We start from the raw sequence: 144,179 nt of genomic DNA, 5'->3' as shown, positions 1-144,179 counted from the left end.
CTCCTTCTGTTCTAATTTTTTTTTTGGCCTTAATAAAGCGCATTCGAAGATATCACTTTCAATGCGATCCACATCACAGCAGCGCCAGTCGTACGGGGAGTTTGAATCAGTGAAGCGAGTCTGTGGTGCTGAAAGAACAGCTCCGGCACGGCGGCGCGCGTCACTCCCGCTCTGCAGACGTTTACTTCTCCATTGTCTGTCTGTCTTTCTCTCCATCAAGTTAATTGTTTTTTGATCGATAAACACTGGTCATATTTTTAAATAGTTACTTAGAAACTTAAATCCTCTTAAGTAGAGCAATTTCTTTTCTGTGTAAAAACAGTTTGGCAGTTGCAATGCAAAGAATAAGTTTTTGTGAATTGAAAAGACTTTTTTCCAAAAATAGAACAAGGAAAATATTTGTGTCTGTAGATTTAACAAAAGCTATCAACAAGTTAAAACATACAGAATGGGGCAGTTTGTTTCGGACGTATACAAACACGGTAGTTTTTAAAGCTGTATTTTACTGTTACCCATTACATTTCTTTTAGCGGTCTTTTTAAATAATGCATAGTATTTTTTTTCTATTAAGCTATATTCTATGTAGTTTATATATAAAATATTCTGCTATATAGACCCCTTCACATCTGTCTGGTTATCTATCTTTAATGTAGTACCTTTCTAATCTTTCTGTCTGTCTGCTTTTCACATCTAACTCAGTCTTTCATTTGAGACCTTTACGAAGTTAAAAATTAATGGAATAGGCGCAATATACTGTGGTGGTGAACAAACACGTTTGTTTTTGAAACTAAAGTTTATATGACATTTCATTTAGTGGTGCTTTAAAATAATGTATAGTAAAAAATATAATTAAAATAAACTTTTATATGTAATTCTTCTATATTGAAACTGCTTGTCTATCTGTAATATAGTGTATTTCATTTCTGTCCGTTTGCACTATAGTGGCTTTCACCTCTGTCTGCCTGTCTGTAAAATATCACCTTTCATATCTATCTATCTATCTATCTATCTATCATTTGAAACCTTTACGTTGGTTTGAATGTTACGCCTTTGCAATGCAAAGTATTACCTTCCAGACTTTATTAAAATTACTGTATGTTTATTTTAGCTTGTAAAGCGATCCGATTGGCGACTTGAACAACTGCCCTTAAGAATCTACTTTGACGCTCAAACCATATTTGTAAATCCGCTATTAAACAATCTGTACTGAGAGTGTCAGTATGGTACTGCCAGGTTCCTACCCACGTATTAAGTGCTAATCTAACTTTAATACTAGAAATGATAAGATACTATAGCAATTTCAGTGCGTATGTAATCACTATAACAACAGAAAAAAATAGTTGAAAAGTGTAAAACGATCACAACCAGTGAGCAACATACGGTATTTTTTAGGACATTTCCTTTTGTTTGAAGCCTTTCATATGTACCATTATCTGAAAACACTTCGTTATCAATAGTCTCCAACGTTACGGTTCATGAGCCAGCTGTTGTAATTTCAAGAACTGAAAAGATGAAGGCAAAGCACGTGGCAGTTTAATTTGTTAATAACGTATACCCGTCGATGGTTTGTAATTTACACTGTAATACGTTTTCAGACATTTGTAACGGCGCAGTTATGTACGGGAACAGGCATTGACCGCTGTAAATGGTCCCCAACGTGTGCTTTAATAGCTACTAAGATTCAGCATTGAAAAACGATTACTTGAAGTCGAAATTAACTGAAGTAACACTGGTTTAGAGACGCCCTGTGGAAATCCGCACTAAGCGTGTTGCTACGTCAGTGGTCGCGCCCTCCTTACGAACGCAGTGAGAGAATTGCTGTTAACAGAAAAAAGGCTAAAGAAAGTTTTCCAGCGTCTCGATCAGTGGCTGCATTTAAAGGGATGTTTTCTATTTTTAATAAAATGTTATGACTCTTAACCTCATTGGTCTGATCATGCCACTGAAATCGGTGGCTGCAACAAAGTCCCAAAAGCGTCTCGCTGCGTTATGTTGTGCTGCTTTTACCAAAACTCAATTACAACCTCCCTCAAGTCGCTCACTCTTTCTGTCTCCACAATGCTGGAAATCGTTTCCACGCATTTTCTTTTCAACGTTTTTCTATGAGAATTCATTATGTGAGCGGCAAAGGCTGATGGACTGATGACCTGCTTCTCAGTCATAAAATCCTTATTTTATGCAGCGCATCTCAATTATTATTTACTATGAAATCTGTAAAACAGTTGTTGTAATTGTGATAATAACTCACATTAGGATTATTTTTTTAAATAAATGGATACCATAAGGTACAACTTTAAAATGCAGCATATAAAGCCTCCACGAACTGTGTTACGGCTTCCTACATCAAGTAAAGAATCCCCTGTGGTCTGCGATACCAAACAGACTGAGCGTGGGCCAGTGAGCCACATTGCATTTAGGTTTATAAGGCTATTTCTGTCTTTTATATAAAGTAGTGCCTACCTGTATATCTATCGTGCCCTCTAAGGGGAGCTCTGACCACCAGAAAGAGAACTAGTGCAAAAAAGCTAGTCAATTTTTTATATAAGTGATACCTTTTTTTTTTTCCTACAATTTTTTACCAACCAGTTTTCAGGGTCCCGACATCAAGGCTTTAGAGCAGCTTTATTTTCTTTTTGACTACTCTTTCTGCCTTTTTTTTCCCCTAGTGGGCAAGTGCCAACTGAATATATATACCAGTGTGCCCCCTGTAGGCCAGAGTTCTGCCTTCTGATTCAGCCAGATGTCAACTGCCCACATCTCTTTCAGTTGCTCTTTTGAAATGTCCCTCTTGGGTCATGCAGGTGGAAGGAGTGGTCCTGCGATGCCCCTCTGTTCACTTCATGGGGTGCATCTTTACTCCAGATTGCTACCTGACCCTCCTGGGCACAGTCAGTTTGTGCCAACTTCTAGTCCTTATCTAGATAAAGAGAAAACACTATCTGAGGCATCAAGAGTTCCACCATCTAGCCCTAGGGTTTCACTGTGCTACTAATCCAGATATCACAAGGAGGCAATGAAATCTATCTATCTACAGTATCTAGATGTCTACCAATTTTATATAACCCCTTTTGTTATCTGTCTGTGGCAGAATGCATTTCTACAGCTATCCATATTACTAACCGAGAATGGTAAACCGGATGGCATGGACGCAGGTACACGGCGATGGGACCATGAGACATACTGCGCAGGCGCGTACAGCGCGCGTCTCATAAACCGCACATGAAGTCGTATCCACCGCGAACGAAGGAGTCACGGCCCAAAAACGAAAGAGCTCAACTGGCGTGAATGAGAAATGAAGCAACAACGTGCCCATAGCTAACGACTAACGCCACAGCCGCACAAAAAAGAGGATTCTGCGCTGCAGCCCAGATTCAAACGGAAGAGGCTACGGAGGCCCCACAGGTCCACAATGATGGTGTGGATAGCGCAGGTGTCACCGCCATATTGTGAGTGGCACTACTACGGAAGGCGCAGGCGTCACCGCCATATTGTGAGTGGCACTACTGCGGAGTGAAGTTAGGAATAATGTGCTGCTTGGGATTGTACAAACCGCTGAACGCTTTACACCGAATTCAAACACAATACAACTCAACGATACAGACACGAGCCCACCTGGATAAGATCAATGAACGCAGGCGCCTACAACGCGCGTCTGAAACTGCGGAAGCAAAGCAGGCACGGGTTCAAAATGAACGAGCTCGACTGACGGATATACAAACACGAGCCCGGCTGGATAAAATCAATGAATGCAGGCGCCTGCAACACGCGTCTGAAATGCCGCGAGCAAAGCGGGCACAGCTCCAAGACGAACAAGTTCGACTAATGTATTTCAGGATACCCAACGCCGGGGGTAGGCGAGCGAAGCGAGCAGGGGGCGGAGCCCCCCTTGTTACTACCATAAGGTACACCCTAAGTAGAGATTAGGCCAGAGCGGTTAAAACTGCAGCCATAATAGAAAAGAATACAGATTTTGTCAAGTGATTAGGTGGCTAATGTCTTGGATTTGAATTAAATTTCCTGATGGTTTCTGTGTGGAAGTGGCATTTTTTCTATTTGCCTCTTTCGGTTTACTTCCTCCCACATCCCAAAGATGTGTAGGTTCAGTTCAATGTCATTTCTAAATTGGTCCCTTTGTGAGTCAGAAAGTTTGCCCTCTGATTGACTGACTTCAGTCCAGAGCTGTTGTTTTGCACCCAGTGCTGCTGGGACAGGCCAACCTAAACTGGTTAACTGGATCTGAAATGGTTCCATTATACCACAATATGTCATTATAGTATGGACAATACAAATATGTTTAATATGTTTCCATTTTCTACTCATTTCCTTTTTACCCTGCTCCTCCTCCTTTCTCTGCCATGCGATTTTTCTTTCTTGCTGGTGAGACTTCATGGTTTTCTTCTTGTAAAAAACTTGGGGTCAATGCTTACTATGAAAGGTGTAGACTGATTACCTTGCTATGTATGGAGCCTGTTCCATATGGTTCAATTCAATTAGATACAAGTTTTGACTCTTCATTTCAATGAGTCTCACAGTAAGTGATCACAAGTGTTGCTTAAAGTTCCAAATCCAGCTGGTAGCCTGTTTAGTGGTCTTTGAGGTGTCTGTGTGCATTCTGTTTTTGGATACTCTGGTTTCCCTTCCTGGAAGTGTGTTGTAAACCTGTGTTTACACATGTGATTGTATATTCTAGAATTTTAATAGGGAGACCTCCTCTTGGGTAACAAGTGATACACTTTTCATAAATACGATATGGCCAACCTCACGCAAGGCTTGCACTGTGAATTAGTAGATCTGCCACTCTGTGTGTTATATGTTGCCTTTCAAGGTAACACTCATTGATCGCACCTTAATTTCGTTGCAAACTCAGCTTAATACATTAATACATGACCTAAAAACAGAATGTAAAGGTAAACCCATCTACTGTGCAGTACTGTACTGCTATGTCTCCTGCAGTGCTAGAATGTAAAATACAGATGTTACCGCTATACATACTATAATTCATGCAAGCGCATTTTCTTTGTTATAAGTAGAGTAAATACATAATAATTTAATTTAATTAAAATACAGTAAAATGTACAGGTACTCACCAATGATGAATGATATTGAAGATGATGATGAAGTAGCTGTGCAGTACGATGCAGAGGATTTAAAACTCCTCGGGTGGCGCCTCTTCTTCAGGCGCTTCAGGAGGAGTCATATCTTTGGTCGGATTTTCTTCTGGTGGGGTTTCGTGCTGGCTTTTCTTTATAGGTTTCAGGAACATTGTGATGGGAAGTTGCTACATTGTCTCCTGTAGCAAACTGCTGGTACAGTTTCCGTGGTTTCTCACAGATGATGTTACCGTCCAAGGGGATGTTCTTCTTCATGCAGTCGGTGTCCACAATGCCAAGGCAGATTCCATCCTGACGATATTTTTATTCCTTACAGTCGTTACCTTTTTGGCACTATCACAGAAACTTACAGATATGGTACTCCTAATCACTGCCTCGTTCTTCGTTATGTAGCGTGCGGTGCTTTCATTAATGCCACAGTGGCGTGCTACTGCAGCATAACTTTTTAGTTCCCAGAGCAAATCCAGTAGTTCAACCTTCTCCTGGAGTGTTTTAAACTTCTTCTAGCGCTTAGGCTCAGTGCCAGAAGCCTTAGAAGGTGCAGGGCGATTCGGCGACATCTTGTGCGTTTAAGAATAACGAAATGAATACAATAACAAAATGAAAAGCACAAGGACACCCAGCTGGAGTCGCGTCACAGGGCAGCAATCAATCAGCAGCAAGGAGAAATGAATAACGCTCTCGGATTGGCTACTTTCACCATCCCAAACCGCGTTCCCTCAGTGGTTGCTTCCTGTTCTCAGCAGAAGACCAATCAGATCCACTGCAGGGACTGCTGGGAGTTCCATCCATCCATCCATTTTCCAACCTGCTGAATCTGAACACAGGGTCACGGGGGTCTGCCGGAGCCAATCCCAGCCAACACAGGGCACAAGGCAGGGAACCAATCCTGGGCAGGGTGCCAACCCACCGCAGGACACACACAAACACACCCACACACCAAGCACACACTAGGGCCAATTTAGAATCGCCAATCCACCTAACCTGCATGTCTTTGGACTGTGGGAGGAAACCGGAGCGCCCAGAGGAAACCCACGCAGACACGGGGAGAACATGCAAACTCCACGCAGGGAGGACCCGGGAAGCGAACCCAGGTCCCCAGGTCTCCCAACTGCGAGGCAGCAGCGCTACCCACTGCACCACCGTGCCGCCCTGCTGGGAGTTGCAGTTTCAAATTCTATTGGCTACTTTTACCATCCCAAGCCATGGTTCTCTCTACAGCACAGTATTGCCATGAAAAAAGCCATAAAAAATTGTGGAGGATATTTGCGCTTTCCACTAACAATTAATAGTTAGGTTCTAAGGAAAAATCCGCGCACGACTGAGTCCGCAAACCCTGAACCGCGACTTCGTGGGGGTCTACTGTATTTGAAAGAAAACAAAAGGCAGCAAACAACAAATGAAACAAATTATGTCTATTTAAAAGCAAAGCAAGACAAAGTATTATTATTTAGTTATTTAGCAGGCACCTTTATCCAAAGCAAATTACAAAGAAAGTTGTAATATATACAAGAATGATTAGAAGGTGCAAGGCATCAAAGTAACAGAGAAAAAGACAAAGAACCAAGCAAGAGGGAGTATAACTATCGACTAGACTAAAACAAAAATCAGTATCCTAAAGTCTTGCCAGTACAGTAGCAGCCATCCTGTAGAAGAGAAGCTTCAAAAAATATGTAATAAAAAGGTGTGTTTTCAAAAGACTCCTAAACATAAGTGAATTGGGTGCAGTTCAAATAGCCAAAGAGAGATCATGCAATAGTTCTGGTAGACGTATTGTCCAATCTTGGTAATTCTGTCAAGAGAAGGGACAGTCGGCAGATATGCAAAGGCAACCAGATTTTTTGAAGGGACATATAGGAACATTAAGGATGGTGATCTTGAGGAGCAGAACCATTCAGAGAACCATATGTCAAGACAAGAGTTTTAGGTTGGATCCTTGCAGCAAAAGGAAGCCAGCAGAGAGACCAAAGTGGAAGAGTTGTAGGTATGAAACAAAGATGCCTTCTGGAGGATATGGATACGTCTGATAGCAGCTGTAGGAAGCCCAACCAGGAGAGAGCTACAATAGTCCAGCTGAGAGAAAACCAGTGCCTGAACAAGGAGGTGTGTAACATAATTACTCAGAAAAGGACAGATCCTCTAAATATTAGAATGAAAGAAATTTCATGACTGGATTATTGAGGAAATACTTTATATTCACTGAATGAAAGTGAGATGTCCAGAGTTGCTCTGATGCTGAATTGGGACATCTTGAAGAGTAATGTTTAAAGACAAATCTGTGGAAGGAGAGTCAGAAGGCAAGTACAAGATATCTGACTTTAAAAGGATACATCTAAGGTGATGATCCTTCATCCAAAATAAGTGGGCAGAGAGAGCGCTGGAGATTTGGGCTGCAACTTGTGGGTTGCAAGACGGAAATGAGAGGACGATCTGTGTATCACCTGCATAAAGGTAGTAGGGGAAGCCATGAGAATAAAAAACTTTGTTTAAGGAGTGAATGTAGAGAGAAAAGAGAAGTGGACCCAACACTGATCATTGGAGAATAATAACCAGAAATAGTACCTTATTTCAAGATCCAAGGTCAAAAATAGGAAATCCAAAAACAGGGGGAAAGTACAAGCCAAGAAACTGAAGAATAACTTTGATGCTGAAGGAGCCATTTCATGCGCTTCTTCTACTTAAATAAGACTGGGGATGGGGCTTTAGTCATGTGGCCCCATCCCCCAGGTCAATTTTAAGTGCAAAAGTCACACAACATGCTAAATAAATAATATTAACATAGTTCAGTACTGTAAACAAGATACACATTAAGAAAAACAATCATTAACAAGTGATTATTTAGAGAATAATTTTTAAAAAACAACAAAATGAGCCATAACATGGGAACTGAAGCCAAGAGGACAGAAACCAAATTGTCAAAAAATGGTATTGTTTAAAATGTGCAACAAAATGGAGACATGAAAATGTCATAAATTTAACTGTAAAAAAGTTAACATAAAAATGTAAAATGTATGTAAAATAGAATTCTGCACTGTTGCGCCTCAGGAGCAAGAAGCAGATTTTTAGATGGAAATGACCAGAAGATTAAATGTAGTAACTAGAAACACAGTCAAGAGCTCATAGTAAAAAGATTCTGTAATGGTAAGACAATACTAAGAAGCATCACATGCACTCATGAGATATTTTGTTTTATCAACAAACTCATATAATGAGGAACACCAACCTTTGCATCAACTGATATCATGTGTTATACACTCCTAGCTATCCAAGAAATTGCAAAATAGCTACGTATGTAGCTTGAAAATATAAGAGGCATACAAATGAAGTGCTGTGGTCTGTCATGGATTCCTCGTTTAATGGAGACACTGTTGTTGCAACCAAAATTAGTCACAGGGACCACCCAGTCCATATCTGGGCTTCTTTAGCCAGGAAATCAAGCTTCTGAGAATGTGGATCTGTATCCTTCATTTACTGGTTCATGAGTGGATGACGACGTCTGGTCCAACAGTTTTTTTTTTAATATTTGTAGGTGCCAGGATGAAGGACAGTCATATAGGCCGAGATAAAGGAAGGATTCATACCATGCCAGGTGGCTTGTGATACGAGGTCCGTGGCAATGTGCAGTTTTAAATAAATAATCGATTTTCGGAGTGTACAGACTCTGAACAGGTGTGGGTGTGCGCATGGCTGCGATGTTCTTGGGTTGATTGGGGTGCTTGGCTGATTGCGCATTAATGTGTAAATGCAAGCAGATCAGTCAGGTGCCTCATTCGCACCTTGGAGTAGGCAGAGTACCACACCTGCACCCAATCAGGCAGGATAAAAGGAGCCTGTATGGCGGGGGCGGCGGTGTAATCAGCTGCTTTCTTTCTCCTGCTGCTTGTCGCGCTGTGCATCGATAATGTAAAAGCCTGTACACCTCACTGCCTTGTCTCGCGGGATGTCAAATTGTCTTCCGAGAAGATCACGTATCATCTCCTTCCAAGCCTTACAAGATTTTATTTTATAAATAGAGAGATTTATTTGAACTTAATTTACAAACATCACTGATTTTCCAGAATATTTCATTATTTAATGGATGGAGCTTTTTTTTTTAAATAAAAGCACTTGATACTTCTGCACCAACCCCTTGCTGAATGTGTGTGTCCTCATTTGCCCGGCTTATCTCAGTACATGACTATCAATAGTTATGGTTTCAAGAGGTTCCTGGGAGCACCAGACATGGTGGAGCAAACCTGGACCATCACAAGGCCATAATGGAAGGACAGGTTGAACGGGCTTACCAGGAGCAGGTCATTCTCCCACACGACAGGTGACAGTGTTCCTCAGTGCCAAACCCAATTATGACACCTGCAGGGTGGCATGGAAATTAGTCTGGAAATGCAGCCCAGTCGGGGTCTTTGGGGTCCACCAGAGGGCGCTGCCGGGGGAGGACTGCCCTGGTTTCCACATGACCCAGAAGTGCTCTGGACAACTTGGGCAGGAGACCAGAAGCAGTTCCCGGATTGACTTTTAAAGAGAACCTGCTGCTTCACATTAATTGAGTCAGGAGGTAGTGGGCAACGCTCTTTTGGAGGAAGGAGGATTGTGAATGGTTTATTTGTACTGGTGTTTGTATGAAGAAGGTATTGTGGCAAATAAAAATGTATTATTCGAATCTGTGGTGGTGTTGGGTACTGCTGTGTCTGTGGTTTGGGCTCAGTGGCACCCCCTAGTGGTTACAAGTGTATGGAGTGAAAGGAGTGGGACTACTGGAGACTGGGAGGAAATGGTGTCAGAGGTTCCTCCTGGCTGTCCTCCTCCACTCTGGAGTTAAGAAAACAAAAGGACATAAATGACTGTGTCACACCACTCTCAGCCCCTATATTTCCTACCTTAACCCCAAAAATGCTCCCCGGACAAACATGTCTATCAATTGAAAAACAGTAATGGTGACATTGTAAGACGTTAATGATTTTTAACTTTGTGAAAAACATTTTGAGTTTCCAAACAAAGTGCCAAAACAAAAAACAATCGCTGGAAACCTCTCTGAAAATTAAAGAACGAAACCAAGTCATAATGTACACATCCAAAAAACTTTTTTTCGTGACCAGCTGTGGAAGTTGTTTGTTGTTAGCTTTTTCCCCTCACTTTTGAAAATGCAGTTGTCTGGAAAAACTAAGTACACCCGATGGATATGCATACAGTTAGGTCCATTAATATTTGGACAGACAACTTTTTCTAATTTTGGTTCTGTACATTACCACAATGAATTTTAAATGAAACAACTCCGATGCAGTTGAAGTGCAGACTTTCAGCTTTAATTCAGTGGGGTGAACAAAACGATTGCATAAAAATGTGAGGCAACTAAAGCATTTTTTTAACACAATCACTTCATTTCAGGGGCTCAAAAGTAATTGGACAATTGACTCAAAGGCTATTTCATGGGCAGGTGTGGTCAAGTCCGTCGTTATGTCATTATCAATTAAGCAGATAAAAGGCCTGGAGTTGATTTGAGGTGTGGTGCTTGCATGTGGAAGATTTTGCTGTGAACAGACAACATGCGGTCAAAGGAGCTCTCCATGCAGGTGAAAGAAGCCATCCTTAAGCTGCAAAAACAGAAAAAAACCCATCAGAGAAATTGCTACAATATTACAAGTGCCAAAATCTACAGTTTGGTACATCCTGAGAAAGAAAGCAAGCACTGGTGAAGTCAGCAACGCAAAAAGACCTGGACGTCCATGGAAGACAACAGTGGTGGATGATCACAGAATCATTTCCATGGAGAAGAGAAACCCCTTCACAACAGCCAACCAAGTGAACAACACTCTCCAGGGGGTAGGCGTATCGATATCCAAGTCTACCATAAAGAGAAGACTGCATGAAAGTAAATACAGAGGGTGTACTGCAAGGTGCAAGCCACTCATAAGCCTCAAGATTAGAAAGGCTAGATTGGACTTTGCGAAAGAACATCTAAAAAAGCCAGCACAGTTCTGGAAAAACGTTCTTTGGACAGATGAAACCAAGATCAACCTCTACCAGAATGATGGCAAGAAAAAAGTATGGAGAAGGTGTGGAACAGCTCATTATCCAAAGCATCCCACATCATCTGTAAAACACGGTGGAGGCAATGTGATGGCTTGGGCGTGCATGGCTGCCAGTGGCACTGGGACACTAGTGTTTATTGATGATGTGACACAGGACAGAAGCAGCCGAATGAATTCTGAAGTGTTCAGAGACATACTGTCTGCTCAAATTCAGCTAAATGCAGTCAAATTGATTGGGTGGCGTTTCATGATACAGATGGACAATGACCCAAACCATACAGTCAAAGCATCCCAGGAGTTTATTAAAGCAAAGAAGTGGAAAATTCTTGAATGGCCAAGTCAGTCACCTGATCTTAACCCAATTGAGCATGCATTTCACTTGTTGAAGACTAAACTTCAGACAGAAAGGCCCACAAACAAACAGCAACTGAAAGCCGCTGCAGTAAAGGCCTGGCAGAGCATTAAAACGGAGGAAACCAGCATCTGGTGGTGTCCATGAGTTCAAAACTTCAGGCTGTCATTGCCAGCAAAGGGGTTTCAACCAAGTATTAGAAATGAACATTTTATTTCCAGTTATTTCATTTGTCCAATTACTTTTGAGCCCCTGAAATGAAGGGATTGTGTTAAAAAAATGCTTTAGTTGCCTCACATTTTTATGCAATTGTTTTGTTCACCCCACTGAATTAAAGCTGAAAGTCTGCACTTCAACTGCATCTGAGTTGTTTCATTTAAAATTCATTGTGGTAATGTACAGAACCAAAATTAGAAAAAAGTTGTCTGTCCAAATATTTATGGACCTAACTGTATACTTAGACACCAACAGTTGCAAGAATTACTTGCAGATCTTGCAGTGTAATTCTGGGATTATTGAACACTTCTTTTCCTATCAAAGGGACAGCTCTTGGGATGAATTTGCTGACCTGGCCAGTCCTGGACAAATCAGCAGTCGTTTGAAATCTATGCAACTTGTTGATGATTTCTCTTACAATGCAATAAATATTGATTTCAAATAATTTGGTGATCTCTTTAAATCCCTTGCAAGACTCCTATTCATCCACAACCTTCTTTTTGAGGGCCTTAGAGAGCACTTTTGATCTTGGCCTGATGACACCACACTTGTCAGTAGCAAAGAAAACGCCATATCCTCGATATCTGTGGTTTAAATCAGACGGCTTCCACTTGAATACTTCCTAAGGAGGTTCTAATCATTGGCACCTAATCTGGAACACCTACTTCTAATTTTATGGATTTTAAGCAGTGATAAGTGTAGGGGTGTGCTTGCATTTTCTATGTGGCAAATTTACTTATTTGTTAACTTAGATTATGAGAATGAATACACCATGTCAATTTTATGTGTCATTTGCTTGAGTATATCACCTGCAAATGTAGGCACTGTTTGCATGGAAATCTAATGTTTGCCTGTTCAAGTACAGTGGGGCAAAAAAGTATTTAGTCAGCCACTAATTGTGCAAGTTTTCCCACTTAAAAAGATGAGAGAGGCCTGTAATTTTCATCATAGGTATACCTCAACTATGAGAGACAAAATGAGAAAAAAAATCCAGAAAATCACTGTCTGATTTTTGAAGAATTTATTTGCAAATTATGGTGGAAAAAAAGTATTTGGTCAATAACAAAAGTTCATCTCATTACTTTATTATATACCCTTTGTTGGCAATGACAGAGATCAAACGTTTTCTGTAAGTCTTCACAAGGTTTTCACACACTGTTGCTGGTATTTTGGCCCATTCCTCCATGCAGATCTCCTCTAGAGCAGTGATGTTTTGGGGCTGTCGCTGGGCAACACGGACTTTCAACTCCTTCCAAAGATTTTCTATGGGTTTGAGATCTGGAGACTGGCTAGGCCACTCCAGGACCTTGAAATGCTTCTTACGAAGCCACTCCTTCGTTACCCGGGCGGTGTGTTTGGGATCATTGTCATGCTGAAAGACCCAGCCATGTTTCAACTTCAATGCCCTTGCTGATGGAAGGATGTTTTCACTCAAAATCTGACGATACATGGCCCCATTCATTGTAGAGTTTTTACCAAAAAGTTCTATTTTGGTTTCATTCCTCTTCTGGATCATCCAAATGCTCTCTAGCAAACTTCAGACAGGCCTGCACATGTACTGGCTTAAGCAGGGGGACACATCTGGCACTGCAGGATTTAAGTCCTTGGCGGCGTAGTGTGTTACTGATGGTAGCCTTTGTTACTTTGGTCCCAGCTCTCTGCAGGTCATTCACTAGGTCACCCCGTGTGGTTCTGGGATTTTTGCTCACCGTTCTTGTGATCATTTTGACCTCACGGGGTGAGATCTTGTGTGGAGCCCCAGATCGAGGGAGATTATCAGTGATCTTGTATGTCTTCCATTTTCTAATAATTGCTCCCACAGTTGATTTCTTCACACCAAGCTGCTTACCTATTGCAGATTCAGTCTTTCCAGCCTGGTGCAGGTCTACAATTTTGTTTCTGGTGTCCTTTGACAACTCTTTGGTCTTGGCCATAGTGGAGTTTGGAGTGTGACTGTTTGAGGTTGTGGACAGGTGTCTTTTATATTGATAACGAGTTCAAGCAGGTGCCATTAATACAGGTAACGACTATAGGACAGAGGAGCCTCTTACAGAAGAAGTTACAGGTCTGTGAGAGCCAGAAATCTTGCTTGTTTGTAGGTGACCAAATACTTATTTTCCACCATAATTTGCAAATAAATTCTTTAAAAATCAGACAATGTGATTTTCTGGATTTTTTTTTTCTCATTTTGTCTCTCATAGTTGAGGTATACCTATGATGAAAATTACAGGCCTCTCTCATCTTTTTAAGTGGGAGAACTTGCACAATTGGTGGCTGACTAAATACTTTTTTGCCCCACTGTATATTAAAAAATTCAATAGCTTCCATGGGGTGTACTTAATGTTTTCACAGGGGAGTATTTTGTTTCTTACGTGTGCCTTCAGCACCTTCATGGAATTAACCTTCTGCTCTGTAGACCTGATCTGTACTGCAAATGGAACAAAGTGCAAGAAGAAACTGCAAAGTAACCCCATAGTTCAGAGTTTCTTAAACTATGGGGGTCACAGGTTGCGTCCATTGGGTCACATAGGGTCGCAAGTCACCGTTATATATTTAATGTGAATGGGTTGCATATGGCTTGCAAAATGCATTGTGGTGGGTTGCAGAAGGTTAATTAAACAGTTTACAATGCTCCACTATGACTATTGAAGGGGGAGCCCCAAACTATCTTAATCAGAGTTGATTCTCCAAATGCCCTTGCTCCAATCTGATGATTGTTTTGGAATGGACCATGAAAACAGTAAGAAGGGTAAGATTGGGTCATGAGAAAAAAAAAAGTTTACGTTATGTAAGTTAATTTCCAAATTTTTGTCTGGGTAGGTTGATGGTTTTCTAGTGCCTCTGGGCCTTTCTCATCATTTCCATTGCTGATGTGCCACTTTGTCTGTTAAGATGTCATGACAACAGCTTTAACATTATTCCAGCTGGCAGTGGTGTTACAGTATCTCTGAGAGTGGCCATGGTCAAGCACATGTAAATTAGCTTTGCTACTTCAACAACTCCATCATGCATTTCCCAGTGAGCTGTCTTTGTTTGGACTGTAAAGTTATTTTTGGTCTCTACACACACAAATCAAAGTGAAAGAGAGGCGCCGCAGCCCCCCAAACCCCAGTGTTCCTGCTTGATGAAGACGCCTGTGGCAAAATTCGATTTACATCACATTTATACATCTTATGCATCTGCCACTGTTGCTATAGCAACCATCAAGCTGCTTTTTTTTCTTTCTTCTTTTTTAAACGAATCAGCAGCTTTTCTATGATTCACCTACTTAATTTAAGCATAAAATTCGGGCTTTACTTCTGGAGAGCCTCAGGCATGGCCTGGTCAGCATTTCTGATTATCCAGTGTAAAAAAAAAAAAAAATAGTAATATTGAGCTGCTAGCTGTCACGAAGCAATAAGCAAACACCTCCTTAGGGGGCCATCTTCAGATGTCCACTGGCTTGCTGTGTGATCAGGAGCAGGTCTCTGTGAGAGGTGCTATATAAAATAAAGCTTGATTCGTTATGACAGAGAAAACACATCTTTTATTGTCCAAGCCCTATTTATGTGAATGACACTACAAAGGAGATGAGATTCTGTAGCCCTGTCTAAGGAGTAATCTTGTGGGCTACAATTTCAAGAATCACTAGGAGGCAGCTAATTTGTGATGAGTCTTTTCCAGTGCAAAAATAACAGGACAAATTGGTCTGGGTTCCACCCTAGCCATTGCAGCCAGAAGTTCTGCCAGAAAGACCGACCCACTCACTCCGTATGTAACACAAGAAAAACTTCCACCTGAGCAGTAGGCACACTGGGTGTCAAGTCTTCGACAACAAGTGCTGCTCTCCATCCAGGTCGTACTTGGGGTAAAGGACAAACCTACATCTAATCGCTTTGCTTCAGCTTCAGGCACATTTTAGGAATTAAGGACATTTATGTTTAAAACTTAATATTAATAATAAATGACACGTGTAGTCAATCCTGGTTTGGTCACTCAGTGATCAGTGTATGTGAAAGATTTTGCAGCCTGACTGCAAAATGGAAAGAGGTTAAACTGGGAATTTTACAGGTGCAGTGGGGTCTCCCTGTGACACCCCCACAACAAAACAACAATCATTGCACCAATAAGATCACATAGATTACGATATAAATAGGACACAGTCACAGCATATATTATCCCTTAGTGATTAAACAACCAGTAAAATGTTCTCATGGCATAGTTCGCTTCTTTTGTATGTAGGCCCAAGCGGTGGGTTTGTGCTTTGTGGCGTATGGCTGGGGCGCCTGTGTAATGGAAGGACCTGGAGAGAGAACACATACAGGGCATTATCTCCCCCAGACTCCCACAAGGCTCCATAGGAGTTGGAGTTCAGCACAGCCCTGTTGGGTTCCAAGGGTGCTGCAGGGATTGCGAGGCCATACTTTGTTGGGCTTTCACTTCACCCAGAAGTGCTTCTGAACCAGATTGAGAAGCCACCAGAAATGAAGTGCAGGATTAAAGGAGCCCGCTGCCACTACTTTGGGTTTGGGGAGCTGGTGCACCCCCTGCAGGCCACAGCTTCCTTATTGACTTGACCTGATTAACATCTCTCCTTTTTTGGTTGCTCAATTATGTTTTTTGATTTCTTCATTTTGATCTTTTGTCTTCTGCCTGACTATATATACATCTTTGGTAAGCTTGCCCTGGTTATCCTTTACTCCGTAAAAAAATTCTTAGATATGACTTAGTATAATGGGCCAGGTATTTGGTTTGGTAATGCAGGGCTTCTGGGAGCCACCAGAGAGTAGAAATCCAGGGTTGTCATTGACCCATGTAAGCCTCATCTCTTTCATGACAGGGGGAGTTTGAGAATGTAATGTTATGTTTGTCCCTGTAAAGCACAGGGGGGTATTTTTCGTACATGGATTAGTCGTTTAGCGGGATGTAATTGTTGACGATTTGGCCTGATCGTGGATCTGTCGGTTTTTCGAAACTCTTGCTGGAAGTGTTGTCATAGCAACACATCCTAATCCTCAAACCTGCTCGGAGCAGGTTTGTTCTACGTAAACAAGGATTAGTTTACACACGTAATCGGTGACGGTGCGTGGAAGTCATCCAGTCATGGCTTCGCCGTTCACAAATGAGCGACCAATTGATATTGGTGCACAAATTATACGAAGAGAATAATAGAGGGAGGGTTTTGCACGATTGGCAAGATCCTTTATTGCTCCCGGAAGAAATTCTTTTCAAAAAATACCGCTTTAGCCGAGGGGGAATATTGTACCTCAAAGATTTATTAGCACCTTATATTCGAAGTCAAACTCGGCGAAGTCGGGCTCTCACAACCACACAGACAGTATGCATTGCTTTGAGATTTTTTTTACAAGTGGCACTTCTTTTATATACTGTTGGCAATGCGGAAAATCTCACTAAAAGTGCAGTTTGCCAGGCAATTCATAAAGTCTGTTTGGCTCTGAAAGATTTCTTTCAGGTTTTCATAGTGTTTCCTGGACACCTGCGTGTGCAGACAATAAAAGAGGCGTTTCATGCCATTGCAGGTAGGTAATACACAAGTAAAAACACCCACAGTTCCATGAAGAATCTCAATCAGCCTAACATTCTCATTACCAGGATTTCCAAATGTGATTGGGGCACATGGGACTGATCAGAGTGGAGTTTGATCAAACATTATTTGGAAAACATACCTCTCCTCCTGATGAATAATCAGACACAGTGTCTTCATCAAATATTTGACCTTCGTCAATATCTCGTTGGTCAGACACAGGTTCAAGGGATATGACATTCCCTGCAACTGACCCAACAAAAAAGAGGGCTATATGGAACATACCTATGGCACACATGGAGGACAAATATATGCAATGACCATCCTTTACCTGAAATGAAGTGACCACTGCATCCTGCCACTGGTTCTGAGGAGGAGCTTCCCCCTGGAATACCCTCAGAAACAGGGCGGTGGGCATTTTGCTGGAGAGCCAACTCTTCTGCAGGGGTTAGGTCTGGACCGCGTGGACCTCCACCTGTTTTTTGCTTGTCTGCCTTCTTATTAGCTTTACAATTAATGTTTTATATATTACATATGATTATTAATGTCAACAATTCTTTAAATAGTTATATACCAATATTTACCAGTTTGAAGTATATTCTTGTACTTCACTTTAACCTGTTCCCGTGTTCTCCTTGTGCTCACGTTTGATCTGGAATTATGACATATTAAATAATAATTAATCTGACACATAGGAAATAAAACGCTGCATTCAGTAAGTACAATGCACACTACTTAGCATTTAATTTGTCGGCCACTTTTTGCCAGCCGTCTTTTCTGGTCTGGGCTGCTTTTGCAGTGTTACCCCTTGTGCATATTAAATCTTGAAAGGTCTTGCGCCGCTTGTGTGAAAAAAAAATGCACCCCTTCTTTCGTCATTTTGTTACAGCCTATCAAAGACTTGCTGATCATGTTTTCTAGACTCAATATATATGGGCTTTTCACTCAGCGCGGGCGCGCGCATTCATCTCGTATGATTAGATCCAGCTACACTAATCTAACACATGGTTGTGTTTGAAAAACCGACTTATCTGGATGAGTGTCACCGGCATTAACTTATCCAAGATGAGGCACCTGATCTCAGATGATTTAAGCGACGTACGAAAAATACCCCCCAGGCCTGGAGGGCCGCAGTGGCTGCATGTTTTCATTCTAACCATCTTCTTCATTAGTGAGCCATTTTTACTGCTAATTAACTTCTTTTGGTTTAGTTTTAATTAACTTGGCTCAGACCCCTTAATTGTCTTTTTCCTTAATTAGTAGCCAAACAATAATGAGACATCAAACAAGCCACCATATGACCAGCTCACCTGTGCCCATCACACAATATCTGAAAATAAATAAAGGTGAAGGTCTCAGTAAGGTTGATCTCTCAGTTCACAAAACATTTTGACGGTGTTCTTAGAAAAAACAGAAAAATCAACAAATTTGGAAATGAGAGCAGCAACAAGCCATTGAATTAAATAACGGGCTTAATTAATAGCAAGAATCAGCTTCTCATTAAGAGACTGTTTGGAGTGAAATTGGTTGGAATTTGAAATCCCAGTTTAGCTGCTCATCTGTTGGCTCGTTTCACGTCTCATTTCTGTTTGGCTGCCATTTAATGAAGAAACAAATCAATTCAGAGGGCTGAATCCTTAAAAACAGGGCTATTAAAATGACGGGAAAACAAGTTAATTAGCAGTGAAAACTGGTCAGTGATTAGAAAAAGGGTTAGAATGAAAACCTGTAGCCACTGCGGCCCTCCAGGCCCGGAGTTCGACACCCCTGCTGTAAAGGTTTAATTGGCAACAAGATGACTCAAAAGGCCGAGCTTCTGTTTCCCCTGCCCTAATGCCTGCTCTTCCCGGAAGATCGGCAGGTGTTCCTAGTCCAGCTATGAGATGTAATCTCTGTGGTTTGTGTAGCTCTTATTTCAATGGGCTGTGCCTGTTCACTTGGGGGGCATGGCCACGTGAGGTCCAAACTGTTGAGACACAGAATATGTCAGAAGGGGTGGTTAACAAGGACAAAGGTGTGGTCAGACAAAGCAAAAGTGAAAGCTGTGGTAATCAAAGTTTGAAATGGAAAACAAAAATAAAAGGGGCAAAGACGTAAATCAAAAGTCAGTAGTAAAATGACATTAAAACCAAAACCTAGCACTAGGGCCTACGTGAATAAGAAACTAACTATGCAAATTAAAGTTGTGGAAAGCGGAGTATTTAAGGAAGGATCATGCAAGCTATGACTACGACCTTTAAATATTGACACTTCCGCAGCATAATTTCTGCAGCAATCATAGTCAAGTGGCAACTTCCAGTGATGTCGTATAAACAAAGAAAAACAGATATGCGATAATACAGTACGAGTATCAAAACACTTTGCCGTTCCATTAGCCTTTTTGAACCCTGAAAGTCATGACTTTTTCTAGGACTTTAGGGACATGACCCATACGTGGCACAGTGGTCAGCACTGCTGCTTCACAATCTGGTGTGCTGAGTTTAAATCCTATGCTCATTTGCCACTTCTCTTTAGTTGCACATTCTCACCTTATATCTACAGGCTCTGTTGCAACTGCCCTGGAGAGCTAATATCGTCATTTTTGGAACTGCAAGCTTTTTGATAGAAAGGTCACAACACTGTTTTAGGTTTGCTCAGGCAAACTACATGGAACTGCATTTGAAGTTCACATGCAAATATTCTGTACAGAGCAATGCTGATATACTGGCCCGGGCACAGGACGGTAGCCATTTTACAGTAAGATGGAATCAGAAGATGGATTGTAATTATAATAAAACCATCCCAATCTAGTAGCACTCACATATCATCAGTTTAGCTGAATGTGCATTGCCTGGCCGACATCCATTCTTTTATGAAGATGACAGAAGTAGTGAAGTTGCAGCGATTCAAAATTAAAAAATAAAAGCAGCGCAGTTTAGCTGTAAAATATGAATATATATTGTCTCATAAGGACATGTGTTTACATTCAACAAAAAGGACAGGGGCAACTGCCCCTTCTTCCCATGTGCTGTGCACACCAGTGTCTGATGGTGATATCCCTTCCAGTGTGCTTTTTTTTGGAAGTGTTTTAGAAACTCATGGGGAATTGTATGCTTTGGGTTTCCAAGACCACAACAGCTAATACATTTAAAGGGATGTCCAGTAGTGGAAACAGAAATGAGCAAAAAGTCCCATCGAACGTCAATACTCAAATCTAAACTCAAAAATCGTAGTAAGAGAAATCAACGCAAAAGTCAGGAACCAGGAAATATTAATAACATAACTAACAAAAGCACAAAGAGAGGTTTTTCTTTTAATGCCTGTCCACTCATTTAAGTGGCACATCCAATGCGCCGGTTCTTGTAGGAGCACATTAACAATGTCGACCACAACACTTTCAATGTTGCATAAAATAGCAACCCGCAGCAGCAGCAACATGAGATTACAACAAAAATGCATTAAAATTATTTCTAATAACTGATAAAAATTATTACTGTAAAGGTAAATGCAAAAGTCAGATTCAGTACCTCAGAAACCCATAATGGGAAGCAACCATTAATAAAAAGCATTAATAACAAGCCAACATACAGAATTACAGTGCATCCGGAAAGTATTCACAGCGCATCACTTTTTCCACATTTTGTTATGTTACAGCCTTATTCCAAAATGGATTAAATTCATTTTTTTCCTCAGAATTCTACACACAACACCCCATAATGACAACATGAAAAAAGTTTACTTGAGGTTTTTGCAAATTTATTAAAAAATAAAAAAACTGAGAAAGCACATGTACATAAGTATTCACAGCTTTTGCCATGAAGCTCGAAATTGAGCTCAGGTGCATCCTGTTTCCCCTGATCATCCTTGAGATGTTTCTGCAGCTTAATTGGAGTCCACCTGTGATAAATTCAGTTGACTGGACATGATTTGGAAAGGCACACACCTGTCTATATAAGGTCCCACAGTTGACAGTTCATGTCAGAGCACAAACTAAGCATGAAGTCAAAGGAGTTGTCTGTAGACCTCCGAGACGGGATTGTATCGAGGCACAAATCTGGGGAAGGTTACAGAAAAATTTCTGCTGCTTTGAAGGTCCCAATGAGCACAGTGGCCTCCATCATCTGTAAGTGGAAGAAGTTCGAAACCACCAGGACTCTTCCTAGATCTGGCCGAGCTGTCAGAGGTCCTCTGTGGAGAGAGGAGAACCTTCCAAAAGGACAACCATCTCTGCAGCAATCCACCAATCAGGCCTGTATGGTAGAGTGGCCATACGGAAGCCACTCCTTAGTAAAAGGCACATGGCAGCCCACCTGGAGTTTGCCAAAAGTCACCTGAAGGACTCTCAGACTATGAGAAGGAAAATTCTCTGGTCTGATGAGACAAAGATTGAACTCTTTGGTGTGAATGCCAGGCGTCACGTTTGGAGGAAACCTGGCACCATCCGTACAGTGAAGCATGGTGGTGGCAGCATCATGCTGTGGGGATATTTTTCAGCGGCAGGAACTGGGAGACTAGTCAGGATAAAGATAAAGATGACTGCAGCAATGTACAGAGACATCCTGGATGAAAACCTGCTCCAGAGCGCTCTTGACCTCAGACTGGGGCGACGGTGCATCTTTCAGCAGGACAACGACCATAAGCACGCAGCCAAAATATCAAAGGAGTGGCTTCAGGACAACTCTGTGAATGTCCTTGAGTGGCCCAGCCAGAGCCCAGACTTGAATCCGATTGAACATCTCTGGAGAGATCTTAAAATGGCTGTGCACCGACGCTTCCCATCCAACCTGATGGAGCTTGAGAGGTGCTGCAAAGAGGAATGGGCGAAACTGGCCAAGGATAGGTGTGCCAAGCTTGTGGCATCATATTCAAAAAGACTTGAGGCTGTAATTGCTGCCAAAGGTGCATCGACAAAGTATTGAGCAAAGGCTGTGAAAACTTATGTACATGGGATTTCTCAGTTTTTTTATTTTTAATAAATTTGCAAAAACCTCAAGTAAACTTTTTTCATGTTGTCATTATGGGGTGTTGTGTGTAGAATTCTGAGGAAAAAAATGAATTTAATCCATTTTGGAATAAGGCTGTAACATAACAAAATGTGGAAAAAGTGATGCACTGTGAATACTTTCTGGATGCACTGTACAACAATGTCTTTAGGATATTCTCATGGTCCAAGGTGTATCAGACTTTAATGTTTAGGTAATATGTGGGACACAGAGTGTGTCAGCCTACTTGTGTCTATTTTTTTTCTCGGGGACCAAGGTGTGTCAGCCTTTAAGGTCTACATTATATTTGCCCCCATGCATCATTCATGCTGAAACTAGCAAGTTGCTATTTGACGTTGTGAGGAGTGAGAGTCTGTGCAGGCATCACTCATAACCAGGGCTTAAGTGCGAGTATGTCTAGGTCTCATAGCGAATGTGGTGAGTCCCACTGACTGCTTGATAATACAGCAGCACATTAGTGTTTCATGAAATGTGTGATCATGTGTCACATGCTTTGCCTTCCTTGTACCTTTACTTTTGTGGATATCCAAAACGTATTTTCCAGATGCCACTTAGCCTAATAGTCAAATTTGAGACATCATCAGTCAACATAATTAAAGAAGTGAAAGTACAAAGAGAAAATGCTGAATGGTTAGCAGTCGTTTGATTGCAGAGCGTCCTTCCTAAGCCAGAGCCCGGCTCCAGTCGACTCTTGCACAAAGGACGCAGCTGGCGATTGGCAGCTCCTCTTGGCGAGTCTGGATCACACGGCGTCTGCTTCTCACAGAGTCTGACACAAACACTTGGGTGTCCCCTGCGACCATGCTGTGTTGCTAGAAGGCTCCTTCTGTCACTCCTCTTTGCCAGACGCTTCTTTTGTTGCCAGCTTTCCCTTCCTGGGTTTTCAGTCTCTGCACTGTGATGCTGCACATGACTGGCCGTGTGGTCAGCCTGCTAGCCCACTAATCTTTCTGCAGTGGTAACTTGGTGGCTTGTGGTCAGGGTAGTGAGGTGCAGGTGGGACAGTATCTCCTATTGGTGCGAATGTCCAATTTTGTCTCAGGAAAAGTGTTTCAATCATGTCAAGAATGTCTGATGTGATATGATTATGTCATTAATGTCTGCACGTGGTTTCTTCCTAAAATCTGTTCCTGGACACCTAATCAGCCTATCATGTTGTTTATTTCATTTAGTCACAACAGACAAAATGAGCAAGAGTGCTGCTGTTTTGAACTGATTAAGTGTCAGCCTAGGGCCTTCTGCCTTGGACTCCACCCTGGATCCACCCTTCTCTGACTGTCTCTGCCTCACAATGTTAATTGCTCTGCAGTCAGGTGAAGGGAGGGACAAAGAAAAGAAAAGAACAAATGTGACCAAAGCGCACAACTCGGGCACTGCTCAGGCAGCCCTTTTGTAGTGTGTTTGGACCTCCTTGTGTGTCCCCTTTTCTACCTCTCCTTTCTGGTTTTCTTCTTGTTACTGCCTGACTCCACTTCTTTTTAAGCTTAGTCTTGATCTAACTCTCTCTCATTCTTAGCTGAGATCCCCTCAGTGCTTCGACTGTTATCTTCTTCAGGTACTTTTGGATTGTGCAAAATTTTGGAGGATGGATGGTTATGGAGACAGTATGCAGAATAGTCTGGGGTAAATTGTGGTGTCCCGAACATGCTTTGTCATTAACTTGCACATTGCCGACCTTATAGTGCTTCCACCATTGAAATACAGCAGCATGGCTAATCTTTTCATCACTGTATGCTTGTCGTGACATTTCAAGAGATTGACTACTGCTCTTTCCAAACTTAACACAAAATTCAATCACACACTACTTCCATACTCTCACAGGGACGTCTTCTTCATCCACCCTGATGACGCATACGAAGTGCTTGCACTCAGTGTGACAGAATTCTGAAGAATACAGCAGTCCAACTGCAGGTTCTCAGATGTCAATGTAAGGAGTTCACCAACACCTGCACAGCACTCCCATGTCTGCCTTCTTGAAAGAGAAACAGGACAGTCTTGTTACTTTTCAATCAACCCTCGTATTAAATTTTTCCAAAAAATGAAAACTCGCCATATTTTGGAATCGACTGAATCTTAGTTTTCTATAATGATTTTCAAAGTGAGCACCATCTACATTGCATACCCTTGTCTTCATCTATATGCAGAGGCAATTTTAGGGACTCTGGGAAACTGGACAAAAAAACTCCATGACGCCCTCCAACTCAAGAGTCCTGACATGCTAACATTTATTACCATTATTTTAGCACATAGTCTAAATTAATAAGATTAACTTTTTAGAATTTAATATAAATATATCCTTTATTTTGTTCAAAATTGATTATATAAAAAAAAAACACAATAAGTACATTTGCAAGAAAAACAATACTAGAATAAATAAGAAAAAAATCTTAATAAAAAAGTCAATAAATGCAAATAAATGTAAGGTGCACGTAGAAATAAAAATATATAGAAATTGCACATTATAATATTACAAAAATAAATTGAAAAGTGCACATAATACATATTTTTTAAAGAAGTAACAAAAAATGGCCTGTGAAAGTTTAGCTGTAACTTTCAACATTTGTATAGGAAAAACAATAATAGAAGGGCGGCACGGTGGCGCAGTGGGTAGCGCTGCTGCCTCGCAGTTGGGAGACCTGGGGACCTGGGTTCGCTTCCCGGGTCCTCCCTGCATGGAGTTTGCATGTTCTCCCCATGTCTGTGTGGGTTTCCTCCCACAGTCCAAAGACATGCTGGTTAGGTGGATTGGCGATTCTAAATTGGCCATAGTGTGTGCTTGGTGTGTGGGTGTGTTTGTGTGTGTCCTGCGGTGGGTTGGCACCCTTCCCAGGATTGGTTCCTGCCTTGTGCCCTGTGTTGGCTGGGATTGGCTCCAGCAGACCCCCATGACCCTGTGTTCGGATTCAGCGGGTTGGATAATGAATGGATGAAACAATAATAGAATCAATTTTAAGAATATAAATGAGTGGAAAAGTAACTAAATGCAAGGTGCACATGGTTATAAAAAAGAAATAAGTTTGCACATTGTACTATTTGAAAATATTAATTAAAAAGTGCATATAATAGACATTTAAAAATCAAAAGGCTCTGAAAGGTATTACTGTAACTTTCAGCACTGCTGTGTTCGGCCTTTGGCCTCAGCAGATGCAGACACTGTAGTCTCCAGGTCCACAGACCTTCAAACATTGCACTCCAGGGCTGAAGGCGTCTCCTAGCACAGCACATGGCGGCTATCAAGTAAGATTTAATCAGCTTTAAAGGTGAAAAACTTCTTTCACCAGTGGCCACAGTGATAGGAAGAGTCAGAACTGCCCGAGGACTAAATTTTGACTTCTAGGACCCCCGTCTCATTGTTACCCACCCAACACTGTGGCTGAGTTGGTGCTGCTGATTTTGGTTGCTCAATGACTACAGTGGGGAGGCTGACTACAGCCGATTCAGAAATGGACAAATTGTCTGAACAAACAAGTCAATCCAGTTCTTGCTTCCAGACATGTAAATCCTGTTCATGATTTATGAAAACTTCTCAGATTACATTTAATGTTGTTAAAAAAAAAACGTTCGTCGCAAACACTCTCTCAACAGAAATTGGGGGTCCCGCTTAGAGGGGTTTTCGCTTGTATCATTTTAGTGTGTCCATACTATGCTTCAAGTGGGGTTCCCACAAATTTGTTGATGCAATCATTACATATGTAAACAGACAACCACGGGGGTCCTATCCCAGTTTGGAGACCTCCAGGCAACTGATTGCCTTGCCCATCTTATCACTACACCTCTGCCTATATGGCATTACTCCAAATGTTAGCTTGAACACTTTAATTCTACTAGATATACAGCAGCAAATCATCCCAACTGTTATGCAGGCTGTAGACCAGTCAAAGAAGCTGCAGGTGCAGATCGCAGTTACAGCAGGAAAAAATATGAACAAAGGCGTACTTCAAGAGCAGCATCAAAGAAACGAAAACAAACACAATCAAAACCAAGAACAGACTTACAAAGTAAAGCTAATGTCACATTACACAAGTTCTAGTCATTGGGTATGTCAGCTTTGCCAACTGCAGCTGCTGAACTTGTTGCCAGGCCATGTCAATTTAAACAATTGAAAACGTCTGGGCATGTCATATTTAGCCTCTGTGTGCCAACTTTCCCAGACAGCTTACTCTTTTTTGTTACAGCCAATATAGTGTGCTTCAAGACAGAGCTGAAGGGTTAACAGGTACAACAAGTTCAGCCGCAATCTGAGCCCTTTTTCTTTTTTACATTCTGTGGTGGTACATAAAACACCCTGACAAGCTTCTCTGCTGTTTGTGAGGTTAAAACACCCAAGTGCGTTTCTTATTCTTTGGTGCTGCATTATGTGCATTGTACTTCCAGAGATGAGAATTCATTGGTTGTCATCTCTCATGGCCACATGACTTAAGACAAACACAAACCTGTTTGATTATATTGCAGTGAGTCTGTGGTTATGTCACACTAGACAACTGGCCTTCTGGGAGCACGTCGCCAACTGCCTACAACTCCCTAAGATTATGTAAATGAAGGCTATGACTGAAAATCTCTGGAATTTGGAAAATCTTGTCTACTTAGGCATGGCCTTAAAGCCACTGTTGTATTTCAGCCAGAGCGCTCCTCCCCGCCTGGTATTTTTAAATTTTTGATTCATTTATGTTAATATTATTGGTATCATCCATCTATCTATCCATTTACCAACCGGCTGAATCCGAACACAGGGTCAATGGGGTCTGCTGGAGCCAATCCCAGCCAACACAGGGTGCAAGGCAGGACCCAGTCCCGGGCAGGGCGCCAACCCACCACAGGACACACACACCCAGCACACGCACTAGAGACAATTTAGAATCGCCAGTCCACCTAATCTGCATGTCTTTGGACTGTGAGAGGAAACCCATGCAGATACATGGAGAACATGTAAACTCCACGCAGGGAGGACCCGGGAAATGAACCCGGGTCTCCTTACTTATTGGTATCATTTTATATGTATTTTCTTTTATGTTGTATATTTTGTTAATAGGCCCCCAAGAGGAGGGGCACCTGCCTACCTTCATCAAGGGACTGCCCTCAGCGCTATAAAGGCTGAGAAAAACCCACAGTCCCATATGGTTCATTGTGAATTCTCTAGGACAGGGGTGGCAAACTCCAGTCCTGGAGGGCCACAGTGGCCGCAGATTTTCATTCTAACCATCTTCTTCATTAGTTTTTGCTGCTAATTAACTTCTTTTGCTTTAATTTTAATTAACTTGATTCAGGCCCCTTAGTTGTTTCTTTTTCTTTAATTAGCTGCCAAACAATAATGAGACACAAAACAAGCCGCCACATAACCAGCTCACCTGTGCCCATCCCACAATGTCTGAAAATAAAGAAAGGTGAAGGTCTCAGTAAGGTTGATCTCTCAGGTCCCCAAAACATGTTGACGGTGTTCTTAGAAAAAAGAGAAAATCAACAGTTATGGAAATGTCTGCTGTGTGAGAATGAGAGCAGCAATAAGCCATGGAAATAAATAACGAGTTTAATTAACAGCAAGAATTGGCTTCTCATTGAGGAACTGGTTGGAGTGAAATTAGTTGGAGTTTGAAGCCCCAATTTAGCTGGTCAACTGTTGACTTGTTTTACATTTCATTTCTGTTTGGCTGTCATTTAATGAGGAAAATAATCAATTCAGAGCACTGAATCCTTAAAAACAGAGCAATTAAAATGAAGGGAAAAAGAAGTTAATTAGCAGTGAAAACTGGTCACTGATTAGGAAAAGGGTCAGAATGAAAACCAGCAGCCACTGCGGCCCTCCAGGCCTGGAGTTTGCCACCCCTGCACTAGGATGTTGGTGAGTCCTCCTGTGTTTTTGCTCTTTTGATATCTTTTGCAATTTACAGGATTTTATGACCTTTTTCTCTGGTTTTTAACCTCTCTTTGATAACTTTGTTCACTTTTAGGATTACTTTCTGTGCCTAGAGTATATTTTTGTGAATGGAGCATTTGTGAAAATTAAATCTTTTATTTTTTAAAGATTCTTCATTGCCCGTTGTGTGCCTAGCAGAAGTTGGCAGTTTCCCTCTGGTAGTGGGCATTTTGAGTCATCGTTCAGGACTTTATGCTTGGAAACTCTTTAGTTCAAAATAGCTACCGTGAGTGAGCGTGAGGCGAAGTGCCTCCTCTTGAACTGCTCAGTAAGTGGGTCAGCGTAATATTGTGGTTGTCAAAGGAACAGATACAGCGGAGGGGAGTGACTTTAATTCAGAACTTCAAACTTGCAAGTTAAGACAGACAGTGTAGTTGGTCATTGAGTGTTTGAGCCCTTTGGCTTCTCCACTTTATTAATCTGTTGGGTGCTCTAAATGTCCTCCATATTGTAGATGTAGTACAACAACATGTCAGTGGTTTATATAAATAGGCCATTTCATTGGCAGAAGACTCAATAGGAAAATATGTAAGCAGTTTAAAAGCTTGATGAGAGATGAGTCAGCTCTCAGTCCTGCATGGCAAGACGTATTCTGTCTGAATCACTCTGAGAGACATTAGTTTTAACACGAGAAACCTCCTAGTGGCACATCACCAGCCCTAGAGAATACTTGAACCTTCAAAGCCATTCCAGTCCTCCCTGACAGTGTTCCTTATAGGCCAGTGGCATATAAAGTCTATTGTATGTGCATGGGAAGCTGGATTCAAAGAAACAGAAACTGCAAACAAAACCGACGAAAGGAATGGCATTACTGTAACATTCAAAAGATTTGTACTGACGATAAATTGTGTAAATGTCTTATTGCTGTCAAGCTATCATTGTTTTCTACTTTGCACTGTGTGTGGCAAATTTGAATTCTTCCAAGTTGATCCGAGTGAGTGAGTCAGTGTACAAGTAGTATGAATTGTGATGGCCGAGAGTGTTATGAAGTAGGTTGATTTCATTTTTTTCTAACTTTGTTGTCATGTTTCTGATCTGAGACAGAGTACAGGAGTCAGGTGGATGATTTCTGTTTATTGGTGCTGTAGCAGTAGAGGCTTTCGTCCACCTCTTGAACCCTCAGGTACCATTCCAAACACCAGATGAAAGTGCAAGACTTCTTTATTTTGTAATCGTACAGTGCACCAAGCACCCTCCACTCCACACTACTCATATACTTAATCAAACACTAATCACAAACCAATCCTCCTCGCCCAGACACTTAGCCACCCTACCTCCCAGCTCAGCTCAATGTCTGGGCTTCCCAGAGTCCTTTATACACCCTGACCCGGAGGTGTTCCTGCCCAACAGTCCACAGTTCCTTATTCCTTCCAGGTCAGTGTAAACAGTCCTTATCTTCAACCTGGAAGCACGTCATCTCTCCTGCTCACGTGACCAGGACGTACTTCCAGGTTATAGGGCACACATAAGTCCACGGACTTCCCGACAGCGACTCCCCGTGGTCCCCAAGGTATCCAGCAGGGCTGTGTATAAAAACTACATAGTCCATGAGGCCCTGCTGGAACTCGGGGCACGTCCATGTTGTTGGGAGAGCTCCTCCTGGTGGCCTGGGGGTGAGGGCCGGAATAAGAAGTCGGCAATCCATCACAGTGCAAAGAGAATTGTCTGCAGCTTAACATCAGCACAGGACCGTTCTTAGGCATAGGCAAACTAGGCGACCGCCTAGGGCCCCCACTGCCAAGGGGATCCCGCTGGGTGCTTTTTTTTAACCAAATAGCCTACAACTTACAGGTCTTTATATTTCAGAAGTACAAATTTTCTCTGGTGGTGGAATTATCAATATGGTTACGCATGAGCAAAGAGGTAACAGTGACGATGACAGGCAGAATCGAGGTGACGGAGTGATGGGGGGTGGAGGGCACTGATCATCCACCTCGCCTGCCTCCAAGCGTCTGTGGAACAAATCGATCACGTTATAAATAGTGGAAGCTGGGAAGATAAAAACCATTCCACAAAGTGACTCGACAGTGGGTGGTTTGCTCCGTCCCTCCGTCTGCTCTGCTATAATTATACATGTAGGCTATCTTTTCCGTCAACTAGTCGCATTATCGTTAGTCTGTGTATACATGTTGACGAGTTCTATCTGGCACTAATATAATCAAGAACACTGGTCTGTGGTCTACTGTACCATCAGTCTTTTTGTATGTACAAGTGCGTAATCATTAACTAATAACGCAACTTGATTTTGTCCTCCCTGTTTGAAAGTGAAGCGAGCTCATCAGTCTGGTGCCGCTGAACAGGCTTTTATTGCTTCGCAAAGAGGAGCTCTGTTGAACTTTGTCGCTCGCAAAGATGAAGGTTCTATCCTTAACACTAGTGGCAGGGACATAAATCTCTCGTCTGAGGTCCATTTTGCAACTTCACAATTCAGTTTTATCCTCAGCTCCGGAGGGGGGCGGACCACCCCCTTCCGGGGCCCCCTACCTACGCTCCATGCCTAGGGCCCCCAAAAACCTAAGAACGTCCCTGATCAGCAAAACCAAGAAACTGGTTAAAGACTTTCACTGCACTAAGGAGCCTCGACATTATTCAGGGAGTTAAATATGGAGCTGGTGCACTGCTACAAATACTTGGGGGGTCCACATTAGTGACAGGCTGGGCTGGTCTAGTAACACAGAGGAGCTATATAAGAAAGGACAGAGCAGACACTTTGCTCTTAGGAGACTGCACCCCTTTAATGTGGATAATGACATACTGTGCATGTTCAAAAACTCTGTGGCACCCAGTGCTGTGCTGCAGTGTGCTGGGCTGGTAGCATCACTTCAAGAGAGGCCCACCAAATCAACAGGTTAAATTAAGAACACAGAGTTAGCCATAAGTCACACTCATGAGCATCTGGAGGTAGTAGTGGATGAGAGAATAAAGACAAAACATTATGAACACTGCTGCACATCATCCATATGGCACAGAAACACTGAGGACTTTCAGCAGAGGTGTGTCAAGAAATGCTAAGGGGGCTGCCTACAGCCGTACGCCATTATAATGGATCACTGTGACTGTGAGTACTGTTCTTATCTTTAGCCAAGTCAGATGTTTTTCTTTCCTTTTAGTTTTCTTCCCTTTTAGTCATTATTGTGTGAATTTGAGAAGGAGGTTGTTGTTTGTTATAATAATATTTATATATTTATTGAGCTCATGTAAAAAGCGAGATTTCCCCTGGGGATATCTATCTATCTATCTATCTATCTATCTATCTATCTATCTATCTATCTATCTATCTATCTATCTATCTATCTATCTATCTATCACCAGTTTATGATTTTGAAGTATGTAGATGTCATTTTGATAATATCTTTTGATTTCAAGATGTATATAAAGTAGCTAAATGATTTGTGCATTGTTTCCCCAACGCCATTTTGTATAGTGCAAGTGCTAGGGAATCTGGCTGGCAGGGCCCTGTTATAATAGGATTCATTTAAAAGCTTTTCTTTCTCTTTCTCTTGTTAATGCTAGCCTTTTTGGCACACTGCAGCTCTTTATATCATGTGCACATTCTTTATCTGCTTTATGGTTTTTTTTGTTTTCACTTTGTTTTAATTATGTTAAAAATATCTTTGCAGCCCTCCACAATGCCATCTTGGCTCTCTCGGGTGCCACCATTTTCTGATCATTTGGTTGCATGTTGACTGGTTACAATCGGGATGTTACAATGCGTGACATTAAAGGTCAAACACATAAAGGTCAGAGTGGACACTTCCTGTTTGTCTCAGATTCAAAGTGCATGTGTTTTAAAGTGGGTTGCTTGACAGTTTTCTCCTGATTTCTTTTTTTCTCTACAAGTTGGGTTAGCATATTGGGTTTTGATGTTTGATATTTGTCTTTTGGTTCCAGTTTAGTTTTGTTTCCATCTATGTCCTTCTCCTGGTTGCTTTTAAAAATGTCATTTGATCTGCCAAATCACAACAGCCAGAACCAGTGTTGCCGCCAATGCAGCAGTGGCTTAAAGTTCAGCACAGTGCACCTCCTGGAATCCAAGATGGCTGATAAATTCCATGAGAGACTGCATGTGAACTTCATTTGTCTCTTGATTCCCAGTAAAAGAAATTTATGACTCTTGACTTCAGTTTGGGCTTTTCTCATTGGTTTTGACCACAGTATATTTTGGTCCTACACTTTGTGTGATTATTTTGACTATGTCTTGTCTCTGTGCCCCTTTTCTAATAAATCTGCCTTCTCACAAACAAAGTGGAACACAGAGATCTTTTATCTGAAATAACAAAATACAAACATAGAAATGCAACAAGCGTATTGGGGAAACACACTTTCCGAATGCTCTAACTTTCAAATGAACCCCCAGTGATCGTGTTTGCTACATGAAATGTTTATGGCCTGGATTACTACAGATGAAAGCTTACGAAAATACAATTTACCAGGACATAGTTTATCAGTTGTTCATGTTGGGTCATACAGTGATTAATGTTATACTAAGGGACATAATATAAAGCCTCACGGCAAATACAGTATACCCACTTAAGATTTACCACTTCATATTTTTGTATTTCAGTCTGGTCTGCATTTTATTTGGATTTTTCTGCAGCTTACGCTGTCCTATGAATAGTTTTTTTTTTTCTTCAGAATTTTCAAGTTCTGTTGATATTAAATATGCCAGCACACTATATGCTAAAATTGTCCACCAAATATAATCTACTGCCATTTCTCCAAAAATCTAAACAAATATGTCCAACATGTATCTCTCACTTTTCTAAAAAAAAACAACAAACATTTGCTGAATTGCAGTGATGATTCATATTTGCTGCTTACGACTTCACAGTTTGCAGTTTTTGGCAGGCCTGCTTTGTGCAAATTAAACTTCAGACACAGTCGTACCGTCAGGATTCAGCAGGTTGCTGCACTGACATGTCCTACTGGCTCACTTTGCACCTTGGATGTTTTATTTTCACTTCTTAATCCTGCTGAACTCTCCATGGCAGAGGAAATAGAGCCAGCAATTTATTTAAGTGACCCATAATTTTGTAGGGTGGCTCCAAATTAAGGCTTGCTGCAGGCTGCAGTCTAATGGTTGGCTGTATGATATGCAAGTAGGAATGCTGGAAAATCCATCTCATTGCAATTGTCTCATGTGTTTGGCCATGAATCAGACCCGCTGGAAAGGAAGGAAATTGTTAACATCAGTAATGGCCAGTAGGAGGATTAAGATGAAGAAACCTGCTTGATTAGGTTGCTGGCCATTTGTCCCCACATGAGAGGTTTGACACTTTGTGTAGTTATGAACGCTACTGACTCACTTATTTTGGAATCTGGGGTTGATTGTGTTCAGGATCCCAGGTAGGACTTTGACAGATGGATAGTACAGGGTTTGTGTGCTGTTTTGACAACACAAGAGTCAAAGGGTTATTTTAGAGGAAAATTGTATTTGGAGAATTGTAGCTGGGCAGAAGCAGGTCAAAGCTAGAAAAAAGGCAAACAAAACAAGAGGGCAAGACGAGAATCGGAAGTTCAGAAAGAGATCAAAATCAAAAATGATACCTGACACTGCAGCCTGCTTGGATTTGAAACTAACTATGCTACAGTTCATGAACAAGGAGTTTTAACCATCAAAAGATAAAGTATGATGTGATCACCAACATGCAGGCGTTTGAGATTAATAATTTAAAATATCTGCCACTACTGTATTTGGGGTTTATTTCTTTCCATTTAAATTTGCTATCTCACCTCTCTTTTTCACTACTACATTAAATGGATCTGATGTAGAAAAAGATTGAGATATATATTGTACAATTATATACAAAAAGCAATAACAAAAGAAAACATAGAGATATTTACAAAAGCAATTGATGAAATAACCCACCATCCCACCACTTATATTTTACAATCTTCAGCTGGATTTAGAATCCTTAAGAGCAGTGTTTCTTAAACTGTGAGTCACAACCCATTGTGGGCCGTGTAATATCTGAACTTGGATCACGCTGAGTCATGAATCACAATAGTACCAACAACCCACCCCATTCAGTGATTCTCCAAGGGGAAAAGTTTTGGTGGCAATTCTCCCAAGGGGGATGGATCCTCTGATGATGCTTCACGGTAATTGTGAATCAGAATGACACACAAAAGGCAAAATTGGGTCACAAGACAAAAAAACAAAAGAACTGCCAATTGTCGCTAACCACCTCAGAGAATCTCAGCCCATCTTGTCCTTTTCCTCTTAGAGAATAGTCGCCAGTCGTTGTCCAGTAGGTTTGTTTCAGCCATGCAAGCAGCGACCCTTCACAAGGCTTTCCACACGCTGCCTGTGACCCATTCTCATTCAGTGTAATTGTAATTAATGACTCAGAGTGACCCATTGTAGACATCACGCCACCCATAGTTTAAGAAACACTGCAAGAGAGTCACAAGCTGATTTAAAGATGGATCCCAAAGGACACACATACTACAGCTCTACAACTTTTATCCTGACCCGTGGTATATACTTCCATGTGTCTGCTACGTTGGTCATTCTTTGAATAAGTTTGTGATTCTCTAAAGACACAAATGAAATTCATGGCCGGTACTATTCACTGTAATAGAAGTCTTGTCATTGTATGCCCTAGGTGATAATGGCTGCCAATTTAGACTCTGGCTCCCTACGCCTTGTAGCCACGGGAATATAAGGCGAGTTCTAGCCCGGGTAAAACGTGTGCTGAAAGAAATCTCTCAGTCCAAAAGTTCCTTTTAAAATATTTTGTGACAATTCAAAGCAAACAATCCACACAAGAATAAAGAAAAAAGGTTATTACACACATAGAATAAAAGGCAAAAAATTAGAAAAAAATGCTATCTTCTCTAAACTCAGCTTTTCTTGTAAAACTTTAGTTGTTTCTATACTTAAAGATTCTTTACTTCTTCTTCTGTGCGTTTTAAACGTACTGTTCAGCACATTCAGTTAAGTACTTTCTTTCATGTTACTTGGCATACAAAACACGCAAGGCACGGTTTAAAACCATGTGCCCTCTACGCCTTACACATGGCAAGGCTGATCACTAACTGAGAATAATGTTTAGTCAGAGAGGCTAGAAATAGTTAAAACATGCAGATTAAATTAAACCTATGGGGGTTATAGGAACCTCTCATAGATTATGCACTGATATTTAATAAAAACATATAACTTAAATAACTAGCTAATGGCTCTTACACACCTTTCCCCGAGCCCCAGGACACAGAAGCGAGGCGCTACCATACCGCACATCGAAGAACTCTTCAAATGTAGGTGCTGCTGTCTGGATACATCAGGTGGGAGGCTGCTCTACCAGCCAATGAAAGTCTGCAGCATCGTGATTGCATACAATATGCTATGTAATATGGCAAAGTATAAAAATCTTCCACCCCCTGAGTTCACTGATATGAAGCCAGATGATGCCGCTCGCTCCCTACATACCTACTGAAATGGCTGCCCTTACCACTGTAAGGATGTGATGCGTCATTTGTAAATTGAACAAACAGGTACAGAGTTATGTTTTCAGTTAGGACCCCCTGAGCTCCCAGCTCACTTTCTTGGATGGATGTGATTGTGCATCTTTGTGTCTGCATTAATGTATCTGTGAGAACATGGCCATTGCTGGACAAACTTGATAACACAGTGGAGAAGGCCTTGGTGTGGCACCCAAGACTCTGCTGGGAACACTTACACTGTAGTCCTCCTGTGTCTCTACTTCACCTGCAGCTCTATCATAATAAAGGTTGTCATGAAATGCCTGACAACTGCGTACAGCATAATACAGTAGTGTGGTTATTTCACTCAAAGGCATACAGTTAGGTCCATAAATATTTGGACAGAGACCACTTTTTTCTAGTTTTGGTTCTGTACATTACCACAATGAATTTTAAATGAAACAACTCAGATGCAGTTGACGTGCAGACTTTCAGCTTTAATTCAGTGAGGTGAACAAAACGATTGCATAAAAATGTGAGGCAACTAAAGCATTTTTTTAACACAATCCCTTCATTTCAGGGGCTCAAATGTAATTGGACAAATTAAATAACTGGAAATAAAATGTTCATTTCTAATACTTGGTTGAAAACCCTTTGCTGGCAATGACAGCCTGAAGTCTTGAACTCCTGGACATCACCAGATGCTGGGTTTCCTCCTTTTTAATGCTCTGCCAGGCCTTTACTGCAGCGGCTTTCAGTTGCTGTTTGTTTGTGGGCCTTTCTGTCTGAAGTTCAGTCTTCAACAAGTGAACTGCATGCTCAGTTGGGTTAAGATCAGGTGACTGACTTGGCCATTCAAGAATTTTCCACTTCTTTGCTGTAATAAACTCCTGGGTTGCTTTGGCTGTATGTTTTGGGTCATTGTCCATCTGTATCATGAAACACCGCCCAATCAATTTGACTGCATTTAGCTGGATTTGAGCAGACAGTATGTCTCTGAACACCTCAGAATTAATTCGGCTGCTTCTGTCCTGTGTCACATCATCAATAAACACTAGTGTCCCAGTGCCACTGGCAGCCATGCACGCCCAAGTCATCACACTGCCTCCACCGTGTTTTACAGATGATGTGGTATACTTTGGATAATAAGCTGTTCCACGCCTTCTCCATACTTTTTTCTTGCCATCATTCTGGTAGAGGTTGATCTTGGTTTCATCTGTCCAAAGAATGTTTTTCCAGAACTGTGCTGGCTTTTTTAGATGTTCTTTAGCAAAGTCCAATCTAGCCTTTCTATTCTTGAGGCTTATGAGTGGCTTGCACCTTGCAGTTCACCCTCTGTATTTACTTTCATGCAGTCTTCTCTTTATGGTAGACTTGGATATCGATACGCCTACCCCCTGGAGAGTGTTGTTCACTTGGTTGGCTGTTGTGAAGGAGTTTCTCTTCACCATGGAAATGATTCTGCGATCATCCACCACTGTTGTCTTCCGTGGACATCCAGGTCTTTTTGCATTGCTGAGTTCACCAGTGCTTGCTTTCTTTCTCAGGATGTACCAAACTGTAGATTTTGCCACTCGTAATATTGTAGCAATTTCTCGGGTGGGTTTTTTCTGTTTTCGCAGCTTAAGGATGGCTTCTTTCACCTGCATGGAGAGCTCCTTTGACCGCATGTTGTCTGTTCACAGCAAAATCTTCCACATGCAAGCGCCACACCTCAAATCAACTCCAGGCCTTTTATCTGCTTAATTGATAATGACATAACGATGGACTTGCCCACACCTGCCCATGAAATAGCCTTTGAGTCAATTGTCCAATTACTTTTGAGCCTCTGAAATGAAGGGATTGTGTTCAAAAAAATGCTGTAGTTGCCTCACATTTTTATGTAATCGTTTTGTTCACCCCACTGAATTAAAGCTGAAAGTCTGCACTTCAACTGCATCTGAGTTGTTTCATTTAAAATTCATTGTGGTAATGTACAGAACCAAAATTAGAAAAAAGTTGTCTGTCCAAATATTTATGGACCTAACTGTACATTAAGTGGTACCTGATTTCCCTGCAGCTGCCACATCTGTGTATTTGGATTGCTAATTGAAATCCCTCCCCATTGCTTTCGTACTCTGCTGGTGATGAGTTATCAGCTTCTTCACTTCTGCCTTGAGGTCAGACCATTTTATGTTTAATTTTAACCATGGAGTGACTGGTAGAGCTCATCACATTCTCAGCACCAGTAACACATTGCCATTCAACATATTTGCACTTGTTGGTGAAACTGGCGGTTAAGCCACCAAATAGAGGTTCTCTGCATGCTTCTACTTCAGAGTCAAGAACTTGCATCTTGCAGTCTTTAGAGTTTTACTTTTTCCCCTTTCTTCTCACTTGTTGCCATTGTCTCATCTTACTGGTATATGTGCACATTATACACGTGTGGGGTTGATTAGAATGGTCCATATATGGTTGTTTCAGGGTGGCAACTGGGCAAAGTTTGAGACATGTTCACATACACACATTTACGAGATTGTGATTTATGTAGTGTGAATTGCATACAAATGTGTGTACAGCAAGTTTCATAAATCTGATTTCTTTTTTTTTTTTGCTGTATGCATTTTCCTTTTTTTTGGCGTCTGAATACTTCCACATTCAAATCCATGCTAAGCTTTTTAAATGTGACCCCAGGACATTAACATTGTTGTTTTAAAGCCATTACTGTGTAGTGTTTGTTTGAGTTCTTTGACTTGATGGAAAGCAAATCTTCTCCCAAGGCTGAAGTTTCTTGTAGACTGCATCAGGTTCTCCTCCAGGCTTTCCCCATATTTTGCTGCATTAATTTTAGCCTCATAAGCCTTCCAGAGCCTGCTGCAGAAAAGCATCCACACAGCGTGAGTCTGCCACCACCATGCTTTATGGCGGGGATGGTGTGTTTTTGATAATCTGCAGTTGGTTGTCTTACACCACATATAGCATTCAGTCAAATGGCCAAGAAAACCTCAGTTTTGGTCTCATCAGACCATTAAACCTTCTTCCAGCTCATTTCAGAGTCTCCAGGTGCCATCTAGCATTCTTTAGCCGAGATGTTGTGTGTTTTTTGTTCGCCACTCTCCCATAAAGCTGCAACTGGTGAAGAACCTGGGCAATAGCTGTTTTCTGCACAGTCTCTCCAGTCTGAGTGACTGTAGCTTGTGACTCCTTCCAAGTTCTCATAGGTCTCTTGATGGTCTCCCTTACTCATCTTCTTCATGCATGATCACATCGTTTTTGTGGGTGGCCTGCTGTGGGCAGATTTATTGCTCTGCTATACTCTTTCCATTTCTTAATGATTGATTTAACTGGACTCCAAGAGATATTCAGTGACTTAGATATTTTCTTGTCTCCAGCCCCTGACTTGTGCTTTTCAGTCACTTTTCTCACAGATTTTCTTGACTCGTTCCTTTGTCTTTATTGTGTAGTTTAGTCCACCATGTTAACTCACTACAAGCTGGCCCTTCCACATCCACGTACATTAGGACTGCAGTCAGTTGAACACCCCAGAAAGGTGATCTCCATTTAACTAATTCTGTGAATTTAAAACCAACTGGCTGCACCAATGAAGATTTAGGTGTGTCACAGTATGAGATGATTACTTACAGTATATGATCAATTATTTTGTGTTTTATATTTGTAAGTAATTTAGACCACTTTGAAGAGATCTGTGTTCACTTTGACATTATAAAGTCTTTTTCTGTTAATTGTTGTCAAAAAAACGTCAAATTAATCCATTGAGATTTGAGGTTATTGTGAAAACTTTCAAGTGTGAATACCTTTTATAGCCACTGTATGTGTTTGATATACATCAGCAGTGCTGCGTTGCGCTCAGGTGTTCAGTTTTAAAATCACCTGCTGGCTTTGAGCCCTCACCTTTTATCTGACTCTCTTAATTCAGTTCAAGTTCATGAGAGCCGAGGCCTGTCCCAACAACAAGGCAGAAAGCAAGCCCAGGGTGGGCTACCTCACTCAAATAGGTCCAATTCCGAGACACTTTACGTAACATTAATGTCTTTAGGATGTGGGGGGCACACAAGGAGGTCACACAAACTCCACACCCCTGAGATAGAAGCCCTGACTGCTCTGCCAGCCCCCTGCTACATTTTAACTGTTCAAAGTCCAAGATTCCACACACATGTTCAATGCAGCCATACAGACTGTAAGTACCAGAAATGTGGACGAAGCAGACAATGCATAGGAAAAGAGCGTTGGGCAGTTTTGCTCTGGTGAATTTATTCCTTAATACAGTAGATGGCACACAGCTGCTTAAATACTTCTTTCCACTATCCAACACATACAATACGTTAATGTGACTTAAGTAATAAGATGCCACACATAAAGAAAATACCAGACGTTTATCAGAAAAGAAAGGCCATTATAGTCAGTAAAAAGATTCAAACACATTCTAACACAAGTTTGAAAAGACATCTAGAATAGGTGAATTGGAATTACTAAATTGGCTGTAGTGAGTGTGATGGACAGGGATGTTATTCCTGCCTTGCACCTGATGCTTACTGGAATGGACATCAGCTTCCCCACAGTGCTGCTTGGGATATGTGTGCTTGACAATGCATGAATGAATGAAGTTTTTCCTCCTCAAATGTTGTAAAATAAAGAAGTGCCATTAGAGCAAATTAAACCATGTTCCTAAAGGCAAGCAAGCCAAACACAGTTTTTAGGAACACTGAGCCGATTCCACTTGGTTGAACTTGTGATCCAGGATGAGCCTGAGGGTCACTTCTGTCCACTCTGAGTAAGACACAGAATATTGCATGAGCCCAGGAATGTACTGATGATGTCTTTGGAATATTTTTTATGTCCTGCTTGCCACTGCAAGTGCAATTGGAATTCTAATTCCCACATGAAGACATTGTACTGTGTGTAAGTTACAATTTGTCCACTAGGTGGTAGTTGTGTAATAACTATGGATAGCTGCAGTGTAGTCTGCCCTTTTAGTCAACTGATCACAGCACCAAAGGGAACATCTTTAGCTGATATGCAGAATTACACATAAGATCATTTAGTGTTTTAAATAAAAATGTGAAAATGTGCTGAAAGTCTCTACCAGACTCTATTAATGCTCATCCAATACAGTAAACATTTCCAACACCCTGTCGCTTCCACTTGTGATGCCATATTCCTTGTTAAAAGTCATTTTAATTGGCCATGCAAGGTAGCGAGTCAAAAGCATTTCATTTTAGGGCTCTGAAACGAAAGGACAAAATCAGCATATTAATCTAAATGCTCTTCCTAGAAAGGCTTGACCTCTGAAAAGCACAGAGAGAGCACGGAGTGATAATAACATCAAAAAAAACACACACAAGAAAAAAGTGGGTAACAGTCAGTGCTGAATGTGACTTAAGGTCAGGCAGTCCCAGGGAGACTATCACTGCACACATGCACACAATTAAATAAGAGACTGGGAACTGCTTTTGCCTCAGTGCAGTGGTGTAATTGCCTGACTGAAATGGATTTGATAAGAGAGAGCGCTATCTTGTCATCCGTCTTGTGGGAGAGTGCTCTGCAAAGTTCAGCAATCTCCTCTGGGAATGGACTACAGTCGAGTGTCACTCTTACAATTTGAAATTTACAGTTGACCTGGCAGTATAAACAGGTCACCTTATGTAAAAAATAAAATACTCCCCGTAAAAGAGTAAATTAAAAGATAGATAAACAAGTGTGCTATATAAGATAGATAGATAGATAGATAGATAGATAGATAGATAGATAGATAGATAGATAGATAGATAGATAGATAGATAGATAGATAGATAGATAGATAGATAGATAGATAGATAGATAGATAGATAGATAGATAAAGGGGCTATATATGATTGATAGATAAATGGCACTTTATCTGCTCCATTAGCAGCAGTAATTGATTACAAATTAAAGAAAATACAGATGGAATGAAAACCAGCAAGGCACTGCAGCCCTCCAGGATCTGATTTAAACCCCCTGTACCATTTAGCTGTGGTCTGTGAGTCACTTTGGATTAAAGTAATCATTTGAGGTGCTGGACTTTAGTCCCCATGGCTTCTGGTTCCTAAGCACATAAGTTTACAGTGTCATTGTTAGCACACATACAGAATAAAGTGAAATTCTTACTTATGCTAATCAACATGCAACATTTCGGTTCAGTTCTTGTTTGTATCTGATGGTGTATTTCTGACCAAATCACTACTTGTGCTGAGCTGGAAAAAGTATCTGAAAACAGTGGTAACATATCCTGACCCTCTATGAAGGCCTCAGGAAAATGTAACATAACAACAATGATAAAAAAAGACCCTGTTTAAAATATATTTTAAGGAAAAAGCAGAATGTATGGGTTATCTGCAAGTACAAGGGTGTACCATTGTGGAGGTGGATTCTCATAGGGTTGTTTTTTATTTTTCTTCACATATCCTATGTTTTGTAGCAGCCCCCTCAAATTGTCTACTGGACTGGGTCTTGACTAGGGTATTCTGTGAAACCATGCAGCCACCAGATGGCTTCCTCCTTTCCATTTCTTTCCTTAGCACATACTGCATTGCAAACCTGGACACATCTTCAGTGATGTTCCTGGGGTAATCAGGAGTTTCAGGTCATTAAACATCGTTCCCTACCTACGCGACCCACCTAGGATTGACTAAGCTCTGACTTGTGCCCAAATTGTGCTCTCCCCCCACAGCTCTCCTCTGCTAATCCACAGCCACATCTCCACACTGTGTAGTAAGGATGATTAGCATCTTACAGAAGTCCTGGTTAGTGACCCCCCTTTGCAGCCTACTTCAATCTGCTCACACCTCGCCCACCCATTCTCCCTGCACTGCTCCTCCACCTCTGTGTTTCAAGCTTTCTTCCTTTCATAATCTGCATGGATTTTATCCTCTCTCATGGAACAGTAGGCTTTGTAAGTACAATCTGCTTTGAGGATTTGGAGAGCAAAAAGAGGCCAGAAGCCTGTCTGTTGAGTTTGAGGCTTGGCTGTCTGGGGTGGGCCCAGACCTGAAATAAGGCCAAGTGTGGTCTTTTGTGTGAATTTGTGGAGTCCTTCACCCTTTCAGTGCTTCACTATGGCAAGTTTTCATAACATAGTTCTTTTCTTCAAGTGTTGCTCATTTTTTGTTCTCCAAGCAAACCTTCTGTGGTTGTGGACAAAGGGTTCATTTTTAACTTCATCTGTCCCTGTCCCTGTACTTGGTTCCAAAATGATTTATGCAGAAGTTGTTTTGCATTCTTAAGATACTCTTTTTTGTGATGAGATTGGTTTCCTTCTAATGGCTCTTCCATGAATATCATATGCATATAAGTAGCTTGGTACAGTAGAACAGTGCACCACAACTCCTTTTCTCAGTTAAACCTGCCTGCAGGTCCTTTGTAGTAATATGCTTTGCCTTCCTACTGTTCTAGTTCTTAGATTTCTTGGTTTTCCAGATCTTGACATCCATGGTTCCCCTCAACTGCCATTTCTTAACATTTTTGACTGTGGAAACTGAAAGTGCTCTGATGTCTTTTTATGGCCTTTTCTAGCTTTTGTAGGAATCAATTAGTTTCATTTTCATTTGCTCAGAAGAGCCCATGGTTGTTTAGTGCTACACAATGTTTGCGAAGTCTGAGAATTTATTAGGCCCTGGTGACAATTCCTAATGACGTTTCTTGGCCAGATAAGCCCCTAACAAACCATGCCAGACCCAACTAATCATCTAAAGAGTTCTAAGACATTAAAATTGAAAGGGTGTCACACTTGTGCAAATCCTCTTTTATTAATTTTTTACATTTTTTTAGTTTATCAAATAAATCATACTTGTACTTTAATATTTTCATAAAAGTGCAATTGCTTTAGTTTGTTTGCAGTCAAAAAAACTGTTTTGTCAGAAAAATATATATAATTTGGCAGGGGTGTGCAATCTTTTGCATTTGTTTCTTATATTGTTATGTCAGCAAGGTGATTTGAATTGAGACAAAGTTCTAAGTGATGCATTTAATTAAATAAACTTACTTCTGACCAGGTGTCAGTATGCTGCTGCTTGAGAATGTGAATTTCCCCTTGGGATTAATAAAGTATCTATCTATCTATCTATCTATCTATCTATCTATCTATCTATCTATCTATCTATCTATCTATCTGTCTGTCTGTCTGTCTGTCTGTCTGTCTGTCTGTCTGTCTGTCTGTCTGTCTGTCTGTCTGTCTGTCTGTCTGTCTGTCTGTCTGTCTGTCTGTGTCTTCAGGCTGATGGCCATGTGAGAACTCTGAATTTAACAAAATGGCTTTAAAGCTCCCTCAACTTGCACAGCTTGTTCAGAGCTGAAAGACAGCAGTGGTTTTTTTCATGATTTCCTCACAACGCCCTGCCTTGAGGACAAATCCTCGAGAGAGACTCATCTCTTTGTTTTTTATATTTGAATGGGAAACAATTTCCCACAAAACCAAAGAAAAATCCAAATACCTACTGAAAAATAAAACAAAACAAATGACATACTTTAAATTGCTGTACACTATAAAGCACAATAAAACTAAATATTCTGTAGTGCTTGCCTAAATGAATGAGTAGTATGTTGCTGTTACAAATGGAACATTCTGAAAGTGGGTAGCACCGTGGTTAGCAGTGCTGCCATGCAGCTCCAGAAATCAGAGTTCAAGTCCTGGGGCCTCATGTATAACGCCATGCGTAGAACTCACACTATAACATGGCGTAAGCACAAAAGCGGGATTGTGCATACGCACAGAAAAATCCAGATGCAGGAATCTGTGCGCACGCAAACTTTCACGTTCTTCCACTACATAAATCCCGATCAGCGTGAAAAGTAACGCACATGCACGCGCCTTCTGTCCCGCCCCAACTCCTCCCAGAATTACGCCTCTTTGAATATGCAAATCAATATAAATAGCCTTCTGTGAAAAGACAATGGGAAAAGCACAGGGGAAAATATAAGAATTTCAGCGAATACCAAGTGGAGGCAAAGGAAAAACGTACTATTTGTTGGTTTAAACAGTGGTATAATCAACAAAAGGAAGTTTATCGAGTGACAGAGTGTCGGAGAAACTCGAAAGATCAAATTCACAAAGTTGCACAGTGCCCAAAATAAAAAAGAAATCACATATCAAAGTCGCCGTGAAAAGGCGAGTCGTAGCCCACCGTCTGCGTGTCATATGAAAGCTTATTAGGGTACAGACAAAAAAAATAGGCACACAGTGGGACAAAAGCACAAAATGTCAACTTTAATCTCAAAATTTCCACTTTAATCACGTAGTTTATTTTGCCATTAAAGTAGAACATCATAAACTTCATCTTAAAATCGTTTATTTTACTAGTTTCTCAAGTAGCACATTAAATGCCTTATTTTGTATTTGATCTTCTATGTACTCTATGTGTGTGAATCACTACGTGCTTCCGTTCTTGGGATGAAACCTTTTCTAAACCGCGAAGTCCGTACTGGGAAGTCTCTATAAAGCATTTTGCCGTGGCTCAGGCAGCGTCTGCTTCTTGCTGTGTACCGATAATTCTCTTTCCGATCAGCTGCTGCTGTGATTCCCCACTCAGATACATTGATATAAATACTCCGAGTGGTGCAGCGAAAGTAATATGGATAAAGATGATCCGCTGTGGCAACCCTTAACGGGAGCAGCTGAAAGAAGAAGAAGATGCAGTGAGAGTTACAACGCTAAAGCAGTTATGGTATTTGGAATACTATGGCTATTCCCTGGACCATTATATTGCTGCAGGTTAATTACAATCAGATGCATTACACTAATAAACAATATGCAGTTAGTTTCAGTGTATTTATAAACCCGCCTCAGGAACGTGGGTCTAAGAAAGAAAGGGTGACCACACAGGAACAGTAGCACTGCTTTGACGCTGGGTGCCGCCAGTCTGCAAAACCGATCGGAGAAATTGCGTACGCCAAGGTATGAGTTACCGTGGAAATGTGTGTGGCTTTACGCCAAGTTTAGGTTTTATACATCGCGATTTGAGTGTGGAAACGGGAGTACGCAACATTTCTGTGCATATGCACCGTTTATACATGAGGCCCCTGGTCTGCATACTGTCTGTGAGGACTTTGCATCTGCTCCCTGTGTTGTCAACATTTATTTCTATAGCATATTTCAATACAGAGGATATAGTTCAAAGTGCTTCAAAAAATGTCAAAGAAGTAGAAACAAGAAAAGAAAAACAAATTTTAATTAGATAATAGTAATTAAGAATAAATTACATACAAAAAATACACAATACACACTTACATAAAATAGATCTCTCTATTATAAACAAAAATCTTGCGACGAGACATGATCTTTTGAAAAGAGACAGAGAGACACTTTCACGTCCTGGGAGATGGACAAGTCACGTCATGCTTACAACCTTTGGAAGCAAGGCCCATGATACACATGCAGAGCAGGTTAGAGAAAATGGAAGTAGAAAAATTCGAAAGTCTCAAAAAAATGAGAGTAAAGATCACATTAGCGCAAACATACGGAAAATATTACTCAGTGAAATAATGGAACAGCGAAAAGAGATCGCATTGTGTGTGAGGATGTCTGGGGGACAAGAGAGACAAGGCAGTGAGACAAAAGGACAGGTGCTGTACAGGCTTTTAAACGTTCAAAGCAACCCAGCAGCTGATCGAGCAAAGAAGAGGTAAAAAAAAAAAATTCATTTGTTTCCCATTGTATCACCGTTTAAGAGAGGTTTTGGAGGAATGGCCACGTCTCCTTGGGGTGCGTTCAGCCCCCCTCTTCACAAAGGTGCATAGCTCTGGCGGGGGGGATGGTGAGCGAAGCAAACAGGGTACAATGCCTCCTAGTATATTTAATAGAAATGTAGTAGAAAAATAAGAAGATTCATTATACAGTATGTAGAATCATTTTTAAGGGTTTAAAGAAGAGTCCGATGATAAGGTCAGATGGTCAAGAAAGACAGAAATAAAATTTAAAACAAAACCTGCAGAGGTTCAACGCCAAAGGTCTGGTCAGGCCCCATTGGCTCTTCCACCTAACATAAATGTTCTTGTAGTTGCTTGTTTTTTAGGTCTCGTCTTGAAGGATTTGATGCAGTGGGTATCATAGAAAGCTGGGGTATCTACTTTGATTCAGACATCGCACGGGGCTGCGCAGGACTTTGATCAGGTGGTGGTAGTGCAGATAACTGGAACAGAAAATCAAGAAAAGTAGAGATTAATAATGATTGCAAATTCATTGGAGAATATTGTACTTCTATGCATATCTAGTTTGTTAGGAGAAGAATTCAAATGTAACTACAAAAAAGCAAAATTAAGAAGTTGGGGTTTTAGTGTTAGCCTGGTGAGTCTGTATTAGTAGAGTATTCTGGATTTTTGGCGTATAACAACAAAACGCTACCTTACCACTAGTTTTATGCTTGGCTCTTGGAATAATTAGCAGACCACCATCGGATGATTTAAGGTTACAACTGGGAATATAAAGGGGACAGGCACTCCAGAATATAGGAATGAGTATGATCATTTAAGGCTTTAAAATGCTACTAACGGTAGTATAAAGTTAATTCTAAAGGACATGAGTAACCAATGTAAAGATGCTAATACTAGTGAGATGTGCTCATGTTGTCTTTTTCTGGTTAAGATTCTTACTACCATATTTTGATCTAACTGTAACCACTTCTTCAGGTATAATTGTATTTGCCTGGATATATTTGAATAATGGGTTAAGGTAAGTAAGCAAATATTTACCTATTTTCTAAAAGTGACCCTTTTGTAATAGCTGGCAGAAATGTTAGTGTCTCATCTGTCATCTGCACTGCCTCTCTGTTGAGAGTTTGTTCTTTTTGTCTCTGATTGGATTCTATAATTGTGGTAACTCCTTGCTGAGTTGGAACCACAAACACTGCTTCTTTGTATTTCTTGGGTACCTGTGGTGTCACAATCAGAATTTTAATACCACATTTGTAAACTAGATGGCCTGTTGATAGGTCATGAAAGCTACACAGTTTTGTGTTGTTCCATCTAGTGAACCCCTATTCATAATGAAACTTTTCAAATGCCATGATCTCTTTGTGTTAACTTACGTTAACTATATCATCCACTCTACCGTTTTGGTGTAATGTGTAGTTTTTGTGGTGTTGCTCCTTGTATTACAACTCACCGATGAAATTCTTGAACCTCCCTGAAGCAGATATTTTAAATTGTATGAACAATAATGTAAATACAAAATTTCTTAAAAGTAGACAAATATTTTTAAGTAATATGTGATTTTTGTGTTGGTTCTCCATCACAACACACCCACACCTTATGCCATTGTTCCATTGAATCATTGACATGGAACAGAGCCCTCACTGTAAGTAGGGCCAAACCTAAATAATATGCCAAGTACATTAGCATCAGCTAAACTGATAACACGGTTTTGGTTTTACACACCTCCAATTTGTAAGCAAGTTTCTCAGTGGATTTTATGAAAGATCTTGATGACTAGATTTTATCAACATTAATACGTATGCAAAATCTTTATGAACTTTGACTCAGCCATTGCGGAGTGATGCATTCATACCCACCTCTCCCAATGATAATTTTTACTTGACATGTAGGCAGGATTTTGTGTTGCTTCAGCTTTATTATTCTTTCAAAATGTCATTAAGATGGACACAGCCGCTTTGGAATAATGAGCAGTTTTTTGGTTGCTCCCCTCCCTGTTGTCATTTTTGAAAAGCCGTATGCCGGCAGATAATATTTTTAACTTGGCCCAACTGCAGCCTACATGGAAAATTTTGTGAAAATTGGTCCAACTATTTTTGTATGACTGGCAAATATACAGACAAGATGTGACCAGAGAGTTGAAATGTAGTCCTCAGTGTGCAAAATGAATAATATCAAACAAAGCCAAATAATTCAAAAGAGAGTCAGAGGGTATTATGATTTTTTGTATATGGTGAATTTAAAAGAGCACTTTCACCCTTATATTAGCATTGCCCTTGTATTTCTATCTTATATTTTTACACTCTCTGTGTCATAAAAACTATACAGAAGGTGATAATAGGCTTTAAACACGGCAGCCTTCTTCAAGCTATTATGAGTACAGTCGATTCCGCTTAATTGGGCCACCGGTTAATTGGGGCAGCCGCTTATTTAGGCCAAATCTCAAGGAATGAAAACCAAAATAATAAATTAATACATAATTTAAATGCTTAATTGGGACAACATTCCGCTTAATTGGGTACTGTAGCAGACACGTGCTGCAAGTCAGTCATCTATCGTCGAAGAAGCACTGGTAAGTTTAGATAGTACAATCTTAGAGTGGAGTAGCACATGTCTGCTTAATAGTCTACCGTCACCACTACCGAACCGTATTCAGTTACCCCTACACCACCTCGCGTGTACATATAACGTATAAGTAAACTTTTTTTTTGTCAATTTTATTAATAAAATTATAACCCTTGCCAAGATGCCAAGAAATTATTTTACACTTTCAAGTAAAATTGCTTTGCTGGATAAAATTAAAAGCCAGCCATTTAATAAAAGCTATCATAGGCTCGCTGAGATAACTGGTGTACCAAAATATCCCATAGTGTGTCTCTTACAAGAAAATCAACTGCGTGAGGAATGGGCATTACAGAAAAGACGAACTGCAAAGGACAAAGTACAAACTTACAAAAACAAAAGACAGACTACACTTGATGCATTTTTGCAGCATTAAATTGTATGTACATACCTAATTATTTTGCTTTAGAATTTATTATTATTTTTTCTTCACAGCTTATATTATTTTCTTATAATTTATATTTGGGTTCAATAATTTTATTAAAATATTGAAAGAAAATTATTGTTTAATTTTATGTGAAATTTGCTTAATTGGGGCAGCCGCTTAATTGGGACAAAATGTCCTAGTTCTAATGTGTCCCAATTAAGAGGAATCGACTGTAGTTTATTTAGAATACTCATATAGGCCATTTATTCTGTTTACTGCATAAAAAAAGTCACATTTTCACATCAAGACATTAACAATGTTTTTTCCCTTCTTATGAAGTAATGTCTTACTGTCGAGCTTTGCCACTCTGAAACCAAAGCTGGTAGACTCTTGTGAATCTAATAAATAGAATATTCAATTGGACACATTTACAAGTCTGTGGTGTTTCCCTGGAAGATGTCTTATTAGATTCCCTCTGTAGAAATCAAGGGGAAATTATATTGAGTTTACAAAGGGACATACAATAGATTTTCTTACACAAATTGCATTGACGCTACCAAATGCATTTTTACTGTCACACCCAATATGAAGGAATAGAATTTACTGTTTCTAAATTAAATGTGCCTGCCAGTGTGCATGTCCTAAGGACAAATGTTGCTCTAAATAAAATCACATAAAAAATGCTTTAACTGTATCAGCTGTGTTGTGACTAGCAACTCATCAAGGGACTGATGCCTGCCAAAATGGCACATCGGCCCTCATATTTTACATTTTTAGCTCTCTGTAGGCAGCTGCATGAATTTCTTCTAACTTAGGCAGATTCTGCATACAGTGGATTTAGAAATTATTTTGACTCCTTCTTTTTCTGTACACTGTATTGTGTTGTAAATTTCATTTTAAATTGATAATTTGCCATTACTGTCCATCAATCTACACTCAATAACCCATAAAGACAAAGTGAAATATACTTTCAGAAAGATTTGCAAATTTATTAAAAATCAAAATCTGAAATCCCTCATTCATGTACCCTTTGCTGTTGCACTCCAAACTGTGGGCAGGTGTAACCCATTTGCCTTAATTATCCTTTAAAAGTGTCCAGAATTTGACTGGAGTCCACCTGTGGCAAACTGAATTGACGACACCAATAAGAAAGGCACACATCTGTGTATATGAGGTCCAGAATTCACACTGCATGTCAAGACAAAAAACAAGCCAATGAAGTCTAAGGAACTCTTGGTAGACCTCCGTGATCAAATTGTGACAAGGCATAGAACTTTGGGTGTTCCCAGAAGCACAGTGGCCTCAATAGTTGTGAAATGGAAGAAGTTTGGAACCACCTGGACCAATCTTGCAGTTGGCCATCAAATCAAATTAAGTAACTGGACAAGCAGGGAGTTGGTCAGGAAGGTGCCTAAGAATCCACTGGTCACTCTAACTGAGCTTTAGAAGTCCTTAGCTGAGGTGGGAGAATCTGTCACAAGGACAACCATCTCAGCAGCACTCCCATCAATCAAGTATTTACGGTAGAGTGGCTAACTGCCATGTGGAGTTTCCTAAATGGCATTTAAAGGACTCTAAAAGCCTGTGAAAAAAAAATTCTCTGGTCTAATGTGACAAAAATTGAACTCTTTGGGCAGACTTTCAAGCACTATGTCTACCAAAGACCAGTCACTGCTCATACCTGAGTAATACCACCTGTACAGTGAAGAATGGTGGTGGCAGCATCTTGCTATGTGGGTGCTTCTCAGCATCAGGAACAGGGAGATTGGTCAGAATTGAGGGAAAAATGAATGCAGCCAAATATAGAGAGGTTCTTGAAGAAAACCTGCTCCAGAGTGCACTTGATCATAGATTGGGGTGACGGTTCACCTTCAGCACGACAATGACTTGAAGCATACAGCCAAGACAACACTGGAGTGGATTTAGGACAGTTCTGACTGACCTGGAGTGGCCCAGTCAAAGCCCAGACTTAAGCCCCACAGAACATCTGTGGAGACTCTTCAAGATAGAAGAAGTTTACATGCCCCACTATCCAGTCTAATGGAGATTGAGTGAACCTACTCAGAAGAATGTGATAAACTGTCCAAATCCATTTGTGAAAACTTGTAGAGACTTGAAACTAGAATTGTTGCTAACGGGGAGTCTACAAAGTACTGAATTAGGGGTCTGCATATTTACATGAATGAGAGATTTAAGTTTTTGATTTTTAATACATTTGCAAACCTATCTGAAAACATGTTTTCACTTTGTTGTTATGGGTAATTGAATACAAATCAACAGTGAAAAATGGAAAATGTATCCATTTAAAATTAAATCTAGAGTGTGCAGAAATTGGAGGGGGTCTGAGTATTTTTTGATTCCACTGTATATTATGGAGGTGCCCATGGTATGGATTGTCCAATGCTTCTTCTCGCCCACTTAGGTCTGCTAGAAAATGGCATCTGGTGTTACCACCTCTGCATGGCATCAAATCTCTTATCTTTTTCATGTGTAGCTCCCTGCTGGTAGAATGAGCTGACCACCTCCATCTGAATTGCTGTCTCCTTCACTGTGTTTAAGAAGCATTTGAAGACTGTCTTTTTCTGTGACTATCCTTCTAAGGTACTGTATAATGGTTTGGATACTAGGCTAGTTAAGAAAAGAGTAACTGCTGTAGTCCTGTATTTTTCTCTTTGGTTTAGAGCTCCTCGCTTTTTATTTTTTGTAACCTTGTTCTGCAACACTTTAAACTGTTTTATGTCTCACCAGAGTTTTATTGCAGTGATCTACAGAGTTGGACTTCATGGCTTGGGTTTTGTCCTGACATGCAGTGTGAATTGTGAAACCTTACATACCAGCAGCGGCACCGAGATTTCATACAAGAGAGCGTCTAATGTTATTTTTATTACTATTAAATATAAATTTATTTAGAAAAAAAATAGGAGTCCTGTCATGCCGGAGTAAATTTGATATTCCGCAGCCTAGTCAGGTACTCCATCTGTTGTTAACAGTAAGTCGCAAAGCTGCGCGCATTAACTGACTGTAACAGTTGAAAACTTTAATGCCGATGGAGTTGGTGACTCGTGGATATCAAACAAATCTGTGACTTGGCTCACCCTGTCACAGTTGTTGGCTTGGTGGTTATACATTTTCCAGTACACTCAGTAGTAACGTTAGGAACAAACCCATAGCTGAAGTGGTAACAGCTAGCTGCCGTGTTCCCCTCCATCGTAACTGTAGTTAAGTTGATAGCCTCCTGTTAACGTCACCTGTGTAGAGCAGCTGTGATTGGTAACATTGGAAGTCAATCATATTTGTTACACAGACGCACTCTAGACGCTGTCGACTCCAGACGCTATCCAGATGTGCTTACCTTTTATTTGAAGAGTTCAGTTAACTTTTCTAGTGATAAAGTTGACATAATCACGTATTATTTGAATAAAGAGAGATGTGTGTTAAAATGCATCATAGACTAATTTCCATTTCAGAAAAAAAGCTAAGAACAGGTTTTACGGGCAAAGTGCCTGCGTGGCCGTGACTCCTCTTCTTGGGCTATTTTTCTTAACGTTCCGCGTGATTTTGTAAAGACTAAAACATCTATTTGCATTTCCACAAAACTTTAACCTATGAAAGCCGCTCATTTTCTTTCAAACTTAAAGATAGTGAAACGTCACACAACCTCCTTCGTTTAAAAAATAAAACATGTCACTTTCCCAGATAGATTGAAAGGCCATTGGTTGAATGAACAGTGACTTGTCACAGCTTCTGCTACGTAATTATTGATCATATTGGGTAATCGACCAATTACGCCTGAAAAAGCACTTCGTCTAAAAATAAAAAACACACATGGGTGTCGAAAACAGGAATGCAGTGTGGGATATCTGCAGAATAGAAAGTATTTTCGTTGTCACTCAATTACTTTTGGATCACGTTTTGTAAAATTGTAGGAAAAATATAAACATATTTAAAAATAGAAAAAACAGCGTATTAAAGGTAATCAAAGATATTCCAGATATAAAAAAAACTGATAGCTTTTGTTCTTTGAGGCGATACGAAGTTTTAAAGCCCGCGACATAGCCGTTAAGTGATTCTTTATTTTATTGCAGCATTTATAATAAACCACTAAACTATTAGAAACATTTATGCATTTTATAGCATATTTTTTTTAAAGATGGGTGCTGTGTGGACAAAATGTGTTGATATGTGTCATATCTTCTGATGAGGAAAAAAGTCAAAAGGTTGTATCCACGCCGCACAAGAAAGAAGGTAAGAGACACGCCGAGTCTCTTTGCTTGCTCGGCAAATAACATTTTAACATTTTTCCTTTGCTGATGCACACGTACACAGCCTTTCACTGTCTGCAATGTTCCTTTTTCACCTGAAAAGAAAAAAAACAAACACAAGACACATAGCCAGACAGTCTCTCTATGAACTGTACCCTTGGACATTAGCAATTCAGGAGAAATTCTCTCAACATGTAACATCTGGGCCCGCCCATTCATGCAAATCACAGACCAATTGGCCAATCAGAGGAGTGACGTTCACGGATGTGTGCCGCTGTGGGGCATGAAGGTGTATTTAGGGGGCAATTTCATTCAGTATTGGGTTAGATTTTGTAGGAATGGGAGGTTTTTTTTTTCCTGTGATTGGGCCATAAAGTGCCTGTCAATTCTGGTAACTCTGAAGGAACACTGCACTGGGTTATCCGCCACACCTCCGCATTCTTGCCAGCCCGGCTGTTATAATATTATTTAACTTATACGTTTCTTGAAGTTATTGACAAAACTAACAAGTTTACATTTAAAATATAATAGTGCTTTATGTATAACTACTTTCAGGGTCGTACTTCTGCAAACATTATAAGTGTTAGTTTGGTACGCTGGTGCCTAGAAGCAAAGGATTGACTTGGCAACATAATTAGCCTACTGCACCCTCGCCCTTTACATCACCTACATACTTCGTTTCACTTCCACTCTCACTATTATCTTTTCTGGGCACCTGTTACTAAAAACTTTATTTAGTAGATTTAAGGAGTGTTATGCAAACAGGTGGAACTATTTTGTAGGTTTTTTTATTATAATAAAATTTCGTTTCCCACATAGATACAATCCTACACACGTATTCACTCTTACTTGACAACTTCTGCGATAGCAAGTCGGGTGAACAACATGCCTTTCACTTGTGACAAGAAACCAGGATCTCCGAAGAAAGTGCAACGAGTAAACGTCAGATTCAAAATCCCCATCGAGAATAACGCCCGTGCTCTTACTCATCTGTGGCACGACCGTCACCGCCGCAGCACTTCTACCTTAAGACCGCGGGCGTTCTGGGCGTTAAAGTGCTCATTAGAATCCCTCACCGCCCAAGTCCGACAGGTAGATGCTCGACTTGACGCCGGGGACACGCCCTTTTATATCACCTGCTGATGTGTTTGGCGCTCACACGACAACGCCCTCAAAGGCGGAAGTCAAGTTACTGGTTGCGGCGACGCCACGCGTGACCCGCTCCTCGAGAAATCGTTTCTCTTCCCAAGCGGCGGACACGCAGGTTTCGTGAAGACTTTTTTTTGTGTGGGTAGACGTTTTCCGCCCCCGCCTCCACGGCATGGCAAGTGTAGCCCATGTGATAAGGAGCAGACGCGCCACCCCGAGCTGAGCTGTCGTGCCCTCTGGGGCGAGTGCAGTGGGAAGATGGCGAATGACACTTTTCAATTTCTCTTTGCGCAAACCGCGCCGGCAAACGCCACCAATTACTGGGACCAGACACTCAAGGTAAAACTATGCGCTTTATTTTGAGGAAAATATCTGGACAAGGGCGCTGTCAGGGGTCTGCGGGCTTTGATTGATTGAGTGATATGGGGGGGGGGGGGGCTGGGGCAACGACGGAGCCAAGCGTGCCTGTCGCGCGTCCGGTGGTCTTCAGGCGGCAGTTGACAAGCTGAGGTGAGCTCTGCTAGGCGCCCGGCAAATGTATACGTGGCACCGGCAAGTGCTGTCATTTACGGCTGCCTTTCCTTCACACTTTGCTGTCCTGGTTCTGATGTGTGCGGATTGCCCCGCAGCCTTCTGGTTTTGGGCACGATGTTATACGCGCTGTCGAGATTACATTCAGATCCATTCTTCCCTGGAAGGAACGTTTAGTTGTCGCAGTTGCCACTGTGTATCTGTCAAGTATAAGCCTTCATACTCTCCAGGGACTTAAGTTTTCGCCCACTGCCAAAAACTGGTTGCTTGGGTCAGGTGTGTGTGTGTATGTGTGTGTGTGTGTTGGCTCTGAGATGGACTGGCTGACACTGACACAGAATAAGCTCATAGAACTAAATGGTCTCAGATCCTTTGCGAAATGTATTGAAGTTGCAGCTGCTACTGGTACCTACCTGCATTTCACAGTCTTAAGATTTAATAGATGGATGGTCTCAGTTGATTTGTGATGGGGATTAAATTTGTTGAGAGGGCTAGCTTTTTTTCCTCCAGTGTCCTGGTACAAGTTGTCTTGCACACATTGCCACTGTATCAGATTCTCAGGTCTGTAGTTTGTTAAACTTTATTGTGGCCCTGCAACAGTTTGTTGAAGTTGGGGTTTTGTCATCACTCTTTTGTTCATGACTTAAGGATTTTGTTCATTGTCACTTTTAGCTATTTGGTCTGTGAATCTTAACATTCTAGTTCTCTTCCTCCAGTCTGCACACTTCGTCTTTGTGCCTGTTGTTCCCCACTTGATTCTATACATTGACTGTTTTCAGTGAGCACAATGTCACCAGTGTAAGTGATTTTTAGCTTTATGCCCGTTGTCAGTGGCACTCTTGCATTTAATTGTACATAGTTGCATCCATTGTTCTGCTGTGAATATTCAATTGTACAAATCATTATTTTTTATATTTTGAGGATAGATTATTTCCTTTATAATCTTGTTTTAGTTTCCTACTTCAAGTCAAGATTTTCTAGGCATGTGAGGTTTATTGAACATATTCAGTGATGCTGCTTTTGGCTTTAGTTTTGGAAGGATTCTTACAACAATGCAGGAGCATTTTAAAGATTGACTCCACATTGTGAAGTAATTGGTTTACAAAATGGGAGTGTGCAACAAAGTTAACTCTTTATTCAATTCAGTTCATTTTTATTTTGTGCTTTTTGCCTAGACTAGGCTTGGAACACTGTAATGCAATAAATTACACTCTAATATGTGTAATAACATTTTCCTATACTCGGTCCGACAAGCTTCTCATCTGTTTGTAAGGTCCAAAACACCCATATTTCCAATTCCTTGTCACTGCATTACGTGCACTGTACTTCAGAGTGAGCTTTCATAGGTTGACAGCTTTCATGCATGCAGAGTTCACCTCTTATGACTAAAGACAAAGTTTAATTTTATTGAAGTGAGCCATTGGGCATGTCACATTTTGCGACTGGTTCACAGAAGTGCGCCTGCTGCCTTTGGCTTGTTAAGAGTAGGTGAATGAAATCTGTGACTTAAAATCATTCGAAAAGTCATGAAATGTGACATGGATTTTACACGCATCTTCTGTTGATTCTTATTAACTTTACCTTCTCATGCAACTCCAGGGGTCTCTTTCTGTATAGTAGAACATTTGCTTGTGAATGTTGTGTCCTTTCTTAATACCATCAAAAAGAAAATTTGATGCAACACTTAATGTTTCATCAGTGAAATACAGTAATCCCTCGCTACTTCGCGGTTCACTTTTCGCAGATTCACGACTTCGCGGATTTTATATGTAAGCATATCTAAATACATAACGTGGATTTTTCACTGCTTCGCGGGTTTCTGCGGACAATTGGTCTTTTTACTTGCTTCCTCAGTTGGTTTGCCCAGTTGATTTCATACAAGAGATGCTATTGGCGGGTGGCTGAGAAGCTACCCAATCAGAGCACGCAGTTAAGTTCCTGTGTGCTGCTGATTGGCTCAGCGACGGAGTGTTGCATTAACCAGGAAGTCTCATCTCACTCATTCATCATTAACGTGCTAATGCTTCAGGGGCTGTGTCCAAGCACCAACAGAAGATGCAAATGATTACAGAAAAGGTAAAAGTTTTGGATATGTTGAAGGAAGGGAACAGCTACACCGCTGCAGGACACCGATTCTCTTTATTTAAAAAAGGAGGAAAAGCAAATAAGATCTACGGCCGCAGTGTCCTTTAACCAGGGTGCAAAATGAGTTGCAAGTGGACGTGATAAGGCAGTAGTCTGGATGGAATCTGCTTTAGGAATCTTTGCAACAAGGTCGACGACGTCATGACTGCCTACAAGCTGCTACGTGTACTTCGCTATACAGTAAGTGTAAACTTATCTACCGATTTCATATTGCTTAGTAGTTGTCCCTGTTTTTAATAGAGTAAATGGTGGGTTGTAAACAATACAGGGAGGGTTTAAAAATGTCCAAATACACGTTAAATAATTAAATAAATATAGTGTCCCTACTTCGCGGAAATTCAGTTATCGCGGTCGGCCTTGGAACCTATCTCCCGCGATAAGTGAGGGATTACTGTATATTATTTTTTTGCATGTGACACTAGGTACTTCTAAGGTAGAACTCCCAGTCATCCCTAAACTGGCTAAGAGATGTAATTCCATCCAGCTCTGCCTTACGTTTTCTTTTGTTGTCTAGTAAATGCTTGTTGAAGATGTCCAGTGAGCATCTTTTCTGCTGTTATATATTTTATTAATAAGGTGGTTTGTTAAATCTTATAACAAACCTCTACCATAGTGGGACCTTTATGCTGAATATCATCATGGTTTTATTTAGGAGCACTATATAATATTAATCTATGCTGTGTATTTAATTGTTACAGTATTTTGATTACTGCCAGTTATTGTCATTGTGACAATATTGTCTTTGCATCCCAAGGCATTGGTTAACATGTATTGAGTACTAGTTGTCCCCCATGGCTCTGCCCACATAGCAGTGAAAAAGGACAAACTTTAAAAATTAATAAAAGATTAAAAAAAATGTAATTCTGGCCAAGCGGAAGGTAGGTACGCTCCAACATGAAACGTTAGCACTGTATCTGATCATGTTCAGCTCTGACGGGAGAGCGTCCCCCATGTGGGGAGAAAAGCACGTGGCCAGGATATCTGTGGCAGTCAGCAGCTACCTTCTAAAACACATGCTGCTCTGATCTCTCTTACTCTCTCTCTCTAAAACGTCAAACATTACTCCTTAACAGTCTGTAGATGATAATGTCTGTTGAACAAAAAGGTATCACTAGCTAAGCAGAGGCACGGTACATTCCAACATGTGGCGAGAGGTAGACCGACTCGAACAGAGGCTGGCGCGTGAGTGAGGAGGGCCCCATCACCGTCCTCACAGCCCGCAGCCGCTCTGTCGGATTTGCGCAAATAAATCTGTACCACAAGCAAACTATGATACTTAGCACAATGGGAGAAGTCGCACAATCAACCTGAATGTTCAAGCAAATTATAGAAAAAGCCCAATCTAAATCTGTTGAGTACTTCTCTCATGAAAAGCAGAATTTGAGTTTTCAACATGTGTTTCTAATATGGTTTCATTATTGTGAGCTTGTCTGTCTTTGTTTCCTAATACAGATAAATAACTGAAAGTGTTTAACTGTGCAATAAAAAAACATATCCAGGGACCTGTAGAATTTGTGCTAAATGTCACTTGGCAAAATTTTCATTCCCTTCATGAGTACAGTGAGGGTTATTGTCTGATATGATAGTCTCTGGGGTGCCATGTCTGTCAAACAAAGGGCTGTAGTTCTTTGTAAGTTGTCAAGCAAAAAATTGCTGCTATAGTCCTCCTGGATGATGGTGATACCGTCTGTATTATTTCAAATGAACAGATTTGCTAAAACGTGCAAACTGATGTGTATGTATATTCTTACACTAATGAAACAAGCAGGATGAAATTAAATTCTTAAGTATGGAATTCTTGTTGCAGCTGAACTGTATATGCTTTGCTCTGTGCATCAATGACTAAAACCATCAGTTGTGGAGGAATCTGTTAGTTAAATATGATACCAGTGTAGAGGACACTGGTAATAGAAACTGTATAGACTTGTAGTAATGCAGATATAAACAGTATTTCTACACTCTACCATTCTCTTTTAAAAAAACGTTGTTCTTTAATGTCTTGAAGCAATGTTAGAAAACTGATCTGTGAATCAGAATTTCAGATAATACGGAGAATCCGTAATCAACAAGAACTGCTCATTTGTAAAAAAAAAAAAAAAAAAAAAAAAAGAAATTGTAATGTCATGTTTTTATGGAAAGTTCAGATTATGAAGTTGATGATATAATACCAGCCAATGGCGATTCCTGCTGTACAACAGCAAACAATTGTCATTTTGAATTGAAAGTAAGACTCTTGACCAATGAATGAGGGGGAGATTTTCCATTCAAAAAGACAATCCCATGTGAGCTTGCATTTCCTGATTATGAAATGAGCTGATTTTTCTGAAAGTACCTATTTAACAGATTTCTCAAAAAAATGCGTACATGTTGAGTATATAACTGGATAACTGACCTGGGGATTATGCAATAGGAGTTACATGTTTCTCACATCATTCACCATCATACAGCATGGGTCATTATTGGCTCGATGTGACAATATATAAATTCCTAAATACCAGGGTCCTGATAATTTTGCATGACATTTCATTTGAATATGAAAAATGTACCCAAAATGCATAGTGGGACGTCTTCCTGAGTAACATTGACTGTTAAAATGTACTTCCCAAATTTCAGTACACCTGCTTTCATAATAGTACTGTTTTTAAGATTTTTTCATCTTTATTAGTATCATGAAAGAAAATTTTAAAAGAAGGTTGAGCTGGGTTGGAGCCACCTCGCTTTTCAATACAGGTTAACCTAGGTGTGTGACCCAAACAGTTGCAAGGGAGGATGGAAAAAACCACACTGCGTAATTAATGTCCTTATATAGTCAGACTTTCATTTACAGTTACTTTAAGGCTTTATGTGCAATGATGCACTGGCAGTACATAGAGCAAAGACTTATCAGATTAGTTAATAAGAGCCAATGATTCATAAATAAATAGACATAAAAAATTTATAAACTCATCCTGAAAACATACCTCCAACTTGAATGATTTCACATGCATCTACTCTAAAGAAATGTATATTCAAAAATCAAAAAATAAAAATTTAGCAAATTTATATTTTAAGTTATATCATGTGAGCAGTAAGTTGCTGCCTAAGCAGTGTTAAATTACTTTCCATCTGACATGTAATTACCAACATTTATATTATATTGAATTATATTATTATTATATGACATCCCTCATGCAGCAAGTTCTCATCCTGTAATCTGATCAGTAGAATTAGGCTTCCCACTGTGATTTATAATGTATTTTAATTATCTGACATTCATTTTGTACTTTTGTCTCCAGATGTATTCTTGTGTGCCTTACAAGCATCCTATAATGGTGTGGTTTGTGAAAGATGCTATATAAATGTAAAATGATAGTGCTGGCATACGGAGCATTGCTTTATTTTTATGTTTTGGAATTGGATTTAAAACTGCTAGGCTGTTTGTTATAAGACAGAAAGAAAAATCTTAAAATTGAGAAAATTCATCTAATGTTAATGTGTAACAGTATATGGGGAGTTATTAGTGCTGCTGTGTATGAACTGACTATTACCTTGAGGATAAAACAAAGTTTCTGGATAAAATTTAAAATGTTGGAAAAAACATACATTAAAGAAACACTCCACCCAAAAACTTTTTTTTTTTTTCCTTTTATAATGTTACCCAATGTAGATTGTATTGATGGACGACAAAAAAATTTAATCTCATGTTTTCATGAAGAATGTTGAGGGGAAAAAAAGTTTCATATAATAAAAGTCAATAGTGATTAATTTTTTTAAAGTTGTTTAAGTTGTTTTTTTTAATTACAGTAATATTGCTTCACTGTCATTTTATTCATAAGTTTGAATTGTTATTCTGTAAAAGAAGTTATATAGCATTATGCATTTTTGCTGATGTTTCTATTAACAAACAATTTCGGCTTTCATACAAAATCATATCCTGATTTTGTAATTGAAGCTTTGTTACATCTAAATGCATTGGCTCTTCTGATGGTGCGTTTTGAAAATGCCTGTGCAAGTACAAACATACTGTATGTACACTTTCATTTGTCTGTGTATATATTGTCACAATAACCAGACATAAGAGTCATGAAAAGGTTTTGGGCAGCCACCCGTATAATTTGGTTTCCTGGCTGCAAAGTTGCATTCAATAGAAATAGCACTAATGTGCACAAAACCGAGTCCAAAACAGAACTGAGGGAACAGGGAAAAGGTGGAGACTTTTAAAGGGGAAGACAGGAAGTGAAGTCAAAGGGGTCGGGCTCATGAAGGTCTTCTGTCATTGGTGCAAGCCCGGACATGACATCACAGGGGCTGGAGCTGGCAAGGTCTCCTTCCATTGGCTCAGTCCCGGAAGTGATGTCAAGAGGACCATGTGGGATCTCCCATGAATGGTCTGCAGGCAAGGGAGAAAAAGAGTCAGTGCACTCTGCCACATCCCGGTATGTCTAGGAACTGCCCTTACTCAAGCCCATTAGCTGCCTCCCATGCACACATGTGTGACAACATTTTAGTTTTTTTAACACCTATTATGTAAGGATTATTGCTTTTTAAATGTTAATTTTTTTCTTGTTCCTTGAACTAAAGGCCATTGCTCCGAGTAAGTACCGTATCTATGAATTTAAAAAGCAGACTGACAGTGATCAATTAGTGATGTTTGGAAGATAAATGATTGACTGGTTGGTGACCACTGCAATAAACTATTTTTAAACTTTTTAACTCTCAAATGGCTTTGCATTCAAATTCAGACATTTTAGAAAGTTTCATAAAATGACTGTTAAGCATTCATCTAATACAGTTTATGCCAATGTTTATTTATAAATCAGTTACATTTTCCTATTGCTCTCTTATACTTTAGTTTATAGTTATGTCTTATGAAATTTGACATTTTACCCATGTTGAAGAGTAGCAGGTTACAACCCTGGTTAGCCTGATTTCTCTTGGACATTTTTAAGACTACATACACACTGAAGCTAAAAATGACTCCTATCTATTTTTGACTATTCAAATTAATTTTGCAAATTAATATTCAAATTTAATTTTTAAATTTGATTGTGAATGCATATCTTTCCTGAATATTCATTGCATTGGCAGATTGACTCAGTTGACTATTATGAACACCAGGAGCTCAACATGTCTTTTAGTGCGCGACATCTGCAAATTTTTCATTGCATGATGGTAAGGAAAAGAAAACAAAAAATTGTAGCTGTTGCTTTGAGTGTAGTTATCAGTGTTGTATTTGTATGTAGAAACCTGTGGACAAGAAGAGCCAGGACTGGTGGGAGGAAGATGTAGAAGGCTTTGATGCTAAACAGTAGGATGACAATTTAAGAATTTTGGGGGGCATAACTAAGTACTTATGTCAACATTATTTGGAAAACTATCTTAAAGGGAAACTACACACTCCTGGTATCATTTTGACCAGAAAGTGTGCAATATTTGGGCTCTTCTTGGCTTGTGAAAGTTGCCCTAAATACTTAAGTCTGTCACCTTGCTTTCTTTCCATTAACTCTGAGTCAGTACTGTCGTCCAACTGGATTTTCTGTGGTAGATTTATAATATAGATCACCTGAACAATGATGTTAAATTAGTTAGGGAGAATTGTAAATAAAGCAGTGAAAGGCAGCTCACATGCAAGCCACATGTCTGTATCAGATTCAGTACTATATATGAAAGCAGTCTAGACCCAACCTGAAAAGTTTCCAGTTTCATATACTGGTTCATACCGAAAACCGTTTTTTATTTTTGTTATGATATGGATTTTTCTTATACCGCAATACCGGTTTAAATAGCTTAAACAACGTTCGGAACGTGGTGCAGCGGAAAACTGTTTAAGGGGGGACCTTTTTTCACTGCTACACCGCTAAACACACATACAACGGAGTACATGCATTAGTGGAGGTATTGAGCGATGAAAGTGGACAGAGAACATTCAGAAACTGAAGCTGTAGCAGATGATAAAGTTGAACGTGATGCCACAGAAGAACTTTTGCCGAAAAAAGGAGCTGTGTCTGTTGTCTGGAGATACTTTGGTCTACATCCGACCTTTTAAAACCAAACAACTATTTACTGAAAATGCTGTTGAGCTAAAGTTGTCGCCGGAGGCGGCAACACGAGCAATTTGCTGCACCACCTTAGCCGCAAACATGCTTTGGTGTACCATGAATGTATGGAACTAAGATTGGCACCCTCCATGTCCTCAGGTAAAACTGAAAAAGCTAGAGGACACTCGAGTCAGACGTATTTGCCAAAGGTACTGCCTACAACAAAAAAGGCAAGCGGTGGATCGAGATAACTAATGCCATTACAATCCATATAGCTAATTTTTAGTGGACAGAGATTGGTATCATTAACAGAAAGTGTAGTTGGTTTACAAAAAATATTTACTATTTATTCCTTTTCTAAGACATGTTCAGTGCAATACAACTTTTGACAAGCACCTCTAGATATTTTACTAAGTCTAAATGCCTCTTTGGATAGTTGAAAATATGTTGTCAATATTCTGGTTTAAGTTGTCTACAAAATTTGTTCAATAAAAAGGTTCTATATTTTGACTGCAGCTGTCTTGCAATGTGATTCCTTCTCTTCATTAGTGCCACCCCCTTGATAATTATCACTTTATGAGGTCATGCAAACCTGTATAAATACTTGTGTGCACATTAAAAAATTTTTTGTAGAATGTACAATTCTCACGACAGTGGAATAGGTTATTCTTAGCCAGTCTATTGCAGAAATTGCAGTGGAAAATGTGGTTAACATCCACTCATGCATGGGAAAAAAAATACTGTTAAATACCGTGAAACTGGTATCATTTTGAAAAATACTGTGATATAGAATTTTGGTCATACCGCCCAGCACTTATATAGTGGTTCACAGTCTTTCCTCCCCAAAAAAAATAACAGATCTCTGCCATGTGAGTGATAAATTCGGAGTTGAGCTAAAGTACAGTGTGAATTTAGCCTGTGGTCATTATTGCAATTGCATAAACAAGTCGTTAATGTTTTAGAAGACATTAAACGATACATATACGCTACTTTTGTCTTCCTTGATTTGATAGCCTGTTTAACATATACAGTACAAATACAGAGTCTACACTGTAGTTTATGTATATGTTGAAGTTTGACAGTTGACAGAAAGTTACAGAAAAATGCCCAAGTGAACAGTTTTCTGGAGAAATAACCTTGTCCTGCTGTATTACATGAGTGTCTGATATAGATCTATGGTGAAAGTATCACACTCTGTGTGATGGACTCCAAAATAACAATTCAAATGAACACCTTACAAATGACGTAGAAAACATAAATCCTGAAAAGAATTATAATCCTTGGTGCACTTATGAATTTGTTTTTCAGACAGGTGAATGAAGCAGTCTAGTGGTGCAGTGATCCCATGATTTATTGGGAGGTGGAGTCCTTTCACTAGCACTGCTACATTACATCCTTGCTTTTTTGCTTTGACTATTATGCTTTATCAGTCTGTAATAAAACTACAGTGTCTGTTGGGCTCTGCCTGAAACAAACACTGAAAAAAAAATTGTTTCTGGATTTCCAGCATCAGAGAGCAAAGCTCTAATTTAAACACTTATTGCTTTATTGTACCAACACAACTTCATCTTAACACTGTTAAAGGTGTTGCCACACCCTGCCATTCTAAGAACCCTACAATTGTTGAAATCTGGACACACTGGAGCACAACAAATTAGTGACCTTTTCAGCCTTGGGTTTATTTACATGGTGGACCTTGGTAACTTTCTACCTTCTGTACCTCTGCAGTCCTCTGCTTTGCATTCATCTCTTTCACTGAAGTTTTCCTAGCAGAGTCTGATGTGGATATTGTCCTGCATAATGTTTTAATATAAGCCAACTATAAAATTATTTGTTTTGTGAAGTTGTTGTAGTTAGTCTGTCTCTGTTATAGTTTTGAGGTTGTACTGAAAATTACTTTTCAACAGTGCATTTCCCAATATTAATTTTTTTCTATTCAGGAAGATAACATTCTCTCCTGTATTACTGGTGCACACTGTGCAGAATTTTAGTTTAAACTCTTTTGTATAATAAGCTCCCAGTTAAAAGAGAGGTGCTAATAATAAAGTAGGGAGAAGCTAAATTTAAGTAAGTTTGATAATGGATGAAAGATGTACACACTCTCAGTTGAATGGTTGGATCTTGCTAAAGCCTACCCAAGTGTACCTCACCAGCTGATCCAGGTTGCACTGGAGCACTACCAAGTACCTTCAGAATTAGTTAGGCTCATGATGTCACACATAGATTTGCTGAAAACAAGGTTCACTGTAGGTAACTTTACCACCAAATGGCAAAGGCTTGAGAAAGACATTTATGGCAGGATGTACAATGTCAGTGTGTAGCGGTCAGGAGCCGCTAAGATTCACACCGCCAAAGAAGACGGTGATTTATTTATTTTAAAAGCAGAGATCCCAGGAACGTCCCCAGCCTTGGATCGACCCACACACTCTCACCACAGAGACAAATAAACACACTGGGAATGACAAACAATTATAAATATAATGACATGAATTGAGTAATAAAAACAGTAATACCACCCCTGACCCCTTCGGCGATATTACACATACACAAAATAAACACAAACACCACACAGCCAAGTCCATATATAAGAAACAGGTTGAAAGATGAATAGTGACCAAGTTAAGTCCAGCGAATCTGTAAGTTGTAATGGAGAAGGGAAAATACAGTCCTACCGGTATTTACTGATGAGGTTGATGGTTGATTCGGGAGCGCTCCACTGTTCCGAAAAATCCAATAATCCAATACAGCTCTCAGTGAACAAGTAGACAGACAATCCAGTCCCCAACAAACGAATACAGTCCAAGACAAAAATGATCACAGTTCAAATAACAGTAGGAGAGACGACAAATAACCGCAACAATACAAACCAAAAACAAAAACTTTTTTCCTCTGCCCTCCTTTTATCTGCCTGTGGCTACCTTTGACCCCAGCAGCCCCAGCAGGGACTGCTAGGAGATGCAGTTTTTAAGTAGCACTGCTACAATCCCCACCCCCAGGCCGTGGTGTACGGCCGAACCAAGGCTTGAGATTGGAGATGTTTACCGTGTCTATTTTTTTAGTCCCTGGCAATCCCCACTCTATTGCGTAGGTCACAGGTCCCTTCTTTTGGACAACCGTAGCCGGGCCGAACCACTTAGGAGCCAGTTTAGCAGTGAATTTCTCAGAGGCTTTGGAGAGGGGATGAGTCCTGATCCAGACTTTCTCCCCAACCGAGAATTGCACAAGCTTATGTCTCTGGTTGTACGATTGAGATTGTCTGGACTGGGACCTCACCATCCTCTCCTATACCTGTTGTGTGATGTGTTGGATACTTTGCAGGTGATTGTGTAGTGATGTGTCTGGTTTAGGTGGGTTGAGTTCAATAATCCTTTCCAGAGGACCGTTTATCTGTCTGCCTAAAGCTAACAATGCAGGGGTTTCATCTGTAACCTCGTGCACCGCCGTGTTCAATGCGAACCGCAGCTCAGGCAGCCACTTTGTCCAATCCTGATGGTGGTCTCCGACGAAGGATGCTATCATGGTCTTCAGGGTCCGATTCACCCGCTCAGTGCGATTTGATTGGGGATGGTATGCTGTAGTTTTCAGGTGAACCACCCCCCATTGTTTCCACAACTCTTCGGCCTCTGAGCCGGTAAATTGCGGGCCCCGATCTGTGATGATGTTCTTCGGCACCCCCCATCGGGTAAATATCTCATCCTTCAGGGTGGAACATATCTTCTTGGCGGTGGCATTAGCCAAAGGGAATAGCTCCACCCAGCGAGTAAAATAGTCCACAACCACCATCAGGTAGGTCTTCTGGTCCTTGCTAGAAGGAAATGGTCCCATTAGGTCCACGCCTAGGCTTTCCCCCGGGGTGGTGACGGTTACTGGCTGAAGCTGTCCCGAGGGGAGACCAGGTGGGGTTTTGTATTGCTGACAGGTGGTACAAGTCTGGACATGGGACCAGACGTCTTTGCGTACAGTCGGCCACCATGCCACCTCCAAGATTTTAAACAGTGTTTTAGTACGTCCAAGGTGACCACCGATCGGGCTATCATGATAATACTGTAGGAACTTGGGCACATATGTCTCGGGCACTACCAACTGATAATGGTAACCCCGATCTTTTGTTGGAATGCAGCGATAGAGTGCCCCTTGAAGTTCCCTATAATGTATGCGGTCAGGCCTCCCCCCCGAGCCCTCTCTCAACCCCTGACATACAGGACTGGCTGCTTGAGATTGAACGATTTCCTGCATGTTCAGGGGAAGATCAGGCCAAGGGTTAGAGACCGATACCGCACATACCACTGGCGCGGGCTCGTGAACCCGTGATAAGGCATCGGGCACAACGTTAGCACAACCCTTCCGATAGCACACCCTGAACGTGAACTGTTGGAGGCGCAATACCCACCTTGTTAGCCTAGACGTGGTCTTCGGGCAATTGAATGCCCAGGTCAGAGCCCTATGGTCAGTGTAGACTTCAAACGATGTTCCCTCCAGGAAGTGCCGCCACTTTTCCACGGCCCACACGACAGCGAGGCATTCCTTCTCGGTGGTGGAATAATTATACTCGGCGCCCTTTAGTGACCGAGAAGCATAGGCCACCACTCTTTCCTCTCCTTGGCTAGTTTGGCATAGAACGGCGCCGAGCCCGAGGTCACTTGCGTCAGTGTGGACCTGAAAGGTTAATGATGGATCAGGCTGTGCCGGGACTGGTGGCGATATCAGGGCCTGTTTGAGTCTTTCAAAAGAGTCCTGGCACGTTGGTGACCACTCCCAGGGGGATCCCTTCCTCAGCAACTGGAACAAAGGGGCAGCGATGTCGGCAAACCCATGCACAAATTTGTGGAACCACCCAGCCATCCCCAGGAAGCGCTGGAGACTTTTTACCTCCTGGGGCGCTGGGTAGTCCAAGATGGACTTAATTTTCTTCGGGTCCACTCGGACTCCGTCTGCTGACACCACATGGCCGAGGAAGTTCAGATGGTCTTGCTGAAATCTACACTTCTTGATGTTAAGGGTGAGATGAGCCTTATGCAGTTTCTGGAAGATGTGGTCGAGGTCCTTAAGATGTTGTTGGACAGATGGGGAGAATACAATGATGTCATCAATATAAACAAAACAGGTCTTCCCAATGAGTCCCCGGAGTACCTGCTCCATTAGCTGTTGGAATGACGCCCCAGCGTTTTTCAGTCCAAAGGGCATCACCCGAAACTGGAACAACCCCTCCGGGGTGATGACGGCTGTCTTTTCCATGCTACTCTTCCCCATCCTCACCTGCCAATACCCTGACTTCAAATCAAGGGAGCTGAACACTGCTGCCCCATGCAAAGACTCCAAGATGTCATGAATGAGTGGCATGGGGTAAGCGTCATCCAAGGTCTTCTTGTTCAGCTCCCGATAGTCCACACAGAATCGGTAGGTCCCGTCGGCCTTCTGAACGAGTACTGTGGGGCTAGCCCATGGCGAGGTGGAAGGCTCGATGACCCCCTCTGCCAACATCTGGTCAACCCACTCCTTGATTATTCCTCTTTTCAGAGGCGACACTCTGTAGGCTCTGTGCCGAACAGGGACAGGGTCGACTGTGTGAATGTGATGACACACCACCTCAGTCCGACCCAATTTGTCCGTCCACACCGAGTGCCACCTCCTAAGCAGTGGCTGAACAAGCTCCGGCTGTTCAAGAATAGCCTTCTCTACTGGGCTGGGCTCATCCACCAACTGCGCGAGATAATAACACAAGTTAGGCTAAACCAGATTGCTTTGAGCCTTCGTCCCAAACCGATGGACTTCACCCCCCGGCAACTCATACTCCAGCCGCGACAGATGGATAGTCAGACCTACCGACACAAGAGAGTCCATTCCCAGTAATAAGGGCATCGACAGGTGGTCATCTTCCAGGATGTAAACCTCTGTCTCCCAGTGTGTCTCATGTAAGCAGAGCCTCATAGGAACCCTGCCCCTGGCCCCGTGCGCCCTTCCATCCGCAAGAAAGAATTTTACTTTTGCACTTCCCCTTAATTGCTCATGAGGCACTTTAAGCTTTTCCCACAAGCTGTATTTCATAAGGGTATAAGTGCTCCCTGTATCTACGACCGCCTCTCCAGTGACACCTCGCACTTGTACGGGCAGCACTAAGAGGGGCAAGGTGGCTTGCACCAGGGTGAGATCGGCACGGGGATCCACTGAGGCTTTCCCTCGTGGTTTGGGACAGGGGACATCCCGAGACGTGGGACCCTTTCGAGACCCACTAATCCCGATAGCCGCCCAGTCCTTTTCTACTCGGGACCCCACCTTCACCAACTCATCTACCGACTTCACGACCCCCCTCAAAGTAGCCGCCACCCGAGGGTCACAAGCGTCAAGGACACGTCGCAATATCTCTTCCTCACGCATGTCAGATCGCCACTTAAGGCACAACGCATGGAACTCAAAGACAAAGTCCCTGAGACTCTGTGATGGCTTCTGTACAAAGGTCCGGAGCTTTTCTTCCAACAGCACCTGGTATTCATCTGAGAGGAATGCTTTCAGGAAGGCAGCGCGAAACTCCGCCCAGGTGTTACACTTGTGCCGCTCAGCAAACCACCAAGAGCGCGCCGGCCCGCTGAGTGCCGTGTTCAGGAATCCCCGCAGCTCGGCTCCACTCAGAGGATGCAGTTCCACGAACAAGTCGACCTCCTCCACAAAGTCGACAATGCCCGTGGGTGCACACTGAGGGGCCAGCTTAGGGAACTCCATCTGCGGCATCGCAACGGACAAGGACGACTGTCCCCAGTTGATCCCCACTCCCGCTAAAGGAGTCGACTGCCCCAGTGGCTGCGTGACGGCACGCCAGCTATCCTGCACCTGCCTCCTGATCTCCTCCCTCATATTGGCTTCCAGGCGCTGCACACACTTCGCGAAGAACTGCTCCAGACGCTGCACCCTCACAACCGCCTCACCGGAAACTCGGGCGGCCGTGGCATCGATGAGATCATGGATGGTTTCATCTCGGTTGAGAAAACTGCCGGCGATGTGATCCACCCGCGTCTCTAGCTGTTCAAGGCGCAACGTCAGGTCATGCAGAAGCCGTCCCTCATCCGTCTCGGGCTGCTCCGGACTGGAGACACACAGGGAATCCAGCAGGCTCAATTCTTCCTCCGGGGCTCTGACTGTAACGTGACGTGGCCTAGGCTGCGGACGCACGTCCACCAGCGGTCCACTCAGCTCAAGCTCCTCGCCCTGCACTGCGCTTACAACAGACATGCTTCTGTCGGATGTGTATGTAAAGTCGGTCAGAAGGGAACGTAATTAACCTGGCTCCTACCCGGCTCGCCAAAATCTGTAGCAGTCAGGAGCCGCTAAGATTCACACCGCCAAAGAAGACGGTGATTTATTTATTTTAAAAGCAGAGATCCCAGGAACGTCCCCAGCCTTGGATCGACCCACACACTCTCACCACAGAGACAAATAAACACACTGGGAATGACAAACAATTATAAATATAATGACATGAATTGAGTAATAAAAACAGTAATACCACCCCTGACCCCTTCGGCGATATTACACATACACAAAATAAACACAAACACCACACAGCCTAGTCCATATATAAGAAACAGGTTGAAAGATGAATAGTGACCAAGTTAAGTCCAGCGAATCTGTAAGTTGCAATGGAGAAGGGAAAATACAGTCCTACCGGTATTTACTGATGAGGTTGATGGTTGATGGTTGATTCAGGAGCGCTCCACTGTTCCGAAAAATCCAATAATCCAATACAGCTCTCAGTGAACAAGTAGACAGACAATCCAGTCCCCAACAAACGAATACAGTCCAAGACAAAAATGATCACAGTTCAAATAACAGCAGGAGAGACGACAAATAACCGCAACAATACAAACCAAAAACAAAAACTTTTTTCCTCTTTGCCCTCTGCCCTCCTTTTATCTGCCTGTGGCTACCTTTGACCCCAGCAGCCCCAGCAGGGACTGCTGGGAGATGCAGTTTTTAAGTAGCACTGCTACAATCCCCACCCCCAGGCCGTGGTGTACGGCCGAACCAAGGCTTGAGATTGGAGATGTTTACCGTGTCTATTTTTTTAGTCCCTGGCAATCCCCACTCTATTGCATAGGTCACAGGTCCCTTCTTTTATCTGCCTGTGGCTACCTTTGACCCCAGCAGCCCCAGCAGTTTTTAAGTAGCACTGCTACAAGTGAACCTACAGTATTTTTAGCTGCCATGAATTTATTATTGAAGGCAGGAGGAACACAATGTAGAAAGAATAAAGCAGATGATGGTACAATACATCTTGCCTGAAGGGCAACAGTGATGACTCCATCTATCCAAGGAAAAGCGCACTGGAAAAAAAGGCTGCATGGTTGCAGATGTAATTCAACCCAGCAAAATCTAGGAGCAGAAGTATTCTGAAAGAGAAGCTGTTGAAGAGCATCTCAAGCATTCATCCATCCATCCATTTTCCAACCCGCTGAGTCCGAACACAGGGTCACATGGGTCTGCTGGAGCCAATCCCAGCCAACACAGGGCACAAGGCAGGAACCAATCCCGGGTAGGGTGCCAACCCACCACAGGACACATCTCAAGCATTCAAGGAACTGAAATTCCAAAAATTCAACAACAAAGAATACAATGTTTAGGAAAGAACTATGATGGCGCCTTGAAGGACAGTGGCAACCTCAAAGAAGCTATGGCCCAATTACACATTTTGCTCAAGGCAATTGATGACAACCAACTACTTTGGAGGTTTAAGGTGTGGTGTTTTCAGTATGGCGTCATACTTGGACTTCAATGGCCATTTTTGTTGCATGATTTCCACAGGACTAAAGTAGAAGCAATGGAAAGACTGAGCAGCAAGTTTGTGCAGAATTGGCTTTTCCCTCAACTTTCTGCCTGATCAACCCGTACAGCAAGACCTCTAAGCTCTGCTTACCTGTTTCATTGGTGATGGAGGAATTCAAAGCTTCTTTCAGAGGATGAGAAAGTTAGACATGCCAAAAAGACCAAAGTATACTGTAAACATCAGGAGATTGTTGGGATGGTTTGCCAAGATCGACTAAGACTTGGTAATTATAACACTAAGAAATGGAGCATGGACAGTGCCAAAGGCAAGAGAGAACTGGTGGTGCAGGGGGTCAGAGAAGCAACAGAAGACTAACGCATAAGAGTGGTTGAGCTTGTATGTTGGGGCAGTTGGATGCACTGGGATCAGGCACTTGAGCAATCGTTATCTTGGAAGGAACTATGGGGCACTGACCAGGGCAAGTTGGCCTTCCCTTTTCGTGCTGTGGCTGACCTCTTGCCAACACCAAGCAACCTAAATATATGGGGCAAAGAAGAAGGTCCTTCCTGCAGGCAGTGTGGAGCAACTCTTTGTACCCTGAATCATATTTTGACTGGATGCTGCAAAGCACTGGGAAAAGGCTGATAAAGGTGGAGGCATGACAGAGTTTCTACAGAGATCGCTAAATGGAAAGATCTTCAGCAGGTCAAAGCCAACAAGCAACTGGCAACACCACCTGAGATAATCCATTTTCAAAGGCAAGGATATAAGGTTCTGAAGGCAAGAGCTGCTGCAAACAACCCACACTACATCCTGCAACAGGTTTCTTCTTCAAGATGACCTACTCTTCCCAATCAGAAACTTATTTTTCCAGAAGAGGTGGCAATAACCTCACTCTGACCAGACATGGTTCTTCTATTCAGAAGCCTGAAAACAATCATGGTTGTGTGACGTTGTGGGTTCAGCACCATGCTCCCATCTTCTATTAGGGAGCCCTTGAACCCAACACCGTCAATAGTTATAACTGAGATGAGCTAGACAGTGAGGCAATAACATTAGAGCAAGAGGTTGGTGCAAATGTGCAAAGTGCTTTTATTTAAAATCCAACAACAAAACGAAAGTGTGCCAATAAACAAGTGCAGCAGTGCATTCAAAAGTCATTAAACAAGTAATCCTTAAAAGAAATGTGGTGGTTCAATAAAATACAAAAACAATCCTTTAAAACCGAGGTTAAAACGCAATACAGGAAGCAGTCTTCTCAAAAACCCAATGTCAAGCCCAGTGCTTCTTCTAAACTAGCATCTCACCTGCTTCTTCCATTGGGGCCCTGCAGCAAGCGAGACGCTCTCTCTGCAGCCGTACCTTCTTTCGCCTACTTCTGCTGTCAGTTGCCATACCGATCCTTGGCTCCGGTAGGATCCTCCGGACAGCGACTTGCTCCCACGCTGGGGACACCATGTCCCAAGTCCCGACTCCCGCTGCCTCCTGCGACCTTAAGCGGAGAGTTGTCCACCTCCAGTCACTCACGTCCTTCATAAAAACAAGCTCTGCGGGAGCAACAACAACTACTACGCCCTGAGCGTTGGCCTAACACCCAGGCTGTCTGCTCAGGTGCCGCGAGCCTGCTCTCGCTCGCTTTCCTGCACCCGCTGTCTCTCGCTCGCTCGTTCACTTCCTGCTTCCTCCTGCAAACTCCGTTTACTTTTCTTTTCTTGCCTATCATTCATCCCCTTAACCGTCTCAGGCTTCTCTATATAATGGACGTGGCAGCTGTGGCAATCAACAGTTCCCGGGTTCAATCACGCTGCAGACCATCCCTCACCTGTGCACTTAGGTGAGAAACGCCCGCAGCATGAATCCACCCGGAAACTGCTTCAGCCACACTACCATGCCCCTTGCAACGCCGCGAGCACGGTGATTTATTTAAATCAACTGGCCTTTGCTAAGAGAGCTGTGGACCCATAACACCACAGGTTGTTGAACTAACAGTACTCTGGAAGGATCGGCTAGCCATCTCCCATCAGTTCAAGAAGGCCAAGTACCAGGATTTGATCGATGAAGGATGGCATGCAATCTTATTCCCCATTGAAGTCTTCTGCTGTGGCTTCCCGGCAATATCAGTGCACTATTTCTTAGAGAAGATTGGTTTGGAACCTAAATCTTTGAAGAAAGTCACAGGGGAGATAGCAATGGCAGCTGAGACTGGCTCAAGATGGTTGTGGCTAATAAGAGCCCTCAATTGGAACCGGTTTGTAAGCGAGGGCTAACTTAACCATCATTGCCCCGTACAGGTTAAGGGGCGAAACACCTGTAACCCTGCTGAAGATGCACAAGGGTTTCCAACAATGCGTGTGTTCTGAATTTCCACCAGGGAATACCATCATGAAGGCGAATGTGTGGTTCACAATTTTAAGTAGCACAAGTAGCTCCTGCAGTTTCTGCTTGTAAATAAGCATTTTTGATGCTTGCTTCACCTGTGAAGTATTAGCATGTCCTGTCCTCCTAATTCAGAACTTGGCTTTTGTCATCACCACCAAGAGCAAAAAAAAATTGTCTTGGTCACAAGAGTATCAAAGTATAGTACAAAGCAGATTTTTTTCAGAAATGTTACTTTGCATAACAAGACTGTGTTAATCCAATTTTAAAATTGCTGCATTAAAAATTAAACCGTTTAAGGCATGGTTCCTTTTTGTACTACAGTAATCCCTCCTCCATCGCGGGGGTTGCGTTCCAGAGCCACCCGCGAAATAAGAAAATCCGCGAAGTAGAAACCATATGTTTATATGGTTATTTTTATACTGTCATGCTTGGGTCACAGATTTGCGCAGAAACACAGGAGGTTGTAGAGAGACAGGAACGTTATTCAAACACTGCAAACAAACATTTGTCTCTTTTTCAAAAGTTTAAACTGTGCTCCATGACAGGACAGAGATGACAGTTCTGTCTCACAATTAAAAGAATGCAAACATATCTTCCTTTTCAAAGGAGTGCGCGTCAGGAGAGAGAGAGAGAGAACAAAGCAAGCAGTCAAAAATCAATAGGGCTGTTTGGCTTTTAAGTATGTGAAGCACCGCCGGTACAAAGCTGTTGAAGGCGGCAGCTCACACCCCCTCCGTCAGGAGCAGGGAGAGAGAGAGAGCGCCAGAGAAAAACAAAGTCAAAAATCAATACGTGCCCTTTGAGCTTTTAAGTATGCGAAGCACTGTGCAGCATGTCGCTTCAGGAAGCAGCTGCACACAGAAGGTAGCAACGTGAAGATAATCTTTCAGCATTTTTAGACGAGCGTCCCTATCGTCTAGGTGTGCGAACAGCCCCCCTGCTCACACCCCCCTATGTCAGCGCAAGAGAGAGAGAGAGAAAGTAAGTTGGGTAGCTTCTCAGCCATCTGCCAATAGCGTCCTTTGTATGAAATCAACTGGGCAAACCAACTGAGGAAGCATGTACCAGAAATTAAAAGACCCATTGTCCGCAGAAACCCGCGAAGCAGCGAAAAATCCGCGATATATATTTAAATATGCTTACATATAAAATCCGCGATGGAGTGAAGCCGCGAAAGGCGAAGCGCGATATAGCGAGGGATCACTGTATACTATTATACAATAGTACAACATGTGAAAATATTTATTTTTTTGTAGAACAGGCAAACGCTTATAACCTTCTTGGAGGTAAATAGCTTTCTAACTTATCTTTTACATTTTCACTTTTTGCCTTTATAGCCTTATTTAAAATCCTTCCAAGTACTATACAGATGTTCATCATCCTGTTGCTGCAGGCAAACTTTAAAACACTCTGAATAATAAAATTGTAAACTGCATGCTAACTTCAGAAAAAAAGACCAGAAAGTTTCTAAATCAAGGAGATGTAACTCTTAAGTTTTTAAAATGCTATTGAACTTTTTACCTGGTGGTTTTTGCAAACATTTGTGGAAAAGAAAAAAGCAATACTTTAAGACAGTAAAGCACTATTTTTACCACTGTCTGTACAAATTAAACCAAAAGCTAGCCTGCTGCCATTTGTCATTAATCTTTTTTCAGTCTGGGTAAGCAATTGTACACAGTGTATTAATTTGATAAAGTGGGTTACAGCCCTAGTCCGAGTATAAAGTACAAATATATTTTTTGCTAATCCCATCAAAGACATAAAAGTGTAACAACAGCCAGCACAGTCATCTCTGTATAATGACCTTTAATAAAAACTTAAGTTACTCTCAATACCCAAAAAAGGAAAAAGAACTACTCTGTCATTGGTCATGTTTGCCATTGTTAAGTAATATGAGAAAAGAATACATTTGTATAAGTGAGAGGGAGGTCAGTGGAATGGTGAGGATGCAGGGAGTAGAGATGGCGAAGGTGGATGAGTTTAAATACTTGGGATCAACAGTACAGAGTAATGGGGACTGTGGAAGAGAGGTGAAGAAGAGAGTGCAGGCAGGGTGGAATGGGTGGAGAAGAGTGTCAGGAGTGATTTGTGACAGACGGGTATCAGCAAGAGTGAAAGGGAAGGTCTACAGGACGGTAGTGAGACCAGCTATTATATATGGGTTGGAGACGGTGGCACTGACCAGAAAGCAGGAGACAGAACTGGAGGCGGCAGAGTTAAAGATGCTAAGATTTGCATTGAGTGTGACGAGGATGGATAGGATTAGAAATGAGTACATTAGAGGGTGAGCTCAATTTGGACAGTTGGGAGACAAAGTCAGAGAGGCGAGATTATGTTGGTTTGGACATGTGCAGAGGAGAGATGCTGGTTATTTTGGGAGAAGGATGCTAAGGATAGAGCTGCCAGGGAAGAGGAAAAGAGGAAGGCCTAAGCCAGGGTTGGGCAAAGTCATTCCTGGAGGGCCGCAGTGGCTGCAGGTTTTTGTTCCAACCCAATTGTTTAATAAGAAGCACTTATTGCTCTAGAAACACTTCTGCTTCATTTTAGTTATCTCCCTCATTAAGATTTTGAACCCTTATTGCTTATTTAAGTCTTAAACAGTTGCAATCTCGGTTTTTAATTGCTCCTTATTAGCAATAAGATGCAAATGACAAAAGAAATCAGCAGTTATCCATTTTGCTTGTTACCCTTTACACCTGTGTGTATTTATCGTGCACTATTTGGTTTATTTAAATACTTGGAAGGAAAGAGAAGAGAAAAAAGTGAAGGATTGAGAATTACCAATCCGTTTTACACTTCAAAGTATTTGGATGATATCCTTAGAATGGAAAAAAAATCTAGGATATGAGAATGAATTGACATAGCAGAGTTAAAGCACTAACAAGCCATGAAATGTAATTATTGGCAAGGTTTGTTTTCTAATTAAGCAACTGGGTTGGAACAAAAACCTGCAGCCACTGCGGCCCTGCAGGAATGACTTTGCCCACCCCTGGCCTAAGCGAAGGTTTATGGATGTGGTGAGAGAGGACATGCAGGTGATGTGTGTAACAGAGCAAGATGTAGAGGACAAAGATATGGAAGAAGATGATCCGCTGTGGCAGCCCCTAACGGGAGCAGCCAAAAGAAGAAGTAGTAATACAAGAAAATTCTCTCCAACATATTTAGACAAACTTGTGTACTTTGAAAGATGTTACACGTTTTTACTGTAGTTGTCTTGAAATAAACTCTGTATATTCATAGTAAATTAAATCTGCAGCAGTTAACTAAAAAAAGTGTACATTGTATATCAAATCTATGCATTATTTTTTTTCTTTCTATTTTTTTCCCTATTTCAACATGAAGGTGAGATTTCCTTACTGCCAATATGAGCAACAGGTGTGGTTTGGAAGGATTAAATGGCTTATTTACTGAAGGAGGAAAACACACTTCACATACTGTAAAGTGCATATAGACTAATTTACTTCAAGTGTTTGTTCTTTCTGTCTCGTCTGCCTGTCAGTAGCCTGGATTTTAAGATGTGTTATGATGATGTGGTTGCCCATGGATTGAATCATAGATGGATATTGTTTTTCTGTTTTTTCTTTTTAGTATCCAGATGTAAGCAGTAATCTATATAATATTTAAAGAAGTGCATCAGTTGGCACCAATGTTATTGTGATTGTCTGTGTCATATCCGTCTTGTGTTACCAATGGTATCACTTCATGCTGTCAGGAGCCCACATAATCCATTTTAGGTTAATCTTTATCCTTCTTATGAGCTTGCTTATAAACCTTTTTTTTTCTTTTCTTTTAAAGGAAAGTGTTGGCTAGACATGGGTGCAAAACCTAGCATCTCGTAAATACAACTATAGATTCTAGGCCTTAACAATGAAAATCACTCTAAAAAACTTACGAAAGCTTGTCATTGAATAATTATTAAAATACTTTAACTAAAAAATGCACTCCTGTTCTCTTAAAGAGCATAATCTGAATATGAAAATGCATATCCAAATAAATGCTTTAAGTGTACTTTACCTCCGTGTTATTGTTTTCTTTCTCCCATATAAATATTATTTAAATGAGTGTCTTGTGTCAGTTTTATTCCATATTCCGAGTTATCTTCCCTTGACTTGATTAGTACCACATTGAAAATGGGTACATGGCAGTGAAATGGTTGAAAGCTTTGAACCTGATAATTTGAACCAACAATCACCCCCCCACCAAACACACACCCCCCAACACACACACACACACACAATCGCCATCCATCTATTTGAAAACCAAACCAATAAGAATGCAGTATAATCTGGGACTAAACCTTTCTACACGAGGAGGGAACCAGCACTAAATGGAATAGAATTGGTGTTAATTAGTTGTAGGCCAACAAGAGTTGTTTATGCAAACAGCTAATGTCATTGACAGATGGCCAATATAAGTTGCCTGTTCACATATCTGTCTTTGGGTTTTGCATGGAAAAGTGTACCTTGGAGTGTATGGTAATTTTGAATCCTATATTCTGTTATGTTTTAGACCACCAAGATTTAGTGCAAAATGAATGACACAAACAAGCTTTTAAGTGTATCCCTTACTTAGTTTTATGGCTTAATTAGATCATTATTTTTGCTCAAATCTTTGTTTTTTTTTAATAGATATCCCTTGTGTGTTACTTGCAATAATGAACTTTTGATGGCAAACCACAGATTCATACAAGCAAAGGCATGTTAACAGTTTGGCAATTCTGCCACAGCAATACTGAGAATGTTTCCCTGTGGACTGGAGCCAAGCTCCATGTGTCATATTTAAATCCAATTAAAAGTTCGTTGTTTAGTTGTGCGAGTGTAACATTTCACTTTTCTACTTGTTTTACTGTGGCATTTACAAATTAGGCAGTTGCAGTTACAGCATTTATACTGTATGTCAAGGCATATTTCAAAGTACATCTCCTTTAACTGAAAAGTATTGAAATAGAGAAGTTCTGTTTCATTGTTATGTACAGAATAAATTCTTTTATAATTTTATAATTGAGATAATCAAGATAGCACCCTTAAAGATCTGTTTAAAAATATTTAATTTCCCGTTTCATCCTTAAATCATATTATTGTTAAATAACCTCTTCATTGTCTGGGTTAATATAACAAGTGTAAGTGATACTAATTTCTTATATAATAGAAGGTAATGAAATGCCTTATAAAATGATTAAGACCATTTGAAATTTTTTAAATTTTCTTCGAGTTTTTTTCAACAATGAAAAGGTCCTGTAAATATATTATCTTATTGTAAAACTGCCATTGTGACAGGATGCTTAAGGTTAGTTGTATACTTTAAGCAAGGATCATTTATAAATGTGATGGGACACCATCATCTCTCTTGACAAGATGGAAGGGTTCTTTAGCAAATGAGTTTTCTGACCATTTGATTGTTTCATAATTTGATTGTTCAAAATCGTGTGTGTGTGGTGTTTTTTTTTTTTTTTTTTTTCTTCTTCTTCTTAAATCGGAACAGCAATGCAAAACAAACTTTTGAGGAAACGCAACAATTTTTTCATGCAATAACTTAAACCCTTGATACTACAGTACAGCCACCAGCTCGGTGCCAAACTACATTAGAGTGTGTTCAAGAGACGGCTTGAGTCAGTGTGTTCCATTTGGCTTTTATACATAGTTGTATATCTGTTATTTATCTTGATATTTCTGTCCTGTGAATGATTTTTGGAATAAACTTTGGTGCGTTTTTACATCTCCTGTTTAGCTGCATGATTGAAAAATAGATACTGTAACAGTATTATTGACTTTAAATTGTTGAATCGCCTCAGGTTGATGTGGAATTACTAGAGTGAGCACCCTGAGAGAAAATTGCCATTTAAAAGAGCAGTGTGCCAAGTTAAAAGATAACACGTGACAAACAGAATAAGCAGCCTGTGACATAAACATGGAGCACTGGACAACCTACATTGAAAGATTTAAGCACTTTTTAGTAGTTTACAGTGTTAGAGATCACAAGATATTGGTGCTACTTGATGTTCTGGGATACAAAACATTTGGATTCCTCCATAGCTTAATCATATCAAAAAGCCAGGCAAAGAGGGGCTGTTACAATTCTTTAAGACACCTTGTCATTGAAGAGTAAGCATGATTTACTGCTGCCACTTTTGAGAATATCATGGATCTGTCGTAGTGTATGTCGTAGTGTGTGCTATTTTAAAATAAGGCCTAGGGTCCAGTGATGACTCAGGTGCTAACCTCAAAATGTATAAGGTGTGATGAGGAAGGAAATACATCCATAGTACTGTAAGGCCATAAATTGATGGTGCAGTTTTTTTGTAATCAAATTGTTATTAATAAAATGAAAAAGGAGTACATTAAATAAGAATGATTCAGTAAATTGTGTGGAATCCATAAGAGCAAAAATAACCACCAGTAAAGAGAATACATTAACATTAAGGCAGCAAATAATAAAGGAACTCAAATATGAAGTCAACAAGAGAACTGTCACACCACCCTGTGGAGGAAAGCACATGGCAAAAGAGTAGAGGGAATAATCTTCAAAAAAAGTACAAACAGTAAACTCTATCATGGAGGAACTCCCAAACATCTCTTGACTAACCACACAACGTAATGCAAGTTTTTGATAGTAGAGCTGGAGGAGATGTTGAGAGATGCAGAGAGTTTAAGAGCAGTAAGATTACAGAAGTAAATTACCATATCGCAGAGGACACAGTGCCAGAAGATTTCTAGCAGGAGGTTAATAACTCAATAGTAGCAATCATTAAAACCCTCGGCTGGAAAAAAAGAGAGTGAAGAAAGGTCCAAGAGGAAGAACTTGAGGGGTACAGAGGAATGGTCAGTTGGTCATTTTCCAACCTGCTATATCCTAACACAGGGTCACGGGGGTCTGCTGGAGCCAGTCCCAGCCAGCACACACACCCACACACCAAGCACACACTAGGGACAATTTAGGATTGCCAATGCACCTAACCTGCATGTCTTTGGACTGTGGGAGGAAACCGGAGTACCCAGAGGAAACCCACACAGACACAGGGAGAACATGCAAACTCCATGCAGGGAGGACCCGGGAAGCGAACCCAGGTCTCCTTATTGCGAGGCAGCAGCGCTACCACTGCACCACCATGCTGCCCCAGAGGAATGGTAAAGGGAAGCATTTTTTTGAGGGGGATTTGGCCACATGGTTCCAGAAAACTGCAGCTGAAGGATAGTTCCAAAATGTGCAGGCGCAGCTAATCGTAATTAGCTTCTCGGGTCATGTGCCAAAAAAGTAATTTCTGTCCTGTTTTATTCCCTGTGCTCATTTTATTTGCAGGTTCTTGCCATATGAATTTCAAAAACCCAAGTGAGCACTGACATTGAGAAGTTAGCTGAGATTGTTGTGATAGTAACATTGAATAGGCGGACCGTAGCTTTTCTCAGCAACTTAGGAATAACCTACAAGACTCCTTTCTACTCTGGAAAATGGGCAATGACTGTTTGTGTGTGGTGAAACTTACAGGAGTTTAGGTTCATTTATTTAAGAGAGAAGGTCTTGTATGTTGCTAAAAGCCAGGTCAAAAAATAAGTGCAACTGTGTACACATGCAGTTAAAATCTCTCACACATGTACCCTATTTAACCCTTAACTAACTTGTGCTGGTGTATTTTGTACATCAATCTCCATTATTTTTGTTGTTGAGCCTGTTGGCAGCATCTGCCATCTATCCTGTGTTTGAATCATTACATGTATAGTGTCGTAATGGTTTCCCTCCAGTGTGCCTCCAGCTGGTTTTATGAGTGGATGCACAGTCGCAGGTTCTGTATGGTGTGCTTGGTACACGGTGAGGGTACTTATGTATGAATGACAACGATGAGACGTTCTTCTTACAATGACTTTGTCTGCAAAGAACATTTAACAACTGAAATGAAATGTGAAACGTGTAAGTTCTGAAGTCAATGAAAGTGTGACCAGTGACGAATGTGCACTGGAGAAGTGGATTGGGTTAATTTTCAGATAATCCTAGACTGTGTCATACTATTCAGTAATATTGTATATTGTATTACATTTAAAATATTGTATTACATTTAAAACATGTACAATTTAAAAGTATTGCAATATTTTATATTATAGCCTCACAGCGTCCATCTAAATAGCCATTTTAACATTGGTGCATAGAGTACACCGCACAAGTACTTATGAGATAAGAAATGGTGTGAGTAGTTAATGGTAATACACCAAATTTAGATTTTAAATTGTGGTGAGAGTCCCTTGAAATTTCACCTAAGCCACGTACAAATCCCTTTTACTAATACTTTAATATATATTTAGTAGTATTTCTTTTTTATAGTCTATTTCATGTCCCTCAAATTTTCAAAAACAAATTAGGTAAAAACTTGTTTTTCCATGTGCGTCACTCTTCTTTGGCAGGGTTAGCAGTATTGAGGACAAATCTCACTTTGTAATTGCTATACAATGAATGTGCTATACAAGATAAGTGTTTGTTCTGGGTGGAGTTAAATGCATTAGTACTTAAATATGTTGTCAGGTTTGTTTCTCCTTTATTAACTGTTTATATGCCAATTTTAAAAAGACTGTTAAGCGATGCAGAATTGCTGCACTGCCTTTGAGATATGCAGTATTCCATAACCTGCATGTTGGGGATGTAATGACACAGTGCTGCACAGGTTAGTCATGCTGCATCTCAGATTCATCTCTTTAGATCTGAATGCTGCACATATCTGAAGTATACATGTTCTTCCTGTACATTTATGGGGTTTCCTCCAGGTACTTCCGTTTTTTACCATATCTCCTAAGATGTGTTACGTTGATTTGTGATTCGGTATTAGCCATGCACAAGTGTGCAAGAGCGGGCCCTGTAAATGACTTGTGCTAGTTGGACTACAACTAACAAGCAACACTCATAATAATAATTTTTTGTGAGTTGGCCTTGCTATAGTTCTGCATGTAAGTTGCAATTTGTTTATTTCATAATATTAAATTAGCCTATCAACACCATAGCTTCAAATCCTTGAAATCTTCAAACATCAGACTTTTATTTACTCTTACACATTTGTTTTAATATAGTAGTTTGTATTTTACATACAAATATGTTTTTGTAAATAGTTTGTGGTAATTTTAAAAATACTATCATGTCTTATTTATTCTTTTGTCTTGAATAGTGTGACTTGTTAGGTAATATAAAGCTTTTCTAATTATTCTAGCAGCTCACTCTGGATCTGTGTGTTTGTGTTGTTAATTGTTTAGTTATTAATTTATTGCATTGACTTGCAATGAGAAGTCAAGCAAAATGACACCTTTTATTGGCTAACTAAAAAGATTACAATATACAAGCTTTCGATGCAGCCCAGGCCACTTTTACAGGTAAGATGTAATCTGGATTAAAAGTAGTGCTGGGCGGTATGACCAAAATTCTATATCATGGTATTTTTCAAAATGATACCGGTTTCATGGTATTCGACGGTATTTTTTTCCCATGCATGAGTGGATGTTAACCACATTTTCCACTGCAATTACTGCAGTAGACTGGCTAAGAATAACCTATTCCACTGTCATGATAATTGTACATTGTGCAAAAAAACATTTTAATGTGCACACAAGTATTAATACAGGTTTGCATGGCCCCATAAAGTGATAGTTTTCAAGGGGGTGGCACTAATGAAGAGAAGGAATCACATTGTATGACACTTGCAGTCAAAATATAGAACCTTTTTATTGAACAAATTTTGCAAACAACTTAAACTAAAATTTTGACAACATATTTTCAACTATCCAAAGAGGCTTTTAGACTTAGTAAAATTTCCAGAGGTGCTTGTCAAAAGTTGTATTGCACTGAACACGTCTTAGAAAAGGAATAAATAGTAAATATTTCTTGTAAACCAACTACACTTTCTGTTAATGTTAACAATCTCGGTCCATTGACACGTTAAAGTGACTTTTTAAACAACTTTACCATCATTAAACTGCATAATATTTAAACTAATAAATAATAACAATAAAATAAATAATAGTGTAACTTCCAGTAATAATACTATTACTTCAAGACTTCAAGCCCAGGTGCATTACATAGTGTTCACCAAATAAAAATAAAATAAAACAAGTGCAACTTGGTGATGACATCTTTACCAACTGAACCATCATTTAGGCAAATTGCATTAATATGGACCTTGCTTCAAGCTAAGCTATATACATAAAAAATAAAACTGCAACTTGCATTTATAATGCTATTTGTGGTATAGCCCTATGGAATCGTATTAGGGCCACGGTGAAGAAAAAAAATACGGACACAGGGAAGAAAAAAAAAAACTACAGTACTGTGCAAAAGTTTTAGGCAGGTGTGATAAAATGCTATAAACAAAGAATGCTTTCAGAAATATAAATAACGATTGTTTATTGTTATCAATTTACAAAATGCAAAGTGAGCGAACAAATGAAAAATCTAAATCAAAATCAATATTTGGTGTTACTACCTTTTGCCTTCAAACCAGCATCAATTCTTATAGGTCCACTTGCACAAAGTCAGGGATTTTGTAGGATTATAGTCAGGTGTCTGATAAACCAATTATACCAAACAGGTGCTAATGATCATCAATGTCACACGTAGGTTGAAACACAGTCATTAACTGAAACAGAAACGGCTGTGTAGGAGACTTAAAACTGGGTGAGGAACAGCCAAACTCTGCTACCAAGGTGAGGTTGTGGAAGACAGTTTTATGTCATGGCAAGATTGAGCACAGCAAGAAGATACAAGGTAGTTATACTGCATCAGCAAGGTCTCTCCCAGACAAAGATTTCAAAGCAGACTGGGGTTTCAAGATGTGCTGTTCAAGCTCTTTTGAAGAAGCACAAAGAAACGGTCAACGTTGAGGATCGTAGACGCAGTGGTCAGCCAAGGAAACTTAGTGCAGCAGATGAAATACACATCAAGCTTATTACCCTTCGAAATCTGAAGATGTCCAGCAGTGCCATCAGCTCAGAACTGGCAGAAACCAGTGGGACCCAGGTACACCCATCTACTGTCTGGAGAAGTCTGGCCAGAAGTGGTCTTCATGGAAGAGTTGCAGCCGAAAAGCCATAACTCCGACGTGGAAACAAGGCCAAGCAACTCAAGTATGCACGAAAACATAGGAACTGGGGTGCAGAAAAATGGCAGCAGGTGCTCTGGACTGATAAGTCAAAATTTGAAATATCTGGCTGTAGCAGAAGGCAGTTTGTTCGTCGAAGGGCTGGAGAGCAGTACAATAATGAGTGTCTGCAGGCAACCGTGAAGCATGGTGGAGGTTTCTTGAACGTTTGGGGCTGCATTTCTGCAAATGGAGTTGGAGATTTGGTCAGGATTAATGGTGTTCTCAATGCTGAGAAATACAGGCAGATACTTATCCATCATGCAATACCATCAGGGAGGCGTATGATTGGCCCCAAATTTATTCTGCAGCAGGACAACGACCCCAAACATACAGCCAAAGTCATTAAGAACTATCTTCAGCGTAAAGAAGAACAAGAAGTCCTGGAAGTGATGGTATGGCCCCCACAGAGCCCTGATCTCAACATCATCGAGTGTGCCTGGGATTACATGAAGAGACAGAAGGATGTGAGGAAGCCTACATCCACAGAAGATCTGTGGTTAGTTCTCCAAGATGTTTGGAACAACCTACCAGCCGAGTTCCTTCAAAAACTGTGTGCAAGTGTACCTAGAAGAATTGATGCTGTTTTGAAGGCGAAGGGTGGTCACACCAAATATTGATTTGATTTAGATTTCTCTTTTGTTCATTCACTGCATTTTGTTGATTGATGAAAATAAATGATTAACACTTCCATTTTTGAAAGCATTCTTTGTTTACAGCATTTTTTCACACCTGCCATAAAAATATTGCACAGTACTGTATATGTCGAGATTAAAGTTGACATGTTGACTTTATTCTCGACATTTCCACTTTATTCTCTCCGTTTTATGTCGAGATTAAAGTCAACATTTCCACTTTATTTTCATAGTTTATAATTAAAGTAGAATGTCGTAAACTAAACTTCATCCTAAAATCAATGTTTAATTTACTAGATTTTCTCAAACCCCGTCATAAGTTATGTAGCACATTAAATGCTTTGTGTTGTGTTCCCCGACCCAGTTGTTAATCGCTATGCGCTTTTTAAACTGACTTCCTCTGCACTAAGAGGAGGCACCGGCAGCAATCACCGCACAGAATCCATTCACTTCATCATATTCCTACTCTCTGAAAATTTAGAATGCTAAGATATATACTTGATATCATTTTCAGGATGAAATGCATTAAAGCAGGTATTAAACATGCACGGTAGTGAGGCGGTAGTGCTGCTCCCTCGCAGTAAGGGGTCCCCAGGTGTACGTTCAGTGTAGAGAACTTTATGGCAGGTGTGACAAGGCTCCAAAAAACTGGATGTATGAATGGGTTTCACACAGTTTTAACTTAAATATTGTGTAAATGTTGGGTTTGTGATCTGGTGGTCGGAGACCCGAACACAGAATTCAATGGATGTTCTTCTGAGCGGGCTTTCTTTATTGCATGCATGCTGTCTGTCTGACGTACCAAACCCTCAGCTCCTAGCCTTCCTTTTTCTTTCTCCACCTACCCAATTACCGCACGATAAACGTCTTTGTGAAATTAAAAACTAAATATTAACTTAGCCCACGGAGTGTTCAGAACTTTAAAAAAATCTTTGTTATACATGTTTAATTACTGTATGCCATCCATTCAGGGTTGCGCCCATCCCAGCAAGCATTGTGTGTGAGGCAGGAGCAAATCCTGAACGCCAGCACATCGCAGGGTGAATACAAGCAAAATATACACTAGCAGGGTCAATATAGCATAACAAAATCCCACATCCTACATGACTTTGAAAGGAAACTGAAGCGCTGAGTAAACCCACCAGAAAAACATGCAAATTCAAGGCAGGGTACACCCGAGACCTCCTTGCTGCGAGGCAGCAGTGCAATCTCCACGCCACCATGCCCCCACATGATTAATACCTGCTTTAATGCATTTCATCATGAAAATTATACCAAGTATTTATCTTAGCATTCTAAATGTTCAGGGAGCAGGAATATCATGAAGTGAATATATTCTGTGTGTCAATCACTGCCGGCGCCTCCTCAGTACAAGAGGAAGTCAGTTTAGGAAGCATGTACCGATTTAACATGGCTCGGGGAACACTTAACACAAAGCATTTAATGTGCTATATAACTTGAGAAAATGTAGTAAATTAAATATTCATTTTACGATGAAGTTTAGTTTACGATGTTCTACTTTAATGACAAATTACGAGAATAAATTCAACATGTCAACTTTAATCTTGACATAAATGGCGAGAATAAAGTAGAAATGTCGAGAATAAAGTCAACATGTCAACTTTATTCTCGTCATAAGCATCGAGATTAAAGTCAACATGTCGTCACACTATTACACAGTACCCAGGTACATTACACTGTATTGGGGGGAAAAAATAAAACAAGTACAACTTGGCTTGCAGTATTATCCAGTGTCACAAAGGTGATATATAGGCGCCCGACCCGACACAGATGGACACAGAGGCACGTATAAACACACAAGACTTTTATTTTTCTTCACCCGTGGGCGCACGTCTTCCCCGTGACCCACAGGCAATACACAGTCCATAAAGCACTTGTCACACACACCAACAGTTTCTCCCTTTTACCACCACTCCTCCTCTTCAAGCTTCGTCTCCTTCCTCCCAACTCTGGCTCCTCGAGTGGTGGTGGCTGGCCCTTTTTATATCCCACCCGGAAGCGTTCCAGGTGCTTGACCACCTGGTCCTAATTGCCCTTCCGGGTGGGGCTGAAAATACGTCCAGCTGGGCTGCTGACTCCCTGCAGTTCCCCTAAGCGGCTATCCAAGCCCCCAACCAGGCTGTGGAGGACTCCATCTCCCATGGAGCCATGCGGTAGGTTGGGGAATCATCGTCCCCCAGGGAGGCTGCCACCAAGCGTCCCAAGGGAGGTATTGAACTGTCCATAGCTGCTCCCCCGGAACAGATGTAGCAGAGGCGTCCCTGCCGGGCATGGGACCCAGCTGTCCATTACACCAGTAGTATAGAAACAGTATTCACACGTTTGAACATTATGATCCATATCCGACCTTTTAAAACCAAAGTATCTCCAGGCAACGGACGTGACTCCTTTTTTTCGGCAAAAGTTCTTTTGTGTCATCATGTTCAACTTTATCATCAGCTACAGCTTCAGTTTCAGAATGTTCTCTGTCCATTTTCACCACACAATACCTACACTACCGCATGTACTCTGTTGCATGCCTATTTAGCAATGTAGCAGTGAAAAAGAGCCTCCGCGCAGCACCTCCACTAACGCATGTACTCCGTTGTATGTGCCTAGCGGTGTAGCAGTGAATAAGGTCCCACCCTTGAACAGTTTCCCGCTGCACCACATTCCGAACGTCGTTTAAGCAATTTAAACTGTAAGCAATTTAAACTGGTGTTGTGGTATAAGAAAAATCCATATCATAACAAAAATAAAAAACTGTTTTCGGTATGAACTGGCCTTTTATTGGTCTGAGAGAAAATATTAAATAGTAATAGGCTTTTTATCAGTAAAGTATTTTGTTCTTTCTTTAAGTAGTTAGCTGTTGTTTTTGGCTTTCCATGACCCTAAATGATAATTTGTTAGGCAGAAGAATCTCTAATATATTGTGAAGGACAGCCGGGTCCCATGCCCAGCAAGGACGCCACTACTGCATCTGTTCCGGGGGAGCTACCATGGACAGCTCAATATCTCCCCCAGGACGCTTGGTGGCGGCCTCCCTGGCAGACGATGATTCCCCAACCGGGCGCATGGCTCCATGGGAGATGGAGTCCTCCACAGCCTGGTTGGGGGCTCGGATGGCCGCCAGGGGGAGCTGCATGGACTTTGCAGCCCGGCTGGTCAGTTCCTCAGCCCCACCCATAAATGCAATTAGGCCCAGGTGATCAAGCACCTGGAATACTTCCGGGTGGGGTATAAAAAAGGCCGGCCAGCCACCACCACTCGAGAGAGCCAGAGTCGGGAGGAGGAGGAGGAGGACTAAGCCTGAGGAGGAGGAGTGGTGGTGCTGCCAGAAGGATTGTTGCTGTGGTGAGAATTGTGCTTGTTTGGGACTGTGTATTGCCTGTGGGTCACGGGGAAGATGTGCACCCACGGGTGAAGAAAATAAAACATGTGTATTTAAGACATACGGTGTCTGTCTGTCTGTGCCTGGGGCCTGGTCTTTTACAATATATAAAATTCTTCGCGTCTGAAACAGAAATTATGTATGACCACAGAACATATTATAATACAGGAACTAATCACTTCATTTGCGGACGCCATTTTTATATCGTCTTTACGAATTGTTATTATTTGTGTGAGAGTTATTTTACTGATATTAAAAAGAAGTAAACACAAACACGCTGATCTCTCCCAGCCCTCCTCTCTGTACTATAGTGCTGAGCTGTCTGCCGCCAGGCGCGTTCTGACAGAGAAGTTTTATTTGTTTGTCCACGTGACTGTCGCGGATACTGCCACATTGTAACTTTTTTTTTTAGTTGTCAGTACTTGATAGTAGAAGAGATGAGGAAAACAGCTTTGCGTCTTTCTTCTTTTTAACTGCGCCGAGCTGTAAACAATGTGAAGATGAGACCGCCTTCAGCGGCAAGGGGTCGTGAGAACAAAGTGGACGCTGGAAGGCGTGGAATGTCGGGCTGCTCCGCCGGGTCAAGAGCTTTGCAGTTTCGGGCAGCGTCCTCTCTTCTCGCACTATTTGTGACACTTCAAGTGCCCTGTCGGCTCCTGGGAGAGTGGAAATCTTTGCGAATGAATGTAATCGGTGCCATCGAAGCAGGACTCTGTTTGTAAATTACCCTGCACGACTACTTACTGTCCCTTAAAGTGAGTTTGAGTCACTAAAACAGTTTACATCTAAGAAGATGTACAGACCTCTTCATGTAAAGTGTTGGACTTGGGAATTGTTTGGACCTTCTGCCCATTAAGCACGGAAGGGCAGTGTCCACATTTATCAGAATTATTTTTCTCTTAAATCACAGGCACATAGTGCAAGGTTGTCAGGCAGAAATTTGGATGATCACATAGAAAATGTAATTTCTATACCACAGAGGTTGTGTAGCGCCTTTCAAAAGAGATCTACTACCGAGAGATGATCCAAATACATTTTAGCTGCTGTTAGTACTACTTACCTGTTGTGTTATACCACCTTTAAAATGTAGTTTACCCAAAACCACTCCAGTAGTTCTCAATGTATCTTTACTTCTTAAAATGTTAATGTTTTACTGTTTAATAACTTATAGACTACATTTTATTTTTTTCCCTTGCACTCGGTGAGTGAAGCCACTGGGTAATCAGCTAGTATCATTATAATAATGTATGTATTACCTAAATTAAATTAGATGTATCCCATCCTTTGATTTTTATATAGCTGGTTGAACATTGAACTTTTATTATTTAGAGTGTCAAGAGTATTTAATCTTAAGATAAATTAATAATTCATAGTGACTCTTTCAGTTGACATTACATTTTACAGTGGACACATTATAACAATTTTCAGTAACCATTCCATAATAAGAAAAAAATGGATGGGACAAATTTTATAATGGAAGTAAGAACGGTATGATACACAGATTGGATTTTTTATAGCATGGCAGGTGCTTCTTGATCCCAGATTCTATTATACGTTTGTCAAAAAAACCCTGTAAGCTTCTGCTACTGCTAATTAACCTGTGTGCTTCCAACTGGGATGACGTTACGTTTGTCAACTTTTTGTTTTCTTTCTTTACCTAACTTGCATTCAGATATATACTTTGCAGGCTGTTCTGCTGGAGTGCTTAATACTGAATTACAGATTGTGCATCCACATTACTTACTTTTTAGGTATGCTGTAATAATTGCAGATTTTGAGCTGAATTAAACTCTACTAGATGTCTATTATCACTTAGTTTTTGTAGAACAGCATATTTTTTATCACCGTTTTGAAATTCTTCACTGAACAGCTACTTTTTTTTTTTTTTTATAATTTTCCATCCTATTTTTATTCAGCTCGAAAGATCTTGTGCCATGCTCAAATTTTTCTTAAATGTGCAAATAAAATGGAAATAAAATACTGACTTACTAAAAACAAACTTTCTAAATATTATTTTAAATTGTACAATTTCTGACTTAATGAACTGTCACATATGAGCAGAGTTCAGAAATATTCAACTATTTCAGTGTTATGACCTTTGTTGTAACATTTCTTTAACATGGTTCAACTTTGTGTTTCTTTAAATTGCATACCATCTGGTTAGCTTTGCTTGCAGTTCACATTTACAGTTAAAGTGACTGAGTGTTCTATAATTCTGTTCATTGTATATTGAAGCTCAGATGAATGTTTACAAATGTGGAAAATCATTTACTATTCACTGCTTTAAAAAAATGACAATAGCCTAATTAGGTGTATTACTTTTAGACAGCATATTGTTCACTCTAAACAGTACAATAGAAATATTTTTTGAACATTGAAGACTTGTTACTTATTCTGTTGCAGGCCAATCTTTATGGGATACTCTTGGCAATTACCGGGAACTTCTTAATCAGCATCTCATTAAACTTGCAGGTAAGGATTCGGACTTCATTTTGTAATCATGGACTGGAGACTGCTGACCTATTGCTTGTTATGAATGAATGTTTCTCTGAACATAATGTTTTGTTCTTTTTGTTAGTGTATCCTATTTCCATAGTTATTACATACAATCACCAAACACTTCTAAACATTGGTATCTGTTTTAAAAGTGAAGCTTTAGTTTGCTCAATACAGACATCATAATATACACCAGAAATGACCAGATAGCAAGCTATGAAACTTAAGCGATGTCCTAGAGAGGATAAAACACTGTTACAGTCGAGCTCCTCTGCCCACCATTTTTATTTATTTATTTATTTATTTTGACCAGCATTCAGTTGCTGGATTAAAAATAGATGAAAGTGGAACAGCAGTATCTTTGCAAATAGATGTAAAAAAACTGCTGTGTTTTCAGTTTCTTGGACACATAGTGAACCACTGAGACATTGGATGCTATAATACAGTGAGGTGATATTTCTGTCTACTGTATGGACCAGACTGAATCAACCAGTATAAACAAAGCAACTGTCTCAAAAACCTAATCTGGAGTATTTAACAATCAAGTGCCATCCATTTAACCTTCCTATCACCGTGTTGAACTCACCATACAATATCAATACAAAAATGCTGTACGTACTGAACTGCCTGGGGTTCTTAAAGGCAAACTTCAATCAACATCTGTTATGCTGTCAGAGGAATTACTAGTTATGGACTAGATCAGTGGGTCTGCATTTTGCTGGCAATAAGTGTGCGAGTGGGTCGCTGTGGGTCTCAATAAGCGAACGACAGCGAAATGCAATGTTTATCTCTGCTTGTATCTGCACTTGTTTCACAAAGGGGGTAAAAAAAAGCACCAGCATTCATACTCTTCTGCACAGGTGACAACCCCCCTATCCCGTGACAGTCACCCCACCTCCCCCATGCCTCCCTGCTAATTACATTTACCCTCATTTTACCAGGCAAGGCCTTTCCACGTTGCTCTTATACTAGTGCTCATCTTTCCAAGGATAGGCCCCTACTTGTGGGTCGTGAATAAACTTGAAAAGGGAAAATTGGATTGCAAGACCATAAAAGTTTAAAAAAAAAAAAAAAAACTGAACTAGGTGGAACTTGTAAAGGACGTGCTTTAAACAAGGACAGAAAGACTGTCTTATTGGTAGAAATTGATAATTTCATTTGCTGGTTGCAATTGATCCCCTCTTCAAATGCCAAGATTGGGAAAGTTGCCACCTTGCATTCTGAGATATTCACTCGGACCATCATAACCGATTGAGAGTCACACTTCACTAGTACTATAGTTGAAGCATTCTGGGATAAGTGGAATATAGTGCACAAATCAACCACTGCATATCAACCTCATCCAACCTGACCAAGCAGGCGAATAGAGACCTAAAGAAAATGATTGGCAGAGCTCCCAACACCAACAGTGCATTATGTTATGAGTAAGGCTCCAGTGCTTCTGGGTCTCTATAGAAGAACTGAAAATGTTCTTTAATGCCTAGCCTGTGTCACATTTTGACAAGACACACCTTCATATCACATTCTACAGCATCTAAAAAGCCCAGGTTAAGAAAAGGGCAAATGTTGGCCAGGTTAGACAGATTACTTTGTGTATTTGCAGACAGACTGTAAGGTTCTTAATTGAGGAGCATGTCTGGATTAGGATTCCTTCCCTCTCAAAGTTTATGCCAAATTTATATCCAAAGTTACAGCAAAATTGATTGATCTAGCCCACATAGTCGAGCAGTTATAGCCAGTTAATTATTCGGAGAAATGGTCTTCATAAGACCATCTCTGTTCTTGGAAAAGTAGTCTATAGTGGCACCACCATTGTGTGGGAAGTTTGTATTGTAATATTTTGTGGATTAGCACCATTGTTGTGAGAAGTAAGTGCCTTGCCCTGTTGCATCTGCTCCTGATCCTACTGAAAGTGAACTTCCCTAAGGAGATGAAGGTAACTGAAACTACTGGCTTTTTTCTTTTTTAAAGCAATTCTTTATCCTAAATACATGTTTCCCAAGGACTACATTTCATTTACTGTTGCAGAATTTTAAGTGGAGCTCATTATGTGTTCTCTATCTGGTGACATTACAAGAGTGATCCACGGTTTACCATGGATTACAGTATTTCCTTTTTGATCCAACTGATGAGACAAAAGCTTTTTTTTCATTTGGAGGCTGTGCTGATGACCATTAGAACAGGAATTTTTAAGAAACCTGCTTGCCATGTCTGTATTAATTGTAAACTGTATGGTGCTGATGTAGTGTAACTACATGAATGTATTTGTTGGCAATCTCAGATTTTATTATTTATTCATCTGCATGTTCTGTTGTATGTAGCACTTCTTATAAGTTACTGTTGTGTTTATATAACTACAAGCAAATTTTTATTTCTTTTATCATGGAACTAGATGATTCATGTAAGACCATGCCTGGGAGCTAGCTATGAAATCTTGATATAAAAATAAAGCATAGTGTGGTTACATTATGCAAATGGTGGTTTTGGCATTGACCTGAACTGCTACAATATTTATTTTTGTGTGTATGAATATGTATACAGTGGGTACGGAAAGTATTCAGACCCCCTTCAATTTTTCACTCTTTGTTATATTGCAGCCATTTGCTAAAATCATTTAAATTAATTTTTTTCCTCATTAATGTACACACAGCACCTCATATTGACAGACAAAAAAAAGAATTTTTGAAATTGTTGCAGATTTATTAAAAAAGAAAAACTGAAATATCACATGGTCCTAAGTATTCAGACCCTTTGCTGTGACACTCATATATTTAACTCAGGTGCTTTCCATTTCTTCTGATCATCCTTGAGATCACCTTCATTTGAGTCCAGCTGTGTTTGATTATACTGGTTGGACTTGATTAGGAAAGCCACACACCTGTCTATATAAGACCTTACAGCTCACAATGCATGTCAGAGCAAATGAGAATCATGAGGTCAAAGGAACTGCCTGAAGAGCTCAGAGACAGAATTGTGGCAAGGCACAGATCTGGCCAAGGTAACAAAAAAATTTCTGCTGCACTTAAGGTTCCCAAGAGCACAGTGGCCTCCATAATCCTTAAATGGAAGACGTTTGGGACGACCAGAACCCTTCCTAGAGCTGGCCATCCAGCCAAGCTGAGCTACCGGGGGAGAAGAGCCTTGGTGAGAGAGGTAAAGAAGAACCCAAAGATCACTTTGGCTGAGCTCCAGAGATGCAGTCAGGAGATGGGAGAAAGTTGTAGAAAGTCAACTATCACTGCAGCCCTCCACCAGTCAGGGCTTTATGGCAGAGTGGCCTGTCGGAAGCCTCTCCTCAGTGCAAGACACATGACAGCCCGCATGGAGTTTGCTAAAAGACACCTGAAGGACTCTGAGATGGTGAGAAATAAGATTCTCTGGTCTGATGAGACCAAGATAGAACTTTTTGGCCTTAATTCTAAGCGGTATGTGTGGAGACAACCAGGCACTGCTCATCACTTGTCCAATACAGTCCCCACAGTGAAGCATGGCGGTGGCAGAATCATGCTGTGGGGGTGTTTTTCAGCTGCAGGGACAGGACGACTGGTTGCAATCGAGGGAAAGATGAATGCGGCCAAGTACAGGAATATCCTGGACAAAAACCTTCTCCAGAGTGCTAAGGACCTCAGACTGGGCCGAAGGCTTACCTTCCAACAAGACAATGGCCCTAAGCACACAGCTAAAATAACGAAGGAGTGGCTTCACAACAACTCTGTGACTGTTCTTGAATAGCCCAGCCAGAGCCCTGACTTATACCCAATTGAGCATCTCTGGAGAGACCTAAAAATGGCTGTCCACCAACGTTTACCATCCAACCTGACAGAAGTGGAGAGGATCTGCAAGGAGGAATGGCAGAGGATCCCCAAATCCAGGTGTGAAAAACTTGTTGCATCTTTCCCAAGAAGACTCATGGCTGTATTAGCTCAAAAGGGTGCGTCTACTAAATACTGAGCAGAGGGTCTGAATACTTAGGACCATGTGATATTTCAGTTTTTCTTTTTTAATAAATCTGCAACAATTTCAAAAATTCTTTTTTTTGTCTGTCAATATGGGGTGCTTTGTGTACATTAATGAGGAAAAAAATTAATTTAAATGATTTTAGCAAATGCCTGCAATATAACAAAGAGTGAAAAATTGAAGGGGGTCTGAATACTTTCCGTATCCACTGTATATACTCTGTATGTATGTAGCATTCAGTGTAGGATATTGCATTAAAGGTATCCTCCACCCAAAGATAAGTATTTTCTATGTCACTTAATGGACATATTCTTTTTGATAGAACAGGAGCCATTGGTAACCAGTGCTATTTAAAAATAGGATTTTTTTATGTTGCATAATCCACATTTCAAGTCATTGAAATTTAATGCCCACAACATTTAAAATGCATGTATTTTTTGAAAAATGATCAGGGAAATACCTTAAGAACATGAAAGTAGTCCACAAAAAGGAAGTTTTTTCACACAGGATCAGGCTTTTGAATTGATGACAGGACTCTCAACAATTGCATGACAGGGGGAGGCAGGTTTATTATGGAATTATTGTTATACAGTATTTCAGCCCTTTTTTTTTTGCGCGCCCCACTAAGGATTTGAATGGAGAAGAATACTTTGTCAGTGGTCATTGATGCTGACAGCTATTTGAATGTCTTAAAATTACTTTATACTCTCTTATATGCCATGTTTTCTTTCTCATTTGAAACCACCATTAGTCATTTTAGACCTGTTTACAACCTGGCAGCACTCATGTGTGACATAAAATACAAAGTGGGAGAAAAGCGTTGCGCTACTGTCCTGTCATTATCCAAGATTGTGGATATCCTAATAGACTTGTTTGTGTTTATCTTCATATTCATTTTTCATTTAAAGAACTTTTCAGCTACATTATTTTTCAACTTTGATTTCTGATTTTAGTATTGGGGTTAGACAATAGTACTTTGATTTACATTTCCAGACTAATTTATTGACTACATCCCCTCTTCTGGTCTTTTTATTCCCTAATCCCCCACTGATTCAATATTCAGTGCAACAGCAAATTTTCCTCCTGCCGTGGATGCTGAAGGCTGGCTAGTCCTAGGGACATTTTTCAGAGATGTTCTGTCATAACAGAATTCTGCAGGTCATCTGTTGACCATGGCACAGGAAGGGTATTGTGCCTGGTACATACTGACTTAATCAGAATAAATCTCCAAGTATTGTTTTCTTCTCTAGTGTCACAAATTAAGTGATAGCATAATACTTCATTTGGTGATTTAGAAATTTATTTTAACTTCTGGTTCTGAAACTAGACATATAATCCAAAAAGCTATGGATTTTTTTTTTCAACCATTAATGTCTATATTTTAGTATACAGAACATAATATTTGTCCACATGTAAAAATCAGAACTGTGGAATGCATGTTTCAGGTTCAGGCTCACAGATTTTTAATTACTAATCATGTGTGTTTGTATAAGTAGATATTAACAATAGAGTGAAAAAAATACAAAAATTTGGTTACTACTGTTCATGAAAGTTTACTGACTGTCTGCATAGTTATTATGGCATATGAACAGAGCTGTCCAGAAGTCTGCAAAAAAAAAATCATTTTTTTTTATTTATCATAATGTCATTCACAAGCATGCAGTTAACCTGTATTAGTGGACAGCTTGAAAGTGTTATTGCTTGTAGTAACGTAAATGAGTGAGACTGTTGATTTCACACAAACACCTACCTTTGTGTAAAACACCATAGGGTACACCAAAAGAAAAGTGTTGTTCTCATCTGCTGCATGTGGCTCATCTTCTCCACTATGTATAGATTTACAGTAGCCATGTTTTTTTCTGAATGTGATTGTGCTATTTGCTAAATAATTCTAGACATCTCTACCAGCATTCTCTGAACATTTGCATAGTCCCAAGGTTGTATCTCTTTGTCATTGCTTCTTACTGTGCACAGTGCAGTGTAGTGTGTGTGTGTGTGTGTGTATATTTTTCAATCGTATCCAGTGTATATATAAAATATATAAACTGATGTTCGAAAGCAATGGTTTCCAAAGTGAGATCCAAGTGTGAATAAAGTGGTCTGTAAGCTGCTAGTCATCAGGAAAATGTGACCTTTAAGTCACTCAGATATGTTAGTCTCTTATACATTTACTTAAGCATTTATTTCTAACAATACTAGGCTGCTAGCCGACATAGCTGCTACTAATTCTGTATACTTAGATACAAGAGAAAGGTCTCTGAAAACCACTGTGGCACGCACTACATACGGTAACTTACTTGTGGATGGTGACTTTTGCTTCAAATCTGTGCCTTCCTGATCCAATTCTGTTTGCTTGTCTCTCTCTCTCGCTCTCCAGTAGTCCAGTCCAGCTGATTTCAGTCAGTGTGCAGGTGTCACTTCTGGAGAACCCAAGTATGGCCATGACACAGTTGATACATATATCAGTGATGATAGGGTGCCTCCTGTTAATCTGTTTTTATGGCTAATGGTTTAATATGGGTCAGTACCTGAGATATGGGACTTTGAATCATAAATCTAGCCACATTGCATTTGAATCTTAGTATTTTCCACAGAAGTGTCTTTCATAAAATAAATCTGGGAAATATAATGCAGAATTACATTAAAAGGTGACAGTCAGACTCGAGTGGTCCATTGTTAGATCTGACTTTAGCAAAGTGGTCTTCGGTCCATAAGACATTGAGTACCACTGCTGTAAAGGTTTCAAAGTAAAACATTTAGTAGGCTCACAATGCCAGCCATGTAACCATTTAAGGTATCAACATCATAAGCCAACCAACTTACTTGAAGGAGGTTGCTTCCAGATTGAAACACTTCTGTCTGTCTTTACCCTAGTGAGGACCTATGGATATGATTCTTGCTTGTCTTGTACAACAAAGGAGAGTCTAGTGGGAGATACCTTTGTAAGGAATTTGGCACTAATGCAACAAGCTTACACCACTCATGACTCTGCATATGTGGCCCAGTGTCAAATCTTTTTGAGCAATATTAAAGATAACAGTGTGGCTATTGCATCTCTTTTACTAATATTTAATATAAAGTGACAGTTTCCTTGGCTGGCAAAGAATGTAAATGACACATCTAGAATATATCTCAATGGCATGAGGTAAAGGTCCTGATGGAAACCGTATGTGGTTAAATTGGGCACTGTTAAGATGACTATTAGTGCTCCTACAGTTTCTTCAATTAGGGCGACATATCATGCAAAATGGTAGTGGCATCAGGAGTTTCAAAGAGGCCAGGATGTGTTTGTCATCACCTTCCCTTAAGCAGTTAGAGTGTTGGGGCCATTCTGGGACTTGCATGGAAACCAAGGCTTACCTCAAAACACAGTAACAGGTAATATGTTGTTCTTTTGATTCTGGGCCTTTGAAAGGCTTTCTCTAATTTCCAAAACAATTTGAGAGGTAGCCCAAAATTCAGAGTAAATCAGTTAACCAATAATTCATGAATATTCTATTTACTGTGCTTTTTACATATTACAATTACAAAGTGTTAAATACAAGGCAACTCAAGACTGAGTTCAGAATATATGACTGAGAAATACTCAGACTGGATTTCAGTACCTTTTAGTACCATTAGTTTGTGAATATTTGTTTATTTGCATTATGTTGTTTTTGCTTCAACAGAAATACGCTCATATACAACTCTCTGAGAAGCAAAATCCAAAACCTTATTATAACAGCTGGATTTGGTGGTGTGGCATCTTCCTGATGGGCATTGGAGAGCTGGGGAACTTTGCTGCTTATGGATTTGCCCCTGCTATGCTTGTTGCCCCACTTGGATGTGTATCAGTAATTGGTAAGATCATTTTGTTCATCAAATCGGTAGGCTCTTATTGCATTTACAGAAAATACTCAAGTTAGGGCATATATACCACATATTTAGTCTTTGGATGTGATTTTGCCACTTAGCAGCACTTTGGATATGTGTTGCACATGCAAAGCCCTATGTAATCAGCAGAGCAATTTAGTGTTTGACAGATGTTTTTAATAGTATAAACTGTTTGTCTAATGGGGCAAATTGTATTGTAATTGTACACATTGCAACGTTTATCATTTTTATTATTAGAGTAGTTGAAGAAATCAGCAGTATGCTGGTTTGAGTTTGCTTGTAGTAACTGAATATGAATGTGTATTTTTTCTTGTCAGTTGAAGTTTTTATTTATTTAGAAGTATATTATTTTCGTTTTTTGGTATAGGCAATTGCTGATTAGAAGAGGATATCCAGCATATGCCGACTGTATTAAAAAGGAATAATCTGTTGTGACAGATGCATATTTCAGCAAATAATTTCATGAAAATTTAATGATGCAGCTTACGTAGACTTTTGGTTGAGATGAGTTGATTTGGTTGAGTATTTGCACTGTTGTATGAAATGGACTAAATGCTTCTAGATCACCTGTGTTTACACTACAATTGTATTTGTATCAAATGATTTCCTAGTGCAACTTTTTTTTTTTTTATTTATAGCCTTTAAAATTGGAATAATTAAAAAAAAAAAAAATGCCAACTTCACCAGGCCTGCAGTATTCAGTTTGAAAACCATTGGCTTAGAGAGCAATGAATGTCGATTAACGAAATTAAAGAAAGATAAAGTGTTATACCTTTGGAAAAATTATATGAGCTGTTTTTTTTATATACATGGCCCACCTATTTTCTGGGGCTCAAAAGTATTTGGACAAACTACATAATCATAACTATAATGATCATCAAAATATTGAATGACTGACTGAACTCTGGAACCCATGGCCTTCTTTTAATGCTGAGTTTCCACCCTAGTGATGCTTTTGCCAGGAGTTTACTGCAGTTATCTTCAGTTGTTGCCTGTTTGTTGGACCTTCTGCCATTGGTTTTGTCTTCAGCAAGTGAATTGCATGTCTGATTGGTTTGAGGTCAGTTTTATTGACTTTGCCTTTGAAGAATATTCCACTTCTTTGCTTTGAAAAGCACTTGGTATGCTTTTGCAGTATGTATTGTCTCATTGTCCATCTGAACTGTGAAGCATAATGCTATCAGTTTTACAGTATTTGTCTCAAGCTGAGCAGCTAGTATAGTCCTGTATACATCAGAATTCATCCTGCTATTTCTGCCAGCAGTCATATCATTAGTAAACACCAGTGACTAACGGAGCCCTGTATGATCATGCCATAACACTGTCTCCACCATGTTTCACAGATGATGTGGTATTCATCAGATCATGAGCCATTTCATCTCTTCTTCATACTCTTCTGCTTCCAACATTCTGGTATAGATTGATGTTAGTTTCCTTTGTCCAAAGAGAATTGTTCTAGAACTGGACAGGCTTTTAAAAAATGTTTTCTGGCAAAGTATAATATGTCCATCCTATGCTTGTGGTTTACCAGTGGTTTGCACTTTGTGATAAACCTTCTGTCTTTACTTTTGTGAAGTCTTCTCTTGATTGTAGACTTTGGCAGTGATAGTTCTATCTCCTGGTGAGTGTTCTTGGTTTGGCTGAATGTTGTGAAGAGGTTCTTCTTCAACATGGACAGAATTCTGCAATCATCCAGCACTGTTGTCTTCTGTGGTTTTCCAAACCGTCTGGTGTCGCTGAGTTCAACACTGCATTCCTTCTTTTTAAGAATATATAATATAGTTGATTTGACCACTCTTCCTGTTTCTGCTATCTCTCTAAACCTCAGAACAGGTCATTTTGCTCTCTCAGCCTAATGATAAACTGTTTTTACTTTCATGGACTGCTCTTTGGAGTTCACAGTGATAGTTTCCAAATGCAAATTACACACTTGGAATCCATTCCAGGCCTTTTACCTGCTTAATAGATAATGAAATAATGAGGGAAATGCTCCCACCTGGCTATGGAACAGCTTGTCAGTCAATATAAATGTAATGAATTATTATTATTAATAGTCCTAATACTTTTGAGCCCCCAGGAAATGGGGGGCTATGCAGAAAAATAGCTGTCATTCCTAAACAGCTCATACAATACTTTTGGTAAACCTTTTAAATTAAAGCTGAAAGTCTACACTTCAATCACATGATGATCGCTTTATTTCAAATCCATTGTGCTGGCATACAGAGCTAAAATTATGTCACTGTTCAAATACTTATGGACCTGACTGTATGTATGTATGTATGTATGTATGTATATTGTGAACAAAACAGAAAAAACAATGATAAAGTTTTGGGGAGTTCACCCCATGTATTGTCACAACCACTAACAACAGGTAAAGAGTAATCATAATCATAAAAGACTGAGTTAAGACAGACTGATTTGGTGAGTGGAGGGTTTCTTGGCAGGAAAAGCCAGGATAAGAAGGGCAGTGAGGTCAGCAGAGGGGTGTGGTCTGGTACCAGAAGTAGGTAGAGTTTTAAGGGGTCTTCCCATCTGAAGGTCTGCGAAAGAGGGAGAAAAGGCATTAGTGTGATTCATCAACCCCTGTCTCTGTAGCTTACATTCAGCTAAGCCCGTAGACTGCCTCCCATGCGCACATGTGTGACTACTGGCTCACTTACTTGTCAACAAAAACACTATTTCCCATTAAGTTAAAAAGTAGAAGTTTGGCAGGATAATACACTACTGGCCAAACTTTTTAGAACACATCAGTTTTTCTTGAAATTTTATTAGTTGAAATGCAATACATAACCTAAAATAGTGAAAAGGTAAACTGCCAGATGTTTAAAGTTTAGGTTAGCAAAAACTGAAAAAAAAGGAGATTTCAGAATGTTACAACCTACAGATGTTCTGTAGCAATTAAAGTAAATGAAGTCAGGAAAGTTAAAGAAAACAATTTGCACAGGTGTCCCAGTTTCTGGTTACTTAAAAACCCTCAGTCTGTCTTAAAGCAGAGTTGGAACAGACTGTGTTACTATACCCTCTGAGTAGTACTTAGACCATATTACACCGTAGAAAGTTGTAAATTCCAGTGATAATTAACAAAGGAAATGAGACAGAGCATTATTTATCTTTAGAAGTGTAGACCTTTAATTTAGAGAAGTTGCAAAAAAAAAAAAAAAAACAAATTAGTGTCGGTGAGTACAGTGATGTCCTACACAATCCAAAGGCAACTGGAAATTGCAAGTAACTCTGATAGGAAGAGATCTGGTGGATCCAAAGTCACAACCCGATCAGAAGACAAGTTTCTGAGAGTCACCAGCTTACACGATGGGCGCCTCACAGCACAACAGCTTCAAGCACAGCTTAACAGTGGTCAAAAAAAGCAAGTATCAGTTGCTACTGTGAAGAGAAGACTTTCTGCTACAGGTATGACAGGGCGAGTAGCAGTAAGAAAGCCATTCCTTAAAGGACAAAATAGACCTTGAAATACCGGCTGTGGACTACTGCAGACTGGAAGAAAGTCTTAGGGGCCAATGAATCAAAATTTGAAATCTTTGGTTCATCATGCAGCGTGTTTGTATGCCTTTGAGATGGTGAAAGGATGGTTCCTCAGTGTTTGACACCAACTGTCAAACATGGAGGAGAAAGTGTGATGGTCTGGGATTCTTTTACTGGAGGCAAAGTTAGTGACTTGCACAGAGTGACTGGCATTCTGAATCAAAAGGGTTACCACAGTTTGGATGTTATATCAGAAAAACAAATAAAAAAATAATAATTTTGAACACTTAATGATGCCTTGACTTATTTTTTATTTGCCTTAGCTTTTTTGTTCTATGCCTTGATTTCGTGAAACATTAAGACTATGTATAGCCCTCTAGTTGGTTTCTAAACATGAATATATTAAAGTAAGAACGTTTGTGATTGATCTGCAAAACAGTCAGCAATATAATGTAGAGAAGCAGAGTTCTGGGAAAGGGTACAAGACTAACTCAAAGGTGCTGAACATACCTTGGAACTCTGTGCAGTCATATGGAAAAGGCTTTCTAGATCAGGATGCCTTCTCTATACACTTACAATAGCAGCACTCATTAAAGAGTCTGTTGTGACACCAGTTGTCAGTTGAACACTAAGCAGTGTGTGTGGTGTAAATCTAACATTGTTGTGGAGGTGGAAGTATCATTTTATGGGGATGCTTTTCAACAGCCAGGACTGGCAATTTGATCAGGATTGATGAGAGGATGGATTCAGCACAGTATAGATAGGTTATAAAGGAATAAAAACGCCCCCTGCTGTTAGGGAGTTTAAAACAGAGGAGAAACTTTGTCTTTCAGCAGGAAAATGACCTAGAAGTTGCTGACATTTTCAGTTTTTGAACTTTAAAGTTTTTTTTTTTTGGATACATAAAATGTTCCTTCTTTTTTTGTGCAGAAATGTGAAAAGAAACAAACACATTTACAAATCGTAATTATCTATGTCAGGAATGGTTGAAGGCCGAATACTTTTTCAAGGCATTGTGTGTGTATGTGTGTGTCTGTGTGTGTGTGTGTGTGTGTGTGTGTGTGTGTGTGTGTGTGTGTGTAACTGTACACACAATATATTTGTAAAAATATTTCTGTGTGTGTAACACACAAAATTCTTGCTTTGAGATCATGCACAACATCACATTCCTCCTCCTTGCCCCCCCGTTAATTTTCTGAAATATTAATTTAGACATCCCTTTCTCATTGTTTCTTAAGATCATTAAGAGTAAGTACCTTGAAATGTTTTGACTTACTATGGAGTTGCTGCCTATTTCACCATTGATACATGAATACTACTTTTGAAATCAATGTTGCAAGTCATTATCTGATTGCTTATTTTGTTTGCATTCACTTAATATAGAGTGTTTTATTTTTTTCAGGTCTAAATATTGTAAAGGGAGTGTACTTTGTTGTTAAGATGTTACATCTGAGCTGAAATATATTGATTCTTCTAATTATTTCTAAAACTTGCAGTGTCTCAACTCTTTAATGGGCCAAATGACGCCCATTTGAAATGGCTGTAATTTTATTTCAGGGAAACTGGCATCCATCTTACTTTTGCACATCTGCTTAGTACAGTACATTACCTCCACAGCACCATATGTTATAGGCAAAGTCGTGTGAACACTCCTCCTCTACATGTGTTGTATATTTATATAGTTAGTGTGCATTTTACTATTTAAACACCCCTTTCTGTGTAAGTGTTTGCCTAGCCAGTCACAGCAGCAGTATGTTTATGCAGTACTAAGTAAAGTAGGTTAGAAGTAATCATTGAACAGGAACCTCCTAGGTTTTTCATGTACATCTATTTTGCCACTCATAGCAAAATCATTCAGTGGTCTCTGTGGTTGGACACTGTTAATGAAAAAAGCCAGTTCAAGCTGACACAACCTGTACAGAATAACAGGCATGCAACAATAAGTTGGCTAATTGCAGAGTTATTATAATTGCCTTAAGATGCACTAGAAGACCAGCTTAATGTATCTCACAATGGATTAACCTGGGACAGTAGATAATCAAACTTTGTTTTATTGCTGACTACAATGAAACAGCATGCAGTTTGTACTGATTTAAAAAATACAACACTGAAGAATTGGAAAAATGGCTAAATGAAAACTTGCACATATAAAATTCATATCACTGATCCAAAAGTCCTCATCTTCAGTGATGAATATGATGAACAGGCTCTGTTTTAGTTCGCTTTTAAGTAGGCCAATGTTGTGTATTTCCACTTAAGATTTTTTTTGTTTGAAAGTGAAATAAAAACCCAAGTGTTATTCACTCCCTGCGTTCAGAATGTTATAAATATTACAGTAATCCCTCACTTATCGTGGGAGATAGGTTGCAAGGCCGACCGCGATAACTGAATTTCCGCGAAGTAGGGACACCATATTTATTTAATTATTTAACGTGTATTTGGACGTTTTTAAACCCTCCCTGTATTGTTTACAACCCACCCTTTACTCTATTAATAACAGGGACAACTGCTAAGCAATATGAAATCGGTAGATAAGTTTACACTTACTGTATAGCGAAGTACACGTAGTTATATATGACGTGATGATGGTGATGAATATGCTGCGCAGTAAAAATGATGACGATGAAGGTGATAATCCCCTGAATGCAGTAGCAAGAGCACGTTAATGCTGAATGAGTGAGATGAGACTTCCTGGTTAATGCAGCACTCCGTCGCTGAGCCAATCAGCAGCACACAGGAACTTAACTGCGTGCTCTGATTGGGTAGCTTCTCAGCCATCCGCCAATAGCATCTCTTGTATGAAATCAACTGGGCAAACCAACTGAGGAAGCAAATACCAGAAGTAAAAAGACCCATTGTCCGCAGAAACTCGCGAAGCAGCGAAAAATATGCGTTATATATTTAGATATGCTTACATATAAAATCCGCAAAGTCGTGAATCCGCGAAAAGTGAACCGCGAAGTAGCGAGGGATTACTGTATATCTTATAACGTATTCAAAGGCTAAGTCTATGCAAATAGTCATATACAAAGGGAATAAGCTTTTAGGGACGGCAAGATTTTCTGTGCCCATGATGTTGACTGGTTTATGGGCAACATATAAAAAGGTCATTTGCAGCAGTGTCCAGTATTCCTAACGTAATCGGGGCAACTGGCTGTACTAGTGCAGTAAGACCGCCTATTCAGAGTGAGACTGCTTTTGTTAACTGTAAGCAGCAACAACCCATTAATGCAGGGGTTCTGGACCTTTTTGCCCATGAGACCCATTTACACAAAATTCAAGTAGGGGTTAGTCTAGGGTGACACTGCACCTGTACTTGAACATGTTTTTAGGGATTTTCACTTGTTTTCAGTAAAAAAAAAAGTGAATACAAATTGTCAAAACAAGTCTTAACATTAAATTCCAATAAAAATCAAGGTTTTAATGACAGAAATTATCTTAATGCTTTAAACGTACTAAAACATTATGAAAACACTTGTTGAGTATTGTTAAGCAAATTAGTTAAAGAGCGAACCTTAAGGAAATTGAAAAGATCACTAGTTAGTGGTGATGCCTGTTGGATCCAAGGTCATTGGTTCAAATCCGTATGTAATTGTTGTCTGTGTAGAGTGCACATTTTCTGTGTGTGTGCACCCATAAGACATGTTTATGTACAGTATATACCAAATTAAGGGGTGGTTGGCTCCCACATTCTGTTGTTGTTTCTTTTATAACATTTTATTTTGATATATGGTAATTTATTGTGGCTTTAAAGTAAGAAAACATTCTTGGATAGGGTGTCAGTCTAGTAACATGGTGAAAAGGTATTGTTAGACAGTCCTCCAACTCCTAGCAGAGGCATATAGAGTGAGCAGGAGAAAGGTGCTTCGGTAACATTTTATGATTTTTATTTATTTACTTTATTTATTTATAAGTTGAAGGGGCCAAGAGCAGACTATAATGAACAACCTTTGTTAAAGTTTGATTTAGTTTAAATGTAGTATGTTGTGTTTCTATATTCATCTGTATTTCTTTTATGTTTGATAGATGTTTGTATTACCTTCTTGTATCAGAATTATTCAGCTTCATGCTATATATGAAGTGTTTGGCATTAATATGATCATAAACGTGTATGCAGACCTCTTTCACATATTATTTGCTATGTGTCAATTACTGTACTATGGAAAGTAAAGGTACTGAAAATTCAGTAAGTAGAAGTGACAATGAATTTGAAAGCCTGTAAAAGAATCACCCATCCATTCAAACTATGATATTGCACTGTCTCACTATGCTGTTCTGTCTGGTAAATCTGGAGCTCTTTAACACATGCACACACACACGCGCGTGCGCACACACACACACACACACACACACACACACACACACAGAGACTGTGAGCAATTTAACAGTCTTTGAAACACTGAATTCTAGCATAAGTCTATGCTACCTATCTCAGCAGTGTTGAGTAAAATCAAGAATTCCAATCTGGATTTGCTCCAGACACTTATGTACACATTAGCATGGACAAAGTTTAGAGTTCTGAATCAACATGTAAATGTTTGAAAGAAAAATCCAAGTTTGCATGGATGATTTGAAAATCATCTTGTTTTGTGGTTATAAAGTTTCAGAAGTGTAATTTTCTGATGATGTAATGTAGTTTAGACATTTGCATTGATGAAGGTGAGGAAAGTGAAGTCCTTGTCAAATTGAGATGTTTTGCATTTATAAAGTTTAAAAAGTGTTATTTTCTGATGTTCTAGATGTTGTACGTGACACTTAACATCCACTGTTTAACATTGTTTATATGCTCATTTTGCTGAACTTAAGAAAATCTTGATTTTATAACTGTTGTTTGATATGGTGACTTGTACATTTTGTTTCACTCCTACTGTTTACACAGCATATTCTGCCAAGTTGTTTTTAAAATGATGTTTTGTCTTCAACATGTAGCACTGGACACTTGAGGACTGATTTAAACTGCATTAAAATAAGAGAAGCTGCCATGCTAAATTCATCTTGAAATAGCGTAGCCAGGCCAATTAGCTGCATAACCTCCCCCTAATACAACTTTTATTCCACCTTACTGAGACTCCCTAATAACGTTTTTTTTAAACATTACACTTATTCTTTTATCAATTGTGTGTTTTTTTGGCACAGATGTAAGCAGACAGTTCTTTATTTCATATTTTAAGAATCATTCTTATTACAAAAAAAGGTTTTAAAAAAAAAAAAAAAGATATCAATATAACCTGAAACATCTGTTACAGATTTGTCTTTTCATTGTATAGTCCACTGGCTTAGTGCTTGTTTTAATTCACTCACACATTTACTATAGTGATCCTGTAATGTAAATTACCTTATAAAATGATATGTGGTAATACTTATTATGAAAGTTTATAGAGTTGTTATTAATTGGTCTTGTGAGTTAAACCTTTTTTTTGATATTTAAGAAAGGTGCATAAGAGTCAAGATATCCAATAGACTAAACATTCTGTACAAAGATGTGAAAAAGATACAAAAACTTCATGTAGAATATTCCTGTTAGTTTAAAGTGTAAGGAAAAAATAACAACATACTAAAATGCACAAATATGATTTTTGCCTAAATCTTTTGGATATTTAATTGTAATAGGAAACTGAATCTCCTCTAAATCAAGTTTTTTTTTTTTTTTTTAATTGCCTGTTTTTATAAAAGACATTTTATTTCTGTAAGTTGCCTCTGGCCATTTCTAACAGGATTTTTTTTTTTTGATTATTTGATTATGTGCTTTAACCGTCCTAACTCTGTTTTTTTTATTGCATTTTAACATCATCTTGCTTCAGTGTTTGTCTACCCATCTGAAGTTAAAATCCAATAAAAAGGAACAATTTATCGTTCTATGTGAGTTATTGGCTTTATGTATTTAGCTGTCATGGTTACCTCCACTAGTTCTTATGCTCTTGTGAAGTTCCATGAATATGATCACATTAGTTTCCACTTACAAAAAAAAATCTTTTTAATCCTGTAGAAGAAATTGGACTTCTCCTTTTAGATGAGACAGACAGAAATCTGAAGTTCTGAGGAATTTTAAACTATTATTGCAGTGATGATCCCATTTACATTCTTTTCAGATTTTTAACCTTTCTCTTTCATAACTAGAATATGTTTGGTCCTGTACTGTTGGCATGTGTTTTTTGGCTTACATATTACTGTATATTGGCAAAGCATCCCATTGGTATTCATTAAGAATGATGAACTTACCATTTCTAAAGAAGAAAAAAGAGACATCTTCCGGTTTGATGCACATTTGAGCTGTAAAACATGGCTCAGTTTTTTTCATTTTTTAAAAGTTATTTTTTCATCTCAGTAAGAAGGATTGAATTGTACCCAAGTCTGACTTATGCAACTTTGTTAATTCAAACCTGTTCTGGGTATGACACTGTGTGCTGAAGTGCTTGTTATGGGTTTAAGTTGGTCCAGTAGCCTCTCTTCTCTGATTTCTTCTTGTTGTGTTTTCTTTGTTAGATTGCAGTGTGCAATTTTTGGCACCATTCATATATGATATTCCTCAGTGTTATTAATTGATCCATTCTCTGAACACTCTTTTTTCAGTTCAGGTTATACAAGCTTATATGGGCAACAATCTATAAAAAGGCAGGAAAAACAGCCCTCTGAATTACCAAAGCACAATAATGCACACATCCATATTTAAATCAAGACAACTCAGAGTTACTTATTTTTTAGACTGATAAAGGAAACCTGAGTCCATGGCATGAGCCCACATGAAACTATGAAGAACATTCAATTGTGCTAACCTATTAAAAATAATAAAATGTAGATCATATTCAACTTGATTTTTCTTTAGTTAACATCTTTGCTTGTGATTTTTCCCCCTTTTATAGCAAGTGCAATTATTTCTGTGGTTTTTCTAAGAGAGACCTTACGAGCATCTGATATACTAGGTAAGTACTACTGATAACACAGACTTGACACACATTGTTGAGTGCTGTCCATGAAACTAAATGTAATTTTTTTTTGTTATTATGCTATTGCGGAGGCTAATAATGTAGAATAAAAAGGATTGCCTTCATTGCATTTTCTGAACTAAAAATGTTTTTCACTTCAACCATTTTTAACTCAATATTTAACTAATTGCAGAAGGATAACCACTGGTATGTCTAATTCTGTTTTATTTTGTTGAGTTGTATGAACATCAGTATATTAGATTTGCCATATCAGTTTTAGGTTCAGAGTTTGTTGCACAATAGTCTAGCTGTTTGTTTATATGCCATTAGGAAAATTCAGTACCTGTAAATATCACTGTAAATATCTAATGTGCTGCCTTGTGTGAATGTTTGCAGTGGTTTGCTTTATAATTAAAACATTTTTTCATTTCTGCCTGCTTAATGTGTCTCAAGTACTGCCATTCTCAAATATGTTTTCACAAAGAAAAGTAAGTGGCCATCCTGAAAGACTAAAACATAAAGGTTTCAATGTTATTAACAGTAAGAGTGATAATTCTCTCAAAACACTTATGTTGTAAGCCTGCAGCCTTTAGTGTAGAAACTCATGAAAATACAGTACATCAAAACATATATATTTTTTTTCATTCATTGTCACTCAAAAGAGAGAAGAATCTTAAAAATAGTTCACTCCTAGAATGAAAAAGACAAGTGAGTATTTACAGAATTTACTGTAGGATATACAGTATACTGCAGAGCACCAAAGGTCTGAACTACTTCAAGTAACACACCAGATGATACTTTTACAATTACTGCAGGGTAATTCTTTTAAATGCCATGAAATTTCCCTTTTTAAAATATTAACACTGAAAATGTGTAAGCATGGTGCTTACTTAACTCAATCAATAAGGTAGCCTATCATCGAGTAGGCATTGAACATTATGCAGTGAACTGCGTCTCATTATGAAGCCAAATTTGAAACCTATAGAGTCAAACTTAAATTGCATATAACAATAAATTGAGATTTGAATCAGTAGACTAGTGACTGCCTTGTGATCTTTTATGACAGCTAACACCACTAACGTATCATAGATAATAGTTACACCGAATAAGGAAATTAATTTTAATTTAATTATGGGAAGAGAGGATTCAAATTAATATGACTGTTTTCAGTATCTCTGTGCATTTTCAGCTTTCATCAGAAATTAACTCAGGTTTTTGGAGAATACATTTTTTTTTTCTGCTCCTAAACTGAAACAAAAACAAACTCAAGAGATAGTTTACACACTCATCATTATTAATGAGGAAGCATGTTATTACTTATAATTAGAAGTATTTTAACTTTGTACTTATATGTGTAAGCGGCCTTTATGAATGTAAAATTGGAAGTCCTTGGGTATCTAAGGTATGAACTTTGGAGTGATATGTTGAGGCTTTTTTGTCTGTATTTATATTGTAAAACAATATAGCTTTCTCAAACTTAATGCATCTGGTACAGAGTTTAGAGGCTGTCCTTGCATCAGCTGGGAAACAGCCCATAATGTACAGCAAAATTGTGCTTTGCCTTATAGTCTGCTTTAATTCTTTTTTAATTAAGTAACATTGCAATTCTTTAGATCTGGCATGACAGTATTTATTTTTTTTACAGGTGGTGCTCTTGCAATTTCAGGAACATACCTTTTGGTCACCTTTGCACCTAATGTTTCTCAACAAATAACTGCCTATAAAGTTCAAAGATACTGCGTTAGCTGGCAGTTCTTAATTTATCTGGTAAGTGTGAACCTTATCAATCACTCAAGACCCTGTTTTAAAGGAACAGTCTGCTTACCTCTATTATTTTAATTTGGGGCCTGGTCATTCAGTTCTTGAAAAGCTGTTATATCAGCCAATACATGAGGCTTTTCTGTAGTAGCTGTAACTATAAGGAAAGTACATGGAATTGCAAATGCTATTTTCTTTGATGCCTTCTGTGGCTTAAAACAGATAAATTCAAAGCTGAAATTATTTTCTTAACTGATGGTATACATTTTTGATTCCATACAAATACGACCAACAGCTGCTGCACCGATGTATCTTGAATCTGTACACTTGAAAAATCTTCTATGTGCTGCTCACATGAGAACTGGAGGGGTAAAACTATAATGTTATTGATCAGATTTAATTGGCCGGGGCACCATTGGCAAAAAGCCAATACAGTTTCCTGGAAGAATATAGGCAACAGCTTTGGTCTTTCTTCAAACCTTTTGTGAGGCATATCAGCCTGACTGGGTTTAAAAAAAATGTTTGTTTAAATTGCAATGAGATATTGATTTTGCTTGAACAACTCTGATGAAAAGTAATACTGAGAACAAATAGAGAATTGTGCATCATGGGAAAAAAAATGTATTAGTGCAAGAGAAAAATCCTTTAATAGGAGCAATATTTAAGTTGTGATGGTATGTGCCAAGTATTTTATTAAATTATATCATATAAATAAGTCTTTGCTATATGTAGATAGAAATTGCCTTGATTTTTGTTTATTTTAAATATTGCATATATTAACCGCTAAATTAAAAGTGACAGTTTTGTTGTTTTCAAAGAGTTTTTGAGTAAGTGCAATTTTAGGTAAATGTATTTATTTTATTATGCAAAAGAGAGGTGCAACCTTGTGAAATTTAAAGATGTATGTGTACCCTTTGTAAGAGTTCCCATTGATACTGGCCAGTGCCCATAACCAGAAAGTGTACACAGACAATTAAAATGTACATGAAATGCTGGATAACATTCATTGTCCAGTGTAAGTCTAAGAAGATTGTGCTTCATTGTGAATTCTCAGCAGGAATACTGAGTAGAGTTTTAGTCTCCATACTGTAAAAAAAGACATAGCGGCACAAGAAGAGAAGAGCTACTAGATGGTTAAATGACTGGATAAGTTTAATTTTGTCAGCAATGGAAAGTGGACATTGAGAAATAACATGATACAACATTTACGATTATGAAGGTATTTGGGGTAGTCAAATCAGGAAAACCTAAATATTTTATAACTTTAAGCTTTACCTTAAAAACGAGCAAAACACCACTCTGTATATTTATTGTTCATATATAAATTAATTTGTATCAGTTTTCTTTGAATTGAAAATAAAAATAAGACAAAACCAAATTAACTTGGGAAATTCATGTTTTTAATGTATTCTGTCCCTTTCGACAAAATATTCGCTAAAAGATGTCCTGTTTTATTCCACCATATAAGCCCCTGGAGGAACAGAAATTGTGGTAAAATGTCTTTAATGTTATATAGCAGGCCTGGCTGCCCTTGAATTATTACTACAATATACAATCCCTTTAAAATGTATTTAACCCTTGGAGGTTTTTACATTTTATTCTTATATGACTTTGAATCACACTGGATATTATTTGACATTTTTTGACACTGAACAACAGAAAAAATGCTTACTGTCAGCAAAGAAATGGCTGCAAAGTGGTCGAAATTAATTACAAATATAAAGAACAAAATAATTGATTGCATAAGTATTCATTCCTTTCAAGTCAGTATTTAGTAGATGCCCCTTTGGTAGCCATGTTATCTTTTGAGTATTTGTGAACAGGTCCCTATCAGATTTGTACATCTGGACACTGCATTTTTCCTTATTCATCTTTACAAAACTGCTTGTGATCTGTCAGATTGCATGGGATTGTGAGTGAACAATATTTTTCAAATCCAACCACAAATTCCTAATTGGACTGAGACTTGGGCTTTGACTAAGTTACCCCCATGTCACTAATTATGTTGTTTTTAAGTAATTCCTATGTAACTTTGTATTTATGCTTGTGGTCTTTATCTTTCTAGAAAACAAATCTTATTCCAAGGCACAGGTTTCTTGCAGAGTACATCAGGTTTTTCTCCAGGATTTTTCTGCATTATACCTTCCAGGGCCTACTGCATGTAAGCTTCCCCACTGCATGATGTTGTCATCACCCTAGTCTACATTGGGGAATTGTATGTTTTAGATAATATCCATTTTATATAATGTGCAGTGTTAAACATGCCATTTAATGCTGATGGCCAGAAAGCTCAATTTTGGTCTCATTAGACAATAAAAATTTTTCCAATTGAATTTTCAGAGTCTTCCATGTCTGGCAAATGCTAACCGAGATGTGCATTTTTTTTCTCTTTTCCCTAAAGCTACATTTGGTGGTGCACCTGGGCAACAATTGTTATATGTGCAGTCTCTCTAGTTTCAGCAAGCCAGTGTTTTAATTCCTCATCGTAGATGTCTTGTTTGCCTCTATCACTAGACTTCACTATTAAAGAGTCTCTTCTGTTGATCAGTGTTAAAAAGCTAAATGAGATCAAATGATATTCAGTAAATTATAGCAACAAACTATGAAAACTTCCAAAGTGATAAATACTGTTTATGGGCACTGTGACTACATAGATAGAAATGTTTATTATAGGTCAGCTTTTCTACTGTTCAGTTTACCCCTGCAAAGCTAAGAGTGTAAGGTGTGTGAGATTAACAGCTATGTGACAATCATTTGTGACACTAATATGCGTACTCAAGACATTTGCAGAAGATTCTGCCTCATAACCAGAGTCAGTGGTGTTTGTGAAGATATTTGTGAACTATACCATTTGAGCTTGTACTAGTTGGAGAGAATGTTCTGTTAATGCAGTTTTTTTTGGCCAAGAGAAACATTCTGACTGATGTTAGGTGCAAGTTCTGCTTTGTTGGAGACCATGAGTTTTTTGCTTAAAAGTATATAGTCTGCTCACTCTAGGTACCTCCATGCTCATGGTGGGATTGACCAAAACATCAGACATGGAATAGCCAATCTAGGTCTGAATAGTGAATTATTGAGTTTCTGTCCATAACAAACATGATGATTGAATGGAAGTTTAGTCATATGTGCACTTGGCACAAGAGTGCCTTGAATCAAAGGTCAGTCACCTTCTTTAAAGTCATTCCATTTGATTGATGCAGCAAGCTTTGTTGAGCTGTCAGCTTATTGCTTCATTGTACAATTTGTTCAATTTAAAAAATCATGATATGTGGTGTATATATAATCGCTAAAATCTAGAAACTACAATATTTATTTTGAATCTTAGTAAAGTTCAAGGGCAGTAAACAAAATATTTTAAAAATTAAAGAAAAGATCAATCCCTGTTTATCTGTAATTCATGTACCATAGGTTTTTCAATATTTTAGACACATGGGCCATGGTCAAATTATAAGTTTTTATCTGAGAGTTATCAGCTGTTTTATCCACAGTCATTTACTGTAAATGGAAATACAGTTTTCGATATGTTACTGTGCATCGATGGTTCAATAAAATGTAGGATGGAAATTCAATGGCTTATAAATAAGATGATTGTGAATAATGTGACAAAATTATACAGTTTAATATTAGTGTTGTTTAGTGCTAATTAGAGTTCTGTAACTTTCTTATTATTTGAATATATCCAATTGAATTTGAAAAAGAACATACAAGCATTAAAAAGCCTAATGTCAAAGCACATGGATACAAGAATACAGTGGCAAAGCATGTAAGCAAAATGAGCAGTAAGACCTGTAATTAATCATATTTGTCACATGTATGAACTCCTTTTCAGAGGACTGAATCAATAAAGTTTCAGTTCATAATTCATGGGTCAAATCAGTTTTTGCTGTCATTTCAAATAAAAAACAATTTTTAAAAATACCTTATAGTAGAGCATAGCTCACTGTAACTGCACTAGAGCACATACTTTTATGTTAGGAAAAAATGGTTATATGTAATTTCTACTTTGTGTATAGCTTTGCTATTTTGGAGAAACTGTTGGTTTTTCACGTGGCTTAAAGAAATTCATAACGAGTCCCTTTTCTTGGGAAGGACAAAGAAAATTGAATTTATAAGTATGTGAATTCATGAATGTTAATGAATAAGCAGGGGTTTCTTATAATTGTTGTATATTTATCCAGGATATTTAAGTTAAATTGATGTCTAGAAATAAATTTCAGCAAAACATACTAAAATGTGCTTCATTTTTTAACAGTACATTTTCCTCTCGTTGATCTCTCTTGTGGGATTTTGTGCATTATTCTATCTTGTAATATATTTTTACTTGATTCAGTGTGGCCTGTTTCATTTGATGGTGTAAGTATTATTTAAGTAAGAAGGCAAGCACAAGTAAAAATTCATACAGTGTACAGAAATAAGCAAAATAGATTTGTTGATTTCCTAATACTGTTTTATTTGATTCCAAGAAATTTTTATTACATGATATTGTTTCCTCTTGCCTTGCTGAAAAATCATGTTAATCTAATGTTACACAGAATGTAAATTAGGTACTTGTATGCACTTATCTATTCTGTATAGATGGAAAGTCATTAACAATTTACATATAAATTTGGCAATAAAAAGTAGTTACAGCTCTGTGTTTACCCATCTGAAGGTACCTTAATGTTCTGCTTCTTTTTCTACAGATCATAGAAATAATTGCATTTTGCATTCTAATGTACCTGTACAAGAAGAAGAATGTGAAGCACATTGTAGTCGTTCTACTGATTGTTGCATTGCTTGGTAAGATTATAAAGCCATTTTTTCTCCTGTGATGTATGCAATAAAAACCATTCCAATGCTACTTCAGCGTATAGGTAATTATCACAACAAAATGATTATATATTCTCACTTTTTTTATAAAATTAAATACAAATATGTAAGGTTCTTTATCAACTATTATTAGTAATTTGAATCATTACTTACTAGAAAAGAAAATGTTATGCCTGTAGTGAACACAAAAATCCATGCTTTGGCTGAATCAGTCAGTGTTTATGTTGCTTTCCTATTTTTTATTTCAAACTTGCATGTTATACTGAATAAGTATTGTAATAAATTATGCTGTAAATACTTTATGATGGCGTATTAAAAAATACAACTTTGGTTCTTAGGAATAGAATGGTATGTATGTAGAGAGTACCTGAAACCCATGATCTAAGATATAAGATGATAGTTCATTAATATTAATTTTTTCCATGGGACATTATTTTAAATTATTGTCTTATTAGATGTATCAGTTGTTCTCTCCTGTTTATTGTTTACTGATAATAAATTTTCATCTTCATGAATTCTGTGGGATTTTTTTTTTTCTTTTATCATGCCGTTGAATTCTAGTGCAATTCATACTAGAATAATGACAAAATTTTGTTATGGAAAGATACTCTTTGTTTTTGTTGAAATAAGTAGTTTGTTAGAAAAATTGGTTTAAGTGTAACTTTTATGAATTGATATTACAAATCATGTCATGGTAACCTTGCTCCATTCCATAACCCCATTCCCAAACAACATGCAAAATTACCTTATTTTTTGTCTGACTTTCTTATTCCAGCTTCAGTTACTGTCATTTCTGTGAAGGCCGTATCTGGCATGATCACTGAATCAGTGAATGGCTCAATACAGCTTATATACCCAATCTTCTATGTCATGGTGGTCGTCATGATAGCCTCCTGTGCCTTTCAAGTGAAGTAAGTGAATTCAAAAGTACAGCATGTTCTTTGTGATCATGTGTATATTATTGTCCTTGCTTTTCCAATGTTTGTAAAGAAAAAAGGGTCCACAATAATGTTGATTAGAAATATAATTTGAGTTGTGAAAACAATGATTTGGCTGTTGAGTATGTGTCAGGTGACAAAAACTCAATAGCCAAGATGTCTCTTTTCATTTTTCTGTGTACCTTTAACTTGAAACTTAGCGTTTCCTTTTTTTGCAAATGCACCCTGGAACCACCCCACTTTAACTCTATAACTGTTTCCTAAGACAAACATACAGCAAATATGAGAGTTCAACCCTTAGTATATTTCACAGAAAGAAAACGTTTCGCCCACAAGAGCAAAGCCAAATACCTGGTTTTCTTACTGTGTGCATTGTGTATTTGGCGTGTACTAGTGGTTAATCCCAAATCAACAGTGGCAGTATACATTGAGTGTAGCGGTTTCTGTGTCTTATACCAAGAACAATTTTGTAAGACTTAAAAACAAAAGTACCAACCATACTAATATTGGTGATGAGGGCTTTGTACATCTTTTTAAATAGAGATCGCTGCTTTTTTATTTTATCCACTTTGCTTTTTTTCCACATTGATTGAGGTCCTTCTGAAAATGCCCTGCCTACTTCTAAGAGTTGTTGGTTATGTCATTCTAATCTTTATATATAATCTTCATTTGGATCTTGATCTTTGTTTGTCATCGAATTCACTGCCTTGTGTGGTGTTCCTGCTGTGTTCAGTAGAGGGCAGTAGTGATGGAGGAGGAGAGGAAGTGAGGGGGAGGATCGTTGGATGAGGTTGGAGTGTGGTGATTAAAGAGGAGTGAACTAAAGGAGACTATGTGCTGTTTGTACTGGCTGAATACACGACACCTTGGTTGTTACTTTTGTTTACAAACACTGTCAATACCACTCTTTGTGTTTAGATCTGGCGTCAACACCGTGCTTTGTGTTTAGATCTGGCGTCGACACCTGCTTCGTTGTCGAGACTGTGGTTTTTTGTGTTTCTATTGACCGTCGTTGGTAGCACTTTGTCCAAATCGAATGTTCACCCACTTCTTGGAGTCGGCAGTCAGAGTATATAAGTCGGGCACACTTCTGTGATTTTCCATCAGTCGGCGTTTGGAGTTCAAGAAAGAAGCATTGCTTCTTCCTTACTCTTTGGATTGCCAGAAAGCAACCTGCGAGATTGGAGAAAGGTTGAGAAGAGATCGTGACAGGAAACGACAGCGTCATGAAAACGAGACGGACTGTGAACAGAGAGAAGCAGAAATGCTCCTCCACCACCACATAATTACTATTCGGACTGTGATTCCGAGTAGGCCGTTCCTATCGAATCAATGTCCAAGGGTTTTGTTTTCTAATTTTGTTTCCCTTATAAAAAAATCATAATGCTGTGCGACGAAGGGCCCAGTTCACAACTGGCAGCCGCGTTTAAACAGGGAGCCCTTCACAGACAACTTTAACACGCGCAACGTAGTTGGGCGCACATGGCTAGTCTTAGATTAATTTAGATAAACTTTATTAATCCCATGGGGAAATTCAAGTGCATACAGCGGCAGAAACGTAAAAACAAGGATATGTATTCACAGGACAAGTACAGCCAATCTATCAATCAATCGATAAGTAAAAAAAAAAATGATTTTAAAATGTGTTTTGTGCAGATATTTCAAAATGAACTGATTGCCCCAAGAGGAAGCATTGAATTACCTGATAGCAATGGGCAGAAAAGACCCCCAGAAGCACTTCTTAGCACACAGTGGTGGAATGAACCTGTGGCTAAAAGTTGTCAAACACAGCACCTCCTGGAGGAGCTTTTTCATAATTGCCTCCCAGTCTGCAACCATACTCTTTTCTACAACAGCTTCCAGTGTGCCCAGGGTACCCCTGGTGATGGAGCAGGCTTTCTGGATAAGTTTATTCAGAGCTCAGTTTGCTTCCCCAGGAGAGCGCAGCATAGAACACCACACTGGTTTCTAAGGTCTGGTAGAATATTTCCAGCAGCTTGCTGCACACATCAAAAGGCTCCTTAGCAAGAGCAGTCTGCTCTGGCCCTTCCTGTCCAGCACCACTGTGTTGTCGGACCACTCCAGTTTGTTGTTTTATATGGACTCCTGTGTACGTGGAGTTCTCCACCACTTCCACATCCTCCCCCTGGATGGCGACTGGACTGAGAGGCTCCTTGGCCACCTGAAATCCACCACCAGCTCTTGCATCTTGCTGATGTTGAGTTGCAAGTTGTTGTTCTGGCACACAAGACAAAGTCATCTACAGTCTTTCTGTACTTTGACTTGTCTCCGTTATTAATGCAGCCTGTGATGGAGGAGTCATCTGAAACATTCTGTAGATGGCAAGTAGTGCTGTTATGCTGGAAATCCACTGTGAAGAGGATACAGTAAATGGAAAGGGAGACAGGACAGTTCCATGAGGTACTCCAGTATTACACACCACTATTTCTGGCACACAGTCTCTCAGCCTCACAAATTGCTGTCTGTTGGTCAGGTAGTCCATGATGTAGGAGATTTTGAGGGCATCAAGATTCAAAGCCTTGAGCCTTTTCCCCAAGTTGCTGAGGCTGAATGGTGCTAAAAGCGCAGCAAAGTCAAAGAACATTATCCTGAGTGTGGTACCAGCTTTGTCCAAATGTGAGAAGGTCCTGGAGCATGGGGGTGAGAGCATCCTCCACAACTATATGTGTCTGATAGGCAAACTGCAGAGGATCCAGATGTTCTGAAACCAGGAGTGGTATATATTTTAGGACCAGCCTCTCAAAGGGTCTTCATGATGTATGAAGTGAGAGCAACTGGTCTGAAGTCCTTGGGATCACTGGAATGCCCTTTCTTTGACACTGGGACCACACAGGATGTCTTCCACAGCTGGGGAACCTTCTGCAAATTCGGGGAAAGGGAGAACAGCTGTTAAAGGACCCTGCAGGGCTGGCTGGCATGTTTTCAGCAGCCTGTGGCTGATAGCATCTAGCCCTGAGTCCTTATTTATGTAGAGTTGCAGTGTCTAGATATAAAAAATGATGTTATCAAAAGTCTTCAGGTAGTGTAGTCTATTATACAATTATTTTTCTGAGAATTTCTTCTGTTGGCAGCTCAAGATTAAGTAGGAAGTGATGGCATTGTCTCCTGAATATTGATTCCCAGGTGTCCACAACAAATCATTCATTTAGGCCGTTACCAGCAATGGTTATGTTAAGTAAGAGTGTGAAAAGCGCACCACTTGAACCCTCTGCAGAAACTGTCACTTGTTTTTCTCTGTGGTGATGTATTCTAATTATAAGCAACAGTACAGAATTGGTAACTGCTTAATACTGCAAAGGCTACAGGTGTAACAGTCGTCAAAAGTGTAGAATTAAAAAATATAAACTTGGTTTGTCATCATAGTAAAGCTACAAAATAGAGTAAGCAGACACCTTAATACAATCTTATATCACAGCTCCAGCTTATTCAAAACTTGGCTGCAAGAGTCCTTACACGGACCAGCAGCAGTGAGCACATAACACCTATCCTGCTTCGCCTTCACTGGCTCCCTGTGTCTTACAGAATTGAATAGAAAATTCTATTAATAACGTACAAAACCTTAAACGACCTTGCGCCAAACTACATCAGTGACCTTCTCCATCACTATGTGCCTGTCCGCCCTGTAAGGTCCTCTGATTCTTTTAAATCTTGTGCCCCACACTAATCTACACTCCATGAGTGACGGGGACTTCAGCTGTATAGCGCCCAGACTCTGGAATGACCTAATGAAATTAATTAGATCAGCTGACTCCATGAATTCTTTTAAAAAAACAACTCAAAACTCATCTGTTCAGGAAGGCTTTTATCTCTACCTTACTTTATTACCCTTCTCTCAGTTTACCTCTATGTCAAGATGCTCATGTAACCTGTGTGTGTGTGTGTGTGCTAGAACAGGGGTCCCTAACCCCCGGTCTGACAGCCGGTCCGCGAGAGAACTGCTGGCAACGGAGACTTGCTCAGACTTTTCAGAACGCTTGGCAGGACTTTGCAACGGCGCAGAGTATTTTTATGGTCCCGACAGTTTCCCCATATGACACGAGTATAGAAATCTCGTTACTACGAAGTACATTCAGCAAATACTTTCATTACAACGAAGTGACCTTGAAATGCTTGAATGAATCATCCACAGAGCAGTTAGATCTATGGTCGCAGCTCAGTTGTGCACATTTGCATAACGATCCCCAAACAGAAACGTTATAAAAAAAATGTCTTTCTTCGAACTTTCCTCATACTGTTTTTTTTTTGCTGTTTTCGTTTTCTGTGATTTTCAGTTTTATCTTTTGCTTATTGCTTGTCAACATTTGAAAAACATCCATTGGAATTTAACTGATTGTCACCCTCCTATAGAAACGGCAGACACGAAAAAACAATAACAGTGTTAATGTTTGTGATGTGCAGTCTGTTGGAATGACAAATGCAATGCATATGTCTTTGTTACATGCAAAAAAAGAAGAAAAATATCAGGTTGCAAATGTATGCAAACTGCTTAATAACTTAATAATAATGTAATGTAAATTGTGTATAAAACTGCCCTACAAACCCGCCCCGAATCCTCAACCCTCCCCATCCAACACCACTTCCAACAACACCCCCCACCCCACCCCACCCCAAATCCCTGGAAAAAATTGGCTTTTAGTAAAGTGGTCCTTGCTGTCAAAAAGGTTGGGGACCACTGTGCTAGACCATCAATTATGTTGTCTGTTAGGCTTTTCTCTGACTTTACCATCTTACTCTTCATTTATTTATCTGGTATAGTACAATGCTATACAGTGATCCCTCACTATATCGCGCTTTGACTTTCGCGGCTTCACTCCATCACGGATTTTAAATGTAATTATATCTAAATATATATCACTGATTTTTTGCTGGTTCGCGGATTTCTGCGGACAATGGGTCTTTTAATTTCTGGTACATGCTTCCTCAGTTGGTTTGCCTAGTTGATTTCATACAAGGGACGCTATTGGCAGATGGCTGAGAAGCTACCCAATCAGAGCACGAATTATGTATTAAATAAAACTCCTCAATGATATACGATATGCTTCCCACGTGGTGCTTCGCATACTCGAAAGCCCGAACAGCACGTATTGATTTTTGATTGTTTGCTTTTCTCCGTCTCTCTCACTCTCTCTGACATTCTCTGCTCCTGACAGAGGGGGTGTGAGCAGAGGGGCTGTTCGCACACTGGCCTAGAGGATACGGACGCTCCTCTTAAAAAATGCTGAAAGACTACCTTCACATTGCTCCCTTCCTTGCAGCTGCTTTGTCCAGCGGTGCTTCGCATACTTAAAAGCCCGAACAGCCCTATTGATTTTTGATTGTTTGCTTTTCTCTCTCTCTCACTCTCTCTCTGACATTCTCTGCTCCTGACGCGCACTCCTTTGAAGAGGAAGATATGTTTGCATTCTTTTAATTGTGAGACGGAACTGTCATCTCTGTCTTGTCATGGAGCACAGTTTAAATTTTTGACTAAAGGGTGTTATTTCATATCTAGAGGGCTCTAATAATGTTAAAAAAATGTATTTAGAAGGCCGTAAACAGGTTTTCTCTGCTCTAACTGCGACAATATTCGATTTATAAAAAAAGAATCCTACTTTGCGGAAATTCATTTATCGCAGTGGAGTCTGGAACGGATTAACCATGATAAACGAGGGTTTATTGTATACTGTATACCCTGCCATTCTTTCTTAAACTCTGTGAATTGCCTTGAGCATGGGAAAGGCGCTATACAAATAAAATGTAGTATTATTATTATTAATCATATATACTAAGCAATTAAAAATTATAAAGCATCAATCAATCACTGAGTACAGAACCTTAATCTATCAACAGAATATAATTTAACTATATGCATTTTATTTATTATAAAGGTAGAATAATTTTAACATGAGAAGAAACTATTATACATAAGGCAAAGAAACATACCTCAAAACTCTAAAAGAATTATAATAAGAAACTAGGGGGCTACAGTTAGCTCCATAAATATTTGGACAGAGAAGGGATTGTGTTATAAAAAATGCTTTAGTTCCCTCACATTTTTATCCAATCGTTTTGTTCACCCCACTGAATTAAAGCTGAAAGTCTGCACTTCAACTGCATCTGAGTTGTTTCATTTAAAATTCATTGTGGTAATGTACAGAACCAAAATTAGAAAAAAGTTGTCTCTGTCCAAATATTTATGGACCTAACTGTATGCTTGTCACCTGTTAAAATTTTACATGTTAGAATTATTCGACCAATTTTGAATACAACTAATCTTGTCCTATTGCATAGCCCATCACTCAAGCGTAAATTATGCAATAACATTACAATACATCCTTCTTTCAACAGTAATTCGGCCGGTGGAAGACTGGATGGTGTTAAAGGTTGTAGATATTCTACGGGATATTGTAAGTTGATGTTTTCATCTTCCGCACCATCACCACCAACTGTTGGTCTATTGCATAGTCTATTGATACACATTTAACCAATTTGCTGTGTAACCAATCGACAATTTTCGCATTAATTCGTTTGACTTCATCGTTTCTCAGTGTTAGGATTGCCCGTATATTAATTTCTTCTGTTGATAACCCTTCGGGATGAAATTCTTCAGTAAGATTTGGACATAATAAGGCTTCTTTTATTGGGATCTTAAAGTGAGGAAAATGTAAAAATGTATAGGAGCTGAGAGCACAGGCAAAAGCATTCACATGAATGAGAGGTGAGAGGACTGTGGGTGTGGTTGAAAAATGGTTGAGAGGAGGGTGGGACTTGAAAAAATCTCTTGGCAATAGTCTTGTCTCAAGATTTTCTTTTATAATAGAGAGATATGTAATGGTGATATCAATCCACAATCAACACATATACAAGGTTAGTCCTCACAGGTGGCACAGTGGTAGTGCTGCTGCTTTGCAGTAAGGAGACTGTGGGTTCGCTTCCCGGTTCCTCCCTGTGTGGATAGCGCTTTGAGTACTGAGAAAAACGCTATATAAATGTAATGAATTATTATTATTATTAAGGTTCCCATTAAGTTTATCAAATATTAGCAACTTTTGATTATCCTACATGTCTTTACAACAAAACATTACAAACACTACAAAAAAGAAACAACTGAAAGATTACTGAACTGAACTGAAAGATAGGTGCCTATAAAACATATCAAACGATACAGAATAATTTCCTTCAAATAATGTATAATAAAAAAGGGAAAATGGAAAAAATCCAAGTGTACAAAAATAAACACAAAATAATTATAATAAAAGAAAAACATTGTGAGCCCACTAAATGAACCGATAAGTCCTAGGTTTGTACAACAGATATCAAAAAAATAAATGTATCGTAAGCTCTAGACAAGCACAAACTGGGAGAAGTATTACTGGATTCCTAACCCACTCATGTGGTCGCTTTATTTTATGATGGTATTTTTAGTAAGCAGATTAATTTGTATCTTTTGCAATTGTTTACGGTAGTATTGTTCTAACATAGTAAAGTTGACATTATTGTTAATCTTCAGCTATGGTTTTCTTAGATAAAAAGTAGTAAGACAGAGAGGTCAACACACTTAAATAATGGTTATACATACGCTATATATAAAACCCTTTAATCTTGTTCTGTCTCGCAGGCATGCAATGCAAGATCTCAGTTGCACCTTTTTAAACTGAATTTAAAGGTGCTTTGGCCTGAGTCAGTGCCATGCAAATGTGATAACAGCTCATGAAGTGCAGTACAAGCTTACATTTATCTAGGCACATGAGTGCTTGTGCAGATTTCCAGAAAAGATAAATATGTGCTTGCATTTAATCACTGAGACAATGTAGAGACCCTGTTACTAAATGTATTTGTTGTCTTTTCTCTGTTTTGTTAAACTGTTTTTAGATTTTTGAACCAAGCCATGAGACTGTTTAAAGCAACAGAAGTGGTGCCAATCAATTTTGTGTTCTTTACAGCAAGTGCAATATTTGCAGGTAAGTTTCAAGTTCGTTTCCTTCTCCATTCCCACCCAGACTCTGATTTTTCTCTAGAATAACATTCTCCTAAAATTGATTAAATGTTGTGGAATGTTGTATTCTTCACTCTGCCTTGTGAATCAGGAATAATTTTGTTCATGCATATTGTAAATATTGTGATAGATAGAGGCCCTGTCGACCCCTTGAACCCTCAGACCAGACGTCAGACACCAGATAAAAGTCCAAAATGAATATTTATTATTATAAATAAGTGCACAAAGCACCCTTCTCTCCACAATACTCATAAACTATACAATAACTACCTTCCACCCAGCTCAGCTCAACGTCTGGGATTTCCCACAGTCCTTTTATAGTCCTTGACCCGGAAGTGTTTCGCCTCTCTCTGTCCATGTGACCGTGAACACTTCTGGGTCAGATAAAAGCTCCTTTTCTTCAACCCAGAAGTGTTTCATTCGCTCTGTCGCCGTGACTAAGACGCACTTCCGGGTTATAGGTGAAACAAAAGTCTCTGGGCCTTCCTGCAGCGTCCCCTGGAGGTTCCCATGGTATCCAGCAGGGCTGTGATGAAAAACTCCACTGTCCATGATGCCCTGCTGGAACTCGGGGCACCTCTATGTTGCAGGCAGGGCTCCACCTGGTGGCTTGGGGGTATTGGCCAGGATGAACGGCCGGCCATATTCCACAATACTCCCCTCCCCACCCCCACCCCCAGTGAAGAATTGTAATTCGGAACAGCCAGCCCCGCGAGGGAGGTCTTCCTCCAGGAGGAGGTATTGGTCGGGCCTTGGCGACGTCCAGAAAACTCCCGGGAGAATCTTGGAGGAATATTATATAAAAAGGACCTCTGATCTCCTGTCCTTCGAGGACAACTTCGCCATACGTGGCCTGGTCGGCGGCATTCGTAACACAGCCGCCGTTATCCTACTGGTCTCCCTCTGCGAGACTGAAAACATTCAGGAAATTTCCGCTCCGCCCCTTTGTCCACCGAGGTGGGTTCCACAGCCGCAGTTGAGCTCTCAGTTCTCATTACTAATTTGTCAGGAGACCCGCATTTTATTTTTGGGATCTCCTGCTTACTCTGGGGTATGTGCACAGTTTGGGTCTCTCTATTAGAGGAAGAGAGCCCTTTTGCTTTCTGCACGCCCTTTGATCTTAAGCTAATCAGAGGCGGCGTCTTCAGCATTGCATCGCTCCGAGAGACAGCACTTTTCAGCTGCTCTGGTTCAATCGGCGCTTCCACCGCACCTTCTGTCATCGTACCACATTCCCTTGTTGGGTTCGCAGTGACTTGGCACCTGCTACTTATTAATCGCGGGCCTGGATCACACTGTGTCCCTTTATAATGTACGGTACCAGCATTACCCACCTGTACCGCCAAATCATATAAGACGGGAGGTTGTCGTCCTATACGCCGCAGGAATTCATCCACTTTCCGGATGGGTGCTTCGGCCGTCTCTCCCAGTTCCCCGACGATCTTCTGAATCGTCGTCAGCGTCTGTAAGAAACTACGTATGGGCTCGATTAGCTTTTCGAGTACCCGCACGTCCATAAAGTTATTTAATTCGGCCGGAGGCAAGTTAACTTCCACCTTCTCCTTACCTACTGGCCGGGAGCCAATGAGCACGTCCGCTGCCGGCACGTGCTCTGACGGACTTCGTGGAGGCTCTTGGGAATTGGAGTCTCGCATTTTAGAGGGCCGGGGCGTCGCTACCGGCCGAATGCGATCCGCCTTTTCTAATTTAATGGCGGACCGTTCAGTCATATCCCGTCCTTCTATACCTTTATTTATGGCTAGCGCTGCTTCGTTTGCCTCCCCCTTCCCTTTCTGGGAGCTCGGTTCCATTGGGGAAACGGCGACCTCACCTACGGGACAACGTTGACCTTCTCCTTCCCACAATCCTTCGGGAGATATCACGTGTCCTGCTTCGACGAATGGAAGGAAACCGTCATGGTCATGTGTTCGTTTGTAGTCCTTTAGGTTTCCCCAGCCTGCTCCGGGATAGTCCACGTGACTATTCTCGTCGAATAGGTTTCCAAATTTCAGACTCCTAAATCGGCTAGACTCCTCGTCATCGTGGCCATCTTGCTCAGGTGGGAAGTATGTTTCCGACTCATTGTCAGAATCAAGAAGACAGGCCTCTGACAAATAAGTAAGGTCCCGGCGCATCAGACGTTTTTTCAGCACATACCTCCGGACTCCGATTATGTCCTCTTAGATCATAGAGGTTGTCCTGTGCGTCCGAAGTTCGACAGCCCTCCCGCTGTCCTCTCGGCGTCAATCGCGGCCCTGTCTTCTTCGCTTCCCGTCAGGAATATCTATAGACGCGCGGCATCATCTAGGGTCTGCTCCTTTTTGGTAATTCCATTCTTTTTCCCAGATTTCTTCCCCATTATGGACCGACGTACAATAAGGCTTATTATATTGCAGCACTACCTGTTGAGTTTGGCGATTTTTCTCTGCGTGTCCTGACGCTGTCTTCTTGGGGTTCTCTGTCCACAGACATTTTTTTAAATTCGGGTCCTCTGCCAAACTGACGGCCAGAGAATCCTGCCGAGACTACGCCACTGTGATAGATAGAGGCCTTGTCGACCCCTCGAACCCTCAGACCAGAAATCAGACACCAGATAAAAGTCCAAAATGAATATTTATTATTATAAATAAGTGCACAAAGCACCCTTCTCTCCACAATACTCCTAAACTACACAATAACTAATCCTCCACTCCCAGACGCATTACCACCCTTCCACCCAGCTCAGCTCAACGTCTGGGATTACCCACAGTCCTTTTATAGTCCTTGACCCAGAAGTGTTTCGCCTCTCTCTCTCTGTCCATGTGACCGTGAACACTTCCGGGTCAGATAAAAGCTCCTTTTTTTCAACCCGGAAGTGTTTCATTCGCTCCGTCGCCGTGACTAAGACGCACTTCCGGGTTATAGGTGAAACAAAAGTCTCTGGGCCTTCCTGCAGCATCCCCTGGAGGTTCCCATGGTATCCAACATGGCTGTGATGAAAAACTCCACTGTCCATGATGCCCTGCTGGAACTCGGGGCACCTCTATGTTGCAGGCAGGGCTCCACCTGGCGGCTTGGGGGTATTGGCCGGGATGAACGGCCGGCAATATTCCACAATATTAAAATGGTGTACCTGTACTTTGAAATTGTAATCTATCATGTGAATATATAGTTATCTCATTATGGATCACAAAAACCTAAAGTATAGCCCAGCAGCAAATGTAAAGCACTGATAGGTTTGGACTCCATTCTTTGTTTGGATGCAAATAAATACGAACATAATTCAGCAATTTAATTACAATATGTTGGTAAAAGAAGTCCTTAAAGGAAACCAGTAGACCTGACAAAAGACATTCTGATTTCACAGGGAAGTGTTTTCAAACATCCTAACTCACCAGTATGAGAAAACCCTCATATATGATATATAGTGCTCTCCATAATGTTTGGGACAAAGACACTTTTGTCCGTGATTTACCCCTCTGCTCCAAAGTTTAATCACATCTGAATTGTTTGGTTTGTAATTTTAAAGTGCACATTGCAGACTTTCATTTAAAGGGATTTGCATACATTTTGGTCACGCTTTTACTACATGGTCCCCCCATTTCAGGACACCATGTTTGGGACAATTGGTGTCCCAGGTGTTTGTGATTCCTCAGGTGGTTTTCATGGCTTCATAAGATACCTCAGCTTGCTTCTACCCTTTGGAGTCTGTAGTTGCCGTTGTTCAACATGAGGACAAGCGCTGTGCCAATGAAAGGCAAAGAAGCAGTTTGAAGCCGGAAAGTAAGTATAAAAACTTTGGAGACATTGGTAAACCTTAGGATGCCCTAAATAATTGTAAAGGGACTGATAGGCCAAGAAAGATGTCCATCAATGATGACAGAAGAATCCTCATTATGGTAAAGAAAAAGCACCAAACGCCTGTCTGACAGATCAGTAACAGTCTTCAGGAGGTAGATATGGATGTGTCAGATTTGTAAATTTAAACCGTGGAGCACAGGGGTAAATCAAGGAAAAATGTGTTTTTATCCCAAGCATTGTGGAGGGCACTGTATCATTCCACTTTTCATGTCTAGTTATGTAAGATGTCAAGGTTTTTGGAGTATTCCACCATGCCAATTTTTGGCCCTTCTAGACACACAAAAATCCTAATTTTTAAGCCATTTTTGGATAATTTTGCACAGTAAATTACACCCTTACGATAAAAAGAAAATCAATATGTGTCGTCACCAAAAAATAATCAGAAGGACTTGAAGTTGTGCAGGCCACATCAACCGACCCAAGGGGTGCCCTGAATTGAGGCAGCTTACACAAATTGAGACTTCTTATTGCTTGTTGTAATGTCTACAGGCCTCTGCAGTGAGTCCATTGATAATAGTGTATGTGACTATCCATTCATTATCCAACCCGCTATATCCTAACTACAGGGTCACGGGGGGGTCTGCTGGAGCCAATCCCAGCCAACACAAGGCACAAGGCGCAAGGCAGGAAACATACCCCTGGCGCACGCACACACACACGGGACAATTTAGAATCGCCAATGCACCTAACCTGCATGTCTTTGGACTGTGGGAGGAAACCGGAGTACCCAGAGGAAACCCACGCAGACACGGAGAACATGCAAACTCCACGCAGGGAGGACCTGGGAAGCGAACCCGGGTCTCCTAACCCTACCCACTACCCACTGCGCCACCGTGCCACAAGTATGTGACTAATGATCTCTCATTTTGATCAGTAGAAAGCCAACTGAAATTTTTGTTTGTCATGTGACATCCTTGTTGTAGTAGTACATTTGGGTTGTCCAGAAGTCATATTGACTTAAAACTGGCCAGTACAGTCTACATGATCACAGGGTCTTGCTAGGGTATCCAGTCATTTAAAAGTAATTGTAGTTTGTACAAAAAGAATGGAATTCATCGCAGCTTAATTTACAGTCATATGAAAAAGTTTGGGAACCCCTCTCAGCCTGCATAAGAATTGACTCTACTTTCAGCAAAAAAGATAACAGTGGTATGTCTTTCATTTCCTAGGAACATCTGAGTACTGGGGTGTTTTCCAAACAGAAATTTTTAGTGAAGCAGTATTTAGTTGTATGAAATTAAATCAAATGTGAAAAACTGGCTGTGCAAAAATTTGAGTCCCCTTGTAATTTTGCTGATTTGAATGCCTGTCACTGCTCAATGCTGATTACTTGCAACACCAAATTGGTTGGATTAGCTCATTAAGCCTTGAACTTCATAGACAGGCGTGTCCAATCATGAGAAATGGTATTTAAGGTGGTCAATTGCAAGTTGTGCTTCCCTTTGACTCTCCTCTGAAGAGTGACAGCATGGGATCCTCAAAGCAACTCTCAAAAGATCTGAAAATAAAGATGGTTCAGTCTCCTGGTTTAGGGGAAGGCTACAAAAAGCTACCTCAGAGGTTTAAATTGTCAGTTTCAACTGTAAGGAATGTAATCAGGAAATGGAAGGCCAGGCACAGATGCTGTTAAACCCAGCAGGTCTGGCAGGCCAAGAAAAATACAGGAGCGGCGTATGCGCAGGATTGTGAGAATGGTTACAGACAATCCACAGATCACCTCCAAAGACCTGCAAGAACATCTTGCTGCAGATGGTGTATCTGTACATTGTTCTACAATTCAGCACAATTTGCACAAAGAGCATCTGTATGGCAGGGTGATGAGAAAGAAGCCCTTTCTGCACACACGCCACAAACAGAGTCACTTGTTGTATGCAAATGCTCATTTAGACAAGCCAGATTCATTTTGGAACAAAGTGCGTTGGACTGATGAGACAAAAATGGAGTTATTTGGTCATAACAAAAAACGCTTTGCATGGCGGAAGAAGAGCACTGCATTCCAAGAAAAACACCTGCTACCTACTGTCAAATTTGGTGGAGGTTCCATCATGCTGTGGGGCTGTGTGACTAGTTCAGGGACTGGGGCCCTTGTTAAAGTCGAGGCTCAGATGAATTCAACCCAGTATCAACAAATTCTTCAGGATAATGTTCAAACATCAGTCACAAAGTTGAAGTTACGCAGGGGTTGGATATTCCAACAAGACAATGACCCAAAACGCAGTTCAAAATCTACAAAGGCATTCATGCAGAGGGAGAAGTACAATGTTCTGGAATGGCCGTCACAGTCCCCTGACTTGAATATCATTGAAAATCTATGGGATGATTTGAAGCAGGCTGTCCATGCCCGGCAGCCATCAAATTGAACTAAACTGGAGAGATTTTGTATGGATGAATGGTCAAAAATACCTCCATCCAGAATCCAGACACTCATCAAAGGCTATAAGAGGCGTCTAGAGGCTGTTATATTTGCAAAAGGAGGCTCAACTAAGTATTGATGTAATATCTCTGTTGGGGTGCCAAAATTTATGCAACTGTCTAATTTTGTTATGATGCATATTGCATATTTTCTGTGTAATCCAATAAACGTAATGTCACTGCTGAAACACTATTGTTTCCATAAGGCATGTCATATATTAAAAGGAAGATGCTACTTTGAAAGCTCAGCCAATGATAAACAAAAACCCAAAGAATTAAGAGGGGTTCCCAAACTTTTACATGTGACTGTATGTTGTGTGATTTCTATGAATGCCCCCTTTCATGAAAAATAATGGCTGAATGTGTCACCTGCACGTGCTGGCGAACTGCAGTGCCATGCTGAGCTACTCAGTGTATATAATTAGTGTACAGACCTGGACATGTAATGGCATTTTAAAACTGTGCTGCTAAGTAACCTCATTAAAATGCTAAAGATTCTGAGGACTTGGATTTAAACAGCTGGTTCATGTCAAGCTGTCAACTTGTTTTTATTTATTGCAACACCTTGGACTTAAAGCTTGCTTTAAAATGCTTTGAGTTTTTTTCCTTCTATCTATCATCTGTGTTCTGTTCTGCTGCTTCCATTTCAGAGTCTTTTTTTTAAATCCCAAGTCAAATTATAATGTGCTGCTGTGGTCTTAACACACCAAATGGTTTTGCTAAAAACACATCCCAATTACAGAAATGTTAGCCTGGTTTTCCTTTAAATACAGACTAGAAACATCTGTAGCTTTAACTTTGGTTCAGAAGATAATTTTGGAATGTTTAATTTTCTGTTTAGGCTAATTTGCATAGGAAATTTAATTGCCATTGCCTGAATTATGCAAGGTTACTCTCCTGTGCCGTGTGACTGCTTTATTTAAGGGCTACTCTACTCCGGCCGTGTATACATTCTCACTAGAATTGATCTTTTACTAAAGGGAGTATTTAAATTTTCTAGTTTCTAAAAGGCATTTCCTTAAAGGGATGTAATTAACGTGTTTCTTTCACAAAACTGTGTTCCCCCTTTTCTTATATATACAGTACTTGTTTTTAGCATAAATATTTTTTTAAAAGGTAATGTTTGAAATAAGTGAAACTGATGCTGTCACAAATGATTATCTATGCAGAAGAGCCTGCTTGTTAAGCCTGCTTTTGCTAAATGTTTTTAATTTGTAGTTTAGACCAAAATAACAAAAATGTTCATAATAATTTAATGTGTCAAAACATAAGTATTGTATGAATGTTTAATACCACAAGTACACTAACCAGCTTGGTTTCTGCCAGGTCAGTGTTAGATCCTCTACAGTAGCTGTGCCAGGACTGTGTTGAGCATCCCTGCTGTACAAGTGGCTGTGATTCCAGAGAAATGAGTAAAGCAGAGCATCAGTGCTATGGAGTGGTGGACATTTATTTGACCCTTGTCCACTCTCTTAAAATCACTAGCTGTCCTCTTGCTAATAAATCAGTGTTTATTGTTCAGCATATTATAGTGGTAATTTGGAAGTGCATCACCTCTACTAAAATTTGCTTCCTCCATTTCAGGTGTTATTTTTTACCAGGAATTTCAAGGTGTAGCTTTCCTTAATATTTTCATGTTTCTTTTTGGGTAAGTATGTTTTAAATATAACTGCATCTAAGATCAGCTTGCATTTTTTCAAAGTTTACATAAATTGTAAATTAAAGTTCATTATCATTTGAAAGATCTGTCTTGTCCCCAAAATAACTTGATATCTTCATTGCATTTTCTTTTCTTGGCAGGTTTAGTTTAAGAAGTGTATTCTGAGAAATAAATAACCATGTAATAAGGTGTAGGCTGGGCCAACTCTCAACCATTTTTCAAGATGCTATACTTGTGAACTAAAGGAGTAAAGTATTGATTAAAAATACAAGCCTGTTTTTATTTTTTTTTTTCTCATCTTTTGTCATTCTGTTACAATTGTTTCCTATAGTCTGCTTTCCCTGCTCCTTCTGTATGCCATGTGCCTACATGTTAGTGTAGCAGCTTCTGTTTTAGACAGAATTATTAGCTCAGGCAATGTCTGCCTAGCAAACCGTTTTCTGACCTTCTTAGTTAAGGGTTGTGGGGACCTGAGGGCTATGACGGCAGTGTTGTCTTCACTGGAAGAATATGGGTAATTGTTAAACTTATACCTCACTTTGGTACATTTTCCCTTGAAATCTGCTACAGAAAGCAAATCAGAGATCACTCAGCACAAACAAATGTCAATTTAAAAAAAATAATTAAAAAAGCAGAAATCAACAGTCTTCAACTGACAGATATTTATACTGACTATTACAGATGCTAATACTCTTCTTGACTCTATTGGTCCCAGCCTGGTATCAGTAATTAATTGATCTTTGCACTCTAGCTGTGTCCCTTGCTATTTTAAACATGGCATTGTTCATCCATTGCTGAAAATACCTACTCTTGATTGATCCGTTCTCAAAAATTACAGGCCCATTCCTAAATTTCCATTTCTCTCAAAAATTTTAGAAAATGTTGTTGAGCAACAGCTTGTCATTTTCCTTGAAAAACATAAGCTTGTAGATCCCTTCCAGTCAGGCTTTTGAAAACATCACTCACAGAAACTGCTCTCCTTGAAGTGACAAACGATTTATTAATGGTTGCAGACACAGGCGAATGTTCAGTGTTAGTACTGCTTGATCTTAGTTCAGCCTTTGACATGGTTGATCATAAGACCGTAGCAAGGTTAAATCACTCTGTGGGTATCACTGGTTCAGGCTTGGCTTGGTTTACCTTGGGTTTATCTGATAAGAGGTTCTCCATCTCTGTAGGCGAGTATACTTCTGCTTCTCTGATTTGTGGGGAGCCCCAAGGATCTGTCTACGGACCCATCTTGTTTTCACTGTATATGCTTCCTCTAGCACAAATGATCAGTTCTTTTAATGGTATATCCCACCATTTTTATGATGACAATATTCACCTTTAGTGCTGTTTTAAACCAAAAGAACTACACAAGTTGTCTTCTTTGGTCAACTTTTTAAAGGAGGTCAATAATTGCCTACTTGCCAATTAGTTAAAGTTACATACTCAGAAACCAAGGTTTTAATCTTTGCCCCTCTAGATCTGCACCCAGCAATTTCTCTAAAACTTTCCACCATATCCGCTTCTTGTCATATATCCCTACATAATCTAGGTGTCATATTTAATCAGTCTCAGAATTTTGATGCACGTCAGGTGTCTGTCATTGTTGTTTTTTCCATTTAAGAAACTTATCCAATCTGAGATCTGTTGTTACCATGGCTGGAATGGAAATGCTGATCCATGCTTTCATCTCAACCCATCTGGATTATTACAATTCCTTCTTTACCCAAGTAAAGCTGGTTTGTCTTGTCTTCAAATTGTCCAAATGCAGCTCCCAGACTTTCAGCACACTCACACAAATGGACCAACATTTCCCCAATTTTACACTCTACATTGGATCCTAGTGGAATTTAGGATCCAATTCAAAATTCTGATTCTTACTTACGGAGCTCTGCATGGTCAAGCTCCCCAATATATTACAAACCTCCTCCAACAGTACACCTTGGATTGTGCTCTTAGATCTTCTCATTTAGATCTCTTTTCGGTTCCTTGAACCACATTAAAGACATGTAGGAATAGCGCATTGCAAGCAATTACTCCAAGGTTATGGAACAGTCTTCTACTGTCATTGAGATTAGCAGAATCTATTGAACTGTAAGTGTCATCTTAAAACACATCTGTTCAGACAGGTATCTGGGTAACCTTGTTTTGTATTTTGTTTTTTGATATTTAATTTTATTCTATGTTTTGTGTTTTCATATTCTATGTTCTTTATGTTTTTGATATTTCTTTCAAATCTGTTTTATTGTTCAGTGCTTTGTGACTTCTGTCTGCGATAGGTACTTTATAAATATATTTTAACTTACTTCCCAATGAAATCACTTGTTTATTTATAAACCCCTCTTTGCTCAGGTGCCTTCTGTCCTTCCTTGGAGTCTTTTTAATTGCCAAAAACAGAGAAGAAAAAACCTCTGAGATACCCTTCATAGATCTTGGCCAAATTCCTGGTGAGTACTACGTGTTTCAGTCTACATGCATGTTTTAGTATTACAATTTTATGTGTAGATTTTATTATTTCAAGTACTGTATGTACAATAATATGATAAATATGTATGCAACAGTTTTGAAATGCTTTATCATGCTCATTATCATGTAAACCCCTGTTCTGTTTTTGTTATTATTTATCTTGTCTACAGTATACCTCTTGTGATTGTTTTGTGCTCCCAACAGATTTAAATGAGCTGAAATGCACATCAGCCAGAATACAGTTTGGTGGTAGGGGTGAAGTACAGAAGGTCTACACACTGCTTATAAGTGGAAATCAGCAGAATGATATTCACTTGTAATCTACCGTTTTCATCATACTTTGCTAAGATATTGCATTCGGCTAGATAGTGCATCCATACCTTTACAGAGCCAGGGGAGCCACAGCCATCAGGCTCATGGAGGAATCCGCCTGATACTACTGGCTGCCAGCAAATGTTGTTTATACACACACACCCTTCATTATCTCAATCCAATTTACAGAGACCAGTTTAACTAACACACATCTTTCAGACATGTGATCATTTGTCATACAGTTAACTTAATATCCTTGTATATTAATATATACAGTTAAAAAATATCCTTCAAACATTTCACGCTGGAATCAATATTATATGTTAAATTGTAGAAAACTGAACAGCATGGTCAAAAAGGCTGTTCTCAATCTGAGCTCCATTTATACTTTACTTTTACAGGAAAGAAGTCAACAGATAAAATACAACCGGATACAAGCAGTGCTTCATATGGCTCAGTTAATGCAGAAGATGATGAAGGACCCAAAGCTTTCACATAAGAGCTAACTTGAACTCTTCATCGTCTTGTTCATCTGGTTGGTTTGCTGTAAAAGTGCACAACTGAGTCAAGTCACAGAACTTGAACATTAAACATAAATGTGGCGTCTGAACAGCATCTCAGGAGACAATTTTAGAAGAGGAAATATGCCTTTGGTTAATATTTTATCAGTATACTGTAAGATTATTTAAACCTCATTATAGCTATGATTATGATCTGAAAGATTAAATGGTAAAGGTTGGTGACGTATTTTTTTTTTGGGGAGAAAATGTCTAGTGAACTGAATACGAAATAAGAATCTGACCAGTCCTGTCGAGCAGACATATTGTATTGTACACTGTGTGGCGGTGGCACCAGAAACCTCTGCAATGCTGCCACCTTTTGGTGAAAGTAGAAACATTTTGCAGGAGGAAATCTTTTGTTTAAAAAGCTGCTGCTACATGAAGCCCATGTCCTGAATTTGGTTTGTTCAACTGTATTCTTCCATAGAGGTCAGCATTTCTCCACTGGAGTATAAATGATTGTGTGTGAAGAGAGTGGCAGTTTTACATCAGACATACTGAGGTCAGTGCTGCTTTATCTGTCTGATGGTCCAAAAGCAGAGCAGCATTCACAGCTTAAAAATGGAAAATACAATTAAAGATGTAGAATAACAGCAGTAATATAATATCACTGAAAACAAATGGGAGTTTTAAAAAGAATTCTTTAAAGAAATACCATGGCTGGGGCATGTTGGGGAATCCTGAAGAACTGGCCTGTAGCTGAAATGTTCTAGTAAGGAGTTGGATGCACAGCTGCAGCTCTTGTGTGTGCAGGCGTTTAGAACTCCAGTTCAGCAGCACAGTCCTGACACAATAGAGAAGAAAAAGAGAAAACCCTAAAGGCCGCGCCAAGCAGCAACCACTGTGAAGCAGCTCAGAGCCGCAGTTGGTGTGGCCTTGCTTTTCTCATGAAAAATCCACTTAAGTCTGCTTGTAACTGCAGTAAATGTGGAATGGGCAGCTCTTTTACTCTTGTTGGCCAATCTTTAAAGGGGTAAATGGACACAAAAAGCACTTTGCAGTAACTGCACTAAGCTAACTTGACAAATTGAGGGCCTCCAATAGCAATTTGACAGCCAAAGAAAAAGAAAATTTGATCTTTTGAAAAGGAAAAAATACAACCAAATCCCACATGGTCAGTTCTAACTACAAGCAAATGGTTAATGTGGCTGTCTGTGTTCTTTCTTGCTATTTCCTTTTCACTCAGATGAACAAAATTTTGAAACATTAGTTTTGTCATGCCCACCCCCAAACTTGAATTACCAAAATTAGTTTTACAAAAACAACTAAATATTTTATCAATCCTGCCCAATTTGAGAAAGAGTAACTCTTTTACAATATTAGACCCTAAATGTGTATAAACAAATAACTTAAAGCTGACACTGAGTAGTCTCACATTGTACGTGTGTAATCATAGAGATCTGTGCATAATAATCAGTGATAAGGCATGTAACACAGCTGCTCAGAGCACTGGCAGGTCCTGACATGGAGTTAAGAGTTCTGCGCTGTTATGAGTGCGCTTTACAGTCACTGATGCCTCAGCCACTCGTGCCCACTGTAACTCAGTAGGTCGGCAGACATGCAGCTGATTAGCTGGGCCCTGTGTGACGGTCAGACTGTTCGTTCTCAACTGTTGTTTATGGAAAGCCAGCAGGCTTTGCTTCTTACCTCCAAACCGCCCGTCTCTCTGTTTGTGTGTGTGTGGTTTTTTTTTCTTGAGTTGTCTGTGTTTATATTTATATAACATGTACATACTGCTTTTATGTGGCAGTTTCACTGTTGGACTAACTTTGGCCCTGTCTTTAAAGCATTTTAAGCACAGGAGCTGTTGCTCTACTGTTACAGACTCAGTAGACATAAATTATTTTTGGATAGTTAACAGAAATTAACATATTTGTTTTCCCCCAAAGTAACAGTTGAAGTAGCTTGTGCACAGATTCAAATAATTTAATTGGAAACAAAAGTCTACACTAAATGAAATTCTGTATTCCATATACTACAGTCCTGACATGAGCCAATTATGTTTGCTAAATCTGGCAATTGGTGTGGTGTCCTGAGCCCACAAAACCAAATTATATTTCTTAATGGGAAATGACAGACATAATGCTTTACACAGACTTGTAATCTATGCTTGGATCAAATGCTCCCTGCTGGCCACACTAGTTGACCAGGTTCAGGTTCGGGATGTGCACTACGGCCAGGCCATTCTGTGCAAAGTGACCAATTAACTACAGCAACAAAACACAAATCATTTTGGACTTGGCCTGTACGGTTTGTGAATAGCTATTTAGTGTGCAGTCAACATCAGGCGCTGCCAGAAGACCAATATGCTGACATAGTGCTTAGGGTCCTCCTTCTGTGTTGGCTAAGGTGCCTTGGTGCATTGGCCCTAATCTTTTACACGTTTCAATGGCCCTTGGAGAAGTTAAGTGTCCCAATTTAAATGTGAGAGGATTAAGCAGGGTGGTAGGATCATAAGTCCCTGCCTGTGGTAGCCCACCTTCTATTGTTTTCCTGTAATAAACCACTTGGTGCTTGACAGCAACTTGTTGCCTTTTTGATAGTTCTTTCTTCCCAGAGATTTCTTTCTCAGTGTTCCTCTGGCAGATAACTGATGCAGGCATAATTGTGAATGTGAAAAGCAATCATGTGTAATAAAAGGAAAAACAAGCAATATAACATAGGTAAAAATAAAAATACTTCATAACCTAGTTATGGATATGAGTGTAGCAGAGCCCAGTGATGCATTGAATACTTAATGGAATTCACCCGACTACAGGCGGACCCTCCATTTTTTTTTGTATTAATTCGGCTGTATGCCTACACTCACATACACAACCACAAAAGCATCACTGCCTACCCACCTCCTCTGAATTCACATTGAATTATAAATCCCCATCACTCCATAATTCATGGAGTGCACGGTGGTGCAGCCTGGGGAGCTCATTAAGGACCCTCAGATGGCCCCATTCCAAACAAATCATTTGACAAATCGGAAGCGTTTGAGACGATTGAAGATATGAGCCTTTGAACTTAGAGACAGGGAAGGACGCTGCTTCATCTCCCTATCAATTCTGCATGAGGTGAATATCCAAGGCAACCTCACCTTCAAACATGTGCCTGGTCCAAAGGAGAACGAGCCATTGCTGGGGGCCTGATAGACTTGGGGGGGGGGGGCAGCACAGTTTTAGGTGACATCACACGAGGTTTGTAAGCAGCCAGTGATGCATGACAACACCCCAGCAGTGCCACTTTGCTCCCTGCCAGCAGTTAATGACTGAAGGCAAACAGGTCAGCTTTACTGTCATGTAGTCAGCAGAGTGAACAGCCAAACAAAGTAAAGGTGGAAAGATTCACTGGAAGCAAATTAAACAGGACTTTGAGGGTGGGCCCTGTGTATCGGGGAATGACAACTGTCCATTCGGGGGTCTCTTGGGTTTGCCTGGACCTGCTCAATTGTGGGGTGAACTTGGCTTCATACAGCCTTAGACCCAGTCATTCCATGGTAGTCTGGGCTTATTCCAGCAAAGCAAAGCCCTAGCTGGACACCACTTCAGAGGTCACATGCCACACTCAATTTAGTACGGACACATCGGTGTGACCAGGAATACCCAGAGAAACCAGCTGGACCACGCAAACTCTACATGGCCAAGGCTAGTTTGCACCCATGCCCTTGGAGCCCCAAAGCCTCCCCAGTGGACCATTGTCCCCAAAGTTAAAACATAAACCTGGCCAGCTGCTTTGGTTTCCCAGCAGTGCTCCGTTTACTGGTAGGAATGCATGTCGATTAGGATTAGCTTAATGGCACAGTAATCATGGGGGACATTAAACGGCATTAGAGAAAGAGCAAAACTGGGAATAAGGGAAAATGGAATTGGGGGGGCATAAATAATTAAATGTTGGCAAGTTTATGTATTTAATTCCCAATTTTATTTATTTCAGTGACATCAAAGATAACCTCAAATGCATATTGAATGACAACTGACATTTTCACTCATCAAAGGTGAGGGGGGGGGGGGGGGGTGTTCTAGCAAGTGCGTTTGACTATAAATTATTGTTGAAGGACAAGCTCAGTGACGCGGCTGTGAAGGGGTCCGTGGTGGATACGAGGTCATAAAAACAAAAATTTATCAGCCTGAAAATGAGGCACCAATCACAACAGGCCACTCACTAGAGCCCACCCTCTCAACTTTGATGGCTGAAAGTGACAGTTTGAATTTCATGTGACATCATTGGAAAACATAAATGAATAATTAAAGAAACAAGCAACAAAACACACTTCCTGACATTTAATTATTTATGCTTGCACATTATTTTTTATTTGTCACATTTCACAATGCATTTATTCATGTACTTTTGTGTGAAATAGTCCTCTGTAGTTTATACACTAAATACTATTGAGGAAAATGGGACAAAAATATGACCAGCTGTAAGAGCAACTGCAGCTTTCATTTTAGGGAGTCTACAAGTCCCCAGAAGGATCTGCCACGTTTCAAAGCAAATGACTTGTCTCACTGGATTGTTTTTTTTATATATGGTTGTGAAACAAAAGCCTAATAAAGCAGAAGCTCAAAAGTAACGAATGACCAGAAACACACAACAGCACTACACCCGGTGGAGGTCTTATAGAACAGCCTCTTAAGATTAAACAGTTGAGTTTTAAAGGACCCCAAACCACACCTGTAGTCGAGTTCTCAAAGCCTGCTTGTAGATCACCGTTTTGCCACTAGAGGGCGCAGCTTTGCTTCTTTCTGATCACGTGGTTTATTTACAAGCCTGGTTGGTGCCTGAGAAATAAAAAGTGCTTGAAGTACAGAAATATCAAGTAGTCTAAATATCTAATATACAGCATAAATGGGGGGGGGGGGGGTAACACCATCACTGTGGATTCCCAGCTGCCACTTGTTCCCTTGTTTCTGGTGATTATTGACTGGCAGCGAGAGCCCAAGGGCCACCACTTATCTATTTTGTACATTTCAAATTTTATTTTTGTCTCCAACCAGATTCATATTGACTCATGTATTTCAATTAATGTTCTGAGCTGCTACACTAAATTGGTTAGAATTTGGCAGACGTGCCACTTAAGAGCAGCTTGTTTGGGCTGGTGTAGTGTAACAAGATGGTGTCCCATCCCAGGGCTGAACTGAAATGACAAGGTGGTCTTCCTGAATGTCAAGTGTGACCTAGACTTGTCACTGCTGGCTGCCAAGTGGTGATAAAGCACTCCAGTGAAACCAGACAGGCTGATTTTAGGCATGGTCAGTCCTTTTCTCTTTTTACTTGTTCATTCAGCTCAACCCAGTGAGCATCCAGACCAACTCATAGTAAGACCTGCCAGGTGAAAACCCTTTTGAATGTTGGTGATAATAAAATCCATTAAATGCCAAGAGGCTTGTCATCTTACCTTTGCTGGAGGTGCATTTCAGACGTTTCCACTTTTAAAAAGCATCACAAAGACTAACATGTCAAGAACGTGCGTCGTCTACACTTGTGATGTCTTCAGGCACCGGGAAGACTTTCTGTACAACAAGAGGATGAACTGAAGCATCTGTGAGGTATGGAGATGGAGAAAATAACAGAAACAGCCAGCAGTATATCAATGTCGAAACCCAACAGATTCAGGCCACCCTCTGGCTCCAGAAGAGCTTCAGTCCTTCCAGCAGAATTCCTGATTTGTATGTAATGGGAAGTCACAAACTTCCTCAAAAAAAACATCACCAATTCTACACCGGAAGGAGATGGAAGTCTGTTTCACACTCGGCACAGCAGCACCTTCTGTAAAGGTTCAATGTTGTTTAGAGCTGGTGGTGGCAGAAGCCATAGTAGGTTTTTGTTCCCAACACCCCTCTTGAATTAGCTTAGCAGACTGGGGGTGGCCCTCATCACCCTGGAAAAGGGGAACATCATGGATACCAGTCTTCACCTGCTCCTGTGAAACAGCCTTATAATCCACGTCCATCATATGACAAGTGCAGAGTTATACCAGAGCAAACGACAGACACAAGATGACGGCCCAGTCTCCACCATATTAATCACACAGAATAGACATTGTGGGTCAAAGCCACGTTCAGCTTTCTTCAAATGTAAATCTGTCCAGTAGACAACCCACCAATCCATATTACTTTTCTCATTACTCCCACCTCAGGCTTTACGTCAGCTCGTGTTTGTGTGTGCTGGCCTTGTATTCAAACAGCTTACAAATGGCAGCTTTGAAGACCACAACTTACAGATCTAAAGGAGACGGAGTCACAGAAGAGTCGATTGTGCTCATCCATCTAGCCCTTCAGCATGGCACAGCAACGACAGACCACCGAGGCACTCGAATTTGTGGCCAGCCTCAGTACAAGGATGTGCAGTGACAGGGTCCTTGTGGAGCTCATTAGAAAAGCTTGCATGTGCTCTAGAGATCGTCATAACTTTCTTAAACACGTGATCAGCACTTTTAAGATTTTTATGCAAGTGTACTATTTCTCTATGCAGACACAAAGGCTCTTACCGTTTACTACAAAATCAATAACTGCCACAAATGCCAATGGTGGCATCACTACACGTTCTGCACTTTTGCTCAGTTATGTGATACAAAGAGCAGGTCCTTAACGTCCTTAGCATTATGTTTAGTAACCCGGAAACATGAGCCAGCGTAGCAAACCTGTAAATGCCAAGCAGTCAACATAAATACAGCAAGAAAGAAATAGCGAGTGTCCACTGCTGTACTGAGAGATTTAGAAGACCTCCGTCTCCAACGTACGACCAGATGTCACAATCGGGACGGTAGAAGCTGTCTCTTTGCACACTTTTCTTATACTTTTTCTGTTACTTCTGCACGAGAGGCAAGAATGTCTGTTGTGTCTGATCCACACCATCACCCTGCCCCTTGTGTTACTGTGGACTACCACAGTGCAAGGCTTAATGGCATCCATATTATCCCCAAACCGACTGTTAACAGTTGCTGCACTGTAAATGGGGGCTAACATCTTACTTATCCTTCTGTTGAATTGCAATCTCTTTGCCTTTTGCACCACAATGACCTTTCAGGTGAGTGAATTCCCCAGGCCTATCACGGTGGTTCAGTCCTACAGTGCTGTCTGCACGAGTTTCAACGTCTGATAAGCAATTCATCACTTGAATCAACTGATAGTTCAGTTTCCGCTTGTTCTAAAACCTGCTTT

The 144,179-nt window shown here is 40.0% G+C and overlaps 2 protein-coding genes across 2 annotated transcripts in view; one reads left to right on the top strand and one right to left on the bottom strand.

Moving 5' to 3' along the window:
* Nucleotides 1-181, bottom strand: part of LOC114664010 (potassium voltage-gated channel subfamily S member 2-like) — a 3,840-nt gene extending 3,659 nt beyond the window's left edge. The window contains exon 1 of the mRNA XM_028817981.2: nt 1-181. This exon is cut by the window's left edge and continues 343 nt beyond it. The gene's annotated coding sequence lies outside the window, so the exon portion shown is untranslated.
* Nucleotides 182-54,616: 54,435 nt separating this feature from the next.
* LOC114663521 (NIPA-like protein 2) lies at nt 54,617-137,214 on the top strand. Its single transcript, XM_028817309.2, has 11 exons — nt 54,617-54,945; nt 91,967-92,035; nt 99,685-99,856; nt 110,230-110,289; nt 111,938-112,059; nt 116,733-116,829; nt 117,635-117,770; nt 125,670-125,758; nt 133,630-133,693; nt 136,046-136,140; nt 136,873-137,214. The coding sequence occupies exons 1-11, from the start codon at nt 54,865-54,867 to the stop codon at nt 136,968-136,970; spliced, it is 1,083 nt and encodes a 360-aa protein (XP_028673142.1). The 5' UTR covers nt 54,617-54,864; the 3' UTR covers nt 136,971-137,214.
* Nucleotides 137,215-144,179: the final 6,965 nt, after the last annotated feature.

The sequence above is a fragment of the Erpetoichthys calabaricus genome, chromosome 13 (assembly GCF_900747795.2).
Source record: "Erpetoichthys calabaricus chromosome 13, fErpCal1.3, whole genome shotgun sequence".
Lineage (NCBI taxonomy): Eukaryota > Metazoa > Chordata > Cladistia > Polypteriformes > Polypteridae > Erpetoichthys > Erpetoichthys calabaricus.
Note: the sequence above shows the minus strand (reverse complement) of the source record. Positions and strands in the feature narration are given on the sequence as shown.

Bases quoted from the DNA above. Each gene is read 5' to 3' on its own strand.
- LOC114663521 (XM_028817309.2), top strand. From the start codon at position 54,865: ATGGCGAATGACACTTTTCAATTTCTCTTTGCGCAAACCGCGCCGGCA. The intron at 54,946-91,966 runs GTAAAACTATGC...ATTCTGTTGCAG, and splicing joins ACTGGGACCAGACACTCAAG to GCCAATCTTTATGGGATACT. The intron at 92,036-99,684 runs GTAAGGATTCGG...TTGCTTCAACAG, and splicing joins GCATCTCATTAAACTTGCAG to AAATACGCTCATATACAACT.